Here is a 123267-nt window from a genome sequence, read left to right as displayed (position 1 = left end):
CGCCGTGCTCGGAATTAAAACCGCGATCCTTCCACCCAGAAACGGCAGATACGGATCTGATGGCGGACCCGGAGATCTTCCTGATCCTGCAAGCTCAGTGAGTCACGTTGCGGCGGCCCCGCGGCTCCTCGCCGCCCCGCTTTCATTCTGTCAAAAGCGTTATGTAATTCAAAACTGGAACAGCGGGGTGACCTTCAGCAACTAGTTTAGCGAGGGAGATGGGGAGAGCGATACAGGAGAACCACAGGGCCGGCAGAAAAATCTCAGCAGAAATAGCGCCGCTGTCCTTGGGAGACAACTAGAAGTGCGCCGAGGATATAAATCTAGTTTTAGTGGGTCACATCGACGGAGGAACGAAACGCCGGGGGGGAAACGGCGTCTCGCTGAACTGAACCGTCTTTGTCAGCTCCGCGTAGCGTGAAGCTCCTCCAAGGTCACGTGGAAACAGACTGTTTTCATCACTTTTTTTTTTTTTTTTTGGCAAGATGGCGGGCGGGAGGACGCTGGCGCGTTTGGCTGCCGCTTCCCGCTCTCCAACCAATCAACCAAACCAAAGACAAAGGCTCACCTGGAGAATCTCCAGCAAGCTACCAAACTAGCTCGCCGACCTGAGCAGGCTGGCTAGCTGGCTAGCTAGCCGGCTAGCCTCTCTAAACTCCGGATCCCGACGGCGCCTAGCAAGACGGCATTTCCATCGGCCGAAATCTTCTCGCTCCTCCTGCTCCACCATCTCTCCCTCCACCAAAAATCCATCTCCGACATCCAGCTCCAGCACTTGCCTCCTCACAGCAGCACGACACTCAGCTGCACACCGGCGAAGCTCCTCCAGCTTGTCCCTGGACTGGCGCTCATCGCCACACTCTGCAATTTGGACTTCTTCCCAATAATTCTGTGTATGTTCTGTTTCTTCTGTTTTTTTTTACTTGTGAAGTGTCTTTGAGTGTCATGAAAAGCGCTATAAAAATCCCATGTATTATTATTATTATTATTATCACTTCCGCGGTGAAGATCTCCGCTCGTCTGCCGGTAAACGCCGGAGATTTCTAACGCATAAAGTCCGACGGGCGGATGAAGAACCGGGAAGGCGGCGCTGTCGGGCGAACCTCGCGTTCACGTTCACCTTCATCGCAAGCGTGTAGGGGGTTGGACTGGAACCAACAGACCGCCTTTCCTGAAGGCTTGTAGAAGCGCTGCGTCCTACAGACATGTCGCACATCCGGAGGAAGAAACACCCTTATTGTACGCAGAGCGCAACATCGGCGAAACTTGGCCACCTGCATTGAACCCTGAGGAGAAAGCAGCTGAGGATCAGCGCCACGGGAGCCGTTCAGCGTCTCGCTCAACAACGCTTCGACAGGCCAGGAGGAGCGATTAAATTCTGGAGCGGTTCTGGTTGCGCGTTCTCCGAACCCCTGGGTTCGAATGAGTTTTACCGCTTTGAAAAATAACAATCGAAAGCGTCGAAAGGGAGCCGGAGGACGGAAACCCGTCCTCCCTCCCCCCGTCTTAGACGCCGACCCCTCCTTCGCCCGGAGCCGGAGTCATATGATTCAGCTTTAAGGTCAGGAATATCAGCCTGGGAAAAGATGAATTGAGATCATGTCCATCCATCTGTGAAGTTATTCAGTCGCACCAACTTTACCAAACACGACCCCCCCGGCCCACCCCCGAAACTCCACCCTGCACGCACCGGTGGTGACCCCACCCGCCCACGGCCCGTCTATAGTGAGCAGACAGAGGGGGGTTTAGCTCAAACTGCTGCAATCTGCAGAAAGCACTGTGCCGGACCCCCTCTGGCAGCCGGTGGCAGCCTTATATCCTGCGCTCAGCTCTTTCCCTTTGTCACGGCGGATTGTGGATGAGCTCTCTGCTGTGGTGCGGCTCCGGCAGCAGGGGTGGGGACCGGGGCCAGGGGCGTAAACAGGTTTGTGCGCTAACAATGCTGACACACGTGCACGTCGCTCGAACCGGGCTTCCTTTTAGAGAGAAACGCTCGTATCGCCCGGCGAGACGGACGCCGGGTTCGACCCGGGGGGTTCGAGATGGCGGCGCGTGGTGATTTATTGGGGTTCTTTGTGTGTTTCCCATCTTTTGTACCTTTACGGTTTAAAAAAAAAAAAAAAAAGAAAAACAAGAAAAGAGTCCTCCCTCTGCTGCTGCTCTCTCATGCCGACAAATATCAGTGTGTATCTGCGTGCACTTTATGTCACGCTATAAAACTATGTAGCTCATAGTTTTATGTTTACTGTCAAACTCAAGGCCCGCGGGCCAAACGTGGCCCGCAAGAACGACTTAGAAGGTCCGATTGCAGATGGAAGGCTGTTTCAAGAAAGATGGGAATGCATGTGTCACATTCCGGATTTGAATAAAGTCATAAATTCACAGTTATTTAACATTAAGTTACATTTATTTTACATTACTTTTGGCTACTTTAAGTTACATTTCTATTATTACCGTTACATGTGGCCCTTCGAGGGCAACCATGATGCTGATGTGGCCTGAAAATGAGCTTGACGCCTCTGGTCTAATTGCTAATTTGTACTCTATTATCATTGTTTTATTTTGTTTATTTCATGTCACCGTGGGATTGTGAGAAACGTCCTTCCTTTGCATGTCCAGCACATGCGTAGGAAAGGACAACCAAGCCGACTTTGACTTTGACAGGACATCGGATAATGTCCCCCAAGTCATGATCTCAAGAAGGTAAAGGTGCAGGACGTTGACCCATTCACTCGGTCCCACAGCCGCAAAGTAGAGACGTGATCATTTTGATGGTATCTACAGATCTATTAGGCCTCAACAAAACCCACTCAACCCTTTACCGACCTCCTTGGACATACATATGTCTGCGCCTTCTGCTTCACTGGCGTTTTCTTCTTCAGAAACATGGTTGTAGGCAGTTGCTGCCTCTGTTTCATAAACCACCACGGCCCCGTCTATCACGTTTCAGAAGCCGATCGAAGTGTATCGTCGTCCCGATCTTGCGAGATATTTTGCAGGGCTTTTGCGGCGTTCGTCACAGCTGCAAGTCGTTCGACACCAGTGTCTTCGATTTCTTCCTCTTCTCGTCGCTTCTTTTTATCCCGGTCTGTCAACGGATCCCAAAGGCGGTCTATTAAGCCATCGATGCCGTCAGGAGTCCTCCAAGAATGCGAGCCAACAAAGGAGATCTTGCGTTTTATTTCTTCTATAAAATGAATTTTAGTTCAATTTTAGTTTTTTTCTTCTTGGACTAGAATATGGCGATTTCATCATGAAAAAAAATTCAAATAAAAGAGCACCTGCTTGAATTAAAAAAAAAAAAAAATCCAAAAAAACGCGAAAGAACGATAAATCGCAAATACCAAATTACAAATTTATCTGCAAAGTAGCGAGGGGCCGCTGTATCGGTGAAAAGACAGGAGCCAAAGCTGGAGGTCGCAGAGATGAAGATGTTGAGGTTCTCTTTGGGAGTGACCAGGATGGAGAGGATCAGGAATGAGTCCATCAGAGGGACGGCACATGGTAGATGTTTTGGAGAGAAGGTCAGAGAAGCCAGACTGAGAGGGTTGGGTCATGGACAGAGGAGCGATAGTGAATATATTGGTAGACGGCTGCTGGAATTGGAGGTCTAAAGGAAGACCAAAGAGAAGATGTGAAGTGAGTTGGTGTGGGAGGAGGATACAGAGAATACGGTTAGATGGAGAAGGTGGAGACCCCTGAAGGAAAAAGGCCAAAGGAAGAGAAGAACGGGGTGCAGGACATGTATGACTGAGACAAAGTGATGACTGAGATGGTTTGGACATGAACACTCCTCTGTTCATGTCCAGGCCATGGTGAAGATCTGGGTAGAAGGTTGCTGAAGGTGGAGCTGCCAGGCAGGAGGTCTAGAAGAAGATTTATGGACGTAGAAAGAGAGGATATGAAGTGAGTTGTTGAAGTGAGAGAGGAGGATCCAGACAACAGGGTTAGATGGAGAAGGTGGATTCTCTGTGGAGACCCCTGAAGGGAAAAGCCCAAAGGAGAAGAAGAAGAACATTGAAAGTCCATTCATGTCTGGGTGTAAGTCAGTGGAACTCAAAGGACGAGCCTGGTGCATCAGCTTTGGGAGATCCGCCAACAAAATGGCAATAAAAGTAAAGAGAAGGTCAATTGAAACCAAACGATGCATTGAGGGATCGTGGTGTTCAAAAATACACCTTTGGGTTTAAGGTTCTCCCGATTCTCCTCCACGCTGTGGTTCCACATGGCGGCTGACCACAAGCCGCCACCAGGAGGTCCCACAGAAAGGTGTGGACACCACCGTCCACCACGCTGCTCCTTCTGCACCTTCTACTTTGTGCACTGTCATTCATTTGTGTGTGTTTTCCCCGAGCTATGTGCATTAGCGACTGGCACACATGGGGCTAATGTGTGTGTGTGTGTGTGTGTGTGTGTGTGTGTGAACTTTGTTTTTGAAGAGTTTTGGCGTTAAGTCCACAATCCACCTTTAAAGTGTGATTGAGATCGTAGAGTTTAGAGTTTAGTCAGACTTTAAAGACCGATTAGGGCTTTATAACAGTGTGTGTGTGTGTGTGTGTGTGTGTGTGTGTGCGTGTGTGTGTGTGTGTGTGTGTGGTGGGGGGGGCAGGATGCTGGAAGGAGGCAGTAATCATTGCAACAAGGAGGTCTGGAAATTAAAGGCTGAAAGCTCCGACATTACACAGTTGTAAATCAATGGGATGACTTCACAATGAGAGTTAAATGTACAGCTCGAGGAAGAAAAATGGGAAATTGGCCTGGAACCAAAGAGGACTCTGGGAAGGGGAGGAGATCTGGAGATGCAGCTGCGTGTTACGGGATGAAATCAGAAGCAAATAGAAACAAACAGTCGATCATCGCGGGACTGCAGGACATCAGGCGGACGGGTGGCGAGGCCAGAAGTTCAGCAGGATTTAAGATGTTCTGTCATGGTGCTGATGGGAGGAGGAAGGGAGTAGGACTTCTCTGGAAGGAGGGGTTTGTCAGGAATGTTGTGGAGGTCAAAGGAGTGTCAGATACGGCAGGCGATGTGTCTGAAGGTAGAAGTGTGAAGGAAACAGAAGGCCAGGTGGTTAGATCGTCCAGGTACCCGGTTGGATTCCCACAGGAGATCTCTCTGTGTGGAGTCTCCAGGTTCACCTCGTGTCTGCGTGGGCTTCCACAGGGTTCCTCCTCCAGTCCAAACACATGCAGGAGGTCCACTGGAGACCCTACATCACCCAGTAGTGTAGCGGGAATGCTTGCATGTCTCCACATGTGATCCAGAGTGAACCCCACCTTTCCACAAATAGAGAATGAATGAATGAGGAGAACGTAAACACTGAGGATTGGAAACGTGGCTGCAGAAAATCCCCTGCCAGGGTCTTTGTGATCACTGAGGCCTAAACGGTAGATCTTCTTTTTTCTGACATGCAGGAAATGAGGGGGTGAAGACGGACCATAATAGCACAGCGGTTGCAGACCAGGGCGGAAAGGACGGAAAGGCATGACATGGAAAGGCATGTGGACGACGCTACGGGATTCAGACGTAGTTTCTCATGATTTTAAAGGAGTTAAAAACACAATGGTGTTGTTAGAAGGCGGCAAACCCTGGCGGAGAAGAAGCGGAGGTCCTGCTCGCCGTCAGCCATTAAACCCCATGGGAGAAGAAACTCAAACAGAGAACATTTCTTCCAAGGTTTTATTTTCCCCCAGATTTTTAATTTGCTTGAGGTTTCACAGGCTCTGTCCCAGACATCAGGCCGTCACAGTGACGCTGACCTTTGAGCCCCTTTTCCATCCTGATAAAAAGTCCGTGGGAACTTTTATTGCGATTCCTGGATAAATTGCGTCCCGAGGTCATGGTGACCTTGACCGTTTGATGCCACGATTCCATGAGTCCGTCCTTGAGTCGGAGGGGATGTTTATTTAACATGTCATCAAACTCCCGCCGGGTATCTCCAAGATAATACGCTGGAGAACGGGACCAACCTTCACAGAGTATCCTAATATTCTCGTCAGTTCGTCCCCTCTGCTGTCTCCAGTGTCTCGCGGAGATGGAAACGGCGCTTTTTCGAGGAGCCGTGAAACGAGACGCGCCTCGCTGTCCGACATCTGCTCCCTCAGGTGTCCCAGGCCAAACAAGCCCTCCTGCAGACACCAGTCGGCTGGGATATTTGGTTGCAAATCAATGGCGGCTATTTCTCTATAACTGCAGATGAGGCTAAAACTGCAAGCCACATATCATCATATTCACAGCAAAATGCAATGCATCCGAACCACACACACACACACACACACACACACACACACACACACACACACACACACACACAACATTACTATGCTTTTTCATTACCACTAACTAGTTATAATGAGTAGTATGGTACGTTCCATACTGCACAGCCCACCCATCATCCCATAAAGGCCTCACCACTAGCACTTTGTTGGTTCAGCTACACCCATGCCCGCATATACCCACCCTATAGGACGGCAACGGAAGAATATAGAGAAAATAGCGTCGAGGCATAGGTGCGTCTTGGGAGACACCGAGACGACATGTGACCGCATTCAAATGTCCGGACCCCCTCAAATCGCCGCTTACGTTGAAGGAATGCAAAGAGGAAACGGGTAACCCCCGTCCCTGTCCCGAGGATCTGCCTTTATGAATAACCCAGATCCGCACAGGTACTGCACGCCGTCTCGCCAGTAATTCGGTGCAGCTGCAGCTCTGCGCCGATACATCCGTACGCTTCCACGTGCAATCCGGCAGGGGAATGCGTGAAATGCGTCAGATGTAGTTTGTGTGAAGGCGCAGACCTGGTAATCAAAATAAAGTGAAATAGACAACGTTTTACCCGTATGTCAGATTTGACCCTGTAAGGCGAGGGATATTCGGACTTGCTTCACGTTGATTGATTCACAGGCGTGGAGAATGGATGTTCGGGAGAAATCTGCGGCTCTGTACCCGGCAGGTACGGGGAAAACAGCGGGTATGGTGGGTTTACAGGGAATAATGGTCCAGCAGATGTCGTTTCTGTGGTGGATTTTGTGTTGCCCAAACTCATCCTCCCTTCCCTTCCAGCCGGACTCAATGTCACATTTGCATCTTTCTTCGATGTTAAACTGATACTTAAGCCATGGAAGTGAAGATGGACACAGCTGGAAGTTGCAGATGATTAAACTCTACCCTTTGCTGCAGAGCGGGAAATATTAAGTGCAGCTGAAATTTCCGCTTGTTTGTTGTATCTCCAACATCTCAGCCTCCCCGAGGTTTTCGGTATTCATCCTGCGCCCGGCGTCTCGATGTGAGATCTTCTGATTCTCCTCTTCCTCCTCACTTGCAGCTTCCAGATTGTTTTCCTTCCACGCAGGCCCTCTTTTCTCTTACGCTCACGGTTCTTCGGGTGCCACCGCACTCTCCCACGGTCACGGGAGGCTGACGCTTAAACATTTGCATCTTCCCATCCCCTGGAATTCTCCATGGGGGAGAAGAAGCGTGGGCATCTTTCCCCACAAAAAGCTCCTTGTATGCTTTCGCACATGTGTGTGTGGGCGGGCGGTATCTTTAAATAGGCTGCTGCCGGAGAGCTGCTGAAAACGGGCCGCTGTCCAACGGAGACCGGGGGCCGGTGTGAGTTACAGATGCTCTGCTTGTTGGAGGCCCAGATTAACGCCAGCATCCACGCACAGTAAGAAGGGCGCATGAATTAAAAAACAAAAATGCAAACAAAAAGGGGGTGATATGGAAAAAAACGCACAGTGTTTTAGTACCAGGGACAGCACCATACATGCACAGCTGCAGAGCATCTGTGTGTTTGTGTGTGTCAGTGTGTGTGTGTGTGTGTGTGTGCACCGTCCATGTGACCGCAAAGGGGGTCGGCAACCACCCACCCACCCACACACACACACACACACACACCCACAAACTACCAGCACCACGTCCACTTCTTCTTTCTTCTCCCTGGTGAACGGGAGGTTTTTTTCTCGGATGCTCGTCCACGGAGGCGGTGGAGGGAAGGAGGGGCTGCTGCTGCTGCGGATATCCGCCTCATACCTGCCGAAAAGCGGGCTCCTCTCGTCGCTTACCCCCTCCCCCCTCCACCTCCATCCACCCCCATAGGCGGACCATTTTTTTTTTTTTTTTTTTTTTTTTTTAAAGATTTGCGGCGTGGTTAGAGAGAGAGAGAGAAAAAAATAAAACCTTGTTTTTTTTTTGGTTCATCGCGGAGGGGAAAAGAGGCTTTTTTTTTCCCGAGGATGCGGATTTAACGGGAAAACGTCGCCGGCGTCACCTGGGAGCTCCGACCGTTAGAAGTAGAATTAGCTAACCGGTGTGTCCGTTACCGGGTGGTGCTGGTGGTGGTGGGGGCGGATTTTTCCCCCATGTCTGGGTGAATTATCCATCGTAGTGACGCGTTAAACACACAGCCTTTTTTTTAAAGAAGACAAAATAAGAGGTAAGCGGTATTTTCTTTATTTTCCCTCCATCGGGCTTCACTCGCCGGGAAGCTAATGAGAGACGGGAGACGTTCAGGTGACTGGTGTTAGCTTGACACGGCTATTAGCTTCCCGAGTCAACAGCGGCGGGGGGGGGGAGAAGGGAGGTCATTTTTGGGGAGAAAACTCTCCGAAAAGAGACTAAAAAGAATTTGTTTTGTTGTGACCGCCGTGTGAGGGTGCGAGTGTGTGTGTGGGGAGTGAATCCGCAGTGTGTGAGGGAAGCTCCGGCGGGGGGGAACCCATCCCTCGGTGTCCGTCTGCCTTTGTTTGAGTCCATGTCAAACGCAGCCACATTTCCATCTGCCCGCGGAGCCCGCATTCCCCTGCTGGCGTTTCGCTTATTTCTCCTCGGTTTTCAACGGGCTGAAGGTTTATTTTATGTGTTATTATTACGAATTATCTAATTTATTCATTATCTCCCATCCCCTTTGCACGGCTGTTGTTTTTAGTGACGGGGCTGAGATTGATGCTGCGTGCCCGGCCTGAAGCGGGGCTTCGGGTACCAGGTTCTGCACAGAGGCTTGTTGGTTTAAAAGCGCAATATTTTATTATTTTGAAACTATAAATTTGTACCTGTAAAGCGTCCCATCTTGCAAAAAAAAAAAAAAAAAGCAAGACAAAAAAAAAACGTTATGCACGATTATGAGCTGAGAAACCCTCGTTTGGAGGTCTGGAGAAATAAACAGTCATGCAGGACAATGGAATTAACATTTGTAATTTAAATCTCCTGTGAGTCTTTTGTCATGTCTGTCCTGCGCAGTTCGTCCACTTTACACAGAAAGAGTTAGTTGTTATTGATGCTGAGGTATTGTATTGTTTTAATCAACTGAAAAAAACGGTGAAGCGTAATAATGAGAATACTTTATGGCCAAACTGTAGAATGACATTACACGGCGGGAGGGCCCGCCTGGTTATGTGGGGTTACACAAACAGATAAAGGTCACGCATCATCATTATTAATATGGATTACCCGCGTAAATTACGGGCAGAAATCCTCCAAAGGACGAGGGATGGAGCGTTGTTGACAAACATGCATGTGTGAAAAGCACCCATGTTTGACAGTGGCATCTATCTGCTTTACGTAAACTGTCTAAGCAAACGATGGGTCTGGAAATGCAGACTAAAGGCGATGTTAACCAGCCAAACTTTTCCATTTAGAACGTCATTTTGGTCTCAAAAGTCCTTTCCAGTCTGTTGATATGATCGGTACCAGACTGACATGGCTTCGGATCACCTTCTGGCACTTGGTTTTGGTTGGCGCGCGGTTCTCTGGCCACCTTTCAACCATTTCTTACTTATAAATGCATTTTTGGTCACTAATTCTATCTTATCCATTCTCCACAAACCGTTTCCTTTGATAGTTTTCTGTTGCCGTCTCAGTAGAGGGTGCCATTAATGGCAATATCTGTAATCTGTAAATGATCAGTGTAAAAAAAACATAAAAGCTATAAAGTTTGGTTCTGATCGTACAAACGGAGCATCTTCCATTACATTTGATTGCGGCATCAGGTCGTTTAAACCCAAGCGTAAGTTTGACTCTATCGCCACCTCAATGATTAGACTCGACTCTTCATATTAGGAAGAACACAGTTCAGGATTAATTAACAAATTCATGTCCTGAATGGATGCTGTGTAATCATGCATTCAACCAAAATAGTAAATTAGTTGATTAGGTCCCTGTCCCATGTCAGCCTGTTGACTGTAACACTTTATGATATAAAACAGTCCATTTTATACCTCTTTTTTTTTTATTTTTGGTATCGGTATTTTAATTATTGATATAAAAAATCCACTGGCTCATTTTAAAATAATGCCTGTCATCTCGTGGCCGTCCTATTTAGACATATATTGATTGGTTGTGTTTTACAGTCAGACAAGTTTGAACATAGCAGCTCTGATGCAAGACAAACCACTAGGATATATAACAGAAGCAACCCAGGCAATGTCCAAGTCCTTTGGTGCGCGCTTGGCCTGGAGTGAAACTCCATTTTTAATCTTTGTTAAGGAAACAAAAAGATATCTGTATACCTCTGTAAAACTAACTGGCATCCTAACAGCTTAACTTCTAAAATAAATGATAGTTTAACATCATTAAGCTACTAAAATTAGGCTCGGCCCTCACCGAGTCCGAGTAGTTCCAACAGAGGGCGCTTTCTACACTTTGCTATGTTGAAGGTTTCTAGTAGAGGAGAGCCTGTAGGGCTTCTTACCTACGTAACATTAAATAACAAACCGTATCCATTATGGGACCTGTAGCTAAAATCTGACATCCGGGAATCCACTGAACCACCTGTAGCATAAAAACTGGCCGGTTTGCAGTTTGTGTTTTCTCACATTGGCTTCCTCTACACGATTACCATTGAGCAAATAGTACTACTAAGTACTACTAAGTATTATGAAATCTCGTTGTCCAGTTCTAGTTTCATACTAGTATCCTCTCCTATGCCTGTCCAACTATTGATTCTTCCTGATTTGAAGCTTCACATGGAAGCATGAAACACGCCGTGATGTTGGTCTTTGGCTTTAATTGGTTCATTATTTTCCCCTCATGGAAACTGCCTTCATGAGGATGGAGATATACGCTCCATGCATTTTGTAATTCGGTGTCTCCTCCCTAATGGTCTCAAAAGTGATTTTCACTCGCTTAGAATTTAGAGTAAAGCCTGTTACTTGAAACAGGACTATCTACAACTGCATAACATTAACTGCACCCTCTGCATCGTATCCAGACATGTGAAAATAGTCCGAACTTTGTTGAGCTTCAATTCCTAGAAGTGTCCAGTAGTGTGTCAGTTTGTCAGTTGAAGCTCTTCGCTAATGAGCCGATCCCACTGGCTGTGCAACACATCGTCCCGCCGTCACTGGGAACAGTCTGTTTGTCTTTCACACGAGAGGCAGCGTGATGCAAGGTGACATCGCCGCTGCCACATCTTGGTAAAGCTTCAAGGTCGCTTTTTTTTCTTTTTCACGTCGGAGACGGCGGACCGGTCCAGATGGTATCCAGAACTGCGGCTAGCGCAACCGAAGCAAAATGTCTGTGAGCTGAGCATCGGAGCGGTCTTTTCATCGTAACGTAAGAGCATACAGTAATACGGAGCCGACAAAATATCATAAAAAACTGGTATTTCTTGTGTTTCAAAGGTTTAGGACTTGCACCCACTTGATTAGATGAGCAGTTGCGGAATTGCTGCAGAATGGATGGATGGTGATGTGTCTCCCTTCCCGGGGTCACCTGGGTGTTTCGGGGTGTGCTGATCATCCGCACCCCAACCGGTGGATGGACTTACATGGACTTCTAGGATTGCGGGGCAGATCTACTTTGCGAACTGTTATGGCTGGGTTAGTTTCGTAACCAGTCACATTGTATGACTGACCACCAGATGGAGGTTTAACAAAACTGATTAGCAATGCCAAGGTTTCTACGTGCAAAGAGCAGCGGCTTCGCTTGTTTATACTCACTTCAAATACTTGGCCTCAAAATGTCTAGATTTTGACAAAAAACACAATTTTTTTTTAGCAGGGGATGTGGCTTCGGTGACTCTTTGGCCAAAGGAAGTGTGATTTAGACGACAAGCAAATAAAATAAACATAATTGTTCACTCTTATCATAGTTATTGTGTTCATGGACACCAGTTTAAACACCTTCAAAGCCTTATTGATGGCTGAACAAATGGTTTGTGATGAAAGATAGGTGAGGAATGGCTGTTGGCTGGACGGCCAGCCCCAACGGCATTCAACAAAGGAATGGGACTGTGAATGTGGGCCCCCCATAGTGCTGATTCTCAAAATCCCTCCCGAACAAGCTTTTTTCATTTCCTGCTGTTCACACTCTCATTGTCCAGCAGTGAACATACTAGTACCCTCCCATAGGCCTTGTCCAACCACTGATGCCTCCTGATTCGAAGCTTCACATTGACCTTTTATTTTTGGTGTCAGAGCTTTGCAGGGGCGGTAACATATAATCATTTGATATCTTATCAGCTGGAAAAAAAAAACACATTTTGGTGATGGCCCGATAAAGGTCCTGAAGTGGACTTTGAACATGTGATATTTCTGAACGTGATGTGATGAAATCCGGGTGGAAGCAACAACTGCTGGATAGAATGTTCAAACAGCCTTTTTAAAAACCGGATTGCAGATCATAAGAGACGTTTCTCCTTGGAAGATAGATATATTTAATATTCCTTCAGAAGAAGATATTCGAGGGCACAATAAAACCCGGGAAACCCTGTGGCGTTTGAGAACTCCATCACTTCTGATAGGTTTGTCGTCATAACAGTGATGGTGATTCACAGTTCTCAGAAGATGGCACTCTGGAGATAAATATGAGCTTTAAATTCCCCTGAATACACCAGCTCATGATCAGAATGTTAAAAAGTAGGTCATTATTATGAATATTGCAGCAACTGTAAAATGAAGTGACGAGGAGTGTGTTGGACATCCAAATAATCCACGTTATTTGACAGCTGTTGTGCCAAAAGTGCTTTTATTTGACACCATATTAAGCCAAATAAAGGGTCTGGGATGAATAATCGAAAATCATAAAGCGACGTCACAGTCGTGTACGTATGCGGTTGAGGGTTGGGGAGGTTATCCTTGAGGGACGTCTTTGCCGGGTCCTGCTTGTTCGGTCGCAAATTGGAGTATTTGTTCAATATCAATCAAAGTTTCCTGATATGTGTGAAATTGACTAATGTTACCTCCCAGTTCTTCCAGAGGTCAATCTTTTCGGACCCGCCTGCTCGCATTTCGTCCCGGTGCTCTTGAAACTGATCCGTCTGAAAACCCATATATAATCAAGGCAGGTAAAAATAAACTGAATGGGAGTCGGAATGGTAACTCCAAAGTACATTTCAAAACACATCTGCAAAAAAAAATGAAAGACGTGAACTGGCTTTTGGGCTTATTTCATGAAGTGTCTCTTCAAATAACCTGCGAGCTCAGAGGTGTCGGTATTAATGATCTTTGACTGCTTCTGCAGTCCAGACGTCACTTCATCTCTCACTGCACTTTACTTTTGTCTGGGACCGGTTCTTTTTGCCAAGTTTTGTTTATTCTGAGTCATGAGGTGGCCGGCTCATTTTGTTTCCTTATAAAGTCCACAAGGCTTGGTTATTTTTTCTGCTGCCGCTCAGATAGTAATTTATTGTGTGTTCTCCCTCGAGGAAGAAACAAAAACAAAAGGAAGACATTTATATTTAATTTCCATTGTTGTCACAATGCCCCTCACTGTAATTCTTCAACCATGTGCTGTTTTAAATTCAGCCCGGGTAGGAGCAGGCCGTTTGGATCCAACAAATCCAGGAAATGAAATGTCATTAAACATGTTTGCGGTGACCTTTTAATAACAACAATAATAATAATAATAAGAATTTATCCTTTATTTGCGTCCAGAAACACCATGCATCATCACCTTTGCTATATGGTTAAGGGCACATCGAAGATAAGTCCCAGCCATTTGTTACCTTTCCATCACCAGAATCCACTGCCCATCTAGCTAATCATTGGCAGGGGATCAATGGGGGTTTACCAATATATTGATTAAACTTGCCAAAACCTAGTGTTTCAGCATAGCAAATTCACATGGTGCACCACCGAGCATAAGACCAACTGAACATCTCATAGCTGTCCAAGTGTAAGGTAGCTGTAATATTCGAGTCATTAAAAACATAACTTATTTCAGGCTAACAGAAGCTGCTGCACAGCACAGTCTGCCGTACGCATTGCTTTGTGGGTAAAGATTTGTAGAAGGCCAGTTATCTTTCAGTAGCAAGCATCTTTGGCGGACGGGAGTCAGAAATCTGATCTTTTATTCTGCATAAAAAGCCATGAGATATGCAGTGATATCTTCTATTTGAATACCGGGAGAACGTCACTTTTACGTTAAAGCACAGGCCAAGGCCAGGAACATGAATAAACCGAAGCAGGGAAGGAGCTCCGTCTACTGTAGCTTTTACCTTGGCCTGTCCGAGCGGTCGCCCTTTCAAATCCAAGGTTGATTTATCATCTAAATACAGGATGTGTCCGGCACATTATCTCGGCGCCTCGGCGCGCTCAAGTGCGTTTACAGCCCATACTTTCATTTTTCTTCAACGTATGGATTGTGAAGTCGCTGGATGGAGTGAGTGTTCTCTTACGGAGAACATCACAAACAGATTATCTCCGAGAAATGAGATGAGATGAACCGCAAGTATTTGTTCAAATACAGCCTGGAGGTGGAACGAGGGTTGTGACAGGAAGGGCACCGGATGTGAGAGCAGCACCAAACCAGATATGCGAAAGGAACGTATGAATTTCATACCGGACCATCGGAGGCCTGGGTTATGAAACTCCTAACCGTCTCTTCATTGAACTCTAGCGGGTGAAGACCTTCCTCTCATAATGAGACGTTTGAACATCTTTCACAGATACGCGTTAAACCTCTTGAACGGATTGTTTTGTGAACGTTACTGTATCGTAATGTTGGTCGTTTTTAAGCATCACCTGATCCTCTGAGGGACGACGAGTTCTTTGCAGCGTAAGGAAAAAAACAAACCTCGTTTTTATTTCTGTCACTGCCCACCCCGATTTAAAGTAAGGTCCATGCGTGCGTGTGGAGGCCACTCTGGCCGCTTAAGTGTATGATGAATGTGATGCTACAGGTCAACAATGGACCTCTGCTGTCCTATTCAGCAGGGGCATTCAGGCCAGGATCAGCAGCCTGTGGAGGGGCCTCTGATGCATAGTTGCCTCTGGCTGCTTCATCTCTGCAAACAGGAAAGGCTTGAACGGCTGTCTCCGACTCTCTGCTGACTATTCTATTGTACGGGGGCGGTTTGGCGGCACCGGCCATTGTGCGCCGCATTTGAGGATGCGCCTCCTCGGTCCCCACCCTTGGCGCTCCTCCGTAGGCGGGATGATTTGAGGTATATCCGAGGCGTCGTCTCAGCTTGGATTCATCGGAATCGGTGTTCATGAAGTGAACGGCCTCATGGCAAATGTGACGCGCAGTAACTTTGTCTAACTTTGCGTAGAATGCCGCACTAGAGCAAATGTGATTAGTGTGTAATTCCGAGTTTTCCACTTAGAGGGCCAGAACAGCAGGGTAGCCATAACAGAATTAGAATCCTGTCTTTTTCTTTTTTTTTCGTTCAACTGCATTCCGCTTGCTTGTTTAACTTTGCAATCATTTCACGGTAAATCTCGATGGCGTTTGTCGGGAGTTGAATGCGAAAGCTTATATTTCTTTTGTTCCGGAGGCAGCGGTATGTACGCGTGCGTGCGTCCGGGCCACTGTATTCCCCCCGGTGCGCGGCGGCCACGTGGCCGGCTATTGTGCACAGTCCTAATTCCCTCCGGGCGGCTGATTGAGGGCTCTATCTCTCTCTGCCCCTGATTAACGGGTGCAGTGACAAACAGACCAGCTGGGTGAAGAGAAGCAGCACTCAGAGGGGAGGAGGGATGACAGAGGCTGCTCTGAACCATGAATGTCTGCTAGGTCAGGTACTGGGCTTTGGCCCCGAGGCATTGTACGATGCTCCACTTTCACTCTCCCTTTATTTTCACAAGCACTATCACTATTAACACTCACTCTCACTGTAAAAGACCCTTTCTATTTAGAGCGCAGAGAAAGGATAGTGGTTTTGAAAAGGATGATTTTTCTTTCCACCGTATCTTTGACACGTTTGGGGACATCGTGTCACCAAACGTGCCTAGCAGACATTGTGCTGTAGCTGCAGCGTTCTGTGTGCATCTATCTATCTATATATATATATGTGTGTGTGTGTGTGTGTGTGTGTCTATAATGCTCTGGTAGCTTTCATAGGGGAAAAAAAATGCAATACTTTTTCGGATTAGGTCTCTTGGGGATTTCTATCACATAACCTCCCGCCCCCACTTTTTTTTTTCCCACATCTGCTTGTCTGCCTTACTTTTTTATGATATGGGTTGCCCTTCTGGGAGGGGCTTTAAGGCTAACGTCTGAGGTCCAGCAGGTCTTTGTGTGGAAAGCATTGGCCTCAAGGTCGCTTCAGACCTCACCAAGCCATGATCTGGTGGTGGTTTATTCTTCTTCGTGTCTCTGGGTGTCTCACCAGACCTGCAGTGGCAGCGCTGCAATATTAGTCCAAAGATAGATGGCTACCTAGGTAAGAACATTTTTCATCAGAATTTGATGCAGCGGTTCGCGGCTACTTGATATGAAGCACTGGCCTAGATGGAGGCGATTGTACAACTATCAGATGTCCTGAGACATTCTCTGTCTGACATTTCGATGACTGATACATGTTATCAGGTTGCATGCAAAGTGAATGAATTGGTATGTGCGTTTTAGCGGCTCTGTGTGGGGGTTATTGCTGCTGGCGGTGGGTGTAGTAGGTCAACACAGCTCGTGTGTGTGTGTGTGTGTGCATCTAAGAATGAGTACAGTAGGATGTATCATAGTAGGCCAGGGGATTTTTTTTTTTTTGTGTCTGATCCATTCAGGAGCGATTAACACAGACACTGAGCTGAGCCTCTTCATATTTGCATCAAGAAGAGGATTGCCCTGCATTTGCTGCAGCCAGACTCCCCGGTCTGCTCTGACACACACATTGTCATGGACTTCATCGCTGCTTGTTGTGTCCGGGGTAGTATATGTGTCCCGGTGCTGGGTTTCTCACTCTTGTATTTTGATTATTTGGCCTAAATTAACTTAGAACCATTACTGGCACTTTCGCAGCAAACTCCAGTTGGTCTCATTATATGCTTGCCTGTTTTCTTTTTTTTCTAGTGTCCCCACTTAATTCAGGCAGATTTTTCTAAAGGTATGAGGGGATCGAGTACTGATAATTATTAGTACAACTGTTGAAATTGACCTGTTTCCATTTGAAGTCCTCCTCCTCACACCGTTTAGAGGTCATGGTTTTCATCACCTTGATGTGCCACAGCTGTGTTCGGAGGTGGGCTATCTTGTTCCAGAGGAAACTGGAATCCCGTGAAGGCTGACTGTGCTGTATTCCTGGTATGATGTGGCTTTGTTTGATTTGCTGTGGTGGCATCTGCATGGTTCGATCCCCCCCAGGGCCAGAAGCTGAAGGCTAAATTCAGGCTGTCTAGCAGGCTGGCACCTTGCATGACCAGCTTCCACAATCAGACTGGGAATGGCTGAATGAGGCAACAGGGGAACCTTTGTTTGCTCGTTCAGGCTGCCGGGGGACAAATGTCATCATCATGATTGGTTTGGCTGAAATCAACATTCCACTTATCAAACAGATAGAATTTAAATGCAGTTGAGTGCTTTTAACACTGCATGTAACAGGATCGTCCCAGCAATGTGGTAGCAACGCAGCACTCCATCCAGAAGGTGGTGATGAGATGCCTTTTTGTGCCTCTTGATATATTCCATTTACCGACACCAGACTAATATTTTACAAGCGATTCAGTCCTAATTCCACTGCAGCTTCGTTAATTAATTGGTCTCCTCAACCTGCTCCAGATATAGAAAGTTGACTTAGAAGCATGGAAAGGATATGAGTGGAGACAGCCCTACGATTGTAAGCATCTGTTCCGCTGCAGTTGTCGGTCAATCGGTCAATAAAACGGAGCATATCAAGAGAGACTGGTGTCGACATGGAACATCATGTCGCACCAGAGGAACTCTGCTAACAGCGAACCGTGAGAGCCACGTGGTGCGCGGCACATTTATTAAAGCTCAAAATATCTCCCCGCTGCCCAGGCCTACCGCTTTGGTCATCTTCTCAGGTCTATGTCATTAAAAGTAGTTGTTTATGTGCTTTTCTTCTTTGCCGCGCTGAAAGTCCACCGCCTCAGGCAGCTACATCCGTTGCCGCTGGACTTTTTCAAACTCTTATTGCTCAGGGTAAAAGTACTTCCACCATTTGCCTGACAGCGCTGATGTTCATGTAAATGTCGCGATGGTGTCTGTCTTGGGATTTTATTTGAAAATGAAAAGGGCTAGAAGCTATCTATTGACAGACTCAGTAATTCTTTGGCCGTGACAATGGAGGTGTCAGGTGGGGGGGGGAGCAGTGTGTCGACGTTTTTGTGACTTCTCTAATCCCTGCATTTAGTTTCTATTCCCAGTCACTCTTAATCTCCTGCTAATAAGATTTACAGAGGTTTTATTTTATTTTTCTTTTCGGAATGTGAATACGTTGGGATGGTGACATAATTACCAATGTCCTCAGCTGCTGGTGGAAATTTAGCAGTGATGCAACGTAAATGTCAATGTAGTAAATACATGTTTATGTTGAAGCAGTCTGCATAGCAGCTTTTCATCATTTTATCCGGAAAGAGTTTTGGACCAGAAGCAGCGGCAAGGCACGCTTCGAATGGAAAGGTCACGACTTATCAGGATTGCCAGGGCATAAAACGCCTCCTGCGCTGTTTTATTCAAAAGCGGTCTGGCGGTGCCTTATTATTTAAACTGCTGCCTGAGCTGAGGAGAACATAACAGATACAAGAGAGTCATTGGAAAACATCAGAAAGCAAGGTTATCTTGAAGAAATATTCAGGCAAATGAAAGATAACGGCCAGTCGGGGACAAGCAGATATGAAAAAGGACAGCACACCTGTATTATCCGCTCTCTGTCATCCTCCCACATTAAGATCAACCCAACTGTCCTCTCGGGCCGGCCCAGCAACCGGCCACCGCGGACATCTTCCTCATTATGGGTTAGACAGGTTCCCTGACAGGTCCACAGATGGACCGCAGCGCCAGATCGGAGCAGGTGATCGGTGTTCTTCATCACGCCCGTGATGTTTCCTCCATTCGATCCCCTCGGCGGTGTGTGTGTGTGTGTGTGTGTGTGTGTGTGTGACCAAAATGATGGAAAGCCTCCCCCCCCCAAAAGCAAAGCTAACCAGACACAACCGAAGACACATTAAAGGTATTAACAAACTGACGACTCAACTGGGGCTATTAATCTGGTCAATGCTCTTAAAGAAATTGTTAGTGGGGGTTTAATCTTGATGTTCATCCCTCTATTGGGTGTCAGCGTGTTGTTTTAAGCGCAGGATCCGTCTGGATTTGTGACGTTCGTGCCGCACGTTAATTTGAAAGGATGGACAGTCACTCAATCATACTAATGTTGAAATATATCATTTCTCTCCTACTATGTCAGGAACAGTGACTATGCTTTTTTATCAACTGGATGTTGAGTATGTGCTGATATCAAAATAGATGGATGCGAGTTCCCGTCACGATGTATCATGCGGCTGTTTCGAAAAGACAATAGAAGTTGCGGTGGACTCTTAAAGGATGTCATGTGAACTGAAAGCTGGGAAAGGCCGGCGGTGCACCGCTGAATGACATGTTGTTGCAGAGGCTCTCTATTGTCTGGGTATTGTGCTTATTTTGAAACGGGAAAAACAGCCTTGGTTTTCTTCTCGGTGTTCAAGACTCATTTCCGGTTGATGGACTCACATTTTCACGGGTGACGCCACTGAAAATAGAGCGGCTCTCCCAAGTTTGCCGTGTTTGGAAAGAGTCTTATTTCACGTTGTACAACACCAACCGCCGCGATTTCTCCATCAAAAGTCCGGATACATTTAGATCATCGGACCTTGCCTGACCCACAGGAGTGTTCCGCCCGACGTTCATGCCTGACTTGAGTAGCTGTGCATTAGTGAGCTGGACACGACAGTGTGTGTGTGATATGCAGCCAATACAAACATTTCCAGAGTGACTTTCCCGATGCCTCAGCACCTCCTTGCAGTGACTGACGCCTTTTTTGTGGATTTTAGGTTGGATGTGTTTTCCTCTTGCCGGGACACCATGAGCACCATCTCGCCGACAGACTTTGACAGCCTGGAGATCCAGCAGCAGTACAACGACATCAACAACCGCTGGGACCTGGCCGCAGAAACCGACTGGGATAATGAAAACAGTTCAGCGCGCCTCTTTGAGCGCTCGCGCATCAAGGCTCTTGCAGGTACGCTACACTTGAGATCCGTCCAAGGTATATAATGACATTGTCTGAGCGTGCAGCGCTCTGCTGTCTACGTGCCAATTCAAATGAGACGCCATATTAAAATTACAACACCTTTAACTGTCTAATGTGTGCTAATGTGTATAAATATTCCAGAAGTAACATTCGCCGTCACGGCATGACATTTAGAATACGAAAAAAAATACAACCCATAATCTGCATGGGTCGGATGAGGCTCTATAGTCTGAAGTGCAGAATTAGCTCCTTCTGTCCCAAAAGGCGCGTTCCTTTATAGGATAGGACAGAAATACTCACAAAAGGAGGACAAAACCAGCCGAGTGCAACGGCGGTTCTGCGAAGAGTGATTAGGTGTGATGGAATGAGGCGGTGAGAAAAGACCAGGGTTGGTGTGGTGAACATTTTAATGATGCTCAACCAAAATGTTAGCCTTCGCTCTGACACCTCCTGTAATTGTAGCGTGTTGAGCTGCACTCCGTGTTTGGAGGAATTCGCAGTTAAAAAGCCAGTATTTTTCACATCTTCTGTCCCGCAATCTGTGACACCAGGAGATTTCACTCTGCAGGCCGAGGCTGCTCGAACCCTCATCTGAAAAAGCAACTTCCTGGTCTTTTTCTTGTTCATTTGATTTTGCCTCTAACTACCTGGTGTCACAATCATCCCCCAATGAAAGGTGAGCCATCTTGCAGTAGCAGGGAGAACCCAGCAGGGGGAAGCACCAGGCAGGGCAGAGCTGAGACGAGCTGCGCGTCACAAACAAGCAAGCAGGAAACGCAGGATGTTCTGATGATCATAGCGCCGCCGCCGCCGCCGCTGCAGTCAAGGCGTTTCTGAAAGACCAGCGCTGTTTCACTCTCACAAATTCAGCCGGATTGTCTCCTGCGTCTATCAGGAAACAAACTTTGTGTATTCTGGCTGTCTGGATGTTGAAATCCTACAGCTGTATAAACATTTTTCATGTATTTATTTATTTTTCTAAAAACACAGGTGACTAGAATAACAGCAGCTCTCGCTGTCAACTAAAGAAAGCTCAAGTGTGATCAGAGTAGAATGTGTGTGTGTGTGTGTGTGTGAATACTAGCGCTAGCGTCTCCATTTGACAAGCATGGGCTTGATGACCACATTCTTTGACATGCTTGAGCAGCTATTTTCCCCCAAGGCCAAGCTCCTGCCCACCGTTACACCTTAACAAGGCCCGAATGTCAGGACCTGGATTCTGCTAGCTTTGTGCTCCTGTACCACACCGTACCCAGACTACCCATCCGGACGTTCACATCTTCTCACCGCTCCAGTCCGTTGCAGTGCTTCGCTCCGGCTGCGACAGCTTGCAGCTACCTTTTGCTTGCAGTATTCAATCACTTCTGAAAAAGGTCAGCGGGAAATTGTAATAATCGTCCAGCTGCCGCCCGGAGTCTCGTTGCGTTAGTCCTTCTGGGGGTTCCCCCTTGATTCATTCAGTTACCTCCGCTGTGCTTGGCGTGTGTGTTCCAGCTGTCCACCCTCACCGGGATCCATAAGGGAATATCCCAGAGGAATTGACACAATTGACAACAGATTGCTTCCTTCCCCTGCTGATAGCGCTCGCTCCTCCCGCGGTCCTATCTCTTCCTGTTTCTTGTCAGTGTCCATTAACCGAACCGGATCTTCATTAATTATGGTTAGGTCAGTTTTCCTCCTGCAGGAGTTTCTCCCACTTCTCCCTTGGCTGACCCTCGCTCTATGTTCATATGTTACAAGATTTTGAAACTTCCGTACAAGGATTTAACAGCCTAAATTTGTCAAAAGCAACACGCAGCCCTTCCTCCACGGCTGCCGCTATTTGCTAATTGGGATTGCGATGTTTGATATATCCTCGGTGGGGTTTTAAAAGGCCATGACTGCGGTTTATCAGTTGTCTGCTTCCAGTTTCTCTCTGCATGTGCACGTAGCGTTGCCCCTGTTCCTTCTGAAGGAAGCGTGGTCTCTTTGGATCTCATTAGCCCCCGCCTCCCCTTCAACACCCAGGCAGAGAAGGCCCCCGGCAGTTGGTTTCCTAACGAGACCCATTCAGAAGCTCCCTGCTAATCAGGATATGGGCAGATCAAAAAAAGCCCGGGCTGTTTTACCGCCGCACTCGTCCGACCGAAGGCCGTTCACTAGCAAGAGGGGCCACGACCTCGGCCCCGACTCTTTTTATGGTGTTGTGTTGATTTGGTGCATGGAGAACCCTCAGAAGGTGAGCCGAGCCTCACCGTTTCATCTGGGTTAGAGACGACCTTCCAGGTTAAACATTTTTGATGAATGTCTGCTTCCTGAGAAAACAGACTGGATAAACGATAATAGTAACACTTTATCACCGGATTATATTTATTGTTTGTTCTCCAAGGAATGAGCCGACGAGAGACACGGTTTCCTAAAGAGCAGCACTTCTGCAATTGTCCGTAATCTAGTGCAACAATACGGTTAACGTCCGTAATTGTTTTACAGACGCGATACCTCACTTCCACCCATTTGCCTGACAAGACACAGTGCTTCAAAATATCAAATCTTGTTGAAACAGGAAAGAGGTCGTTATCTGCCTCGCTCTACAACTTCCTCCTTGTTTCAATTCCTTATCACATTGTAGACCCCGGCGGCGGAAAAATAGAAAACAAGCTTATTTTTCAACCCGAGTGTCAGAAGGACACTTCTAGTGCGACACGGTGTCGGAAGATGAAATGAGACGGTGACTTTCATGGTTGCACGTTCCTGGCAAGCCACACCCCGGTGTTAACTGGAATTAAGGTGGCCTTGAGTAATCTGCCTTGAGTTACATGGCGGAAAGAGCTCCGATGGTTTAGTCCACCTCTACACGTACTCCCTCCCCTCATCCTTCCACCATGTTCTCTCTCTCTCTGTGCTCCTCCCTCACACACCTTATGCAAATGACGCACATTTCAGAAAGCACAGCAGGCTTTGTTTACACAGCTATCTGACCGCAGCCAGTTAGCCTGCTCCGCTGCTCTGCTCCGGCGAAGGGGTGTGCAGAGTTTGGAGGGAAGGAATATCCTGTTGGCTTGAGACACATGGAATTGCAGCTATTTTTGATTTTTTTTTTTTTTTTTTACAGCATTGAAGTGTGAAAGTCTTCGCAGAGGAGAGTGAGGGAAAAGGACATCTCTTTTCATTTTTTTTTTTTTTTTCGGAATCAGCGGGACAAGGTGGCAACTACAGTAGTCGAAGGAAAGAATAGGCGGCTTTTTTTTTTTTTTTTTTTTTTTCCCCCAACCTCGTGCGTTTCCTTTGGGGGAAATAAAAGTGTCATAGAATATTCCTGAAAGGGATTTAATACGTTGGTGGAGGAAAAGAGTGGCTTCTTCTGTGATATGGTGGAGAAGCCCCAGCCACTCTGTGTCTGAGGGAAACGTCCAGGAGAGCATTCAAGAGAAGCGGCCATGGAGGTGGATCACAGGGACCGGGAGCCCTGCTTGTCCCCAGCAGCATTCGTTAATCAGGTCCAATACTCCAACATTCTGGAGGGACGCTTTAAACAGCTCCAAGGTGAGTCTTATGAGTCCCTGTTTATTTGTCCTCCTCCTTGGTATCCTGTCATACATGCTAAGCTAGTGTTCGTTTTGGTTCTCCCTCGCGGTGCCTTTTAATACTTTAGATTGACCAGTTGGACTTAGTGGAGATATCCGGTGTGACGCTGAAGACAATTGTTATCGTGAGGCCTAATTGACAAGAAGAAGTCTTAGCCCTCAATGCGCGCCTTGTTTATTCAAATCGGCAATATCGATCGATCCTTCGTGGTTTGGCTTTGCTCGGAGGTACTCCCGCAGGGGCTGCATTTACATCTAAAACAGTGCCGGGTCTACTGTCTTTGAGTTGTTGGAGGGAATCCTCCCTGACTCCGGTCAGGAGAGGAGAGCTATCAGAGACGTACGTGAGCCTTGAGCTCAGTGCTAAAGCAGGCCGGCAGTCTGGCACCTGATCAGGAGGCCACCTGTCCTTTTTTTTTATCTTATTACAATGCAGCTCTGTCTCCTGCCGAAGCCCCGAGAGCACTCCAAACACAAACCTCCCGCTCCGTAGATCCCCAATCCTGTGGTTATATATTAACTTTATTAATAGCAGCAAATACTCGGGTTAAATATCTGCGTTGCACGCTTTAGTTCTCAGAGTCCGTTGTGACAGCGGGACCTTTCTTGCCATCTAACCAGTTCCTTGAGTTTTAGACACCTCAGTGAAGGGGACAAAGTTCTCACGGTAGCTCTGTGGGCGAAGGTGCGAGATCGCACGCAACCGGCACGATAGTCAGTGGTGAACATGAAGATCGCAGTGTTCGCTAGCTTCCGGCCCCTCCCCTGCCGCTCTCTGAAAAGGAGCGTTGTCCTCCATTGTACCTGCAAGTTTGACATTCTTCTCGCGATCCAAAATGATTCGAGGTCCCGTATGAGGCAACGTCCCCGTCACGGCCGAGGGAGAGATTGATCCGCAGTGAAATTTAACACAAGAGTGACATTGTTGTCCTTGTCGGGCACAAAAAAAACTTTGGCTCTTTCTGTAATTAAGACGTCTGAGATCAGTTACCAGATTTGCACTGAAGGGATTTGCGCCCGCCTATGAAACAACAATATCGTACAATGAGGCTGATTTAGACCGGAGCTCTGGTTCTGATCATATGGACAGATGAAATGGGATAGGCTACAGATGTGGGATATACTCGCTCTTTGTTTTCTTTGTAAGTCTTCTCCGTGCATGCATGTGTTCTAGGTCGAACTGTAAATACACACACATGCACGCATACTCTGATGTATAAACACATTGGTAGCTCCCACTTGTATTTCAGGTTTGTCCTCCCTCCAGGCTCATTCTTTGGGTCACTCCCACCTCCTTGTATTAAATAGCTTGTGGGTGGATGGAGATGTGCGCATGCATAGTTTCGGATCACCGTCTCAAAACTTTCCAAGCTAGAAGCACCGGCCGAGCCGCTCCGCGTTCACAGGCGGCTCACGGTCGCGCATTATTAAACTTCTCGACGTCGGGGAAATCATTTGGACCGTCTGACCACACAACTGTACGTAAGCCCATTTCATGCCGCCGACTCACCTGCGGCGCGACTAGTCTTTCCATTTTGTCGCCCGGCGAGTCTCTGCGTGAGATGCTGGGATGAATTGGCTGTGCCGTGGCATTCGGCCGCCGTACACTTTAGACAAACTTCACGGTGGACTGTGACCTGCTTATCACGGCGGTGTCTAAAACCTAACCCGTTCCAGATGACGGAACAGTCTGCCTATTTGGGGAATGAACTCATCACTGCCCCGTCGGGGGTGCTTCGGTCTGAGACCAGTGGTTAGAGGAAGAAAGAAGATGAAGAAATGCCTTTATTGTCATATACATTTATACAAAGAGCAAACCACCAGCAATATCTGACCACTGCATTGAACCCATCATGAATGCACCGCGAGCAGAAGGCAGCTAAGGAGTTGCCCAACAACACCTCGTCAGGCTCGGAGGAACCGGGAAGGTTCGGTACCGAGTACGACGGTTCTAACGTGGGCGGCGAGGTGCAGGAGGCACAGCAAGCGTCTTTGGAACTCAACATCCGGTTTGATTCCCGGCTCCTCCCAGTGTGTCCAAGTGTTGTTGAGCAAGACGCTGAACCCCTAACTGGCGGACGGCAGCCTCCTGCTCATGGTTCAGCCATCATGGCTTCATCGCAGAGAATGAATTCCCCCACGGGGATTGATAAAGGATAAATTATTATCGTTCTAACGCCGTGCGCCACGCCTGCTTCGGTGCGATCCTCTTCATTATGACGGCGACGTGGAATCGCTTCTTGACTTGTAGTTCACTTTTAGGGTGCGAAGTGGTGTGGAGATGGATGGAGCCAGGTTTAGGTCTTAAAACATGACAAGGCAGATTTTATTACAACACTTGAATATTCTACCTTTAAGGTATATTGACGTCTGCTAGTTTAAGTAATTATCCTCCAGGATGGCTGTCTCAAAAACTTTAGTTAACCCCGGGGCTGGTTTGGGGCCCCTGGTTTGGTGCTAAAGTCCGGGGGTGTAAGCCTGGTAAACAGGCTTTGTAATCATTAGACTATGTTTAAAATGTGTTAAAAATGTATGGTGTCTTCAATGGAATGCGGACTAACGCATTCACCGCAAAAACGCGCTTCAGAAACGGCTCATTCTAGATATCTCAACAGCGCTGCTATGATATTACGTTTCTGCCCGGGAGCCATTCCACTCACCTCCACGCACCACGCGTCAGAAGATCCTGCTTGAGTTTTCTCAGGCACAGGTCATGTTTATCTAGCAGAGCCGACTTAAACCCTCACAGACAAACGCACGGTCGAAGTGGGATGAAAAATAGCATTTTGCTAAAAGAGTTGTAGAGTTTTCTTTGCATCCTTTTGAAATACAACTCAATATTAGCGATACCGTGTGCAATGTCGTTGCCCTTCACCTCCAGTCGAGGATGCCAGGCTGAAGAGATTGGAAGTGTCTCGGTCGACGCCGCGCTACGCTTTCAGCTATCGACAATCTTACGGTTTATTAACACAGCCGTGCAAACAGCCCAGGCTGTGGGGACATGAAGCCCATTTTACAGCCGCGGTGTTACAGGTGGCGTGTGCGCTCATCTGCCCCGGTTATCGGCATCATGTGACGCCTGGAAAACGTCCATGTCACTTTTTGGGTCACGTTTCGACCTGGCAGCGCGCGATGCATTGAGCGTCGTAACTTAATCGTTCTAAAACTCTTAATTGAAAGCTCTTATTCAAGTGGCCCCCAGCTGTAACTCAGAGTCACATTTCCTTTATTGGCAGACACACACACACACACACACACACGCACCCATTGTTTGTTCACTTTTTCTAATATTGACACATTCCTACCTGGAATTATAACAGGACAGTGTTGTTTTGGAGGCTATTGGACAATTACTGCCATGTTGACATTTCACACCCTTTTGCATCCAGATGTTATGGCTGAGAGGTGCCTGTTTCTGTCTCGGCTCCCATGGGATCGCCCTTGGCCGGCTACCCCTCCTCTAACTTCCCCCATTATCAGGTGCAGCTGCAGAATGCACAGCGGAGCATGACCCGAAGGGCAGCGCCTTCATCCGCGGCCTCCTTTTTTTTTTTTTTACAGCCGTCCTCCCATATTTCCTTCGAGATGAGCCCGCGTTACGTTAGCGCCGTATACTTTGATTGAACCTCGCTCAAGCGCCCGGGGTGAAATCGAGATAGCGTGCCGCCACTCCGTGCGCGGGGGTGTGATGTTTGTCGTAACAGTATCTAGTGTGAGAGTTCCCACCGTGACTGCGCTCACTTTTTATTGCGTGACGGAGGCCCGTGACTATCCAGCCGTTACCCATTTTATTTGTGGCGATTATACCGAATAAGAAACTGGGATAACGGCACAAGCCTCCCGCTGCGAAAGCGCCGTGTAAAAGGTCTTTTTCTTTGCTTGTTAGCTTTGGTAGAAACACGTGGGCTATTTGTACTCGCGACCTCAAACGGTTAACAGTGTTAGTATAACTCGTGCCAGATGTTGCAAAACGGCAGTTTCACCACAACGCCGCTTTCAAAGTCATAAGAAGAGGAAGGGCATTTCCGCTTTTATGGGAGTGCAGTGTCATGGCAGATGCATCTGCGTGTATCGTTTTGCTGCCATTGTTTTATGCACTTATTTCTTTGCATTGCTTCTTGATGATGCAGGAGCCTTAAGTCCTTCCTCACATTCATCCATAGGTAGCCAAACAGATGAGTGTGTGTGTGCGCGTTGTGCAAATACCTTCTCATTTTTTTAATGTTATCACTCCTCACAGTAGCAGGTAATGGAATTGCTGTAATATTCTGCTGTGATGGGGTTTTCATTAGTCTGACAAATTTTACGCACGCTCATTTCCCGCCTTTTCCCTTGTTGTTGACACACATTTTCCCCCCCTGAAAAATCAACTCTTCATACTTCAGTGACTTTACCCCCCCATTGTTTGCTCTGCTCCGCCGTCCATTTTGAACAACGCGGCAAGAGTTAATTCTCAGAGCCACACCCATTATCAAAATAAAACAACCAGCAACCTCTAACCGCAGGGCAGAAGCTGCTTTTGAGGTTTGGTGTGTCAGATACTCAATAAGGGACATAATTAAAGAATTAGTCAAGACAGACTGCAGTGAGAAAGACAAATACCGTATGTCAAAATACACCCGTTCGTTTGACGGTTCTACAAATCTGTAGCATGATTTTAAAGATAAGATCAACGTCTGATCTTTATGCCGTACTTGGACTTTGCGTGGTATGAATAATCTGTCTCACGGTATATTTTATAATCTTTATTATCTTTGGGTTCTGTATTTCAGCGCTCTCGACCCTGACGTCTCACGTTTCGGATAAATTTGAAATGAAACCCGGACTCGGCCGTGATAGCAGAAGAGACACTTTGTTCTTTTAAGACAAATGACAGAGCTAAAAGTAAGTGACTGGTCAGACTCCCTCTTTAGGCAGAATTCTCTGCACCCTTTGGCACCGAGCGTAATCTTGAGGGAATGTCCAAGAGAAGGCCATTAAAGCAGATTAAGGCAGACAGATTGATGGGCCTTGTTTACTCATATCTCAGAACAGGGTGACCAGAAGCAGTCATTATGTAAACCCAGGCTGGCTGAGGGACAGGATGTCAAAAGTTTATGGTGTAAAGGGCATTTCATCCCAGCAAGGAGGGGCAGCCGGACTGGTCCGGATGGAAGGCAGAACTCTGGCGCAACTTGAAAAGAAAAGAGGATTAACGTCTTGCGCTCGCAAGGCAGAACCACTACGCCGAGCTACGCCCATATATCAGCGACGAAAGCTTTTTATTCCGACAATTCCGATGACTCGATAATTACTGCCGTCGACTTTTACCTGCCGCACACGCCGCTCTGTACGTTGACACCAGACTGCATGACTCACGGAAGACGACGGCGACGGCGCGTTCATTTACAATTCACCATTTCCTCGGAGCAACGTGTGCCTCGAACGGACGTGGCGTTCGCCTGCTCTGACCGTCGCGATGTTACGAAAGTAGAGGACGGACCCCGCAGCCCTTTGTCAAGTCTGGAGGCTCCACATCGTATGTGCTGCCGCACATGTTTGCTGTAGATCATGTGCCGCGCTCATTAGTTTGTCAAGCATGTTTACGCACGGTTATCGCCAGGAGATCATATGATCCACAGAATAAATGAAAAATGAAGGCGATTACTAATTCATTGCTATCAGATCTGATGAACGGTTGGCGCTGACAGAGACTCGGCTTTGACAGAAGGCTTTGTTTCGGAAAAGAAACAAAACCGAATCGCACGGAGGTCCAGTCCCAACTCATCGCATTACGTGCTAAATTTTCCTCCGCAGAGCCGATGAGCTGTGGTTTTTGGTAAAAACGGCCTCTGCTTATTCATTTACTGCCCTCGGATGCAAATTAAACGCTCGTCTTCATAAAGCAACACTTGAAAAGCTGCTATTTAAGCCAGATTTAAAAATAAAACGATTCAGAATGTCTGATGTTTTGTTTGACAGCCCGACTTATTGTATTAGGGAAATGCAGTGTTTGACACTGAACGCTGAACAAAAAAGACGTCATTCATTTGTCACCGCTGTGTCGTTGCCCGAGGTTCTGCAATGACCTCGCTACTCATCTGTGTCTCACCACCGTAATTTTGGATTTCACTTCCGCTCAAGACAGTCGGCTCGGTTTCTTGAAGCGAGCGTTGGAAATAAAGGAGGTGTTCTTATTTCTCTCAGGCAACAAAATGGCGCACCTGAAGTAAATCATCTCCCTGACGATGATAAACGGATCGCACCAAGTTAAGAACTGTCAGCCAAAAATATGGGTTTGACCGACCCTCTTGATATTTGTAAAAGGAGCAGCCAAACTCTGCTGGTAGGTGTGGAACTATCATCCGTGGCCCCGTCGGCTGTGTCGCTGCATCCTTGATTTTTGAGTTTGCGTTTTTGTGAATCACAAAACCCTGAGTTGCTCTGAGGATGTGGGCGGCAGAGCGGGCGCGGAGGTCGCGGTGGAAATCCAACTTGAGCATGACGAAAACGCGATATAAAAGGCGATATTAGTGGAAAAGGGACCAGATCCTGGTCACGCCAATCACAATGGAAACATTTTTATCCCGGACAGGATTATTTCAGTCCAGCCATTTTCATTCAGACCCGCTGATCTTTCCTCTGAGGAATTTTGGAGGGGACCCGGGATGGTTCCGTTGCATCTGACGGTATACAGCTGCCGCTGAGGGGCCTCCGGGTCAACAGCTGCTCCTAGGAGGCCACGTCTGAGTCCAGAGACGTTGTTGAAGTCAGATCTTTTTTGTTCATTTTTATGGGAAGTCTTAACAAGAAAAATGACATAAGCAGGTTCCTCCGACTGTCGTGAGTCACGTTGATTTAAACGTTAAGATTTACCTTATCTGGACTGCAGATCTGAACCCGGTCTACCTGCTCGTCTTCCTCGTCCGCGAGCCGTCTGACATGACGAGCAGGGAGAAGAACATGGAAATAAGTGGAAATTTGACAAATGTTCTAAGATGATGCCGTTACGCCCTCGTCCCTGTTCTCTCACCAAACAGGATAGGAGGTGGCACAGGGCAAAGACTGGCATCATATTTGCTTTGATAACCTGAAGATAATCATCACGAGAAACGCTAAGTTTGTTTAAGGGAGAAACAGAAACGCGGCAGCGACAAACAAACTCGGTCTGTGGCTACGCCCTGACGCCGATCACCTGCCCCACGGAAACTAGAGAGCAAGACATGTTCGGAGTGGCTGCACATGGCCCAGGATATGGCCACCGCCAAAGTACCTTTAAATTTCAAATGAAGTTAAATTAATCCCTTTAAAATTTAGATTGATACCACCAAGGAGCTCCACTGAACGCCACAGGAGGACTTTCCTACCTGAGGCTGTCAGACTTTTGAATTCATCTTCCCTCAGCCGCAGGGAATCTTCAAATCTTTGTACTTAAGACCTTAAAACACTTGATAGCCTTAACCTTGACAATTTATATTTCATTGTATTTCTTAGTCTCCCTCCTTCCTACTATTATCTATTATTGTTATGTTTTTGCTTGAAACTCTGGCACAACAATTTCCTTCGGGATAAATAAAGTTGTTCTATCTTATCTTATCTTAAAATCCATATTTGGTCCGTGCTTTGTAATCCAACATGAGAAAAGTGCAATCACCGAGCTGTTTGTCAAAAAAACCCTCGAGACTGAAACTGTACGTTTTGATTTGAGGAGAAAAACCAAATCCAGCTGCCTCCAGGCGGAGGCTGTAGGTGGTTGAGCACTTTTTTGTGATTAATGCTCATGCTTAGATCCCCCTGTTTTACATCCTGTTTAGATATCCTGCTTTTTCTCTGTTCTGTAATTGTATAACGCTTTTGGTCCGGGAGGTGTTTTTTTCCTGCCTGGTATGCAACATCTTTGCAGTTGCATCAGTTGATCCTCGATTTCAGCTTCAGGCAGAAGTGCCGGGTTTTGTTTTTCTGCTGCAGATTCTGAACCTTCCTCCGAACCATTAAGTGGTCTTCAGACCATCTATACATTGTGGAATGTTACATTGGAAGAGACAAAACCTCTGAACCCGTCCTGCCCGTATTTACCGCATTGCCTAAGGATTACAACTATGCAGACAAGTCCTGGACTAATGTGTGTGTTTGTCTGCGACACGTTCCTGCTCAGTTGCCTTGTTATTAGCGCCAGTAGCATTGTCGGGGCTCGCCGCCCTGCTGTTTTTGTTTCCCAACACCGGGTTTCGTCATAGCATGAACGGGGACTCGGGAGAACTCTTTTGTAAAGCGGACCCTGCTACTTTGCGGATTTTTTTTGTAATTTTGCTCTCACGATTTAGCGTCCTTTAGCCTTTTTTTTGTAGTATTTGAAAATATTTTTTGTGATGAAATAGTCCTATTGTAGCCTAGGAAGAAAGAAAGAATAAAAAATGTGGTAAATTGAAACTGAAATTTCATTTTATTGAATAAATGAAATGTGAGATCTCCTTTGCTGGCAAGCATTCTTGGAGGAGACAGCTTCTCCGACGTGACTCCCGACGACATCGATGCCTTCATGGACCGCCATTGGGATCCTATGATGACCTCGAGTCGGCGAGAAGATAAAGAGAAGCGACGAGAAGATGAAGAAATCGAAGAGACCGGTCTCGCACTCGAACGACTCGCAGCTACGACAAACACTGCAAAAGCCCTGCAAAATATGTCGCAATATCGGTACAATCTGGGCCGTGGCAATTGACAAATCATTTCCAACCAGAGGCGGCAACTGCCTACAACCATGTTTCTGAAGAAGAAAAGGCCAGTAAAGCAGGAGGGACGTTGGTAAAGGGTTGAGTGAGGTTGGTTGAGGGTTAATAGATCTGTAAATACCATCAAAATTATCACGTCTCTACTTTGGGGAAATTCTCTTTTGGCGGGGGGTCTTGGAACGTAACTTGCGAAAAGGGAGGCTCCACTGTACTCCACCTGCAGAAGTCTGCCAAACAGTTGTCCTTGCAGTTGGACCTCCTGGTTGAGGTTAGAAAGATGGAAGCAAACGTTGGCCGGAGCGAAGAGGAGCCCCATCTGGGACCGACGAGAAAAGCCAATCTGTGCCTCGGTATCTGCCTGCTAATGTGCCCGTGGGCCATAACTCTTGTCCGGCCTGCCTCACCTGCTTTGCATTAACATACCTTCTTATAACCACCTATTTTGTCTCACATATGTCTGTGAAACGTGGAGATTTACAGATACCACTGTAAGTCCGACGGTTCATGTGTGCGCGCACTTCTATTATCTTTAATCCCCGTGTTTTTGTCCTCCTAGTTAGCAGTCAGATGGTAATCTCATAAGAAGCCAACTTATTTATCTCACTGTGTTGGTTGTGAGATGTGTTAATCTGTTGTGGAATTCTTTATCTCAAATACCAACTTTCTTCCTAATTTGTCCTCACGGGGAGAGTTGAAGGGCAGGTACATCCAGTCCAAAATGCAAAACAGCAGTGCTGTGGGAACGGAGAGAAGATTCTTCTCGGTCTCGCCTAAAGACAGTTTTGTAGAACGGCTTCTGCGACAACAATGCTAAACCGCCGCCTTTGCGACGTAACGTAGCCGACAGCTTTTATCTGGACCGCCGCCGACGTCGAGCCCATGGAGCGTCGACGCCGTCGCCCCACTGGCCGCAGCCGTCTCTCCATGCCAGAGGTGCAGCATCTCGGGGGAGGCGCTCCTTCAAGTCTATTTGAGAGACGAAATGCCGGGCCAAAGCGGCTGAAACGGTTTAATTCAGAAGATGTTTCCGAGGGGCATCCTACAGCGGCCGGCTGTGTGTGACGAGCGGAATGGCTTTTTGTCCTAAAAGTAGCGCGGTGACGTCAGCGCGGAGAGAGAGAGAGGTTGACAGAGCAGTTTCATTAGCCTAGCAATGATAGGATAAGCTGCCATCGCATGGCTGATGATCTGCAGGACTAAACCCTGATAGACGCCAGCGTGCTCCAGCACAGGGCCTTCAAAGGCCGAGAAGCCTGGAAATAAAAGAGTAGGTAATTCAGAGAGATTGCAGGAAGTTTGTCGGCTTTATCGAGAAAAATGCAGTTTGAGAAGCAGCGGCGTCGGGAGCCCAGACGCCTGTTGGCCTTGCATCACCGCGTCTGGATTACAAAGACCGTTTGACAGTCCCAGAGATTAGGACTGCATGGCTGTCTGTTGGCTAAAAGCTATGCTGAAATCTATCCCAGTGGGGAAAATATGTCTAACACGGGACGGCGTGATGTCAGAAGGTTGCGAGATCATTAATAACCAACATAACTGTTTATTTAACCACCAAAGGACGGCGCCCCCCCATGCAAAGGTCAGAAACTCAAGCTACAGTGTAGGGAGAAATGAATATAATTGGAAAGGAAGTCATTTCCCCCCGTAAGAGTAATATATCCAGCAGTATTTCTCAATCCTCGAACGCTTCTGTGAAATTTCAGTTGCCGTTGCGGTTAAATTATGCAACTGCTTTCTTTAGTCACCTCAGACCTTTTGGTGCACTTTGTCCAACGCTGCCCCAGTGGCCGAGCACTGACTTCTGAAGCCCGATCCAATAATCGTTTGGTTCGTTAACGCCGAATCCCACAGGTGGTTTTGATTGTGGAAACCAGATTGGGATGCATCTGCATGAGCCGCGTGTCACTAGTCAAACCGCTTATCTGTTAATTGCGGCCAGACGTGGTTTGGTTTGCTTATTAAAGTTGAACTGTTCATCTGAAGCCACCGTGAGCACGCTCAGCCTCCTGATGTTTTTCTATTTCCATACAAAGCATTTATTTTGCGGTCGCCCTCGGTGTTGTTTTCTTTGGATTCGCACGTGATTTGGCGCAACGAGCGCTTCGCTACGGTGGTGTTTTCAAAAGGCAGGGAGACCTTATGTCCTAGAAAGGAGGTCACCTTGCTAGGTGGTGGAGCGGGATTAGCTTCTTACTACCGTGGTCCATATGTCTGAGCTGAGGCTTAATTTATTGTGATTGTTGTTAAGTCCTGAAAACATGAACAGCAGAATTACTCACTGAAATCATTCGGAATGTTGCATCGCAACTTCCCTTTTCCCCCTCTCTTGGAAGCACTGGTTATTAGGAGTCGCAGAATCTGTAAACTTTGGTCGGAAGAGTGAAAATCTAGTGCTAAGCTGTCTATGCGGTGATCCTTGAGACTTAATGGTGCGGCTTATCTGTGAAATGTTCTCCTCGCGGCTGCAGCTCAAGTCGTTATGATTAACCATCTACTGGCGTCTCCCGGCAGAGCTTCTGTCTGCGGAGCATTCGTGGCGTTTTGGGCCGCGAGGGAGCCGATTCCCTTTGAATGTTCATTTCCCAGGAAGCGACCGCGGCGGCCGGAAGGCAGTGACTCCACCCTGCTCCCTCTCCACCCTTCTTCTCAGATGAACGCGAAGCCGTGCAGAAGAAGACCTTCACCAAATGGGTGAACTCCCACCTGGGCCGCGTGACCTGTCGCATCGGCGACTTGTACACGGACCTGCGCGACGGCCGCATGCTAATCCGCCTGCTGGAAGTCCTCTCAGGAGAACAGCTGGTCAGTATCACGCCGACCTTTCACCCATTATCTCCCCCCCGCGGCAAACCGGGCGAGAGGTTCGACATGTTTTACCTCCGTCCGTTCCTCCGCAGCCAAAGCCCACCAAGGGCCGCATGCGAATCCACTGCCTGGAGAACGTCGACAAAGCCTTGCAGTTCCTCAAGGAGCAAAAAGTCCACCTTGAAAACATGGGGTCGCACGACATCGTGGACGGCAACCACCGCCTCACCCTGGGCCTCATCTGGACCATCATCCTCCGCTTCCAGGTAGCCCAGAAGCCCAAAAGCTCCGGTTTGCGATGCGTCTGTTCTCGGGCCGACCGGCAAGTGTAACCCCGCGAAGCCGACGTGAAAACATGCGCTAATATTTTAATCATAATGTCGCGTTTCATGTGTGTGTGTTTGCTCGGTGCGCTGATGAATAATAGAGTGCGGCGGCCGTCTCTGTCGGTCTCATCAAAGGTTTAAGTCAAATTAAATGGTTCGGTCTCAACCGAAAAAATGCTTCTTTTTCTTTCTCGCTGACAGATTCAGGACATCAGCGTGGAGACGGAAGACAATAAGGAGAAGAAATCTGCAAAGGACGCTTTGCTCCTTTGGTGCCAAATGAAGACCGCGGGGTGAGAAAATGCACAATGTATAATTCTATTGTGCCGTTCGTGATATTATTAAACTGGCTCCCGATAAACCCCAGTGTGCAGTGTTAATGATTTCTGCTTTCTGCTCTGGTCTTCGCAGATACCCTAATGTCAACATTCACAATTTCACGACCAGCTGGAGGGACGGCCTGGCGTTCAATGCCATCGTGCACAAACACAGGTCATTGACATCTCCTCTCCTCGGACCGGACGATGGCTCGAGCCATTCTTTTATGGTGGCATAACGAGACGTACTCCGGGGTGTTTTATCCACTCTGCTATGTGGGTCCCCTCCTACTTCTACCGTCCCACCGACAGTCAGCGGTAACGCTAAAAAGGCCGGCGGTGGTATTGGGAGTAAGATGACCCAGATCACAGAAATAATAACCCACTTATTTTCAATGTAGAACTGTAACTCAGCTGCACACCCTGCTGGTTCCCGTGTTACTATAATTGCTACGAGTCCTCAAAAACAGGCTAGCTGTCTTTAATTCGGCTAATGAATGCTAATTTGCAGTGACCTTAGTGGAGTTGGCGAAGTACAGCGGGGCGGTTTTCCCACACCGCCCTCTCCTCGCAGCGTTGTTCTTCAACTTGTATTTGACTCTGGCCTCCTCAGACCCGACCTGATCGAGTTTGACAACCTGAAGCGCTCCAACGCTCACTACAATCTCCAGAATGCTTTCAACGTGGCCGAGAAGGAGCTGGGCCTCACCAAGCTGCTGGACCCGGAAGGTGAGTTGGGCGGACGAGGGGAACAACAAAAACACCCGGCACTTTTCTCGGGCTTGACGTTGTCCTCCACTGTAGAGCTAAGCCGGTGGCCCAAAACAGACTGATGGCTGTTAGTGTTTGACTACGGGGATTACTGGGATTAATTATAGCCACAGTAGCCACATCAGCTACTGTGGCGTAGAGCACCTGTAACTGTCCCTGAATGATTAACTCATGAATAACGGTGCCCTTTCCTTATTTTTTCCTTCAGACGTTAACGTCGACCAGCCCGACGAGAAGTCCATCATCACATATGTGGCGACGTACTACCATTACTTCTCAAAGATGAAAGCCCTGGCTGTCGAAGGCAAAAGAATTGGCAAGGTGAGCCGTGCGCGTCTGCGTTAGCGCGCCGTCCGCGACGTCCCGTTTATCAGCATCAGCCGGTTTCTTTGAGCGGCGGCACATCTTGCGGCGTTGCAGGTGCTGGACTACGCCATCGAGGCCGACCAGTTGATAGAGAAGTACGAGACCTTGGCCTCGGAGCTGCTGCAGTGGATTGAGCAGACCATCGTCACGCTCAACGACCGTCAGCTAGCCAACTCGCTGAGCGCCGTGCAGAACCAGCTGCAGGCCTTCAACTCCTACCGGACAGTGGAGAAACCTCCCAAGTGAGTGGACGCGATCCCGGCGGCCATTAAATGCCACGTTAATACGGTCGTAATGTGGAACCGTGTCTGCGCAGATTTACAGAGAAAGGAAACTTGGAGGTTCTCCTCTTCACCATCCAAAGCAAAATGAGAGCAAACAACCAAAAAGTGTACATGCCCAGAGAGGGCAAGCTCATCTCTGACATCAACAAGGTACGGCTTTGTCCGAGGGTGGCTAACTGTCGGCATGGCGGGACGCGGCATTTTCAGACCTTCCTGTTTTTCAGGCGTGGGAGCGACTGGAAAAAGCGGAACACGAACGTGAGCTGGCTCTCCGAAATGAACTGATCCGCCAGGAAAAGCTGGAGATGCTCGCCGCGCGTTTCGACCGCAAAGCCGCCATGAGGGAAACGTGGCTGAGCGAAAACCAGCGTCTGGTGTCTCAGGTGGGTAGGAAAGGTATTTGACTCGGCCCGGAGCGGACGAACGCGTAGCCACGGGCTCACTCTCGGCGTCCGCCGCCTTTTTCTCTGCCGTCAGGACAACTTTGGAACTGACCTGGGAGCGGTGGAGGCTGCCACGCGGAAACACGAGGCCATCGAGACGGACATCGGGGCGTACTGGGAACGCGTGGCCGCGGTAGAGGCCGTCGCCAAAGAGCTGGAGGCGGAGGGATACCATGATGTGCGGCGTATTCTTGCGAGGAGGGATAACGTGCTCCGTCTTTGGGAGTACCTGAAGGAGCTTCTGGCTGCACGCAGAGAGCGCCTGAACGCCCACCGAGACCTGCAGCGACTGTTTCAAGAGATGCGATACATCATGGACTGGATGGCGGACATGAAGGTGCTCAGTAACACCTTAACTCTCACCATGGAAATCACACGATGCATTTTGTCGGCCCACTATTTAATTAACAAAAAGGAATTTCCTAATCCTCTCAGTTGCTTCAGTAGTTGTTCACATATGTTCGGGGCAGGTTTAGTGTCTGCGGAAGCGAGAAAGCCATTAACGGATCTAATTAGCTTTTCGGCGCAGGTCGTGTCTTCTGTCATCGCAGCTTTTCCGAGGTCGTCTTTTTAGGTTGACCTCAGCCTCGCACGCTGCGAGAATAATTGACTTAAGGACACCGTCCGACCGCAGTCTCTGCCGTTTTCGGCAAGGCATTCTTGCACTTTTAGAAAAGAAACACGCGTACATCTGCCACCCAGTTAGGGATGGGTGCTGGACTGAAAAAGGTAGAGTTTTGAAAAAATCCGCACACCAAGAGTGCTCCAAAAAGAATAGATGATTCATTTTACATCCAACACAAAGCATCAGGACACATCTCTGGTAAGCATCTGAAGAAGAGCCTATGTTTTGCTCCAAACCTCATGCTCGCAAGAATTGTGTTGTACGTAAAATGAATCATTTTGGAGCACTTTTGCCTTGTGGGTTTTCTCAAAACTCTCCATTCTTGCACTTTCAGCCACTTATAATGTCCTCCAATAGTAAACGCCGGTTGTTATTCTTATCAGCGGTCAGCACAACACAAATGTTAACAGAATAACACGCGGCAAAGTAATCACCGCTTGTTCTGAAGGACCACGTTTTCCGCTTTCAGAGTCGTCTGCAGTCTCAGGACAGCGGTAAGCACCTGCACGACGTGCTAGACCTCCTGCAGAAGCACACCCTCGTGGAGGCCGACATCTCCGCTCAGGCCGAGAGGATCAAGGCGGTGCAGGGAGCCGCCAAACGCTTCACTTCCTACGACCAAGGTGAGGCTTCGAGAGCGCATTTGCGAGTTATTCATCCAAGTAAGACGTGTTTGGTTTGTCCCGTCCGAGCGCGCAGGGTCTGAGCTTCCCCCTCTTGTCGTCGCCAGCCTACAAACCGTGCGAGCCGGGACTGGTGAGCGAAAAGGTTGACCTGCTGGGTCAAGCCTACGAGGAGCTGGGTCAGCTCGCCGCCAACCGCAGAGAGCAGCTGGAGGACTCTCGTCGCTTGTGGCAGTTCTTGTGGGATCTTGGAGAGGAAGCCGCCTGGATCAGAGAGCAGGAGCAGATCTTAGCCAGCGGCGAGTGCGGACGTGACCTCACCTCCGCCCTCCACCTGCTCAGTAAGCACGAAGCCTTCAGGGATGAGATGGCGGCGCGCTACGGGCCTCTCAGCAACAGCATCGCCGCCGGGGAAACGTTGGTCCGCGAGGGACACTTTGGAGCTCCCCAGGTCACAGAGAGGATCCAGGACATCCGTGCGCAGTGGGCTCATCTGGAGGAGGTCGGTTGACACGTGCGATCGCGACCCGTCTTCTTGCAGAGCGTCTCTGTCTCTTATTCCCCGGTGTGGTCGTTCGTCCCCCAGACGACAAAGCTCCGAGAGCAGAGGCTCAAAGAAGCAGTGGCCCTGCACCAGTTCCAGACGGACGCCAACGACATGGAGGGATGGATCATGGAGACTCTCAGACAGGTGTCCAGCCAGGAGGTGGGCCACGACGAGTTCTCCACCCAAACTCTCGCTCGAAAGCAGAGAGAGATAGAAGAGGAGATCCAGAGCCACCAGCCCCTCATCGACTCCCTGCAGGAGCAGGTCCAGGCTCTGCCTCAGGCCTACATCCACTCCCCTCAGGTACGTTTGCCGCTGTCCTCCCCCTCGTGGAGACACGCCGTCTTTCCTACCCGCCTATTACTAATTGTTCCCCGCAGGTGGACGGTCGCCTGCCTGCTATTGAGCAGAGCTACAAAGAGCTGGAATCTCTGTCGGCCGCTCGGCGCCAGGCCCTGGAAGGCGCCTTGGCGCTCTACCGCATGTTCAGCGAGGCCGGTGCCTGCCAGCTCTGGGTGGAAGAGAAGGAGCAGTGGTTACACGGCATGGAGATCCCCACCAAGCTGGAGGACTTGGAGGTGGTGCAGCAGAGGTCAGTGCATTCGCACGGAAGATGGTAACGGTGTCCCGATAAGTATCTTCGGAACGCGAGTCGCCATCCCGACTCCGACGCTCACGTCGGCGAGACGTGAAACGCGGGAATGCGGACGATGACATTAAAATGATGAAATTTCGATCGCAGATTTGAGACTTTGGAGCCTGAAATGAACAACCTGGGATCCCGAGTGGGAGATGTGAACCTGGTCGCCGAGCAGCTGCTGAACTCCGACAACTGCAACGAAGACCAAATCCACCAGACACGAAACCAGCTGAACAACAGGTCAGAGGTGGCACGTTTGACCGGGCAAAATCCACTCTTTAGCACGGGGGCGGGAATTCTAAAATAGCGCACGGTCCCGTCGTCAGGTGGAGGGAGTTCCAAACGCTGGCCGGTCAGAAGAAACAAAGCCTGGATTCGGCCCTGAACATCCAGAACTACCACTTGGAATGCAACGAGATCCAAACATGGATGAAGGAGAAGACCAAGGTGATAGAATCCACGCAGGGCCTTGGAAACGACCTGGCCGGAGTGATGGCGCTGCAGCGCAAACTCACGGGCATGGAGAGGGACCTGGAGGCTATCCAGGTGTGGAGACGTCACCTTTGGATCACATGTTTCTAATCGGTCGTTCAGAAAATGAACTAAACGTTCGCGCTTTGACAGGGGAAACTCAACGACCTGAGAGCCGAAGCGGAAAAACTGGCCGAGGAGCATCCCGACCAGGCCGGAGAGATCCACGGCCGCTTGACGGAGATTCAGGAAGTGTGGGAGGAGTTGAACGCCACCATGAAACGCCGCGAGGAGTCGCTGGGCGAAGCCAGCAAGCTGCAGGGCTTCCTCCGGGACCTGGACGACTTCCAGTCGTGGCTCTCGCGCACCCAGACGGCCGTGGCCTCCGAAGACATACCCACCTCCCTGCCCGAGGCGGAGAGTCTGCTGGCGCAGCACGAGAATATCAAGAACGAGGTGGACAATTATAAGGAGGACTACGAAAAGATGCGCGCTGTCGGCGAGGAGGTGACCCAAGGCCAGACAGATGCCCAGCACATGTTCCTGGCCCAGAGGCTGCAGGCGCTGGATACCGGCTGGCACGAGCTGCGACGCATGTGGGAGAACCGCCACAGCCTGCTGGCCCAGGCCTTTGACTTCCAGAATTTCTTGAGAGACGCAAAGCAGGCGGAGGCTTTCCTCAACAGCCAGGTTAGGAAAAGGGCCGACTCCGGCCTCATTACATTACATTACATTACATTACATTACTGTTGTTTGGCAGACGCTTTTGGCAAAAGAGGCTTACAAATGTCCTGCTTGCTGACTTCCATTGTTCACCTCAAGGCTGCGGTTCGCCTGATAGCATTGCCAGATCGCTCCTTCTATAGATTTACTCTCAGAAACCGTCCCACACCACCTTCTGTCCAACGCAAAGATTGTTCCTATTGTGATCGCAAACGCGAGCCTGCACACATTTTACCGTAAGCTGAAAGCAGAAGCAGACCGTCCATGTGGAACATCTCCATCGTGTTACTTGAAACTGAAGTTTCTAGAGGACGTGACCGTCAATGTGTTTGTAAAGCATTCCTCTCCTATCTTCTTCGTAGGAGTACGTATTGTCCCACACAGAAATGCCCGCGAGTCTCCAGGGGGCAGAGGAGGCCATAAAGAAGCATGAAGATTTCCTCACCACCACGGAGGCCAGCGAGGAGAAAATAACCGGCGTCGTGGAGGCCGGTCGGCGCCTCATTAACGACTGCAACGCCAACTCCGATAAGATCCAGGAAAAGGTGGACTCCATCCAAGAGAGGTAGATGTTTTTAGACACAGTCCGTCTACTGGTCTGGTTTTCGGCCCGGGGGGTCTCATTTTTCTTGCTTGCTTATTTCCACCAGGCATCTCAAGAACAAGGAGGCTGCAAACGAACTGCTGTCTAAACTGAAAGACAACCGCGAACTTCAACACTTCCTTCAAGACGGACAGGAGGTACACGCGTCGTTTCAGAGATTTCAGGAAACATTAGCTTAATGAATGCATAAATGTGAGATGTGTAGCTGAGAGTATCCTATTTTGATAAATACAAGGGGTGAGTTGTGTTTGGGGAAACTAACTGTCACAGCTATGATTCTATAATACCGTGGTGTTTGGTTTTTTTTTTAGCTTACGCTGTGGATCAACGAGAAGATGCTAACGGCTCAGGACATGTCCTACGACGAAGCCAGAAACCTTCACAGCAAGTGGCAGAAGCACCAGGCCTTCATGGCAGAGCTGGCGTCCAACAAAGACTGGTTGGACAAAATAGATAAGGTGCGACCCGCTTTCGAGTTGTATCGCTGTGGTCGATCACGAAGCGCGGAATGGAAATGACGTCGCGAGAGCTTCTCTCCGGACGCCGGACTGACTCGGACCGCCGCTGCGTTCTTCCCCCCCCGGCAGGAGGGTCAGGCTCTGGTGGCCGAGAAGCCCGAGTTGAAGCCGGTGGTCCAGCAGACCCTGGAGGACCTGCAGCGTCAGTGGGAGGAGCTGGAGGGCACCACCCGCACCAAGGCCCAGTGTCTGTTCGATGCCAACCGGGCGGAGCTCTTCACCCAGAGCTGCTCTGCTCTGGATGTGTGGCTGAAGAACCTGGAGAGCCAGCTGCATAGCGACGACTACGGCAAGGATTTGACCAGCGTTAACATCCTGCTGAAGAAACATCAGGTACGTGGCGAGCGGCGCTCGGAGCTTACGCTTACACGTCGGAGCCGATCGCTTAACTCGTGTGTTTATCTCGCGTCTGCGTGGTCCCGATGAAGATGGTGGAGCATCAAATGGAGGTCCGGGAGAAGGAGGTGCAGTCCCTGCAGTCTCAGGCCCTGGCTTTGTCCCAGGAAGACGCGGGACTGGCTGAGGTGGACGGCCAGCAGAGGCGCGTCACGGACAGCTTCGCCAACCTTCAGGACCCTCTCAAGCTGAGGAGACAACGGCTGCTGGCCTCCAAGGAGGCACATCAGTTCAACAGAGATCTGGAGGATGAAATTGTGAGCGGGACGATCACATCCGATGATATGAAGCGGTGCGTTATATGTGCGGTCCGTTATCGGTGTGACTAATTCGCTGATGATGCCTGTCTCAGCTGTGGGTAAAGGAGAGGATGCCCCTGGCAACGTCTACAGACCACGGAAAGGACCTTCCCACCGTGCAGCTGCTCATCAAGAAGAACCAGGTAAAAACAGAGGCTCGCACAGATATGACTCGCCAGAGGTGAACCGGATGGTACCGAAACAACCGCGCCATGGATACAACTGTGCGCCGTGGAAATGACTTGTCTATTTATGTCATTGTTTTTATTATCATTCGTATTAAAATCCCACACCTGCTCCGAGCCGGGGGGAGCTCTCCTCGCAGAACTTCTTGAATAGCTGGTTTGTTTCTGCGTCAAGACGTTACAGAAGGAGATCCAGGGACATCAGCCTCGCATCGACGACATCCACAGACGGGGTAAGACGCAGAGCCAGGTCGACGGCGAGAGACAGTCGGTCCTGGAGGAGCGGCTGGTGGAGCTGAAGGGCCTCTGGGACCAGCTGATCGGCGAGACCGACAAGCGTCGCGTCCGTCTCATCGACGCCAATCGGGCCCAGCAGTTCTACGCTGACGCGGCCGAGGCCGAGGCCTGGATGGGAGAGCAGGAGCTGCACATGATGTCCGAAGAAAAGGCCAAGGTGAGTCGAGGAAGGACGGAACCGGCACCGCCGAGGTTTAATGTGAGATCCGTGAGTTTCCCGTTCGCTTCCCAGGACGAGCAAAGCGCTCTGGTGATGGTGAAGAAGCACCAAATCCTGGAGCAGGCCCTGGAAGACTACGCCCAGACCATTCACCAGTTAGCCAACAGCAGCCGACTCATGGTCACCAACGAACACCCGGAGAGGTGGGAGGCGCCTGGACCTCAGCGACGCTCGCTCATCCGTTTCCGCGCTCTGAGCCTCTTTTCCGTCTCCGGTCTACAGCGAGAGAATCACTTTACGGCAAGCCCAGGTGGACAAGCTGTACGCCGGGCTGAAGGATCTGGCCGAGGAGCGGCGCGGGCGGCTGCAGGAGCGACTGCGACTGACCCAGCTGAAGCGGGAGGTGGACGACTTGGAGCAGTGGATCGCGGAGAGGGAGGTGGTGGCCGGGTCCCACGAGTTAGGACAGGACTACGAGCACGTCACGGTGAGGCGGTTCTTCGGCCGACATCCAGACCCAGGGGTTCCTTTCCTTCTAATCGACGCCGACGTTGTCGTTTCCCTGCCGTCAGATGCTGAGGGACAAGTTCCGCGAGTTCGCGCGGGACACCAGCACCATCGGCCAGGAGCGCGTGGACGGCGTGAACGCGCTGGCGGACGACCTGATCGAGTCGGGCCATCCGGAGAACGCCAGCGTGGCGGAGTGGAAGGACGGGCTGAACGAGGCCTGGGCCGACTTACTGGAGCTGATCGACACGCGCACGCAGATGTTGGCCGCCTCCTACGAGCTGCACCGCTTCCACCAGGACGCCATGGAGGTGCTCGGCCGCGTCAAGGAGAAAAGGGAGGCGCTGCCCTCGGACCTCGGACGCGACCTGAACACCGTCCAGCACCTGCACAGGCAGCACAACACCTTTGAAAATGACATCCAGGCCCTGAGCGGACAGGTGAGCGGAGCGGAGGTCCACCGAGGTCTCGGCAGCGAGGCCGGAGATAACCTCCTCCCCGTCTTCTTCAGGTGAACCAGGTGCAGGATGATGCGGCGCGGCTGCAGAAGGCCTACGCCGGGGAGAAGGCCGACGACATTCACCGGAGCGAACACGCGGTGACGTCCGCCTGGGAGGGGCTTCTCGAGGCCGGCGACGCCCGCAAGCTCCTTCTGCTGGACACCGTGGAAAAGTTCCGCTTCTTCAACATGGTGCGAGACCTCATGCTCTGGATGGACGGGGTCAACCTCCAGATCGATGCCCACGACAGCCCGAGGTGACGGCGCGGCCGAGCGTCCGGTTCCGTGCGCGCGTGTGATCTGTCGACGGGCGTTCTCACATCACCTCCCTCGCCTCGGTGTTCCTCCAGGGACGTCTCCTCAGCGGGCCTGGTCATCGCCAACCATCAGGACATCAAGTCCGAAATCGAGACCAGAGCGGACAGCTTTACTTCCTGTTTCGAGATGGGAAACTCTCTCATCAACAACAATCACTACGCTTCCGACGAGGTGATTTCGGAATAAGCCGCTTCCCGCCGCCGCCGCCGCCGCCGACCAGTCGACGCGCTCGAGGCTTTCTCCGGCGTCCTCTAACGGCCGAATGTTCCCTCGTTTCCAGATCCGGGAGAAGCTTTCTCAACTCCAAGAAAAGCGGGACGACATTAATAAAAAGTGGCATGACAAGATGGAACATTTACAAATTGGTACGCACGCTAAGCACGTTTGGAGCTCTTTATTGGGACCAATTTAATTTAGCCGTGACTGTAGTCTTATTAAATGTAGAATATACCCCGCTGCTCTAATCATCAGTTCAATTCCAGAAAGTAGCCGTGGCGGTCTTTCCGTCAGACAGGCGGCTTATTTTATTGCTGCAAATCCCAGATAAGTTTTGTCCTTCTGCAAAGGCGGTGCAAGGCCAGGCGTTTTTAATTCGTGTTTGGTTTCACCCCTGTGCAGAGCGGCCTTATCTGCGCCGGTCGCCGAAAGCCCTGCGTTTTCTCACCTCATTCTCACTTCTGTTTCTGCCGGCGTCGTGCTTCTCTTGCTTTCTCAGTGCTGGAAGTGCTGCAGTTCGGACGCGATGCCTACGTAGCCGAGTCTTGGCTGGCAGGTCAAGAGCCGCTGGTGCGAGCGGCGGAGCTGGGCTCCAACGTGGACGAGGTGGAGAGCCTAATCAAGCGGCACGAGGCTTTCGAAAAACTCGCGACTGCATGGGAGGAGCGCTTTGTGCTGCTGGAGAAACTAACCACCGTAAGACGTTTAAAAGCCCGGAAGGATGGGTTCTGTCGCTCCGACGATCTCCTCCTCGAGATACGACCGCATGGCCGAGGCGGCTTTTTTATCGGGTTTTTTTTTCGGCAGCTGGAGGAGCAAGAGAAGCAGAGGAGACTAGAGGAAGAGGAAAGGGCGCGGCGACCCCCGACTCCGGCCCCGGCGGAGGAAGTGGCGCCGTCGGAGACGGAAAGTCAAGTGCACGATTCTGCGGCAAGGTAGGACTGACGGATGAGAGTGCACTCGCCCGCGACCTATTTAGAAAGCTAACGCTGCTAATGTCTGTCAAACACAGAACCAGTCTGGACCAAACCACATTAAACCAGTCCGTGTCCGTAAACGGCGTGCACAGCGACAACGACACGTCGCAGGTAAGACTTACTTTGACGATCCCGCGGATGCAGAGAATTCTGTGTGACATGACGCATCTTCTGTGTGGTCACAATCAAGTAAAACATCCCAAGCCATGATGTCGACGTGTATCCTTGTTTACATCCCCTGACGTGTCAGCTCTACCTGATATTTTCTGACAAATCTTGTCTTAGGTTTGTTTGTAAACAAACATAATTCTGTCACGGTGTAGCTGTCTGTCCCTGTCTGCTCCCTGTTCTCATACAATAATGTCATTTATCTTTTCCAACCCCAAACAAGTTAAGTTACACTATGTTCCGCGATCCCCGGATGTGGCTCAGTGTGTATGAGAAGAGATCAAATGTCGAGGCTCGAATAAAAGAAAACTATATGAATTGCCAGCCGTTCAGGCGCTCGTCCAGGGCTGGACGATGACGACACACCGGAAGACGTCACGTGTCACACACACACACACACACACACACACACACACACACACACACTCGCTGTTCTCTGATAACGCAGCCGCCTGTGAACGTACGTCCAGGACTGAAGTGAAAGCTGAGGCGCAGGTCATTAGCTCCCGTGTAGAACCACAAAGCCACGGCGTGTGTTTTCGGGGGCAGAGTGTGTGCGGCTGTCCCATCGTTGACTGCTCTGGACGCCCGACGTCACGGACACGTGTTCCGTGCACGCCCTTCACTCCGCCTTTCACTTGTCACATCTGCAAATACCCGAGGGTCTTATAGAAACCGATACGTAGAAGTGAAATTCAAACATTTGAATCCAGTACCAGGAAACGTGTCCTTGTTGATACCTGACCTTATCACTTAGCGTGAAGGGAGCCAGTGAGAATCATCCTGAATCCACTGCGAGGGTGACTTGCGTAGATAGTTTCAGCGGCAGTAGTGAGCCGCGCACTGCAAAATAAAAACGAGCACCGGCTGTCCTGGCAGGTAATGGCACCCATCCTGGCTACTCGTGACAGTTAGACATCACTTAGCAGCTGCTTTGTGAGTCAATAAAGTTCACCGTTTACGTTCCCCCGCTGTTTCCGGCCGACCGGCGCCCTGCACGGGCACGAGTGACTTTAACAATCTCTCATTGCGTTCTTACCAGCAGTCGCTTTCCCAAACGTTGTCGGCGGCAAAGAAATCAGAGCCTAAACGTGTGTGTAGGCCAAAGCAGCCGCAGCGTGTGAGTACCAAGACACGGCCACGCTGTAGCCTCCCCGCACCGTCTCCACCGCCCCGACCCGACCCGACCCGCCCCGACCCGACCCGCTCAGCTCCTGGTCAACAGCAGCGCTTAACGAGAAGCCATCGCTCTCCGCCGCCGATGCAATCATGGCTTGATTTATTCATGCACTTTGCAGTTTTGATTTCCAAGACCCATGGTTTTGAAGGCATGGCGCGGATTCATGAAGAGCTCGTTTTCATGGATCCTCTATGTTTAGCTGTGTGCTGTATCTGTGCTAATATTGACCAGGACTGGAGTGACGGTAGAAGAGTAAATGTGACGCCGGTCGTTTGGAGGCTGTTTATATGTAGCTTGTTTTAGTCTCCCCTTATATGTGTGATATTCCTGTGCGTATGAACGCTGTCCGACGGCGGTAGAAAAGCTCTCTCGGGGAAAATGGACAAAAGCACACGCTGTCAGAATATTCAAATATATTGATATATTTGGGGGTGGGCCAAGTCAAAATTCACCTCTCAGGTTTGTCTTAGTTGCCGTGACTCCGTGTTTGTCCATGTTTTGTGTCTTTTTGTGTCGTCCGCTTACCCATGACGGCCATTGGTCGCCGTAGAGGGAGTTTAGTTATATTTGTCCTGTTGGTCTCAGCGTCCGGCTACTGTTTTATGATTTACACGGACCTTCCCTGCTGTCAAAGCAAGTATCATCATGGCTTTTCATGAATGGCTTCTTTGCGGCTCACTCCATCCTCCTCCCCGCACCCTCCTCCCGCCCCGCGCCTTCCCACCTCCTCACCGCCGTCCGTCTCGCGCTCTGCGCCGCAGGGCTCGGAGTCCGAGTCGGTGAACGGGCCCGGGAGAGACAGCGGGCTCGCCTCCTCCCGCCTGGATCCGTCCGCCACGCTGCCGAGCAGGGCCGGGGCGGAGTCGGAGCCGGAGACCATGGAGGGCACGCTGTGTCGAAAGCAGGAGATGGAGTCCCACGGCAAAAAGGCAGCTAGCAGGCGAGCGTCGTTCCCGGACGACTCGGTCGTCGACCCAAATGTCCCCTTCGCTTCCGCGCGGGCGTGGAAACTGAACGCGATCCCTCTTCGCACAGGTCATGGCAGAACGTGTACTGCGTCCTAAGAAAAGGAAGTCTCGGCTTTTACAAAGACGGCAAGAGCGCGAGCAACGGCATCCCGTACCACGGCGAGGTGCCCATCAGCCTGGGCGAGGCCGTCTGCGAGGTGGCCCACGACTACAAGAAGAGGAAACACGTGTTCAAGCTCAGGTGAGATGCGAGAAACCTGAGCTTTTCCCACGGAAAGCCGTGTTTGGTCGCGTCGATCGTGCCGTCGGTCCCGCCGCCGAGGTTCACATTTTCACCGCTTATTTCAACGGATGAAACCGTTTCCTGCCGTTCGACTCACTTTCCCGACAAACACACGGGGATCCTCCATCCTCCAGATGGCCGCCGATGTTGTGAATCAAAAGACTAATTAAAAATGCCCAGAGCGGTTGATTGGTCCCTCATTAAACGGCCCGATGAAATCAGACGAGATGAAATCCGGACGCCGGATGAAGATTCACAGCATCCGGAGCCTCTGTTGTCGATGTCGGTATAAAGTCGATCTAACCTCCCCTCGTCGATCGCGGCGTTCAGTCCGCCCGGCTTTATGTCCCAGCCGAGGGAAAAGAGGTTGATTAAAATTCCAAGTAGCCAATAAATGACAAAGTGGGGTTTTAAGAGTGTGTTCTGGCTGTGCTCGCAGGCTAGGAGACGGAAAGGAGTACCTGTTCCAGGCCAAGGACGAGGTGAGCCGTCGCGTTCTGGACGGGGTTTCCCCGTACTACGGGACGGCGTATTAAGAGCTTTGTGTCTTTCCCAAGGCGGAGATGAGCTCCTGGATCCGCTCCATCCTCACCTCCATTCCCTCGGGCTCCGCCGACTCGCCGGGGGTTCCGCCGGGCCTCAGCCGCGCCATGACCATGCCTCCCATCTCCCCCGGCTCGGGGGACGCCGGCGGCGTCACCATGCGAAGCAAAGAGGGGAAGGAGAAGGACCGCGAGAAGAGGTTCAGCTTCTTTGGCAAGAAGAAATAGGACACAAAAAAAGGAAACTGCATTTCTCCCCCCCCCAAAAAAAAAAAGAAAAAAAAGAAAAAATCCAACAAACTGGAACGGGCGCCGAGGAGTTTGAAACAGGTCACGCAAACACACCCTTCTCGGCGCCGCCCCGAGGAATCTGTCGACAGCTGCTGTCCGTGGCTTCTAGAGAACTTACTTTTATTTTCTTTCCCTCCTCCGATTCTCTCCCGCTCCGCTTTTATCCGTCACTTAGCGTTTCGTCGCTCCCTCCGTCTTACCGCGCCCGACGAGCGCAGCCCTTCGGCTCTGAGTCACTAAAACCGAAATTGTGAAAGGTGTGGTTTCGCGTTATCAGGGATTTTTTTGGCTCAGTTCACTTCCAGACCGCCGAATCACGGCTTCCTCCGACCTTCTCGCCGGTAAGAAGGACGGGCGCGGGTTTCTGCTGCGCCGCTCGCCGGTTTTAGCTCCCCCACATTTCAATGTCTCTCTGGGAAGAATCAACATCTGTCTCTTTTTATGCTTTTTGGTATTAATGTTATTAACCTGACCAATATTAATGCGATGATTATAATTATTTATCTTTTGCTATTGCTGGTTTGGAAACACAAACTAATTAATTTGACAGTAGATTCATGTTGTAGAGAGAAAGACATTTTGGCTCAAATAGTGAAGAATGTGGGGCTTTGCTGCCCTTGTACGTATTTTCTTTCTTTCTCTTTATTTTATTTTATTTTTTTTTTAGGAATGATGGTTAATGAGGTGTTCTGGAAAATAAAGCTCCTTTAATTTTTGCAGTGTGCAGTAAGTGATCACAAGTTTAATTGGGAAAATTATATATATATATATATTTAATAAGTGGTTTGATTTTTTTATTATTATTATTATCTCTAATTTCGCCTGTATTTGATAATTTCATTGGAGTGGTCTTTTCTGCTTGATTTTGGACTTTCTTTTTTGTCTGTACAAAGCAGAGAGGATTAGTTTTCTAGTGTGTGTGCGTGTGTGTGTGTGTGTGTGTGTGTGTGTGTGTGTGTGTATGTATGCGTGTGAGTTGTGGTGCTGTGGATTTTGCACGTTTGTGTTACTCTTGATCTAAAGTGGCCAGATGGACGCTGCTTTTTTTTTGGTACTCAAATGCAGATGAAAACAGGACACAGGTACAATTTATTACTGGAACGGTTTTATGAAAATTAACTTTTCTTTGCTCTCGGTTCGATTATGTATAAGCTGACATTTCCAATGAAGTCTCTCACGGTGGTTCTGTTATTCTGTTTCAGTCATGTATCTTTTTCCGTTTCTCTTTCTCCCGATGTGAAGGCGTGGGGGCAGTTTGTAGATAAAAAAAAAAAAAAAGAAAAAAAAAAAAAAAAGCTGAAGCACATTTTGGGTGGCAGACCGCAGGTGGACGGCGGACCGGGCTAATTACAGGTGAAAGCGAGGGGCGTGGAAGTGAGATTGGATAGGCAGTGAAGAATGCGCTGACGGAGAGAGTTGTGCCGAGCCTTACTTGAACAGACGCGACCAAACCCCTTTTTATAAACCCCGCCCTCCATCCAAAACCCCAAGCGTTTGGAGGAGAAGAATGCGAGCGTTTGCCAGGCGGTGCCGACCGATGAGCTGAATTTAAAAACAAAAAAGGCGACTTTAAACGGCGCTTTTCGCGAGCCGCTCCGATCTGGGCTCGATTCTCCTGGTTTCGTACCCGTAACCATCTCGTGACGCGCCAGGAAAGCTAAAAGCTCGTCGCGGTCAGGATTGTAGGAGAAGCGAAGGAGAGGTACTCTGCAGTGACCGGCAGGATTCAAAAAAATTCCAATATCAGCAAGGCTGCTCCTGTTTCAGCTGCGTTTCGGTGTCAACACTCGGGAAACCACGGCACAGATATTCATATTTACAGAAAATCAGGTTGACGACCACACCGTTTCCAGACAACGGCGTCCAAATCATGTCTGTCAAGTGCAGAAAAGCATCTTTGCAAACAACTTGGGCGTCCAGCTGGGGGCCGGGATGTAGATACACCAAAACCCATCGCATCTTTTGCCATTCAAAATATTGATCCGTAGAGTTCCATATCGGTACGCCGATTGATCTGTCCCGGCTGATTTCAGTTCAATAAAATTCATCGATGAATATACACGAATGGGACACTTAATTAGTGATAACGGGATATAGTTAATAGGTCATTGTAGATGTTGATTAGTTGCCTAGAATACTGTGTATGTTTGGTGCAAAGGGCGTTGACAGTAACGTGTAGCCTGTAGTGCACTTTTATATAAACACGTCGACCGAGCCGGTTGCCGGTAACTGTTATTATCGTGACTCGCCTACATCCAAGTATGGGTTTGCCTTCTCCTTACTGCGAAAATTCAGCGACTCGGTAGCCGTACCGGACGGAGGAGCCGCGGCGGATCTCGCTCTCGGTTAATCCAAAGTTAACTCCCGGCGATCCGCGCGGCCGTCGGCTCCGAGGAACGCGGCGCCAAGCACAAACGGGTGGATGTACGGCCGCGCTGGTTCGAACTATCGTCACTTGGCCTTATTTTCCAGTTCCAAATGAATGTGGAGCCAGTCGGAGCGTTTCCTCACTCGAACATCCATCCCCATCCCAGAGATGAAGGTTGCGGGAACCGAAAGCGACGGGTGTTTTATCTGATCTAAAGCAGCCTTAAGCTCGTCCGCCGTTCGGGAGCCGAGTCGATCCGGGCCGTCGCGTACGCAAGCGAGGCGCTTCCGAACGGACGCGTGGTCCCCCCTTTACCCCGGTCGACGCGGGGAGGGAGGAAAAAGTTCAAGTTCAAAGGTCACACAGTGTATTTTCTTAGCAGCTCATTTTGAATGTGAACGATTCAAATTAGTTTGGCCAAATTGGTCACGTGAAGCAAAAAAACAACACAAAAGAAGAATCTCATGCTTGACATACACGAGCTCGCTCTCTCTCACACACACACACACACACACACACACACACACGAACACTGTACTGTATGTGGGACGCAGAATGACCCAGGAAATGCCCTCAGCTGGCTGTGATTCGATGTTGCATCCTTTCAGAATAACATTCTGCTGCTGAGGAGTTTTGACGAGAACACGGGAAGTGTGTTTTTATTGATGTCGCAAGAGTTATGGGTAACGAGTACTTGTAACAGCGGAGTAACTAAGAACAGCTTTTAAGTATTAGATCTAAGTGAAAGGAGAGCGGTAACGAGTTTGAGCTTCCTTTTCTAGAAGAAGGCAGGATATTTGCTGTCCAGTGGGAGCTTGTGTTTTTTCATCCGGTGGTCTGTCCTGCAGCATTTGATAAACCTGTCCACCAACCTTCATTTCTCATTACTTTTGACGAATGTCTGTTCCTTCCTCTGTAATTCAGAGTTGTTAATACCACTACTATTATTAATTGCTATTATTATCATTATTGCTACTGTTGTTATTATTACTACTACTACTGTTACTAATGCAACTTATTGCAAAAGGTATAACTGCTGTCCATTTTCAGGTACGTGTCTGTAAGACCAGACCCTTCCACATGATGTCAGTGTGCTGTGGAGCATTTTCATTACAAAATCGAAAAATGTTTGTTGACTTGTGTATCTACATCTAATATTAGGAATAATAAAACATGGTTTAATCAAAACTTGATGTGGTTTGGCTTTCTAAAAAGAAGTTTGACTACCGCCGCACGACGAAATACCGCTTCATAGTTGGATTCGATTTTGAATAATTCATTGGTTTTGTTTGTTGTTTTTTTTTTTAAGATTGACCTGAGATCCGCTCTGAACAAGACACTAGCGGTAGCGGTCACTAGTTCCGCGTCAATGTTGGGCAACACAAGGTTATATTCTTCGCAGTTTTATATTAACAGCATCAGACAAGCATGAGCTGATGTATGAAACGCGTTGATATATTTGCTGCAGAGCAGTGACGGGAGCTGCCGCAGGGCCGTCATTAGGAACAAATGAATAACTCCGCTCCGGCAAATGAGCTCAAGGATAATGATACCCCGTGCTTTTTTCCCTATTTAACTTGCCGAGTGTCATTAACCACAGCGGCCTTCAGCGAGTTGCAGGGAGGAGCCTCGGCCTCTCGGCTTCAACATCACTGTTGTAAAGATGTGATAGGTCGGCGCTCCAGTTCAGAACGCAGATAAGACACTTTCTGTTGAACAAATTGAGTAGTTTGGAGCGAGTGACGTCAACGTATAGTAAATGCACTCAAATGCACTGCTATTTTTCACTTATTTAATGCCTGTTACATGTTGTCTGTTTAGCACCGTCAACCAAAGCAGTTGCAAAATAGTTGCAAAATTACATGCCGATTATAGCAATTCAGATTCTAAAGTATCACGTTTATCAAGAATAAACCCGAATTACGCGCAGCAGTGCCAATCATTGAAAACGTAACCCCTTTCTACTGTATATTAAAGCGTCATGTTGAAATATTCTATTTCAACATGCATGGATGAAAATCTAATAAGGATTTATACTGAATTTTTAGCCTTTTTTTAGATAATAATTGTTTCACGCAAACCGATATTCTTTCATTGCAGTAAACTCAAGCATTTTTTTTTGTAATATTTATCCAAGCTAGTTAATGTTTCTTTCATAACTATTTGTTATTATTAAGCGGTTTGTAAGGACTTATACTGAATTTTTTACCTTTTTTTTAAACAATCATTGTTTCACGCAAACCGATATTCTTTCATTGCCTTAAACTCAAGCATTTTTTTTTTTAATATTTATCTAAGCTAGTTAATGTTTCTTTAATAACTATTCGTTATTATTAAGCGGTTTGTAAGGACTTATACTGAATTTTGAACCTTTTTTTAAAAAATCATTGTCTCACGCAAACCGATATTCTTTCATTCCCTTAAACTCAAGCATTTTTTTTTTGTAATATTTATCCAAGCTAGTTAATGTTTCTTAATAACAATTTGTTATTAAGCGGTTTGTAAGGACTTACACTGAATTTTTAACCTTTTTTTAAATAGTCAATGTTTCACGCAAACCGATATTCTTTCATTGCCTTAAACTCAAGCATTTTTTTTGTAATATTTATCTAAGCTAGTTAATATTTCTTTCATAACTATTTGTTATTATTAAGTGGTTTGTAAGGACTTATACTGAACTTTTTACCTTTTTTTAAACAATCATTGTTTCACGCAAACCGATATTCTTTCATTGCCTTAAATTCAAGCATTTTTTTTTTTTTATATTTATCTAAGCTAGTTAATGTTTCTTTCATAACTATTTGTTATTATTAAGCGGTTTGTAAGGACTTATACTGAATTTTTAACCTTTTTTTAAATAATCATTGTTTCACGCAAACCGATATTCTTTCATTGCCTTGAACTCAAGCATTTTTTTTTGTAATATTTATCCAAGCTAGTTAATATTTCTTTAATAACTATTTGTTATTATTAAGCGGTTTGTATCCTCAAGCAGAAAGCTGTGGCTATTTTGTTGACGTCATGCCCGCCTGTAGTTCCCCTCGCCGCCGGTAGGGGGCGCAGTACGACCGCCCGCTCTCCGCCTACAAGTCCTCTCGCAGGGCACACATTACCCGGCGGCCACTTTCCCCGTGTCTCACAGCAAGATGGCAGCTGTTGTCGAGAATGTTGTCAAACTGTAAGTGTTTCACTTTTCTCCGTAGCTTCCGTCCGGCCGGGTGACACACGCCGCGTCCGCACCGTGCGGGCCGACACGGCCGTTAGCCGCCGACCGCGACGCTAGCTAGCTTCACGGTGCCTTCCAGGGGACTTGTGAAGGTTAGCCGACGCTGTGGGACCGTCGTGTCTTGGTCACATCCTGCAATGGAAGCGTTAGCGGTGACGTCTCTGACGGATCAATCGCGAGTCTATTTGTTTGTTTTTTTCGACAACACGCGTGGTTTCGACTCCAAAGCCGTGTCTTTATTTATCCGGTTTAACTTGCGACGTGTTTCGGGTTAAATGGCGACGTGACGTCGGGTCGGTGGAGTAGCTCGTTAGCTTCTATGCTAACGAGCTAAAGTGTGTCTAAACGGCAGCATAGGCGGGGGCGACCGGACAACTAGTTCAGAATGAATGAAACACTCCCTTTAATTATCCCCCTTTATAGTCAAACTCTTTCGTTATTCACTCCGGCTTGTTTACACGTTTGATTTCCACCTGTGAAAGCAGTCGATTCAAACTTTGTGTTCCCAGCTTTAACATCGAGATGAATCGGGGTTCCGTTTCCGTAATATTTGCTCTCCTCATTGTCTAAGGCGTTTACGACAGTTTAGACACTTTACGGCACATCCGAGCAGTCGCCCCCCCCCCCTCCGTTACCATGGCAATCGCATCCAGCCCCTCTTCCCTCTTTGCGTTTGTTTTCTTTCTTGCTTCACACCAACCTTCTGCAGTCCTCATCACCCGGAGCTTCTCCGACTCCCCATCGGTTCCATTAAATCAAGTTCAACAAATCAGACAATATCCAGCTTTCACGTCTATTTCAGATACTTTTGGGGGGTGAAATTAAACCCTGCGGCAACTATTTGAATCTTTTAATTCATTTGCTAACCAAAGTTCTCCAAAAATGTCAGTGCTACTTTATTTTGATAAATTGTGCCTTGCAGTCAGAAGGTCCCCGGTTGGATTCCCACAGTAGGCGTTCCTGTGTGGGGTCTGCGTGGGGTTCCTCAGGGTTCTTGTCTGGACGTGCAATGAAAGGGTGAATGTGGCCCTGTGATGGCCCCGGGGCGAACCCAGCCTCTCGCTTGTTGACAGCCGGGAATGAATGAATCGGTGTTTTGATTTTATATTTATCTCCAAGCTAGAAAACTGACATTTTTCCGACTTTGAAAGCTGCAGCCGGCTGCTACAGTACAGTATTATACATATGGCATGAAATGTCACAGTGCCAATGTGTCAAACCTTCTCTTCTGTAAGATATATCGCCGACGTCTCAATCCCTTTCAGTCTCCTGTGTTAAAGCTCTTGCGCAACTTCCTCCCCCCGAGCACAGTGGAAGTTGTGACTCTGTTTCCACCAAGAACTTCCCAGAACCTCGCTTTGTTGACGCCTCAACAACCAAAAAACAAAATCCTGTTCTGCTGCTGTCTTTCGTATGTAGGCACCGACGCACAACCAGAAGGCGTTTTTTCCTGACGTGTCAACACAACTGCAGAGACTAGATATTAACGCGAGTGAGGCCGAAGGCGGTCGGGGACGTTTTTCACGAACAGCTAAACCTCTTTTCTGTCAGTCACGGTAAACATGGCGCCTGGCCGCGGCGGTGTTTTTCCAGGTTGGGGGAGCAGTACTACAGGGACGCCATGGAGCAGTGTCATAACTACAATGCCAGGCTGTGCGCCGAGAGGAGCGTCCGGATGCCGTTTCTGGACTCGCAGACCGGCGTCGCTCAGAGCAACTGCTACATTTGGATGGAGAAGAGACACAGGGGACCAGGTGATGTTCTCAAAGAGAATAAAACCAACGGCACAAGAGCCAGAATCCTGTTCCTCCGTGTTGACACACGTCTCATCATCTACTTCAATGCATTAAGAAGCATTAATATGAAAGCACGCAACTTGTTTCTTTTTTGTTTTGCTAATTTCATGCTGATTTTATTGAAAAACTTGCCAATGTTGAGGTTATTTCCCTTTTCGATTTGGGGAATTTGTTTATCGATTTCAAAGCTGACGCCGGCATTTCCTGCAATGTTAAATTCAGCGATGGAAACAGTGATCAGATGGAGGGAAAATGTGACTTTTGCTACAAAACCAGCCCAGCGTATGATATCACGTGATTTTAATGGCTCGGTTTACAGTTAGCGGTTTACAATGTGAGCATGAAGCTTGTGAGCCCCCCCCCCAAAAAAAAATCCATAAATTAGCTGCACCTTTGTTTAAGCCATAGTGTTCAAAGCGTGTGAAAAAAGTCGTGGTTTATCGTCCGAAATTTACGGTAAATGTTACTGGTCAGTACAGTGGGAGTTAAGGGGAAGCTGATGAGGCTTGTTTGCTTCTCCAAAGTCACTGTCTTTCCCTTTCTTTGTCCCGGATGGAGGTCAAAATATTAAGCAAGTGACCACAGAAGAAAGTGTATCAAATTACAGTCAAACCTTGATTTAGGATTTAAATCCATTCCTCAAGTCAATTTGTTTGTATATTACATTCAGTTTCCCCGTTGAAATGATTTGATTAATTCATTGCAGATCCATATTTTTATGACATGTTTTTAAAGAAGAGTAATGGACTTGATAAATAACAAATAATGTATAAAAAGTAATAACACATAATCAAAGAGAATTTAAAGAAATAATCTGGTTGTAGGCAGAGGAGGTTGGGGGACTTTTTCATTTGTCTTTATCCTTAATTTACCACACTTAATGCTATGATGCTCTGCTCGATGTAAAGCACACACTCTGCACTTTATGGCTAAACTCCATTCATGAACGGAGTGAAGCCGCTCCTTTTTAAAACCATCGAAACGTCTCCGACCGGCTTTGAACGCCTCGTCCGCCGCATCAAATCCCCGTAAATGTCTGCTGTCTTCTCTCCGAAGACGCTCTCCGTCATCGTATCTCACCGACAACAACTCCCCCGTCTCCTGACGGTGGAATCCTCGACACGCATGCCTCGCGAGTGTTTTTCCACGATTCTCTCTGGGCCGGCGAGTGTCGCGTCCAGCTGTCTTTAAACGCCGCACTTGATTCCCTCGGAAGTCGAGTTTCCGCTGTAGTTATTGTTATCAGAAGCCGATGCGAATGCTTTTCCCCTCAGTTTACAAGAAAACGACAGAAAAGCACATTTTGAAATGATAATGGGATTAAATATTGTTATCTTCTGCTCCTCAGGCGTGGCTCCAGGGCAGCTCTACACCTACCCATCCAGGAGGTGGAGGAAGAAGAGGAGATCTCATCCCCCCGAGGACCCCCGGCTGATCTTTCCCCCGGTCAAGTCAGGTACCAGAGGGCCCCGGGAAAGGAGAATAAAGTGTCGGTGCGATTCACAGACAAGTACAAGGCTGTCCTCCGCTTCATCCGTAGAGTTGGATTTGGGTCTGAAGAAGGACGCTCTCCTGTCGTCCGACGGCAGCAGCCTGGAGGCCCTGCTGAAAGGAGAGTCCCTGGACAAACGCGCTCCCGCCGACCTGCGGGCGTCCGAAGAAGACTCCGGCCTCGGCGACTTCACCGGCGGACTCAACCCCGCAGCTCGGATAAGAAAGGTTTCCTCTTCATCTTTTTTTATCAATCCGGCAGGGGATCTTAAAGACGCGAGGGCAGCGGAAATATATTCCCGTCCTCCGCTTCCTCTGCAGAGAATCCTGGAACCGGACGACTTCCTGGACGACCTGGATGATGAAGACTATGAGGAAGACACGCCTAAAAGACGAGGCAAAGGGAAGGGGAAGGTCAGTGACACTTTTGAAATCACATCCACATCCCCGGCACCTTTTTCGCGTACTTATATTTTGCTTCCGGGCGGATGTGGGTGTGTAACGGTGCGTGCGCTCTCAGGGCCGAGGGGTGAGCAGCAGGAAGAAGCTGGACACGGCGGCGCTGGAGGACAGAGACAAGCCGTACGCCTGTGACAGTGAGTCCTGAGAAGGGGGGGTTTGCGGGTCACTGCGTCTTGTTGCGTCTACTTTTTAGTTCCCCGCTCGTTCTCAATCGCGTCCTGGCTCTAACTGCTCGCCAGCGTAGCTACCAAGGCTGGGCGATATATTGATATCCCAGGGGTCGGCAACCCGGAACACCCAAAGAGCCATTTGGACCCGGTTTCCTCGGAAAAGGAAACAGTGGGAGCCGCAATTACTTTTTGACGTCGAAAATAAAGGTACCACTGTATATATTGCTCTTTATTACCTTTACACTTTGTATAAACAAGTGTGTAGTGTGTTGCTTCTGAAATTCACAAAGTATTACAGAGAAGATTAAATTTTATGTATGTAATGAACTCATTTTGAGCTTTTGGCTTTCAGAGCGTGTAGCGGAGCCTTGACCTGAATGGTAAAAATAAATCGGGAAATATCACTGTGTCAGTAAACAAAAAATAAATATTTGCAAAATATCTTCATAAATATTTATTTGACCTGGTTTATGGGACTTCTGCTCCTGAACTTCTGCGCACAGCATCTGCAAATCAGGACTTTACCGGCTGGCGGGTATACCGGCTTCCGCCAGTGTGACGTTATTTTGAGCGTCGAAAAATAATAAATATGATTTAATATTTCAAGATCACAATAATCTTCCAACTTAGAACTAAAAGTTAAAAAAAGGAATTAACACGGATGAAATACACTTCAATTAAATATTTATAATTTATTTTCCCAAGCCGCTCGGAGCCGCGGTGTAAAGATGAAAAAGCCACATGCTGCTCCGAGCCGCGGGTTGCCGACCCCTGTGACAGCCCATAAATGAATACACCATTTAACCACCAGTCTTCAGAAATGCGTCATCATCCCATTGAAAAGACAAAAAAAAAACAACAAAGAACCTGTGTTTTGTGTTGCAATACTGACGGTTCTTTGCTCTGTCATCTTTTTATGCACCTGTTTAATTGAAATCACTGAAATATTCAAGATTGAAACTGTTTATTGTCACATGCACCGTCTGGAAGCGTGTTTCCCTGTACAATGAAATTGTCACTTTGCCGTCTGCAGCGAAGCCAGAAAGGCAGTCGTAGATAAATAACAGAAAAATGACCTTAAAATGAGAATGAATGATAACCAGCCGCGTGAAATGAGTATATAAATAGCCAGGAAAGTATCATGAGCGTGACTGAAATCCCCTAACACACACAGTTTTGTGCAACAGTGAAACATAACTACTCATTTGATTGTGGACATTGCCGTCCACATTGGAAGGATTGCTTTCAGATAAGATAAACTTTATTGGTCCCCAGAGGGGAAATTCTTTAGTCAGAGCAGCGTAGCAGTGATAGTGTCAGTAAATGTAAATAGAGAGGCAATTAGAGGATAGCAAAAGACATCCACAAATAAATAGACAGCAGAGAGAATAGCAACATCAAGGATAAGAATGGACAACAGAACGGCGGGAGGAAATAAACGATTGCGAGGGAGAGAGAGAGCCGACCGAAACGACAACAAGAGGGATAGGAACATAAACAGAGCGACAATAGCGATGACAAAATAAAGAAAACTAAGCAGGATGTGAATGGGCTGAGAGCAGCAAGGAGTTTGAAGCAGGACACGTGTGACTGGGTGAGGACGCTTTCCGAACATGTTTCCTCCGTGGCCCGGCTGCTCGCCGCCGTAAACTGAACTTTGTCCGTGTCGCCACGACGCCGTCGCCTCCAAGTCTTTCCAGCAAGAAGCCCGGGGTGTTTCCTCTTCTGCGGCCCGACGCCTTCCTTCTCATGTATTTGTGTTCTCTCTCTTTCTCTTTCTTTCTTTCTCCGTCAAGTCTTTTTCCCTTGCAGCCGCTCCGTGAGGACCGACGGCCTCTGAGTCTCTGTCTGCTCTCTGTCTCTTCTCTATTTCAGACCCTATCAAACAAAAGCATATTTCAAAACCCTCCGAAAGAGGTATATTTCTCGTTCCTTCTCGCCTGCCTGTCCGATCGTCCTCACTGCCTGTGTGTGTGTGTGTGTGTTTTTTGATTTTTCTTCATTTCCCGGTAGCTCTGCTCCTTTGTGTAGTTGGGCTCATACGCTGAATGTTTCCTTCTACTCAATTAACTCTAATGCGATTCTCCGGATTGCCAAACGAGGGTAAATCCGTGCCGTTCACACCCGCGACCCCCTCCGTAATTACCCGGAGATAGCAGAGGTCTCAGCCGTCGGCAGATAAGCCGTCGTCTTCCCTCCGACGTGTCCCTGAACTTCCCACGCGTTCAGATAAGCGAGTCGAGATCCTCCCGCCCCTGACTCACCTCCTAGTATGCACTAGTCATATTTTTATTTCCCTCTCTCCTCCACCCTGTGCTTCGAGCTCCACCCCGCCCGATGTCTCCCCGACTTTTCCCCAAACCCCAAAAAGCACGTGACCGGTCCGGAGGGTCCCGGCTGGTTCCGCCGACGGCGGCGGGAACAGGATACATGCCCTCTCAGGAAGTGAACATTTTACCCAGCGTGGAACTGAAAGGGGAACATTGTCTCTGGGCGGCTCTCCTTATGATGAACGTCAGTGACAATACGCCGCTCACAGTGGAAAGTTTGTCCTCCCTTAATGCGATAAATCCGTCTTAGACACACACAAGGCGTCGTCCAATGGGAGCAGAGCGGCGCCGGAGCCATTTCACGGCTGCTCTTTGTCATATAATGACACATGATGTCCAGGGAGCGGCGAGGAGATGAAAAGCTCTCAGCGTTTGATTCACGTTACATCACGGCTGGATATCATACCATCTGATCACACCGTGGGCTTTTTGAATGAAAGCTGAGAATGAGAATTCCTTCTGAATGCACCAAAAGCATGAGAACAATTTGAGTCAAGCCCTTCCTCGCACCAGAAATGACGGATTTTAAAGGACGCACCTCACAGTCTGGCGGCGTTCGTCTTTTCCCCGATAGATCCCAGCCTCCTGCTACGTTATGCTAATTAGTTCACACACACACACACACACACCTCCTGCTGTGTGTGTGAATGTGATCCAGCGCTGTGTATCACATTGGTGTTAACGCTCCGGAGCCCCCAGTGGATCTCGGAGCCCACTCTTTCTGAACATTCAGACTCTAATGGAGTGGTAGAAATGATGGCGAGGGTCACGCCGGGCTCGTCCCGCTCCGCCTCACACCTTCAGATCCAAAAGTTGGAAATTAAATCCAGAAACTTTTTTCCCCCGGCCTTTATTTCTGATCCGATCATGTCATTTTGATTCATACCGTCGGTTTATTCCAGTCAGTGTCCTCCATCTTGTGCCGCGGAAGCAGACGTTGTGCACGTGTGTGTTTTGTGAATCCTGTGACCTCGTTCCGCGTCCGTCCATCTGTCCGTCTTGCACTCAAACGTCCAGGTAGAAGAGATTTTTAGGTTCTCTCCGCTGCAGCTTTGCATGCGAACGGGCCTGTCTAGGGGTTTAAATGCAGCGTCAGTCTCCTTAAATTCCCAAAAAGCCTGTCTTTCCCAGAGGAAAGCTCTCTCCACGCCCTGCTGTCGTTTGAAAAACATCACCATGGCAACCAGTGACAGCCCATCTGTGCCAGCCTGAGATGACTAGAACTTTGCAGGAAAACACAAAAACCTGTGAACCGCAGACCTGCAGGAAAGAGACACTGAAGATGAGGAGGAGGATGGAGAGGATCAGAGTGACAGCACATTGTAGATGATCCGGAGATAAAGTCACACTGAGATGGTTTGGACGCTGACACCGGAGGGATGGAGAAGATCTGGGTCGGAGGAGGCTGAGGTTGGAGGTTTACAAAAGATCAGGGCGGAGGTTAATGGACAGAGGAAGGTATTGCGTGCGAGATGGAGGGAGATGATCGGCAGTGTGGATGGTGATCCTCGGGTCTACCTGGAGTTTGATGTTCCGGCTCGCTAAATGTCTCCATTGGTCCAGGTTTTCATACACGCTGTGCTTTCTGGTTTTGCTGGCAGTCTGCGGGAAGCGCTACAAGAACCGTCCCGGTCTGAGCTACCACTACGCCCACTCCCACCTGGCCGAGGAGGAGGGCGAGGAGAAGGAGGACATGGAGATCGGCGAGCCCGTCCCGCCGCCGCCAGAGGAGACTAAGAGTGAGCCTCGAGCCGCCCGCCTCGCTCCCGTCTCCCGTCCGTCCTCCAGGCTAAACGGGCTTCTTCTCCTCCTCTGCAGCTCCCAAGAGGGGCCCGGACGGCATCGCCCTGCCCAACAACTACTGCGACTTCTGCCTGGGAGACTCCAAGACCAACCACAAGACGGGTCAGTCCGAGGAGCTGGTGTCCTGCTCCGACTGCGGACGCTCAGGTGAGGCGGCGCGCGTCGGCGTTGGACGGCGTCGGGGGGCGGAGTAACGCAGGTCGCTCTCCTCCCCTGCAGGACACCCCTCCTGTCTGCAGTTCACCCCCGTCATGATGGCCGCCGTCAAGACCTACCGCTGGCAGTGCATAGAGTGCAAGTGCTGCAACATGTGCGGGACCTCGGAGAACGACGTGAGTCTCCACGGAGTCTTCCGGGCCGCGTTGACGGGTGACGCGGGCTCAAAAAACAATCCGCCGTTCAGATCCCGGTTTTCAATGAAAGCACGTCCGTCACGTGTTGACGCCGCTCGTCTTCTCCAGGACCAGCTGCTGTTCTGCGACGACTGTGACCGAGGCTACCACATGTACTGCCTCAACCCCCCCATGTCCGAACCCCCGGAGGGTACGTTGGCGCCGCGCCGTCCCCCTCGACCTCGCCTCGCCCTTCCGACTCCCATCTTCTGTCCTCCTCCTCTCCAGGGAGCTGGAGCTGCCATCTATGCCTGGACCTGCTGAAGGACAAGGCGTCCATATACCAGAACCAGAACGCGCCGCCGTTGTGATGGCCGCTCCTCCCGCACGCCCTCGCTCCAGCTCGCCGCGGCGGCAGACGACCGACTCGCCCGGCCGAGGAGGGGGAGTGTTCAGAGGAGGTGACCAATTGTTTTAAAAAAAGAAAAAAAAAAGACAAAAAAAACTTTAAAAAAAAAAGGGAATTTTAAATTACCAGACGGGCCTCGGTTCTCCAGATATGACTGTTACACAGTTCCAAGTTCAGATGTTTATTTTGCAGCGTAGCCACTTTGAGCAGTACTGAATTTTATCATTATTAGCCAAAATATCACTTCCTGGGCTGCTTTTACACGCACACACACACACACACACACACACACACACACACACAGTTGCTAAAAGCTTCTCTCTATCCTGTAATATACTGACTTTATGACAAGAGCAGAAATAGAGCTCACTGGATTTACCTAGCATGCCCTTGCTTGCAACGTGTTTTAAAAAAAAAACAAAACAACAAACCTGCTATTTTATAAAGTTTATATATTTCTACCGTATAAAACAATGTTAGTATGTTCGACTTGGAGAGAGAGTGTGGTCCTGTGATGGTCTTTCTGAAACCGCCCGTCTCATTGTCGTGACATGAAAATGGAAAAAAAAAACCAAGATTATTTCCTGGAGGAAGCCCTCAAGCCGCCGCGCCGTCGACGACAACAAACCGTGGATCCGTTGACGCGTTCGCGCCGATTCCGGAGGAGGTCGAGGAGAAACCGCACCGGCGTAGCGCGCCTCGCGGCTTTGCTTCTTGTTTCACCAGGAAGTGAAAGCCGGCGAAGCTGCAGCGACGCAGAAGGAGGCGGCGCCGCAGCCTGTGGGTGGAGGACTGGGGGGTTCGGCGGGCGCAGGGTGGAAAAGGTCGCGGCGCTGCGGTGAAACTAGGGGAGGATGCAATCTCTACAAACACCTGCTTGTGGATTAGCATCCGGCGCAGGTGCGACTGTTAGCTTATTTTAAATTATTTGTTTACAATGATGGCGTCCGGGGCTCGTTGCCTCCAGACGGAGGGTTCCGGGGGGGAAAAGCACGGCCGGGCCGACGCTTGAACCGGCGACGCCGACGAGCAATACTCAAGATCCCGCAGGACGCCGGGGAGGTGCGATAACGTGGAGAAAAGGTTTTTTTATTTTTACCGAAGGAGGACTCAAAAGATCACGAACGGATGGAGCTGTGAGGAGAAGGAAGGCCTCGGCTTTCACCCTGATTATGCAAGAACTTCCTTTTTTTTTTGTTTTTTTTGTGGCGAGACTTAAAAACAAAAGACCAGATAGTTACTTTACCTCAGGCGGACAGCTCTGGTGGCGCCTTCCTGCCGCCGCTTGGAACAAAAGATTAGCATAAAATAAGCAAATATGCAATGACAACAATTATGCAGGATTTTTATTTAAATAGTTTCTTTCCAACTTCCTTTGGCCTGCAGAGACGCCGGCGCGGCCTCGCCGTCCGTCACCGCCTACGTGTTGTGTAACGGATGGGTTGGCCGCGGGCCTGCTGAGGTGTAAAAACGACAATAACCGCCCTCTTGCGTCGTCGGGTAGCCGACCAACCAGATTAAATATCACGAAGCCTAACCCGGCTTCTCTTCTCACCGCCTTTCGCTCTTACCTGCCACCGCCGGAACACGGCGCCGGCCCGTTCGGCGCTCGTCCTCGCCCGCGTGTCGGGACGAACGCGGGACTCGGGCTGGAAGTCGGCGCCCGGCTAATCCCGTGATCCGGGTCTCTGGATGGAAAACAAGAAGCAAAGCCGGTAATGTGATTAAGAGGCGGATTGTGTCGCTGCAGAGCGGCGGCCGGGAGGCGCCCGGCGCGTCCCTGTCGCTCGCCAGCGTTTCAGGACAACCATCGCAGAAATCATGGCTTCACGCAGACTTTACCTTTGGACACGGAGGGGATGTTTTGTTGTAAGCGATTGTGTCGTCGGGATAATAAAATACTAGGCACCGTGACACGCTGGTGTGTTTCTGTGTGTGTGTGTTGAACTCAGGACAGGAGAATGTAAAAACACTCCCGATAAGGGGGTTTGGGGCTTCGCCGGGGTCAAGGTCGCCCGTCGGGAGGTCGAGGTCACGTCTCAGATGAGCAGTTTTCTGGAGAACAATGAGAAATAGTTAAATCCCACCATCTGAAGTCAGAGTGTGTTTGGATTCTTTCAATGAATGGTTAATAAATGTCATATTTTCAGTTTCTGACACTTTCAAGTGCTTTTTTTTTCTTTGGTTTTACAGAAAAATGCATCGACAGTTAAAAAGGAAGGCGACATTTCCTGGGAAGATTGTGCTGCCTAAATGCAGGGAGAGATCAGCTGTGGTCCTCTTAGAGCAGGGATTTCAAACGTACGGCCCGGAAACAGCAGTTTTACTTCTTGTTAGAAAAGTACTTGCTAAACCGACACCCTCGTCGGAAAGAGATGGTTGTCAGAAAAGAGAAAAGTGGACGTGGAGTGCAAGGTTTGCCAACAAAAATAGTGGAGGTTTCATAAGAAACCTGTAAGTTTCAGTGCTGTGACGAGACTCGTGGTGAAAAATTACAACAAAACGCACGGAGAACTGAGAAGACAGAAGTGAGCGTAGCGTGGTTGAAGTTGCAAATACTTCATGAATCGTAACTTGCTCGTCATGTGTTTGTTAAATGAACATGTTCCTGTTCTCCTTTACACTAAAACAAAGGAAAAGTTTGGAGTTGGTGTAACTTCTAGGTCGCTAAGATCTTACCGCTCTGGCCCCCTTGAGATCAGATTAGGACCAACATGAGTTTGCCTCTGCCTCAGAGTCTCATGGAGAAAACCAAAGTGGTCGCTGGTTCATTTCTGCTTTCTATATTTTCCTTTTTATTTGGTTAAAAACCAAAGTGTAGTTTACACAGAATAGACCTCGGCCACCAAGAAGACCACTGGATGTGCTCGAAAGTGTCCTGGACAACAACCTTGATAAGAATAAATGTATCTTAAGATGGGGCACCCTGGGGTTAGAGCTTCTGTCCGCCAGCCAGGAGGTCCCAGGCTGGATTCCCACGGGAGGCCTTTCTGTGTGGAGTCTCCACGTTCTCCCGGCTGTCCGAGAACATGCAGGAGATCCTACGTCGTCCAGATGTTTGAATGCCGGGGTGAACGGTTGAGTCCCTGTGATTGACAGGCCGTCTCCGGTCCGATCTACGACCCCGACTGCAGGATACGGTACGCAGAATGAGCGGATCGATGCTATAAACACAAATGTAATATTGAGCGTCCAGGGACTGATGGTGAGATTTAAGTTGCATTTTTTTAATTTTAGGAAATGTTCGCTATCAGACTTTTTAATTCCTCTTCCCTCAGCTGCAGGGAATCTTCAAATCTTTGTAGTTAAGACCTTAAAACAGTTAAGACAATTTATATTTCATTGTATTTCTTATTCTTCCTCCTTCCTACTATTATCTATTACTGTTATGTTTTTGCTTGAAACTCTGGCACAACAATTTCCTTCGGGATAAATAAAGTTGTTCTCGTCTCATCCCTCATAAAACTGGATGTGATGTCCGATTTCGCCACTAGGGGGCGCTGTTCCGCTGTGCAGAACCCCAGCCGGCCTGCCTCCGCCAGAGAAGACCAGGTGAAACGCTTTGTTATTGCACATCTTTTTATTATTATTGTTATTGCACTCCAGATATAACAGTCCGCTATGATCCATTACGACCCCTAAAGCAGTAAATATATCTTTAAAAGAAATCTACCTCCCACATCACAGCTGAATAAACAGAGCATTCTTTAAGAGCTGTGACACCACAAGTACTGTTTGGTTAGATGCTGTGTGTGTGTGTGTGTGTGTGTGTGTGTGTGTGTGTGTGTGTGTGTGTGTGTGTGTGCGCGTACGCCACAGCACTCGCACGATATTCTCACCAGATTTGTACTCGGAGGAGGTTGAGCTGAGTGACAGAACATGTCGGAACGCAAAGAGCCGTGTGGGTTGAGGTCGTTTAATGACACAAATCAAACAGAAGGAAATGGAAAAACACTGAAACGAGACAAATATCCAATCGACAAATAAAAAGAGGGCGAGTGGGCGATTAACGGGCACGAATCACGGCTGCTTGATGTTCGTCATTTGCACTCGGTTAAGGATCAAAACAAAACGAGCTGATTGAAACAATCAGAAGAGGATGATTCTGGTGTTTGTCAACCTGGATCTTATTTAAAAGGCTGCATGCATCATACATAGATATATATATATATATATATATATATATATATATATACATATATATATATATATGTATATGTTCTGGGAGAGGAGTAATTCCTCATACCCCAGAAAAACATCCAGGATAATGCCTAGTACTGCAGTAATACCTTGAAAAAAAACATCCTCAAGTGGTGCAATGGTGGAGGTCAAAGGTCACTTTTAACTCAGAAATCCATTGACTCTACCAGGAGGGGTCAAAGGTCAACTTCATCGGAACGTCATCGTAAAGAAGACGTGTCCCGCACTGATAGATGTGGTCGCAAACGGTAAAAATCACCAGAACCGAGCGAAAGGGTTGAGATCGTGGTTGAAAAAGAAAACTGGTTTTATTATTTTCTACTGTTTTTCCGTCTTATGTTCATGCAGCATTGCTTTAAATATGCACAGTATATGCACACTTTGTGCTGGTACCTGCGGCTGTGCAAAGGTTGACAAACGCCAGAATTCCACAGAAGTCCACCGCCGTCCCCTCGGGCGAAGCCGTGATGTTGGGTTTGGTTTGGCGTCACGGAGACGGGGGATTGGATGTGTGTGTTTTCTGGCGTGAGAGTGTGAACAAACCGGAGCAAAGGAGGGCTGGGAGCGATTCTACAACCCCACGAAATACGCACTCATCCCGTCACGACAGCTCATGTCGGGATCTATTATTACTTAAATATCAAAAAAAAAAAACAAAAAAAAAAAACACCACAAAACTAGTTTCTGTGCCAGACATTCATCATCGTAAATCTATGTAAATCATTTAACATTTACAAACAGTAAAAAGTCCCGCCGGGTGGACGATAGTAATAATTACACAGCCATTTTCAAAAAACAACAACAACAATAACAACATCAACAACAACAACAACAACAACAACAACAAAAAAGACGAGGAAGGAACATCTTCGTCCCTTTGGTGGAACGTTTCCGTCCTCGGCGTGAAAAGGAGCAGCATCGCCTGTGAATACGCAGCGGTTTTTACCGGAACTTGTGCACGGATGTGTGTGTGTGTGTGCGTGTGTGTGTGTGTGTGTGTGTGTGTGTGTGTGTGTGTGAGCCCGCCAAGGAGACAACACAAAAAGTTCCACCAAAGCGAAATGATCTGGTTAAAAAGTCCGAAGACACGCTACAAACATCGATTGTCGTATCTAGAGGTGAGGGTTTACAGCCGAGGAACACGCAGAGGAGAAGAACATCAAATATTCCTTTTTCGTAGGAATAAGACTAAAAATACTGCCACGCCAAGTTACTCTCTCACGTTCACGAAGCCCAGGCAGAGGTCGCGAGGTTCACGCCTCCGCGTGGACCTTCAGATGTTCCTCAGCTCGACGCCGACGCCTCACATCTTCTCTGCGGAGGATCTGACGGGGTTTGTGGTGGTTGATGTTTCGGCGTTCCTGCGTGGGTGCGTGAAGGTCGATGATGTTTGGATGTTCATGAGAACCGGTCCGGCTTGGTTTCTCACATCCGCGTTGGTTGACTCAGATCTAGATGGCTAGAAGGTGACTGGTTTTCCATCCATGGCTTTCGGACGCGTGGGAACGTTCACCAGCTCAGCAGCGCCCCCCGGTGGCCAGACGCTTCTCGGCTTCTCTCCACCTCAGGAAACCGGGAAGTGGTTGAGACACACCGGTGGTGGACCTGATGGTGGTGAGAAGCTTCTTCTGAGAGCAGACTGACTTGAGTTTGGTCATCTGGAAGTCCATGTCTCCATCCTGGCTGTGACCGTGATGTTCTAGCTGCCGTCTCTCACGCCGGGAGCAGCTCTGCCTGGAATCTTCTGCTTCCCTTCTGTTCGACCCCACCGGCAGGGAGGTCTTCATGTCTGACCTCCGTCCCGACTCCAAACCTCCAAGTGCTCCAGGAGAACGTCTCCTGTTTCCCACGTGTCCCTCCACCCTGGTGTCTGAGCAGGATTTTACGTTGTAGGTGGCGGCACCTCCGCCCTCACACTAAATCCCAAAACTAGAAGACGAGGAAGCCGCGGAGCAAACGCTCAGACGGCTCTCCAACCTTCAGGAGTCGGTAGGACGGCGTCTCCAGGAAGCAGAAGGACACGTGGGCCAGAAGACGGGGAGATGGAAGAGATGATCGAGGCTCCCTCGGCCGACCGGTAACGACGGGATGTGATGCCGACGGCTTATTGCTCTGAAGAAGCCTGACGGGCTACGAGGCTACGCTGATGATGTCACTTCCTGCTATGTATTGCTATTGAAGGCCACAAATGGGCGACAGCTACCGGCGGCCATGTTTGTAGTTCTATAAATCAGCCTGAATCAAAAAGGGCAGTGGTGTGTGCGTGGGTGTGATATTACAACAAAACATCGTCGCTCTTTTTTAGGGGTGGGTGGGAAGGGGTTAGCGGGTCAGTACTCGGCCCGCCGCATGACAGGGTTGACCTTTGACCTTTGACCTCCAGGCCTCACATCTGCCCGAAGAGGATGGAGCAGAGCAGGAAGATGGCGTAGAGGAACAGCAGGCCCATTCCCAGCCGGCGGTCCAGCTTCCAGTGGTTCAGATGGACGCTCGTCACCTGGCGGTGAGGTGAACGCAGTTTACACACACACACACACACACACACACACACACACACACACCCTTGTGTCTACTTACAGTCAGAAACACTGACGCCAGCAGCAGGATGACAGAATACACCAGTCCTTTGTTATTTATGAAGACCTGCAGAAGAATGGAGCGGCGACAAGCGGACAGCCCATAATAATCAACACTCATTGGAAAGGTGACTTCACAAAGTGTGTGTGTGTGTGTGTGTGTGTACCGAGGATCCGTGGTCCACCACCAGGGTGCGCAGAGCCCAGGGGAAGCCCAGCCCGAGCAAGATGTCGAAGATGTTGCTCCCGATGGAGTTGGACACGGCCATGTCCCCCATGCCTGGGGGGGGGCGGGCGGGGGTTCGTTACCATGGAAACGGAGAACGGCAGGACGGGACGAACCCCCGAGACGGCTCACCTTGTCGAGCCACGATGAGGCTGGCCATGCAGTCGGGCACGCTGGTCCCCGCGGCCAGGAAGGTGATGCCCATGATGTAGTCCGGGATGTCCAACGTGAAGCTGATGATGGTGACCTGGCGGAGACGGAGGAGACGGAGGAGGCGGAGTCACGGCGACGACCGCGCCCGGATATTCACGACGCGTCGGAGGCCTCCTTACCATCCACACCATGAGGTAGGAGAAGACGGCGATCCACAGGGTGGAGGCCACGAAGGTGACCATGAACCAGCGGTGCCAGCGGGGCAGGACGCAGTTGGGCACGGTGCAGTAGAGCAGGAGGCCCAGCGGCCAGGTGATCACCCACTTCACCCGTGCGCAGCCGCCGCCTGGAAGCAGGAGGAGGACCCGGTTCAGCCCATTCCCCGTATCCGAACCCCGCCCGGTTCCCGATGTTCACCTGGGAAGTGCACCGGGCTGAAGAACCCGTCGTCATCCTCCTCTTCCTCCTCCGGCTGGCCCTCCTCCTTGTCTCCCGCCTCGCCGTCTCCCGCCTCAGGCCTCCTGCCTCCGTTCTCCAGACCGCAGGAGCCGGTCCGTTTCAGGCTGTTGCCGTTGGCGCCGCCGTCCTCGCCGCCCCGCGGGCCCCTGGAGCCCCGGATCAGCCTCTGCCTCTGCGGGAGGAGGCCCCGAGTGAGGAGGGTCCGGGTGAAGCCCGGGCGAGGATGGCGTTTTTGAAAAATACCTCGGAGATGAGCATCCGGCCCGCCATGGAGAGCCGGGTGCGGGGGGAGAAGTGGGGGGTGATCATGACCCGCAGGCCCGCCTCGGAGAAGGACAGCTTGTGGGGGCTGAGGATGAGGAGCTCGTCCACCATGATGACCGGAGGAACCTCCTGACCCGCAGCTTGACCTGACCAGAAACGGGTGCGGTACTTCTTATGTCCACAAGAGGGCGCTGTTGCACAGATGGTTATAACATACTGACATGTCACGCTAACTAAGATGCACTTCGGAGTTTTCCAAGATACGAGTCGAAGCTCAGTGGATTTTTTTGCTTTGCGATACATGAGATGAGCGTCGGATACACACTGTTGCATTAAGTGTGTCACCGGTATGTTAAGGATAGAGCGTCAGATGAGAAAATCCCCCCCAACCTCCTCGCTCATCAGTCTTCGTCCCATCTTCAAGGTAAATACACTTGATAAAACCACTTTATTTCTTTACATTCTCTTTCATGATGTATTATTTTTGTTTAATATTTTGTAATTTATAAAACACATTTCATATTTAAAACAAATCTTGGGGGCTGGAGCGGATTAACGGGGAAATTTAATTTGATGGACGACTGAACTCGGTCACAGAACCAGTTCATTTGCTAAATGTGCAGACTTTGCTATACGTTTTGTCTAAATTCCATTTATGGACGGAGTGAAGCCGCCCCTCTTTCTAAAACAATCTGACCGTCCCCACGACCGGCTTGGAACGACTCTTCCAACACCTCACCGTATCTCACTGACATCGACTTCTCTGCCTTTTCACGGACGTTTTTCCATGATTCTCTCCGGGCTAGCTAGCGGCGGCGGTGGCAGCGTCCCGCTCTCTATAAACGCCACTGGGTGGGTGTAAAAGGCTCATCCCGCTCGCTCCAAACTCACTGAGTAAAATCCACTGAGCCACGGCTTGTATCTAAGAAAATCCATACATCGATGGTCTCGTACGTCAAACTTCCGCCGTAATGACATTTCACGGCGGTAAAAGTAAGGCGTATCAGCGGAGAAGAATTTTCCCGATGAAGAACCCACTCGTTGACGCCGAAAGTTTCCCTGTCCGTTGCAGTCCTGACCTTTGTTGAGGAGCACCATGGAGGTGTTGCAGGCGGAGGCGTCCTCGCCCGCCTTGTCGTCTCGGCCGCCCTCCGACCCGCCGCAGCACGGCCCGGCGTCCCTGAGCTGACGGTTCACGAGGGCCATGATCTGGGAGTTGAACCTGCAACCAAAACAGACTCAAGTAGGTGAGCACGTTCATGCGAGGAGGTGCGGAGAACCTCCCCCCGACTTACTTCATGATTATGATGTAGATCCCGTACATGGTCATGAGGAGCAGCGACTCCCACCTGCACGGCGGAGGAGAAAATGGTGTCAGTTTCCACATCAGCGTGTTTCCAGTTTAATTACAAACATATATCTCCGACGTGTGTGAGCCGTGTGTTCAAATAGCTAAGAACACACAGTCAGCCGGAGCCGGAGCGCTAATCCCCCGCGGGGGCCGCCTTGGCGAGATAGGGCCGGGCCAGATTGGGCTTAGCGGCCACGAGGAGGGCTCTGAGATTTACCAGCCACTGCTCGCATTCAGAGCGGGAATAAATCTGCACTTTCATTAAACCAGAGGCCACCAATAAGAGCTTTCCAGGGGAGGAGGGGGGGGGGGGTGAAGATGCAGAGAAGGCTGCGTGAAGCAGGACTGAGCGGAAAAAAAGAAACGAAACAAAATAAAGCTGCTGTTAAAATTCAACCGAACAGAAAGTGCAGAGCGCTTCGTCGCCGATTGCAGCGACGGGAAGTAGAAAACACGTCGATCCGTGAGGGGTCGAGCAGAAACTTCCTGTTGCATGAGACGCTCGCTGTGGTTGCAGAGCGTTTGTTCCACTGAGAACCTGAAGTGAATCTAAAGCGCCTGGAGTCCATTCATTCATTTACATTGGAGCGGCTCATTCGGAAATAAAGGCGTCTGTATTCAGAGCAAACATCAAGGCGGTTGATGCTGCGGTTCTCGTTTCGGCCACAAGGGGGCGCTAACACCCCGTCTTCTTCAAAAAAATAAAATAAATATTCGCATCTCCTCATCGTCGTATTACATAACTGCTTCTGCAGGCGATTATTTATTTTTAGTTTTGGTTGAATTCATTGTTGACGAAATCCGATCATATGATAAAAATTGTAATCATAATAATAATGAAGCTGAGCATTCTGGGACATGTTGTTTATGGACTCTTGTTTCTATTAATTCAGGCACTTTTTTTTAATACAACGAGCACAATGTTTAAAATCCTGGTCGCCGGTCAAGAGCTTCCATACCAGACAAATTTGGATAATTTGATGATTCAAATATTCCCTTCCGTATTTCTGATGTAAATGCGAAGCGTCCAGATTGGAAACCATCTGAGGCGACCGGCCGTGAGCACGAGTCTAGTCTGGTCGTGCAGAGGCAGCGGAAGGAGGGTGGGCTGCGCGGCGGCCGCGGACGTCCGCTAGTTTTAACATTCGCCGAACGGGATTTCTGGGTTTGAGGACTCACCAGACCACCACGGCGTCATAGATCACCTGCAGAGAGAAGAAGGAGGAGGATCATTAGCTCTGTTAGCGGCGGCTCGGACAGAAAGGCGTCGCCGCGGATCTCACCATGATGAGCGTCAGCACGGCGAGGATGTAGTAGGACGAGTCTCTGAACAGGGACCACCACGTCAGGGTGACCGTCTGCGGAGGAGAGAAGATCTCAGCTGCGTCGGCGCCACAGAAGCTCCGCCCACGGCCGCGCCCTTACCTGGCCCGCAAAGATCCCGCTCAGGCCGATGATCACCAGGATGTTGAAGACGGCCGAGCCGACGATGGTGCCGACGCCCACGTCCCCTTTGGTGATGAAGACGCCTGGAGGTCGGGTCACCGGCGGGAGGTGAGCATCGACAACACATCCCGTAAAAACACCCAAAACGGTAACACAATCTTGTACCAGAGTCGCGTCAGACACGGTAAAAAAAACAGATTTCCTCCAGTCGTACGGTGCAAAGGTGACGTTCTGATGTTTGCAGATAGAAGTGCAGGACTTGCTTCTGCTGGACAGAGTCGCTGATGTATCTCCCTCTGGAGAATTCCAGAGAGCAGGCTGGAAGCAGCTGCGGCTATTAATAGTTTTGTAAATATTATCACGTATTCAGATGAACAAAAAAATTCTTTCCTAATAAAACCAGATGAATTGATCTTCTCACATGATGTCAGATGGTCTCCAGGGTGTGTGGAAACCTTGCCTACTGCTTTTAAATTTTACATACATATACACACATATATATATATATATATATGTATTTTGAATTTTATATATATAAAATAATTTAATATAATTTAATTTGATAATTTAGTAATAATTTGATATTTAAGATAATTATATATATATATATATATATATGTATACATAAAGATATATCTAAACTCATGTCCATATCCTGCACTCTGCTGGATTCTATCCCTGCTGTCATTGGCTGGGAGGCGGGGTTTAATCTGAACCAATCACAGGGCCCCATGTTGGGACGTGCAACCGTTCATCCTTTTATTTTCAGGTCATACAGCGACATAGAACGGACGAACACGGTGCGGCCAATTCTGATCGCAATCCCGTCGAGTATCTTCTCGCTAACCGCCGAAGCTAAAGACGCTACGGTAAATTCCCCTCTCGGGCCGCGGCGCCCCCTGCTGGCCGAGCTCGGTACTGCGCCCGACAACACGCGCTTTGAGGCGTTCGGCACTAACCGATCAGAGAGGTGAAAAGCTCTGGCGCCGAGCTTCCTGCCGCCATGAAGGTCGCGCCGGCGACGTCTTCACTGAGCTGCAGGTTCTGAGAGACACAAAGGAAGTTCGAGATGATTCCACCTCCTCGAGGAGGCGACCGATAGACCGAATCCGGTTCCTCCCGCTTCACTCGCCTCAGATATTTTCTCCAGAGAAGGAACGAAGTAGTCGTCGCAGACGATGGCCAAGGCGTAGAACATGTAGATGGCCTGGAGAGAAGGGTGGGTTTGGATGAGGTCAACCTGCAGGAGACGTCCGAGCGTGAATTTCGGTATTTCGGAACTCACGCAGAGGACGTGGAGGAACACGGCTCCTTTCTTCCTCTGCTCCTTGTTGAAGATGTCCTCTGGGAACTCATGGATGGCTGAGAAGGACACGCAGAAGCACATCTGACGGTCAGACTCCATCCGTTCAGATGCTGAACACACACTTTATAGCATCGTGTTCACATTTCATCTCCTCAGGTTTTCTACCAAGGAGCCAAGTGGAGGCCAGAAGGTTACAGCTTCAAGCTAAAGTCAAACATATAAATATAGAAAACTGATAAACAAATCTTAAGAGGATTTAGACAAATTGGTTCCATCACACTTGTAGTTTTTCTCTGGAATTCATGTGTAGTTCTTTTATTTCTTGAACATAAACAGAATTTGATCTGAAACAGTGCCTCACATAATATAGTAGCAAGGAAAAACGTGGTTTTGCATTGACGGCAGCGTCTTTTACCCGCCGCCGCTCGTCGCGCGGCACAGGAAGTAAATGCGGTGGCCGCTTCCTGTACTCTGGCGTGCGCGCAGGATATGAACGCATGAATTAAAGCGAAAGACGAAAGCCCCGGCGGAGCGCCTCCCACTCCCTCGTCTGATCCGAGCGGGGCGGATTTGAAGGAGCCGGTGGGGGTGGAGGAGGGGGTCGTGGACCGGGGGGCTATAAATAGCCCTGATGCTGTGTGAGAGAAGTGTAGGCCCAGACACACAATGGGCTTCCAGATTGTAGATTAACGCGCGCGCGCGCGCCGGTCGGGGATGTGAGGTCTGATCTCAGAGGAGGAGGATGGAAAATGTAAATGTTTACGAGGTTTCTCTTGTGGAGACCGCCGCGTTGGATAGCGACATTCAGGTTGGCGGTGACGGGCGGACGAGGGCCGGATCCCCGCGCGCCGGCGGGAGTCACGTGTCGGACGCGCCGCACGTGTGCGTCCCTCCGGCGCGCGGGGATTTGTTTAATCCCAAGAATTCCGCACGACATCGACGTCTCCCGACGAGTGCCTCGGATGATTCTTTAATCGTGGGAGAGGTTTTGCCGCCGCGCCCCGGTGATGTTGTCACGGCATGACGGCGCATCACCTCCAGCTGTCCGGCGGCCCCGCCGGGCCCATCAGCTGCCGGACATCTGTGTTTGCCGGGTGGCTTTATCTCCTCCGCCGGCGGAAACCCTCAGGTTCCGCGGCAGCTGGTAACGTGGAGCTCAGATGGACCCTTGCAGGAGTTGCTCTGGTGAAGACAGTTGCTATGGTGACCTTCTCCCCGGGGGAGGCCTTTTCCATTTTTTTTTTTTCTTTTTTTTTGATGGGTGGCAGTAGGAAGCCAGAGGCAGGACGACTGGCGGAGCAGTGAGAAAGGGGGTGGTGAATTTGAGTTTCCCAGGGTTTGGGCTTATGAAAAATGGAAAAAAAAAGAGAGAAGTGACAGCAGCGCGGGACCGTAGTGTCTAAAAATATTTATTTTTCCTTACGAACCCTCAGGAGAGCTCTGAGAGCGTGAGGGCGGGGGGAGGACACACGTCACGTCGGTTTAATGAAATCTGCTGAATGTGCTTTTGATTCACTGCACCAACAGCACAGACCTGATCCTGGACCATCTCTGCTCAGACTTGATCCTGGACCGTCTCTGCTCAGACCTGATCCTGGACCATCTCTGCACAGACCTGATCCTGGACCATCTCTGCTCAGACCTGATCCCGGACCATCTCTGCTCAGACCTGATCCTGGACCGTCTCTGTTCAGACCTGATCCTGCTTAGACTCTGTTCAGATCTGATCCCCGACCGTCTCTGCTCAGACCTGATCCTGGACCATCTCTGCTCAGACTTGATCCTGGACCGTCTCTGCTCAGACCTGATCCTGGACCATCTCTGCACAGACCTGATCCCGGACCATCTCTGCTCAGATCTGATCCTGGACCATCTCTGCTCAGACCTGATCCTGGACCATCTCTGCTCAAACCTGATCCTGGACCGTCTCTGTTCAGACCTGATCCTGCTTAGACTCTGTTCAGATCTGAACCCCGACCGTCTCTGCTCAGACCTGATCCTGGACCGTCTCTGCTCAGACCTGATCCTGGACCATCTCTGCACAGACCTGATCCCGGACCATCTCTGCTCAGATCTGATCCCGGACCATCTCTGCTCAGACCTGATCCTGGACCGTCTCTGTTCAGACCTGATCCTGCTTAGACTCTGTTCAGATCTGAACCCCGACCGTCTCTGCTCAGACCTGATCCTGGACCGTCTCTGCTCAGATCTGATCCCCGACCGTCTCTGCTCAGACCTGATCCTGGACCGTCTCTGCTCAGACCTGATCCTGGACCGTCTCTGCTCAGACTTGATCCTGGACCGTCTCTGCTCAGACCTGATCCTGGACCATCTCTGCACAGACCTGATCCCGGACCATCTCTGCTCAGATCTGATCCTGGACCATCTCTGCTCAGACCCGATCCTGGACCATCTCTGCTCAAACCTGATCCTGCTCAGACTCTGCTCAGACCTGATCCCGGACAGCCTCTGGTTGGAATCCCCCCAGGAGGCCTTCCCCGTGTGGAGTCTCCATCTTCTCAGGTGGCTGCGTGGGGTTCCTCGGGTTCCTCAAGGTTCTCCGGTTCCTCCCGCAGAATGAATGAACTTCTATCTGTTTATCGTAAACGCTGGTTTTTAAAAACCTCAGCGTTCCCCCGTCCCTCGTGATCTTTACTCCAGGTACCGCAGCTCCGTAGGACCGGCTCGTCCTGGCGAGAGAGAAGTATCTCCAGCCAGAACCTTTTTCTGGAATAGATCTATTTATATCACCTCCGTGGCGTTTAAATCGATTTAACAGGCACGGCTTTTAACACGTACGTTTACGGTTCACGTGAAGACGACCTCTGAAAGCTGCGACAAGTGTCGAGGCTGCTAAGGAGGCGCGATCGCATAAAAGTTTGAAAAGCAGCCGTCCGATCCCATGTTAGGAAGTGAAACGCGAGCGTTCCCGTGCACGGCGAGGACGCTGCGTCGTGTCTGTAGCTTTGCAGAAATGTGTTTGTGACGCCTTGTTATGGTTACGGACGCTCGCACGGAAAACAGACCCCAGGACCGCCGTGATTTACGCGTCTTTGCGTCGCCCTTAACCACGTCCAGACCCGGTGGGGGGACGGGAGGTGGAAGCGAGGAACCCGGCGCAGAATTATCTTCTGAACCACACACACACACACACACACACACACACACATTCAGGTTGCGTTTTCCACAACGTCCATTGTTCGCCCCAGGTGCGTGATGTGAATCCATTTATTCATTTGCTCTTTGATTGGTTTTTTTCCTTTGAGGCGGTTTGAATACGAGTGGATGAAAAGAGGCCGCGGCGCCTCAGCCTCCGTCTCCGTCTCCATCTCCATCTCCATCTCCATCTCCATCTCCATCTCCATCTCCATCTCCAAGCCTGGACCTTCAGCCTCGTACGGACGCACAACCGTTCACTCACTCATTCCCGTCGTGAATATTTGAGATCCCGTCCCAAAGGTCGGCGCGGCGACATGTCGGCGATGTGACAGCGAAACCGAAGTAAAGAGGTGCTGACAGCTCTGGAAAAGAGCTCGGCAATTAACCTTTTTATTTTCTCGTCCTTCCAGCGTGGAGACGTCCACCGCTGATTATTTAAAGACGCTCATTAGGAGGTCGCCTGCCAGCTCCGGCAAACTTTCCCAAAAAACATCGAAAAACGGCCGTGGAAAAAAGCTATTCTCAGCTTCCTGTCGCCTGCCAGAATAAGCAAAATAACAAGCCCTGACGACACACACACACACACACACACACACACACATGCAGTGCCAGACTTTTACTTCATTGGTTCAACCCCAGTCTATTTCAGTTCTACAGAACTGTCTGGGTTTGAAAAAATTTAGCATTCAGTTGCCTGGCAACAGCGGCGGCAGAGGCTCGTCAGCCAAAGGCGGATGGCGCCGCCTCCATCTTGTCAAGACGTGAGGCGGATGAAAAGGGGAGCGCGGCGCCCGGGGCTGGACGTTACTATGCAACCCCCCCCTCCCGCCCAGGGGGTCCCCGTGCTACCCGGGTTAATCAAACCGCCGGTTATGTAATGACGGCGGGGCGGCCGGCGGCGGGACCCGGGCCGGGGGCCGCTCACCGACACACTCCCACTCCGGGGAAAACGATAGCGTTTTAATTAACAGTTAATGATGTTTCCAGCCTCAGCCTCCACATCTGGCAGATATTAATTACCTCAAATGATCTAAAGGGAAGGAAATAATTGTCTTAAACGCGCCTCCGCGGCAGATCCGCAGACTGGCTGATATTTACGTATCGATTCAAGAAGCGCTCGGCTCCCGAATCCGCTCCTTTCCTCGTCTCGGGCTTTCGACAGCTCTTTGCTCATTGGGTCTATTTTTGCCTCGGTCGCTGCATTATTCAGTCCTACATCGCAGCCGATCGCCGCTCCGCCAGGCGGCCCGAGTTTACCGGCGAGATGTTCAGAGGAGGAACCGGAAACCGCCTGAAAATCCACCACGTTTGCAAAGAGCTTTGCTTTCCCTCCGTCTTTTGCGCGGGTGTGATGAGAAACGGTTGCCGGTTCGAATCCCCGTCCCAAATCAGATGACGGTCCCGCGCAGAAGACAACATCATCCGCTTCGTGTTGCCGCTTTGATTGGTTGCCGTGCCGACCGGCGGCAAAGACGCATTAAGCATCTGTCCCGCGGGCCGTTGCCTTCGCAGCTGAACGCAGTCTGAGTGAACGGCAGGAAGTAAAACACAAACGCGATTGAAAGGAAAGCCACGCGGCGGGCGGGTCGACCGGCACGCTACGAAACGAAACAGAACACTGCGGCAGGTTAGAGGAAACTGAAACACCAAGCAGACAAATCTGTTACCTGCAAATCTAAACAACTGCAGTCATTTGCAGACAAGAAGGCGCTACTTTTTTCGCACTGCGGCTTAAACAAGCGTGCGGCTAACGTATGGATTTTTTGGGGGCTAACGAGCATTTAGCATTTAGCCTCGTCACATCGGGCCGATGAAATGACCGTGAAATTCTGAGTCCGTTCAATTCAGACGTCGAAGATTTTAACGGTTTTTAGCGATCGGCTGGAGGAAAAAGCGCGGATGGAAAATGGATGGGCTTTTCTTTGTCTTTTTTATTATTCTTCTTTTTCATCGGCCGTGTTACAGCCACTGTTTGGAAAAAAAAAAAAGCATTTCCAGTATGTATTTGTGGATGTCAAGATCAGACAAGATAAACTTTATTGATCCCCATAGGGGATATTCTTATGTCACGGCAGCGTGATAGTCAATAAATATGACAATAAATATAAATAGAGTGACAACTAGATGACAGTTAAATGATAGTAAAAGACATCCACAAATAAATAGACAGCAGAGACAACAACACCAAGGATAAAAAACAGAAACAGAAAAAAATGATATGCATGCGTAAAAATAAAAAATTTAGTCAAGCACATAATATATGCACACATAGATTTATTTAGTTCTTTTTAGCCGGTGCGCCTTATAGTCAGGCGCGCTCAATAGTCCAGAAAATACAGTAGTACTACTAATACCACTACTACTATGACTACTCCTACTCCTACTACTACTACTACTACTACTACCATGACTGCTGCTGCTACAGAAGGCACAGCGTATTCCTATTAATTCCGCGTGGCTGTCTTTAATACCCGAGCACTCCAGCACACCACATACAGTGTAATATATGGATAAAGAGGTCGCACAATGACATCATCCCATGTCACGGCGCCCGGAGGAGAGTCGGATCCGCCGGATTTACGTTGCGGATGCTGATTCCGGTGAAACTAGCGGGGGCTCGTCCGCCCGCTCACGCAGACGGCGCTCGCTCCCGTCTATTTTTTGCAAGTATTTATGCCGCGCATCCTTTCAGCCCCTCCGCTCAGAGTGCACTCTAGGTGGTACTTAGGAGCATCGGCGCATTAGCCTGACTTGATTTGCATAGATTTCTTTCACGGCCAGATTGAGATTCCGTGCCGGGGCTTGGACAATGGGGGCGCAAGGAAGAGTGCGGTTCGCAGACAATGCAGCTTTGTGACTGCGGGTCTATTATTAGCTCAGCCACGAGGCGACGAGGGCTCTGCCGAGGAGGCGGAGGCTTTGTGATCGCAAAAGCCTTGTTGTTTCATCTGAAGACGGATCCTGTGTTTGCGGCGATAAACCCGCTTTGCTCGCCAGACGCGGTCGACCCGCGAGGCGGACGGACGGAAGTCTGCGAACGGACGGGCGATGGGAAGCTCAGACCTGCAATCTGCCCGCGACACACACTCCTGCTGCACCTGCAGGAGGCCACACACACACACACACACACACACCACGTGCTCATGCTGAATGAAGTTTCTAATCTTGGTTGGACTGAAGGATCCCGTTCAGAGAATCGGTGTCTTTGCAGGGAAACAACGCTAACCTGAACGCAAGCCCATCTCCTGCTTCTCACACACATCCTGGATCTCACAGGACAAGAAGAAGATGACATCTGCTGCTTCTACAGCATGAGATGTTTGAGGTATAAACCATGTTTAAATGTTACAATTCATCTGACCGAAAGACAGGAGGCAGAGCTGGAAGTGGCAGGGATGAAGATGTTGAGGTTCTCTTTGGGAGCGACCAGGATGGAGAGGATCAGGAATGAGTCCATCAGAGGGACAGAACATGTTAGATGTTCTGGAGAGAAGGTCAGAGATAGTTGCGTCATGGACAGAGGAGGGAGAGTCAATATACTGGAGGTCTAGAGCGATGGTTCTTAACCTTGTTGGAGGTACTGAACCCCATCAGTTTCATAAATGCCTTCACCAAACCCTTCTTGGAGGTTTGGAGGACAACCGGAGAGAAGATTGATGGACGTCGTGACAGAGGATATGAAGCGAATTGGTGTGAGAGAGGAGGAGCGAGAAGGTCGATTGGCAGTGGGGACTCCTGAAGACCAAGATCTAAATGTTACAACTGAGTGCTAACAACGTCTCCTGCCGCCTTTCCGGTCCTTTTCGGTACAATATGGAGGAACAAACAGTTCATTCATTCATTCTCTGGACCATTTAAAGCCTCCAATGCATCTCCTTCAACTGTGGGAGGAACCCGGAGAACCCTGAGGAACCCCGACGCAGACGCCATCCAACCACCGTCTTGCTGTGAGACAGAAGCGCTAACCGCCGCGCCGCCAACACAATACACTTCATTTCCTGTCATTTCAATCAAAAGTGACTCCGTGTTCCTCGCGATCTTTGAATCCTCCTGTGAAGGAGTTCACTTTCAGCAAACGCCTGAAGATCAGCCGAGCAGCTTCCGACCCAAGAAACCAGAGATAAAGAATCTGAGCGGCTCTGGGTTTCTGTAGGTCGCTAACAACGCATGGCTGCTCGGGAAACGCATATCAATGCCACATATATATATATATATATACATATATAGAATTTAAAAAAAATCCCCCATTTTGTGAGTAAAACATGCACAGCTGAGAAAAACACACATTTTTATAAGACACGATGCAAATTAAATGCATCTTGGTTACAATTTAACCACTTACAGCCCATTATATAGAGAATCTATATTACTCTCTGTATTCCCAATAGTTCCATAACAACCCCTTATACACATAATTACTACACATACTCATGTACGTGTACCTTTAACTTTATTTTGATTGATTTATTTCAATGTTTACTTTTCTTTTTATTTATGTATCTATTTATTTATTTATTTTATTTTATTTTATTTTATTTCATTTTTTTTTGATTCTTCCCCACTTGGCTCACTAGCAGGAAAACCAATTTGATAAAATATTCTGATTCTGATTCTGATCATCAGCCATTCTAGCGATGAGCGGCCAATCAGAGCAGCCGAGACGCGGCGGCGGCGGCGGCGGCGGCGGCCTCACCTGCCCGGGTCTGGTTGTCCGAATTCTCCTCCATCAGCCGCCGCGTCCGTCTCGCCGTCCCGCCGCTCCAGAAGCCGGAGGAATCGGCCTCTGCAGGAACAGAAGCGCCGCTGTCAGTTTAGGATCAATACTATTATTGGATATCGAAAATTAAACAGTTTGGATAGGTTTTTATTTGACTTTGTATTCATAAACCAAACAAATAGCAGACAATAACCAGACGGTTTCTGGAGGTGATCAACAAAACAGAGAAAAAAACTTGAAAAATACAATCATTTGTATATATTTGCGTTTCAATAATTGGATTCCATTCCGAAGTTTCAATGTTTTTTTTTTTCTCTCGTGACTTCTTGGATTTTCTTTCCCCACCTGGGAAATAATCGGTGAAACCGCCAAGGTTTTTCGGTGATTTCAAACCTCTGAACAGAACGGAGGTGTTTGTTTCTCCGAATCCTCGATGGTGAGAAAGCAACCACACACACACACACACACACACACACGATCTATTGTGTTTCATACATCGGTGTGTTAAATTGAGGAGCGAAGGCCTCTCGTCAGCGTGGAATATCGCCTCCGTTCCCCGGACTAATCATCTCGGCGTGGGCCGCACTTCTGAAAAGACATTTCTGGGTCGACAGTGGAGGAACTCCCTGCAGACGGTCTGCGTCCCCGCCGTCCTCCTCCGCCTCCGGGGGTGAAAAATACAGATAAGCGGCGCCGCCACCCACGGAGAAGACCGAGACGCTGATTACAGAGGTCTTCATTTAGGAGTCTGAGCGTCTGATGTGACGGCGGCTACTTTCCACAACGCAGCCTCGCCTCGCCTCACACACACACACACACACACACACACCTGCATGCTTTCATGTTCCTCAAGAGGAGGCAGGTGTGAAATTCAAATGAGCATAAGAACACACACACATATATATATATATATATATATGTATATGTATATTTTTTTTTAAATTTATTGTTTTTGGGGGGGGACTGAAAAACTTGACTAAAGTTTTACAAAAAAAAATTATATTCCTGACAAAAAAAAAAAAGATAAGACTTTATTTATCCCAAAGGATGCTGTTGTTTAAAATGGCTTCAAAATTGAAGAGTTAAAGAGTGATGTTGAATTTCAAAAAATATTGCACATTAGATACACACACACACACACACACACATATATATGTATATATATGAATTTATATGAAATAATGTATCAATTTCTCATTTACTTTTTATTTTTATTTACTTACTCAACATAATCAAGTAGTGATACTGAACTGTGATTTTAAAAATTATTGCACATTGGATACACACAAACACACACACACACACACACACACATATCATAAAGATATGTATACATATATATATTTGTATAAGTATATATATTTACATACATACATATGTATGTATGTATATATACACATACATATATGTATATATATGCGTGTATATACATATAAAAATATACATATGTATATATATATAAACATATATTTATATGAAAAAAACATTTTAAAAAAATCTTTTTTGAAACCATTTAGTAAAATATAGTTTAAAATATATTCATATATACAGACATAGTATATGTGTAAACTTAAATATGGGTACATATATATGTATATATACATATATATACATATATATTGACACAGTATATGCATAACCCTATATATAAATATATTATTTTATATCATCTTTTTAAAATTGTCATTTTATTTATTTCAAAAAACGAAAATCTGATGGTTGGATTAGCTTTAACAACATATAGATATATAAATATGTTGTTACATATATACATATATATATATATATATATATATATATATTCCTTGTTTTTCAAAAATAAAAAGCTGGATTTTATAAATAAAGTTTTACAAAATATATCATATTTTTGACAATTAACCCCAAAGGAGGCTCTTTCAATTTCCATGCCACCTGGCACAGGAATTGAAAAGTGAAGAGTGATAGTGAACTGTGAATTTGAAAAATATTGCACATATTTACATACATACACACATATATATATAGAGATATATATCATATGTATAAACATGTATATAAACATATATGAAGAGATTTTTTTACACTTATTTTTTCTGAAACTATTTAACATAGATACTATTTAACATCGATATTTTCTGACACAGTGTATGTGTAACTATATATGTAAATATAGTATTTTATATTATTTCTTTAATTGTCATTTTACTTTTTTAAAAATATGAAAAGCTGATTTTTGGTTTAGCTTTAACAGAAACATCATTTTTTTGACCTAATAAGACTTTAACCCAAAAGGACTCCGTTTTGTCAGGGGGCTGCGGAATTCAGTGGTACTAAACTGTGTATTACAAAAATTGTGTCAAAAAAAACATAAATAAATAAATATATATATAGTTGTTTTTTTTTTTTGTGAAACTATTTAACATCAAATACAGCTTGAAATATATACATGTATACATATATAAATATTGACACAGTATATGTGTAAACATAAATATATATATATATATATATATATATATATATATATATTTTTTTTTTTTTTTTTTTCCTTGTTTCTGAAAACTGAAAAGCTGGATTTTTGAATTAAGTTTTAATGTTTTGACTTATAATTCCAAAGGATGTGGTTCTGCCAGATGACATCGGAATTGAAATGTAAAGAGTGACACTGAACTATGAGGTATACACATATGTACATACACATATATGTAGTGATATATATGCATATATCTATATAGACAAAGTATATGTGTAAACATATACATATACGTATATATATATGAAAAAAAATGTTTCATTTATTTTTTTGTGGAACTATTTGATATAAATAAAATATAGCTTAAAAATATATACATGGCACGTGTGTAAACATATGTACATGATATTTTCAAACTGAAAAGCTGAAGTTAAAAAATATTGCACAATGTATACATACATACATATATATTGACATATATGTATATTGACATATTGATATGTAAAGTGTATTTTAGTGTATTTAGTGTAAAGTGTATTTTAACCCATATGATAAACATATACATATACACATATACACAGTATATGTGTAAACTTTTTTTTTTTTACAATTTTTGGAAATTGAAAAGTTGGAATTTTGAATAATTTTTACAAAAAATCATATTTAAGATCAGACTTTATTAATCCTAAAGGACGCTGTTGTGTCTGATGGCTTCAGAACTGAAGAGGGTGGATTGAAAATATGTATATGTATATGTATATGTATACATGTACTATTTTTTTCATATATTTTATATGAAAATAGTTAATATGATAAAATGTTGCTTAGAAATATATACATATATGGAAACATATACATGTATATATATATATATATTACGAAACTAAAATGATGGAATTACGAATAAAGTTTTACAAAAAATGATATTTTTGAAAAAAATGGACCAGTTTATTAATCCCAAAGGATGCTGTCAGATGGCATTGGAATTGAAAAGAGTGATACTGATCCTTGAATTTAAAAAAACATTGCATGTTATATACATATACATATACATATACATATACATATACATATACAAATATATATTTTCAATCCACCCTCTTCAGTTCTGAAGCCATCAGACACAACAGCGTCCTTTAGGATTAATAAAAATATACTCTCTCTCTCTCTCTCTCTCTCTCTCTATATATATATATATATATATATATATACACATGTACATATATACATATATAAATACTTATACATATCTTTAGAAATTGTACATGAGTAAACTTAAATATATACATATTTTCATTTTTTATGAAACAATTTAACATAGTAAAATATAGCTTAAAAATATACATAAATATAATTTTTTGTTGTTTTTTTTACTGAAAAGTTGGAAATTTGAAGTAAGTTTTGCAAAAAACACATTTTTGATTAAATAAAAAAGATATGAATCCCACTATGAATCCCAATGGACGCGGTTGTGCCAGATGGCGTTGGAATTGAAAGTAAGGAGTGATACTGAACCTAATATTTAAAAAATATTGCATATTATACATATACATACGTATATATATACATATAAATATATAACTATTCATACATATATATATAGAGACATTGTATATGAGTAAAAGTATATATAAAAGTATATATAAACATATATGAAAATATATGAAAATATAACTTTTCATTTAATTTTATGAAACAATTTGACATAATAAAATATAGCTTAAAAATATACATATATATATATTTATTTTTTTTTGCTGAAAAGTTTTGAATAAAGTTTTACAAAAAATCATATTCTTGATAAAATAAGATATGATATATATATATATGTAAATATATATACATATGTATATATACATATGCAAACATGTATAAATATATATACGACTTTTTTTCACTTATTTTTTATGAAACTATTTGACATAATAAAATATAGCCTAAAATATATACATATATATCCACAGTATATATGTTGACACACATATATAAACATACATGAGATATATATTGACACTAATAGCTTATATGAACAGAAATCATTTATGTTTTATGAAACAACTTTTAGAAATTTTGCACATAGACATGTACATATTCACATACATATATATAGTAGACATAGTATGTGTCAGCATACATATATATATATGTATATATAAACACATATATATGCGAAAAATATGATTATTTTCATTTATTTATTATTAAACTATTTAAGTATAAGCAGTTAAGTATAGCTGAAAAATATATACACATATAGACACAGTATATGTGTAAACATATAAATAGATACATAGACACAGTATATGTGTAAACAACAATAATATATATATATTTTTTTATTTTATTGTTTCAACCAAAAGTTGGATTAACATAATATATTGAAGGTGATATATTTGAAAAGTAGGATATATATATATATAGTTTTTTTTTTAGCTGAAAAGTTGGAATCCAAAAGTTTCACCAAAAATAATTTTCTGACAAAATAATATATATATATATATATAATTTTCTTTTTTTTCTTTTTTTTTTTAACTGAAAAGCTTGAATTTTTAATAAAGCTTTACCAAAAATCATATCTTATTGACAAAATAAGATATGACAATTGATTCCAAAGGACACTGTTGTGCCAGATGGCTTCAGAATTGAAAAGGAAAGAGTGATACCTAACTGTGAACACATGGTGTTGTGTTACTGAACACACACCCACACACACATACACACACACACACACATTCATATATACATACATATATATAGACATGGTAGAAGTGTAAACATATATATATCTAAACATATACACGAAAATAAATTGCATGTATTTTTTATTAAATTAAAAATTATATTATATTATATTATATTATATTATATTATATTATATTATATTATATTATAATATATTATATTTTTGAATAAGGTTTTACATAGTATCATATTTTTTACAAAATTAGATGAGACTTTATCAATGCCAAAGGACGCTGTTGTGCCAAGTGGCTTCAGAATTGAAAAGAGTGAGATTGAACTGTGAATTAAAAAAAAATAATTATTATATATATATATATATATATATATATATATATTTGTTAACATAGTATAACACACATATACTGTATAAACATATGCATATGAAATAAAATATTTTTAATCCCCCAGGACAGTAGGATTAAAAATATGCGATTGTGCCAGATGGCTGTGAATTAAAAAAATATTGCACATTGCATACATACATATATATACATCCATTTATAGACATAGCACATGTATAAACATGTATAAACATATATGATTTATTTTCATTGATTTTTTTTATCAAACTATTTAATTATTAAATATCTCTTTAAAATATTGTAAATGAAAAGCAGCAAGGCCACACTTTGAAACGAACCAGCAAGCTTCAGACGCATGTAAAAAGCTGTATTTTTGAATAAAGTTTTACAAAAAAGTCATAATATTGACAAAATAAGATAAGACTTAAGACCAGATTAATCCCGAAAGGACACCGTTGTGCCAGATGGCTCCGCAACTGAAAAGTAAAGAGTGATATTGAACTGTGGGTTTGAAAAATATTGCACGTTGGGATAAAAAGCTGACATTACATGACATTATACAAATATATTGTAGTGGTTATTAATTGAATTGAATTTAACAATTATCTGAAGAAAAAATCCATCTATTATATCCTTTTTTTTGATTCAAATGATTTTCAATTATATGGCTTTGTATAGACATAAACATTGTCCCTTTCACCTTTTTTTTATATATTTTATATATATATATATATATATATATATATATATATATATGTACACACAAACAAATGTTTAATTTTTTTTTTTTCACATTTTTTGAAACAGAATTTTATTTATTTATTGTAATTCATGTCATATTTTTTGCTCCATCCTGGAATCACGGCCTGATCCCGTCCTCTCAGCCCCCGACCCGCTGCATGAAGATAACTCCATGGCGGCTGCGGAACGTGACCGTGTAAATACTGGGGGATGCAGGGAGGGAGCGTTTGCCCGGAGATAATCTGAACTCCTCAGCGTAAACACAGCGGGTGAACGGTGAGAGGCGAGATGACACGTGATTACAGCTGTGACGGCGGCTTGCGGAGAAGCGCTCGGCTCACTGACGCATCAAAACATTTGATTGATTCACGGCAACAAGGACCTCCAAATCCTTTTTTGACAGAACAATATCGGTGCCGCAGCTCAGCGGGTCCTGCAGGTGATCCGCTGCTAATTGGTCGTCGATGCTTTCTAGCTTTTCTAGAATAAAATAGAAACGACGCATCCGATTTCCCGCGTCGCTCATTTCCGACCCTTCCAAATCATCAACATATGAAATCCGGACAATCTTTCAGTGCATTTGATTCACCGTTTTAACATTATTAATCTGTGTGTTCTTTGCATTGCACTTTACAATGAAGCCTTTTCTGTCTTCTATCTTAATACCGCGTAAAATGACAACATGCTAAAATGGCAGCGCGTCAAAAATCACAATTTATTTCACAAATTTGCTATTTGGGGGGTCATTTGTACACGTTTCCAACCCCGCGTCGCGGTGATGAACACCAGCGTATAAACGGGCCTCTGCGAAGCGCATGAATCTTCTTCCACACCCCTGCAAACTGTCATCTGTTCCTTTCAGGGAAGACAGAACTTCCTCCACTGACAGAAACAAGACATTTGATCCCATCAATCGCACACGACTGGACAGACCGGCTTCCTGGTCTCACCCCAAACAGCTCCACGCCAGGCCGCCGGGGAACGTCTCCGGCTGTCAGATCCTCCATAGAGGCCACGCGGGCGAGTCAGGCGGCGACGGAAACCCGAGTCGTCAGAAATAATAAAAAACGTGTCAATATTTTGATACGGTTTCATCCTCCGGCTCTCCGGACGGGCACTCGACGCCAACATTTACTAGCTTTTCAGCCGATGTGACCATTCCGAGGCTGAAGCCATCGCAAAGGTCGTTTCTAATACATATTACTTTTCGCGCAACGCTTACACCATTTATTACGGCACATGTCACAAGGTGGTTTGAAATCATTTCCTTTCATAGAAACAATGTGAATTTATATATTTAACTGCCAAATACCTCAGGATGTTGAGGGTGACAAATTCCACCGCTCTTTCCAGCTGCTTCCTGAGCTAACTGGGCTAACATTAGCGGCCAGGCTAATACACATTCGCTCGCTGTGACTCTTTTCGAGGTCGAACCGATTATTTACGAGGCAAATGTGACAGGCGGGAGAATGTATCGCATTTCACAGCCCCTCTTGTTTGTTAAGCTAACAGGGGTAGAGACGCTAGCAAGCCAGCGGCGCTAAACCGATAGCGCCATGCTAACAGCGCGGCGCAGCTCACTGATATCCAAAAATTCAGAGAGATCGTGAGGATCATGATATATAAAAAATAAGTTTATGTATATATAAAATATAAAAGCGAGCCGTCGTACCCTCGCAACCTAGCTCGCTAAGCTAACACCTTGTCCAAAGCAAAGCTAGCTGCGCCGCTAAACAATGTTTATGGAAAATTCTTCTATTCCATCAAGAAATGGTCTGTCACATTTAAAGTCAAATCAATAAAATTATCTGTAAATTGTGTGATTGTGCTGCTCATAGTAAAAAAAAAAGATCTAAATAAACCCTTAGATTCAAATGCAAGACAACGCGTGAGATAAAATGGGAAATGAAGCTCCTGCATTTCATCACGACAAAGACCGGGACGCGGTGACGATGGTATCCCACATGAGATCACAATCAATCGTGACTTTTCTTTTCTGCAAAACAACCAGAGCCAAATCAGTTTTACACCCTGGAGCGAGCCGTTCGAGATGCCGCCGGAATATTTTCCGAGATACCGGGCGAGAAAACCCGCCTGTCAGCGTTACGAACAGCAGACGCCCTCCGGCCCGGGCTGCGAGGACGCCTCCACTCCACAGGCCTTGGTCCCGATTCAAAAAACCTCTTGTGCTCCGTGGCACACTCGTAATTTAAAGGTGAAATATAAATATTAAATGTGCGGCTCCTTTTCGGCAGAACGCCCTTCCGTCGCACACGGAGCAAGACGTTGAGCGATAACAGGATGAACGCAAACACTCCGAAGTAAAGTTCCTATCCGTTGAGCGCCTGTGTGTGTGTGTGTGTGTGTGTGTGTGTGTGTGTGTGTGTGTGTGTGTGTGTGACCACATGGGTGAAGGTGATGAGAGGATAATGAGGCGGGAGGTTCACACACTAAAGCATCCTGTCTTCTCTCACTCGCTGCTAAATCTGTGACGATAAATACAGAATAAATAAATAGTGATATGAATAATAGTGCAGAGTGGAAACAGGAAGCAGATGACTATATATAAAAATATACATTATATATACACACACACACACATATATATGTATATATATATACATATACACACACATATACATATACATATATGCATATATATATGTGTATATATATATATACATATACATATATATGTGTGTATATACATATCAAATGTAATGTAAAATAAATTTAACTACTCCTTAATGTAAAATAACTCTGAATTTCTTGCTTCAAATCCAAAATGTGACATATGGATTTGGATAAATGTAAATAAAATATTGTTTACTAGTTGTTCTGTTATCACATGAATCCTTTCATATTGTCGGGTTAAGAAACCCACATTACTTCATTAATCAATGATCAAAATATCCAAGTGAATAGAGAAAAATATCATATCAATATCAACTTTTCTCTTCCTGGACATTTAGGGATCATTTATATTTCTTGATATTTATCTCCTATTTCTCCTCATGTTGAAAACGGCGGATGCACTGCGATCTGATGGCGGGAACATGAACGCGCATGAATTGTGGGAAATGTAGTTTATGATCAATGAACACGTTTGATTTCTTTATTTTAAGACAATTTAAAGACATTCTTGTGGGGCCACAAAAAAAATCAAGCGTCGGGCAACATCTGGCCCGCGGGCCTTGAGTTTGACACGTGATATTCATACATATATATATATATATGTATAAATATCCTGATATCTAAAATATAATGAATGAACATTTTCATCACGTAGCATCCAGAAACCCTCAGAGGCCGAACCTGAAATCAAGTTTACGTTGTCACTGATCGATCAATCCTTGGATTAAAATCAATCAGTTTCATTTGACTATGCTGATGTGACAGCTTTTAAAATGGATTTTTTTAAATCGTTGCAGGTGTAGATATATATATATATATATATATATATATATATATATATATATATATATATATTTGTAGTTAAAAAATGGATGATCTTCGCTGGAGGAGGGCAAAGGTCCCGGCACACTTCTCCTGACGTGAAGATGAAACATCAAGTGAATGGCGGCCGTGTACTGATCCCCCGTGATTGGATTTATAACATCTCCAGTGTGTGTGTGTGTGTGTGTGTGTGTGTGTGTGTGTGTGTAATCACAACGCCGCAGTCAGAACCCTGGAGATGGAAAGGTCAAGTGCTGGTGCAATTTTAATATTTGGGGATTTTAGCAGCTGATGGAGTCTGATAGACAGTTGGGAGTTTTTCTTTTTGGAGAAAATCGCTCCGGCGTGTTTCTCCAGGCAGGCTGGCGAGCTCCTGCCAGCGGAGGCGATACATCTCACAGGGGAGATGAAAATCCGAAGCAAATATACGAGACCTCTGGTCTTCAAGAGACCCGCCGCTCTTACAAATGTCATTTATTCACCTTCCCATCGCCACCCTTTCTAGGCATCACATCCCCCAGCTTCTCGGTCATCCGAATAAATCCAAATGGATTTATTTGATTGCAAAGCCGGCGTCATTTGGAACTGATTTACCCCTTTTAATATTGATTTAAGAATAAGTGTATTTACTGGCTGCAGGTTCTGCGTCTCCTCATCAACAATAAACAAACACACTGCGGGTTTATCCTCCTTTATGACTCCCTCTGTGTGTGAACCTCCAACCAAACATCACACACACACACACACACACACACACACATGCGAAATGGAAATGTCAAGCGTGAACGCGCCGGTGCGCGTCCCCGCGGAGGCTCACCTGGCGCCTGGAGGATCTGCAGCAGCCACACGACGGCGAGCAGGCCGAACGAGCAGCAGCACAGCCGGCCGAAGGGCCGCCGGAAGGACCGCCGGGGCCTCGGAGCGGCTCTCATTCCTCCGCCGGCCGCCGCATGTCCGAAAGAAACATCTGTTGCTCCCCTCGTCTCTCTCTTTCCCTCCCTCCTTTCTTTCTCTGACACTTGTTTCCCACTTTCTCCGAGGCGAGCGCTTCCTCCTCCTCTCGCTTTCTGCCAACTTGCAGAGGAGCGTCTGCAAAAAAAAAAAAAAAAATGTGAAAAATTAAAAAGAGAGAGCAAAAAAAAAAAAAAAAATTTTAAAAAATGAAAAGTAGAAAAGGGCTGGACGCCCCCCTTCCACTTCCACCTCCACCTCCTCCTCCTCCTCCGCTCTCGGAGCTCCGTGCGGCCGCCGCGCCTCCGGGGCTCACATAGCGGCTGCAGGGGACGCGCCGGCCGGGCGACCGCGGTGCGTTCAAGTGCGCAGCCCGAAAGGTCGACAGCAGATCCTGCAGTGAAGAGCAGCAACAGGAGGCGACATGCTGAGCTCTCTCTCTCTCTCTCTCTCTCTCTCTCTCTCTCTTTCTCTCTCTCTCTTTTTTTTCCCTCTCTCTCTCTCTCTCTCTCTCTCTCTCTCTTTCTCTTTCTCTTGCTTGCAATCCCCTTTCCGTCCACTAGGTGGCGACAAACGCACCCGTTCTCTCAGCGGTGACGAAGGGTGACATCATTATTGACAAATAAACACGCCATCTAAACTGAAAGGGGTCCATTCGTTCAACTTGGTCGTCTCTTATCCACGTATCTTTCCTGCAACTGATGAAGAAGCTCTTTGTAAAGAGAATAAAAGGCTTTTTTCTCTGGAGAATATTCAGACCCGATGACTGTTCTGGCCCCCCCGGGCGGCCCCTGAATGCATCACAAGGGTTCTACGGGGGATCCTTTCCCAGTAAACAGCAACAACTCTGCTTGTTAGTCACACTTAAACATGCAGATGAGGGCATAAATGTTGCAAAACACAAATGCGGCCAGCATTTAAGCCAGCCGTTTTTTTTTTGTTGTTGTTGTTTCTTTTTGATCCCCCCCCCCGCGGGGCCTCCATTCCCCTTCCACGCTGACTGACGGGTTCTACCGCCACAACCGTGCACGGGAGAAGAAATGAAAAAAGCAAGTTAAGCAGAATGCACTAAGATAGAGGCGGGCCAAAGTGTAACGTCCTCATACGAGGACAAAGGGTTTATAAGGGCCGGACACATTTGACTCATGTGCCTTTCACATGACAGTCATCTGGTTTATAGGACATTAAAGATTTGGACCGTCGGATCTTAAAGGGAACCCGACCGGGACGACTTCTCGGCGTAAATGTACTCGAATGTTTGTCCCCTACGAGAATGTGTTGTTAAAATAAGCTTGAAGAATTCTTCTTCTTCAAGACCGAGCTGATCTTCTCCCGGGGAAAAGGTTGTCCGCACAGACCTGGCTGTCGCCATCGACAACACCATGGTAAGGTCGACCACAACTGCGAGAAACCCGGTTGCGGTCCTGGACAACCAACTGTGGTTCTCAGCGAACGTCGCAGCGGTCGCATGTTCCCGCAGATACCTCCTTCACAACATCAGGAAGATTTGGAGATTCCTCACGGAGGATACGGCGCAAAAACTCATCCAAGCTCTAGTCGTCTCTTGTCTGGACGACTGCAACTCCCCGGCCGTGACCATCGGGCCTCTGGAGCTTCTTCAGAAAGCGGCAGCCCGTCTGGTGTTCAACCGTCCCGAATTCTCCCACTCAACTCCCCTTCTTATGTCCCTTCACCGGCCCCCGGTAGCCGCCAGCATCAAGTTCAAGACCCTGGTCGCCATCTTTCGCCCTGAGCTGAAAACATACCTCTTCACCAAGCACTACCCTTCTGATCGCACTTGGCCCCCAGTCAACCCCAGAAAAAAAACAAAGCAAAAACGATGAAATGAATGAATGTATGTATGTACATGGTTCTGAGATGGCTGTTTGTTAGACTGGTCACTTCTGACCTCCAACTACCAGCACTTCGGCTCTTCGGTGACTGAATTGCACTTTTTGTAAGTGGCTTTGGATAAAAGCGTCTGCCAAATGACAGGAATGTAAGAATAAGAATAAGAATAAGAATAAGAACAACTGTATTTATCCCAAAGGAAACTGTTGCGACCGAGTAACAAGAAAAACATAAAAATGATAAATAATAGTAGAAAATTGTATAAACAGTAAAAAAAAAAGGGGGGAGAATAAGAAACACAAATTACATTACATTACATTGCATTTGGCAGACGCTTTTATCCAAAGCGACCTACAATAGAAATAAACTATAAAGTGTCTTAAGTAACAAGTGAAGGCTATAAAGTGTCTTAAGGTCTTAAGGACCAAGTGATAGATAAGGAGTGCACAAGAGTATGAATAAATATTGTACATGAAGCTGTTATGAAATGAAATATTTCACAGTTATGGATATATATACAGATAAATTATTACAATTTATATTAAGTGGGTGAGTTTTTTTTTTTTAAGGTTTAAGATTCTGAGATTCGCAGTATTACAAAGTCTGACAGCCTCAGGTAGGAAAGACTGACTGTAACGCTGCCACGTGGATTTCAACGTTGCTTCAGAAAAGGATTGTCCTCTTTCTTTTGAGCAGCCCGACGTTTTTTTTTTCCCATCCCATCCGTCGATCCATCCGTGGGAACGATGCCGAGCGTTCTCCAAGCTAGCTTGTTGCCTCCCCGGGTTTTTCCCTTTCAGGATTCCACAGTGGGAACCTCCTCTGTTATCTCGAAAATTTCCTGAATCCTTCTGATTATAATAAAAAGCTGAGTGGTTTCCTCTGTGTCATCGCTTTTGTCCAGCACCAAAGAATATCACGTAAATGACGCCGCTCTTTTGTGTAGCTTGCTAGCTAAGTGTTTGGCTACCACATCACTGATAAGCTCATTTTTTCAACTTCGTTTGTGCTCTCAGGACATAAAACACTCGCTGTCTCTGCCATGCACTCTTGGAGGAACTGCCCTTCGGCGAAAAGGCTTGCTGGCTTTTGCTAATTTGAATGCCACCTGATAACTTTGTGCTGGATTCTTGGGCGGAGGTTATTTTGCCGAGCCTGCAAGCTAGCGACCGAGCTATGAGCGCCAGACGTCCGTTCTTGCGTTGACAGGTTGTCCACAGCTGATGCTTTTTGTTTTCCTTTAAAACCGCAAATGGTTTCAAATAAGACGTAAAGCCTTTGACGAACTTTGGTCAAAAAGTATTTAGGTGTCCGTTCTTTATTAAACACCCAACATTCACCGTCTGTCGACCCTTCTTTCCTTTGTCATTGCCTCAGATGGCTTCTGAGCAGTAGACAAGTGATAAAACATATTTAATATTATTCTCTTTATTTATTAATTTTCTTTCTGATTTTCTCTTTTATTTTAATTTTTTTAATTTTATTCTTGATGTTCACAATTTTGATGCTGCTACCCCATGTGCCCCCCAATTGCGGGACAAATAAAATTTTACTGATTCTGATTCTGATCTGAATCAATGAATAAATACATAATGAATAAATAAATAGATGATAGTACATAAATACAAATGTATGTAAATATAATTAGATATAAATAAAAATGAATGAATAAAAAAATACATCAACAAATAGATAACAAGTAAATAGATAAAGTCTAAATTGAGAGATAAGACATAACTAAATAGACCAAAAAAAAAGGCCAAATGAATAGATAAACAACGCTTAAGATAAATACATGGATCAATAATAAATATATGTATAGATATTATAACTGGTCTCAGTGTTTGGTTGTTTTGTAAACCACAGCAAACAGGCCTGAAGTAATTCATTATATTATTTCTGTAAAAATTCTCAAACACAGAGTCTTAAAGACTCTCACCCATCTCACAAGAACATTTGTACATATTTAAAGAATTAGAAATATAATTTTGTGTATGCACATATATATATATATATATATTGATATGTATATACCGTTTTATAAATACACATCTAATAATATAGACGTATACGTATTTCTTTTTTTCGCAGTGACTAGAGCACCAACCTGCCGATCCCCAAATACAAGTGTCCTTTTTTTAGTAGGAAACACCGTAAAATGGGGTAACCATGGTTACCGAGCGTCAGAGCGAAGGTTTCGGCTGCAAACGCTCCGCCGCCGTTTATGGAAACCGATACATTTTTCCGAACAGACCGTTTCTGCTGAAACGTCTGATGCGCCTCACGTGTCCGGGGCCGATGGTACAATGACCAGAACTCAAATCTGCACGGCAGTTTGTAATATTTAACCAGGTTTACGAGGAGACGGCGGGGCTGCGTTTGCTTTATCATCGCTCCGCTTTATGGACTTCATTATTGATTAACTGAAACGCAAGATTCGCCTCCTTGAACGGGGGAGACGAGACCGAGGCACTCGGCTTTTAGTGCTCCTGCATCATGGACTCAGCGTTTGCAGCCGCGACACACACACACACACACACACATTGGGCTCCTGCACCAAAACACACCGATGCATGAAAGACTTTTCATCACAATGGGAAAGAAGTAGCTATGTTGATGCTAATATTAATATCTGTTGGCGCGGGAAACCGAAACACACACCAGGCTCTGTCTACTTATGTGTGTGTGTGTGTGTGTGTTCAGCGGTGGCGTCCAAACATACACACATGCGCGCAGCAGTGCATGGCCTCTATATTTACAGAACACGGATGAGTCAAACTGGCGTTAAGCCCTTGAGCTGTGTGTGACACACAACCGCCGGAGACGCCTGGCGCTGCACCGCAGGCCCAAATAAAGACATGGGCCGGTGCATTGTTGTCATGAGGCCCGCCGCCGCTGTCGGACCGGCCAAGATAGAGCGCGTCCCGCCGCCCCGTGTTTAGGAAAAACCTTCCAGAGGACGGCATTCTGGGAAATGTTTGTGTGATTTTGTTATGCCGTATTATGACCGTGGAACGGGCTTCGGAAAATGCGTTCGCGCCGCGTCAAGTGGTTTTTAAAAACACATTACGATCCGGCCGCAGGCGTCGTAAACATCATTTAGCCGTGGGGATGAACGCATCCAGTAATGAGCCAGTAAACGTAACCGTGGAAACACGTTAATTGGTCATTAAATGTGTTTATTCTTTTGGTCCCTGCTCACGCATCGACCGGCATTTATACGCATCATATTAAGGATGAAAACTGACGTGAATCAAACTCGTCAAAATATGGATTTAAAAATTGATCAGAGTAACTTCATAATAACATTATGGTAAGATCATATTGTCCATGAATTAATGCTTTGCATCATTAAGTGTATCCAAACTAGCTTAATAATAGCTACGTGAGCTAGCCGTTGTTTTCAACGCTGTTGTTTAAAATAGATTTATTTGATTATGGAGGATTATCTTTGAATGATTAATAGATAAACATCGCCGGGGTCTTGGAGTTCACGGCTCGCGTTGTGGGCTTCGTCTGACGAGGAGGAGAAGAAGTGGCGGCAGCTGTGTTTCTTCCACTCGGCCTCCCGTTTGACGCGTAAACACACGATCGGACTCAAAGGGAAATCGGGATCTGGTGGAACCGCGTGATTCCCGTCCATGTTTTCCTGCCGGCCGTCTTTGGAAAACCCAACGTCTCTTCATCGGCGCGCGACGGTTAACCGTCTCGCCGTTATTTCTTTCGGGAATGTTATTGTATCGTTTGGGCTATTAGCCATTAGCCGTAGCCTTCCTCCGGCTCGAGGCAGCAGGACGAAGTTTCTGCGCCGTCCTTTCAAAGTGTTTGGGGGAAATGTTGGGTTCGAGTGCGGCCTGGAAGTAAAATCTGACCGGATCCCTAAAACGGTACTTCGTTTCAATGGGATTCTTTCCTGCTCTAATAAAAATAACTGTTGTTACTCGATACTCTTCGCGTATCGCCTCCCGTTTTTTCATTTTTGTGAGTAAACGCTCTTTTTGGTCGGGAAACGATTTCGAATCCACGGGTTGGAACGGGAAGCTGCTCCTCGGCCTCGCCGTCTCACGCATTTTGGAATGCGATGACAGGAAACCCGGAGCCGGAGAGAGTTTGATCTGAACTCCGGCCATCTGCCGCTTTCAGCCGGGCAGTAAATCATCCGGCAAACAAACCCACCGGAGCAGCGGCTCTTACTGATGGCCGGCCAGGTTTTCCTCCCCGAGTAAAACCCAAATGAAACTGACCTAAAAAGGCATAATCAAACCCTCGCAAGAAATTAGAAAATCATTCGCTGCAACGCACAAAACAGTGACTATTAAGGGGGAAAGAAATGTCCCTGAGGGAGGCGGCAAACACTCCAGGAGGCCCTCCAGGATCTTCTGATCTGACGGGTCAAAACTCAATGTGCAGGAAATTGTGATACTTTTAAGTGTGTGTGTGTGTGTGTGTGTGTCACCGCAGGTGTCCTCGCTCCCGTTCACACGTCCGGACAACACGGAGTTGATGTTTTTGGACTCACGAGAGGAACCGGGAAGTCCTTCTCCACGCCCCCGTCACCACCACTCACGTTTCTTTTTCTTTTCTTTTAATTCACTTTTAAAAATCATATATTCATCAGATTGCTTTATTCCAACAATCGGCGGTACTCGTCCACCCGCGAACCCTCGGCAACGCCCCGGAAACCTCCCCCCCCCCCCCCGTCCTGACGAGAGGCCGCGGAGGACGACCTCGGTCGAACCGGGACGCCAGAACACGAACCGGGCGGACGCATGTTACATTTCCAGGTAGGCACAAAGTCAGAGAATAAGCCTCGGGGAAGGGACGCGCCGGGAGCCTCCGCTGGTTAAGGCGTACCTGATGGCGTTTGAGACCTTATTGACGAATCGGAAGAGTCACATGAAACACGGTTTGCAGACGGAACCGCCGCCGTCCTTCGGCCGCCTCGCCTTCCTCCGGCTCAAACAGCTACAAGAAAATCCACGTTTGCATGATTAATAAGTTACATTATTATTATTATTATTCATTTTTTTTCCTTTTTTTTTTTTTTTTTACATACACACATACAGAGGAGGGGGGGGAGGGGGCGGGGCCTGGAAGTTGATTGGCACATTCTCATGCTGGTCCAACCTCCTACAATCTAAAGAACTATACAAGACACAGTAGAGGCGGGTCCTCCGATGTTTCCGCGCCGGGTCGCGCAGTAACTACCGATAACGTAGAAAACGCCAACGACGACTGTTTGGGAATGTGATCGTGGAAGGGTGACGCTGAGATAACGTAACGGAAGCTCTGTGTGTGTGTGTGTGTGTGTGTGTGTGTGTGTGTGTGTGTGGCTTCTCTATAGCCAGGAAACAAAATTCAAATGTGCAAATATGATCGCAGGTTTATCCTTTCCTTGTCGAAATCTCCTCGTCTTGGGAACCGGACTTGGGTTTCTTCACTTGAAGATGTTGATCCGAGAGGCTCCTTCACCTCTGGGGAGTTTCCCGACATAGATGCCAGGTTTTTTGGCAGGTCCAGGTCACGGTGGCTTGTTGTGTACATGGAAGAATTGATCTGCAGAAGCTCCGTGGAAGAGGGTTGTTATGCTGACGGGTGCGTCGTTCGTTGGACACCGAAGAGCAACTTAGCGAGATCACCTGGATCGGGACGGGAAAAGGTGAAGCTAAACAAAGGAGCGAAACCTGTTGCATCACAAGGACGGAGGCTCGGCGGCTGCTTCTGGTGGCGGGTCCGTCCTGGTTGCTTGGAGGCTGCAGAAGGTCCTGCTTCATCTCGGCGTTGTATGTTTGTGAAAGGTGGTGTCTGAGGCGCCTCCTCTGCTCAGAGATGTTTTTTCTGTTTAGACAAAGATGGCTTCTTTGACTTGTTTACCTTTTCACATTCCAACCCAGGTAATCCCACTAAATTCCAACGAACGACACCAACATCAGCATAACAACCCTCCTCCACCTACTCAGCTTCTGCAGACCAACTCTTCCACTTCCACAGCAAACCACCATAACCTCGACCCGCCAAAAAACCCGGCAGTTCCACTGAGAAACTCCCCACGGGTCACTAGAAGGGAAGAAACCCCCGTCCGGGATGAAACATCTTCAGGTGAACAAACTCAAGTCCAGTTGCCATGACAACAAGATTTGGGCAAGAATTCCAAGAACCTCCACACACGTTTATCCTTTCACAATACGAGTTTTGTCATCACGTCATCAGTAGTTATTGCACGACGGCCCCCCCCCCGGCCCTGCACGGCCGTGCACGACCGTGCACGCTGCACACGCAGTATCTTCACACACCGATAGAGTAGATTCATAATTTCATCTGCGTTATACTGTATCTTAATATGCTGGTACCGGGTATTCACAGTGACTCTAAAAGAAAAGGGGGAGGGTTTGTACAAGAGAGGGGGGGGGTTGTTGGCACTGAGGGGGAAGCAGTCTGTCTCTATCAGCGTCGGACACACACACACACACACACACACACACACACACACACACACAAAGGTGAGGTCACGGTGGAAGGGGGGTCTTCTCATGGAGGGTTGGAGGTGGGGCTGCACCGTGTGCCCCCGCCCAGCGCTGACTCCACAACAGATACCAAGAAAAAGTGCAAGTATGACATGAAACACACACACACACACACACACACACACACACACACACACTGGGTCTTCTGCCGCTGCCCATGAGCCAAACAGCAGCCCGCTGGAGAGTCTGGGTTTGCAGGAGGAGGAGGAGGTTCTACGGTGTGGCTGCTACAACTGTGAGGTTAGAAGGAAACGGGCCGACGTGGAAGGAAGCTGCTCTTTCCTGCCACACACACTTCTTCGTCTTCTTCTTCTTCTTCTTCTTCTTCTCCCAGAAGCTCCGGAGGCGCCCGTCATCTTCTCCCCGAACTTTCCGAGATACTTCTTGCGGTAATACTACTGTCCACATAAACTGGCGGTACTCAGTGTATATATAAATACACACACACAGGTTGGGGGGGGTCGATGCACACTTATTGCTGAGTCTACGGCGATCATTTCCATGGTTACTTCAAGAGGATTTGAATCATCTGACGGTCAGTTTGTAGATGGATGCTCGGGAACACATATATATGTGTATATACACACACACACATACATGTGTGCGTATATGTACATATACGTATATATCGAGGTCAATGAACAGACTGGGTGTCCTCAGATACGACACCACCAAACATGCTGCAGTGCCTCTCGGGTTTAATCGCTGCTCTTCATGCCAGAGCCTCTCAGCCCGGTTTGGCAATTTCCTTCGAAGCAAAGAACAGTAGGAGATCCACACACACACACACACACACACACACACACACATCTAGCCGCTTCACACGCACCCCAAGCCGACAGCCCGCCGCGAGAGCCGCACACCCTTCTGGAAAGTCTTTTTTTGTTTTTTTTGGGAATTGATTTGCATACGCCGGCGCCGCCGGGCGGGTCAGGACCGATCGAAAAGAAGTGTGTGTTTCGCAAGTGTGTATCGGCGGGAGTGACAAGGGGGGGGGGGGGGTCATTCTACTGAAGGCTGCGTCGGGGCTAACAGGGCTTGTTGACGTTGCACAGCAGCTCCGTGACCTTGATGAGACGGGCCACGGTGCTCTGAGACTCCTCCTGCAGCCGCTGGTTGTTCTGCCGCAGGCTCTGCACCTCGGCCTGCAGCACCGCCTTGTCCTCCTTCTCCTGAAAGACATGGGCACACCACAAGACAACAGGACCATCTCTCAGACCATCTCTCAGACGTGAAAACACGGGGCGAGGCGAGGGGCGGAGGACACGGAGGAGGAGGAGCTCCCTCTCCATCGCACCTCCGGACAATTTAGCTTCTCCAATGAACCTCCCGCTGGTTTCCACACAGAAAGGCCTCCTCCGGGAACCGACCGCGGACCTTCTCGGCGCCGAGGGTTAAAGCGCGCGGATCGTCGGCGAAGGAGGCGAGGAGAAATCAAAACCGACAACAGTCAGTTGATGTTCCAGTCAAGAACTTTAAATAATTCACTTTTCATATAAATAGTGGGGAGGGGTGATTTTACACAGTGACACAGTTCAGAGACACAAAGACACACTGTACAGTTTGTGACACACATCCGGCCGAGCGTTCCCGGCGTCCATCGGAAACCTCCGGCGTCCACGTGGGAACGAACAGAAACGCAGTCCGGCGAGCGCCGTGGGAGAGCGAGCGGCGGATCTTTTCTCAGAGATCCCACAGCACATTTGTTCCAGGAGGTTCGGCGGCTTTCCTACCTTCCCAACCCCCTCCTCCACCTCCTCCACCTCCACCTCCTCCTCCTCCTCCTCCTCCCGCCCCACGCCGCTGGAGACGACCATAACGTGGAGGGGTGGGGGTAAAAAATAAAAAAATGGAAGCAGCGATGAGAGTCAAAGCACCTTTTGCAGGTCGTCCTGCAGCTTCTTGAGCATGGCCTCCAGCTGCGACACCTTCTCCTCCAGGTGGCCTGGAGAGTCACTGCAACGGAGAGAGGCAGCGGCGTGACACGGGAGTCGCAGCGGGAATCCGACCGGCGCCCCCTGGCGGCGGGGGAGGGTTCGACCGCTCGCCGAGGAGATCGAACCCCCACCCCTCCGCCGGGCATCATCTCTGCAGAGCAGAACCACCTAGCCCGGGTTCCGGGGAAATTCCCGTCATCGCCCTCCGAGGGCCACGTGGAGACGTAACAGTAGAAACGGAACGTCAAATAAATGTAGCTACTCCTTAATGTTAAATAATGTGTTACTCATTCAAATGCATTTGTAACATTTTGGCTTTTCCTCCTTGGACAATTTGTTGTTTTTCCGGAAGGCTAGCTTTAGCATACTTAGCTCCGTGCTTGGACGTAGATCTACAGCTTTTTCGCCTCCGAGCACAAACATGTTTCGGCCTTCCCGTCTTTCTTGAAGCAGCCTTCCATCTGCAGCAACTTTTATCTTCCAGGACATTTAGGGATCACATGACGTGGATCCACTGCGATCTCATGGCGGGTAACATGAACGGCATGAAATGTCGTCGACGGTTTGACTTATTTATTTGAAAACCATCGGATCTTTTGAGACGTTCTTGCGGGCCACATAAAATGATGTGCCATGTTTGGCCCGCGGGCCTTGAGTTTGACCCCTGTGACAAATATTTGATTGACAGGCATTCTGTCCAATGGGATAAGGGTTCCGCGGCTCTGGTTTGCCTTTCCCACGGTTTCCCTGCAGATTTGCGCCTGCAGCGTGGCTCTTTGTTAGCGCCAAAGCTACAAAGCTACGCAGGCGACCGTCGCGCTTCTGCTAGGTGAGCTATGCTTCACCATGAAGCTGAGGAACATCTCGTGATGCTCCTCTCTCCTTCCTCTCCTGTCGGCATGATAGCACCACGATGCAACGTCAGACGACGTTAGATAACTGATTATGTCGCGCTAGAAGACAACATTGCTCCAACCTCACACTAACGTCAGGTGTGCGCTATCGTTAGCAACCATTAACCAATCAGAGAACACGTAGCACGCTTACCTCCGACGCTTTTTGTAATAGCGGTACGTACTGCGCCTCGACAGGATATTACTGAGGACCCCCCAAAATGGTACCTGTTAAGAGACATGCTTGCGAAGCGGAATTCAAACTCAATGCTATCAGTCACGCAGCAGATGATGGAAAAATACGGCGACCTGGCATCTTCTTGCAGTGTGTTCCCAGGGGGCGGGGCTTGATCTATCGCGGCGGCCTCCACGGTTATTTCATTAATGAATATCAAAGCTATTAATGCTTCTCAGCCATTAGCATGCTGTTAGCGCTATTGGTATTAGTGGTAGAAATTAGTGGTCTGTCTTTCGCCCACATTGGGCTGGACGGCCTTTCGTCGCTCCTGGGAAGACGTTGGGTTTAAAGATAACGGTCCAGACCTGCTCTGCGTGGAAAGTGTCGTTTTAATAAAACCCGACTCGAGTTGTAAGCGGTCCGTGGCCGGGTTCAAATTTCAAGGTTTGAAGCCACGATCGGGCTCATCTGGCAACGCGGGTCTCCGAGCAGCTCATCGAAAACTCTTAAACTGGATCTCCTCGGCGACCACGGCGTGATGACACGCTTCGCCTCCATCGCAATCTGGAATTTATCCTAAAAATAACCCAGAAATCTGCATTCTGGACTTGATTGGTGTTTTATTTCACAAGGAAATGTGGTCGTAAGTTAGGGGAGGCACCGCTGGAGAACCTTTCAAAAGTTAAGAAGTAACCAAGAAGGTCTTGGTCGCTGACGTCTCCGGGACTCGGGGGGGTTTTGACTGACAACACACACTTTATTGTGTCAACAGCCGACGCCTCCGACCGACCGGGGGGATGGATTTCTGGCGGCTTCAGCCGGGCATCGATTGGGTTTGCGTCTCGCTCTTGACGGCACGCTGACTGTGACTCTCACACACACACACACATACACACACACACACACGCGGTACACACTCCGCCACATCGGCTCGATAAATAATGGAGTGGGAATAAAAGAGCGCGGAGGACATCTGAGCGCTGTGGGGCGAGCAGGCAGACGTATCGAACCCCCGGACACCCACCTCTCCTTTGAGTCCCTCAGCTTGCCGTCCGTCTGGTCGGCTCCGGGCTGCGAAGCGTCCCCGGCCCTGCGGTCTGCATGGGGAGAACAGGATCCACGTCAGGAGGCGTTTGGAGCGGAAGGTCAGGGGTGGGATTTAACCGCCCCGGCTTCCGGTGGACATGAACGCTCCATCTCAGTCATCACTTTGTCTCGGTCATACATGTCCTGCACCCCGTGACAAATTCTTCTTTTCCTTTTGGGCTTTTCCCTTCAGGGGTCTCCACAGTGAATCCACCTTCTCCATCTAACCCTGATCTCTGGATCCTCCTCTCTCACACCAACTCACTTCATATCCTCTCTCCCTACGTCCATAAATCTTCTTCTTCTAGACCTCCTGCCTGGCAGCGCCACCTTCAGCAATCTCCTACCCAGATCTTCACCATGGCTTGGACATGAACAGAGGAGCGTTCATGTCCAAACCATCTAAGTCATCACTTTGTCTCGGTCATACATGTCCTGACCCCCGCGACAAATTCTTCTTTTCCTTTTGGGCTTTTCCCTTCAGGGGTCTCCACAGTGAATCCACCTTCTCCATCTAACCCTGTTCTCTAGATCCTCCTCTCACACACCAGCTCACTTCATATCCTCTCTCACGACATCCATCAATCTTCTCTTTGGTCTTCCTCTAGACCTCCTGCCTAGCAGCTCCACCTTCAGCAACCTTCTACCCAGATCTTCACCATGGGTTGGACATGAACAGAGGAGCGTTCATGTCCAAACCATCTAAGTCATCACTTTGTCTCGATCATACATGTCCTGCCCCCCGCAACAAATTCTTCTCTTTCTTTTTGGGCTTTTCCCTTCAGGGTCTCCACAGTGAATCCAGCTCAACAACAACTTCCTTCCTATCCTTTCTCACGACATCCATCAATCTTCTCTTTGGTCTTCTTCCAGACCTCCAATTCCAGCATCCTACAACCAATATATTTGCTGTCCCTCCTTTCCATGACCCAATCATCCCTGACCTTCTCTTCAAAGCATCTACCATGTGCCGTCCTTCTGATGGACTCATTCCTGATCCAGTCTAAATCTCTCCATATATATATATACATATATATATATATATATGTATATATACACAGTGGACTCTCGCTACTTTGCTGATTTTTTTCATCATTTGGTTCTTGCAAGTTATCGTTCTTTGAAAGAGCCATATTCTAACCAAAGAGGCCAAAAAAATGTTTAAAAAAAAAAATACCAAAAATTAAACTAAAATTCATTTTATAAAATAAATAACAGATGGCTTAATAGCCGGCCATTGGGATCCGTTGATGGACGAGGAGAAGTCTGGAGGCGAGGAACAAGAGCGCGGGAAGAAGAATCCAGTCAATGGCGGGTCGGTAACAGTTTACGGGAGGTTGGTAAAGGGTTGAGTTACGTTTATTGAGGGTTAACATATCCGTAAATACCATAGAAATTATCACGTCTCTACTTGGAGTGAAACTCCTGTGAAAAGCGAGGGTCCACTGTATATCTGTATTTATCTAGAAATAGATCTAGACACGTTACTGAGCTCCTCTTCAGATCTCCAGAGGAACGACACCATCTGTTTGGCGAAGAATAACCTTAAAACCTCTCTTTTTGAGAAAGCTTATAGTTAGCATTAACCTAGCCTGGTTCTGCTGCCCTCTGCAGAGGGATAGCCCATGTTGTTTCTTTTAGGAATACTAAAGCTATTAGCACGTAGCTGTTAGCACTACTGATATCAGTAGTTGGATGGTTTGTGGCTGTCCCTGGATTTCTGAAGATCACCTTAAAGAGCGTGGTCCAGACCTGTTCCGCATGGAGAGAGTCATCTGACAACTAATTTGGCGGCATACAAAATAAAATCTGACTTGACCGGATTTCGATTCCCGGCGGCGCGAGCTGCAGAAGCGTATCTCCGTCCCTCACCTTCTCGCGACAGGGCCTCCAGGATGTTGCGGCAGGCGGTGGCCAGGTTGGCGATGGACTGCCACTCCTCCTCCGTGGAGTCCGTCGTCTCCGAGAGAACTGTGGGGGGACGAGATTTGGAGACTTTGCTGTGTTTCAGGGTGAAGATGCAAAGTTCAAGGTAACCAAAGGTGTTGGCGTCGCAGTGACGGAGATCGGCCACTAGAGGGCGCTGTTGCATTGATTATAGTCAGATTCTGGACAAAGACGTTTGATGAAGCATGTTTGCAGGTTCTTCTTCTTTTAGTTCTCACAAAGATCAAATGACTTGATTACTTTTAATAGAATTACACAGCGAGACGGCGATTGTGATATAATTCAACCCGCAAAACTAGAGTTCATCACTTCATATCGTAAGAGCCTTTTAAAAAGGCACATAAAGAGCTTTATAATTGCTCGTATTTAGGAATCTGAGTAAAGAGATGTCAGCTGCGAATCAACATAATGCAAAACAATCCCAGGCTTCCGACCGACCCCCCCAACCCCGCCCACCCACGACAAAAAAAAAAAACCACCAAAATCTGATGAGTGGATGAGCAAGCGCGCTCTTATGGCGGCTAAATGATGCGTCGGGTCTCGGCGGAGGTCGAGCAGATGGTGTTAAGAGGGGTTTCTTGATTTGGGGCTGGCTGCTGCTCCCCCCCAAAAAAACTAAAAAAACTCCACCCCTCCCACTACCCATCTGTCCCCCTTTATCCCGGCGCTGGCGGGGGGTGGCAGCCGGAGCAGAGGCGATATTAGATTAGTGGAATAAGAGGCAGCGTGGATGAAAGAAGAGGGACAAAGGGGATGCGGTGGGAAGCCGCGGGGCGGATAATGAAGAGGAGGGTTTAAGGCCGAGAAGGTCTGGAGGGAAGATCTGGTGACGCGCAAACACGTGTGATTGTTCCGCCCAGGGCACGGTTTGAGAGGATGTTGGCTCTCCGAGAAGATCCCACCAAGCTTCATGCTGCCCTTTGTGGTGTTTGTGTCGGAGGAGAAGCGAGGAGGACCCGGTCGTGGACGTCCAGGGCTGCGGCTGCCGAACGGTTTTCCAAAAGACCGAGCTAACGGCTATCGGATCACGTCCGCTAACTTCTAAGTGGATTCTGAAAAGCCGCTTCAAGCACAGAAAAGTTTGAAGAAACCTCCGATGCCAGTTTGGTTTGCGACGTGCACCTTTAAGTTCTACACGCTGAAGAAGAAGCGGAGGAAGACAATGCGGACAATATAGAGGTGTTCATGCTCCGTATGATAGGAAAAGGTGTTTTATACTCTGGAGAACCCTGTTAGCCGTTAGCTAGCTCCTCATTTTGGCCAAAATGTAGATGTTCCCCTGCAAGCCCTGGAAACCCCTGTGAGGCGCAGCAGGCCAGAAGAACCTGGACCTCTTGGTGGTTCCTCGTTTCTCTGCTTCTGTCCACTTTGTCCCAAGAAAACATCTGACCAGGAACCAGGAAAGTTTCTAAAAATGGCCGACGGCCTCTGAGTCCCACCAATCAGGAAGCAGCTATGAGTTCCCGCGGAGGTGAAAAAGGCCCCTCCCTCGGAGGAGGTGCTGAGATGTTTCTGAATGCACCAAAAAATGATCCGGTTCCCGAGAAGGTTCCCTGAGAAACGCTTCGGAAACATCCGAGCGGTCGTTTGGTCTGAAACGAAGCGAGCGGAAACGACTTCGAGGAACATCGGGGAGCAGCAAGGGACGCGGTGGGTTTATCTCCGGTACTCACTTTTGGTGATGGAGTTGTGCAGACTCAGCGCCCGCGAGTTCCTCTCGGCGCGATCCACGCAGGAGAGCCGGGAGGACGACAGCGAGGAGTCGCTCGCCGAGGGCTTGTCGTCGGCGAAGTCGGCCGCCGTGAACTGGAGGCGGAGGAGAGGCCGTCAGAGGTCAGAGGTCGGGGGAAAGGAGGAGGAACATCTCGGAAGTCCTGGTTCCTCACCTGCTCGTCCTCCGGCGGGGCTTTGGGTTTGACGGCGAGGATCAGATCCGGCGTTGCGTCCCTCAGCTCGCCGGCGGTCTCGTAGATGTGGCGTTCCGCCTTCGGCCCCGCGTTTTCGTTCACGTGCCTGCGGAGGAGGCAGGAAGAAGATCTGCTGATGTCGAGCGCCGGAGGGACGGATCTGACGGAGGATCCGACGCAGCTCAATCACGTTCATGTACCGTCCAGGATCATGACCTCCACGTCACGCCGTTCTTTATCTGCAGAAAACCGCGGCTCAAACAACCATGTGGCTAATTGATGGATTAGTTTGATGGATTGATGGATTGGTTTTAGCGCGCAGGAGGAAGACGGAGCTAGTTATCAGCTGGAGGAGGATGTAGGCGGGATAAAAAAATGAATCGGAAAAACTTCATTCGTCCCCGATGTGAACATAAAGAGTATAGTTTAAAAAGAAAAAAAATCATAAATGAATAAAATTAAAAAGAAAAAAACGAGAAAAGAATTGCGTATATACATATATATGAATAAATTACTTTACAAAATTGTGCAAATTGTCGGCACCAAACCGCTCTGCATTTATATAATAAATATAACATGAGCGGTGGATGGATGGACTTTTCCTTGCGTTATTTATTATTCATCTTTTTCATCAGCCGTGTTACAGCCACCGTTTGGACAAAAAAAAAAAAAAAAAAAAAAAAAAAAAGCATTTCCAGTAAGTATTTGCGGATGTTATATTTAATGAAAAATTAAAAAAAATGTTTGTGTGTGAATATCTCATGTTACATCATGCTCACCTGCAGCCTATAGCCTATAGATTTATTTATTGGGTGCGGCTTATATTCAGGTGCGCTCAATAGCGCGCAAATTCCGGTAAACATTTGTAAACCTACAACGTTCACCCTCTCATCTGGTGACTATTTGCCGATGATTTTCCAGGGCAAACGTCTCTCTAAAGCGGGTGAATCATTTCCAGGATGCGTGGGAAGCTCAACCCGCCGTCATCCTCATGAATATCTGTCTGATCCTGCTTTCAAGGAGCGGAGGGATAAAAACCAAGCGCTTAAAATAATATGGAGAGCAGACTCATCTCCGCGTCCTACGTCCTGCAGGGGGTTTGTTTACACGTGTGGCTTTCACGCGTTCTCGGTCGGATTCGACGGATTCATTTTCTGCGAGCGGGGCCGTGATTGGACGAGAGGCGAGGTGAGCCGACCAATCACGGAGCTTCATGTAGAGCCAAACGGCCATTCACTCAGACGCTCATTATGCTGCATTTGTTGTCCTTCCGCGAGCACATTTTAAAAATGATATTGAAATAATCAGTGTAATTTGGTGAAAGATGGCCGCTGCCATCGTTTATCGGTGGTTAATCATTTATTAATTAAGAGCCGTTCAGCTGTGACTTTATGAAGTATCGTATTAGTCATGATTGAGATTCACTTTAAGCCTCAAAAACAGAATCAATAAAAACTCGATGGCCGTCAGGGGATTTACGAGGAACTAAAAGGCGCAGGAATTTAGACCCGAGTCTGTAGGAAGAGGGGAAATGATGCTCGACTCGTCAAAAATAACTTAAAAAATCAAACGGTCCCAAGTCATATTACTTTGACGAACTTGCTCGGTTATTAATCTAACAAAACGCACATCCTTATCACCTTGGTTAACTAGCTCTCGGTAGCTGTCGACCGACACGCTCAGCCTTTTCATCGTGACAGTTAGCAAACAACTGAAGCGCTTCTTCTCCTTTGGTCTTTTCCCTTCAGGGTCTCCACAGCCAGTCCACCTTCTCCATCCAACCCTAAACTCTGGATCCTCCTCTCACACCAACTACCTGCATATCCATCCATCTTCTCTTTGGTCCTCCTCTGGACCTCCAATCCAGCATCCATCTACCAATATATTCCCACTCCCTCCTCTGTCCATGACCCAAGCGTCTCTGACCTTGTGTCTACCATGTTCTGTCCCTCTGATGGACTCCTTCCTGATCCTCTCCATCCCGGTCGCTCCCAAAGGGAACCTCAGCATCTTCATCTCTGCCACCTCCAGCTCTGCCTCTTGTCTTTTGTTCATTCTCAGTGTTTGCAGATCATCTCACCAGTGTCTCCTCCAGCTTCCTTTCCTTCTGGCTGATGTTCTTCTATCTCTTCGTACCCCTGATACTTTTCTCCACCTGCTTGGACCCGTTTCTTCACCTCTTCTCCACACTTTCCTACGCTCTGTTGACCCCAAGTACCTGAAACCCTGCACCTTCTTGATCTCCACTCCCTGTAGCCTCAGCGTTCCACCCGGGTTCCTCTCATTCACACACACTATCCTGCTGCGACTGTCCTTCTTTCTTCACCTTTCCAGAGCATACCTCCACCTCTAGATGTTCCTGCACCCGTTCCCTGCTCTCACCACACATCACAATGTCGTCTGCAAACCAGCAAACCACCGATGCTAACAGCTAACGATCCAGGTGGTTGGGCAGAGTCGTGCACGTACTCACCCGTCGCAGGAGTCGGCGTAGGACTGCCTCTCCAAGGAGAAGCTGCGCGTCAGCTGCGACGTCCCGCCCTCTCGGTTCTGAGCGGCCGGTTGGTCCTGCAGGGACGTAACCCGTAGCAACGGCAAGCTGGGCGGCGTGAGGACGGCGCCGTGGCGACTCTCGCTTTGACCCTTGTTGGACGATCGCTCCTCGGGCTCCCCGCCCTCCACGTGCACCTCCGTGATTTGGGCCTGGTTGACGCCATCCATCTTCTGCTGCTCCTCCTCTTCCTCCTCCTCCTCCTCCTCCTCTTCCCTCTCGTCCAGAACCCAGGCCTCCCCGGACTGATCCTCCCCGGGTTTACATTCAGCATCCTTAATCGCTTTCTGGTACAGCTCGGAGAAACTCCTGCGGAACGTTTGCACACGTCAGGAGAATCATCACGCCTCCATTAGCTTCCTGGCTATGGAGGAGGCTCTCCTCGCTCCAGGTTTGTAAGATAAGACCAACTTTATGGATCCCCAAAGGGGAAATTGTTTAGTCACAGCAGCGTAACAGTTATACTGTCAATAAATATGAATATAAATAGAAGTAGAAGACAATTAGAGAATCGCAAAGACATCCACAAATACATAGACAGCAGAGAGAAGAAGAACAACAACGACAACAACAACATCACAGGTAAGAATGGACAGCTGAGTGAAGAATAAAAAGGGTGAAAAACAGGTGAGGCTACAGGGAGTGGAGATCAAGAAGCTGGAGGATTTCAGGCACTTAGGGTCAACAGTCCAGAGCGTAGGAGAGTGTGGAGAAGAGGTGAAGAGACGGTCCAAGCAGGTTGGAATGGGTGGAGAAAAGTGTCAGGGGTACGAAGAGATAGAAGAACATCAGCTAGAAGGAAAGGAAAGGTGTACAAGACAGTGGTGAGACCAGAGATGATGTTTGGACTAGAAACTGTTCCAATGACCAAAAGACAGCAGGCAGAACGAGAGGTTGCAGAGATGAAGATGTTGAGGTTCTCTTTGGGAGTGACCAGGATGGAGAGGATCAGGAATGAGTCTATCAGAGGAACGGCACATGTTAGATGTTTTGGAGAGAAGGTCAGAGAAGCCAGACGGAGATGGTTGGGTCATGGACAGAGGAGGGATAGAGATGATATTGGTAGACGGATGCTGGAATTGGAGCTGCCGGGCAGGAGGTCTCCAGGAAGACCAAAGAGAAGATTTATGGACGTCATGAGAGAAGATATGAAGGTAGTTGGTGTGAGAGAGGAGGATCCAGAGAATAGGGTTAGATGGAGAAAGTGGACTCGCTGTGGCGACACCTGAAGGGAAAAGCCGAAAGAAGAAGAAGAAGAAAAACAGACGACCGAAACAAAACGACAACGTAATTAGTGACAAAAACGATGCCGGGACTAAAATAAATAAACAAAAATAGCCAGGATGCGAGTGGGCTGAGGGCCGGTGTGTCCTTCACCCTCCTCGCCGCCACCCGATGGAGAAGGTCCAGGTTCGGTCGCCACCGAGCGGCGTTTCCTCACTGGCTTGTTGAAGACCTCACCGGTCCTCACCAGCACAACATACCGAAGAAGAGTGCGGTGGCTTCCACCGACTGCTAGAAGGTCTTGAGGAGCTACAGACGCCAGACCACTTCAGTCTCCTCAGGAAGAACATCTTGCTCATTGTTGTGCGTCCAGTCCGGTTTATTGTCAATGTGGACCCCAAGGAACTTGCAGGTATCCACCATCTCCACCTCCTCCCCCTGGACACGTACGGCTGTCCACCTTCTCGCTCACCCTCATGAGCGAAGCCGGCTGGTCCGGAAGGCCCAGGAGGAGGCAGATGCTCGAGCGTGTCCTTCCCGATGATGAATCCTAAATATCGGAAGCTGGATTTGCTCCGTGGGTTTGAAACCGTCTCGGAAAACGTCTCGGAAAGGCCTCGTTTAGCTTCCGGAGCTCATTTTTGGCGGCGACCGCCGGGCGGCGCCGTTCAAGGAGGACGCCTCGGTCAGAGATTCATGTCGTACATGCAGATGCTTCGGCAGGTGATTCCTGAATTTGTGATCGATGCCTCTTCGATCGACGCTGGAGTCTATCCGAGCTGTGATGCAGATACAGACAAAGCAGGTACGGATGGCGTCGGCGCCGCTCACCTGCGAGGCTTCCCGTTCTCGTCCGGCGGGATGACGGTGATGTGGATCTTGTGCGCGGTCCGGAGCAGCCTGGTCCTCTCCTCGGGTCCGAGGTGGACCAGGGAGTGTCCGCAGAGTCGCACCACCCGCGCCCACAGCTGCAGGCCGCCGCTCTCGGCGTAGCAGAACCTCTGCAGCTCCGTCACGAAGCCCTCCTCGTTCATGAGGAAGCCCGGCTGGCCCACGCCGTCGCGCAGGGGCGTGACCTCCAACGCCTCGCAGCCTCGCGTCACCAGCTGCGCACGGAGAGGAGATCTTCACACCCGGACCTTCTGCGCCCTCCCGCCGTCAGAATCCCGCGGGTTCTCACCTCCAGCCGCTGCACCACCTCCCGTATGTCCTCCGCCTGGCTCTCCGTCACGGCGATGGACACCGACTCCCCGCGTTCGTAGTAGATGTCCAGGCAGGGGCCGCCGTCCTTGGCCTCGCTCACCGCCTTCCAGCCGATCACGTCCCTGCAGGAGCAGTTGAAGACCACCCTGCGCGTGCACCTCTCGATGAGGACCACCGACTCCGCCGACACGCCGAGCAGACACGGCAGCCGGTGCTCGCCCGGCTCGCCGTCCTCGGCGCCGCCGACCATCACGGCCCACACCAAGGCTCCGGCGCTGTGCAGCTCCGCCCCCTTGGCGCCCTTCAGCTTGTCCTTGCGCTTTCCTCCCAGAGAGAGCAGCGGGAACTTGGTGGAGGAGTCGATGGGCGTGGTGGTCACGTAGTTCTCCGCCAGGTCCTTCAGGTACTCCTGCCGCGTGCGCGTGGCCATGGAGCGGAACTTCTCCGACTTCTCCGCCGCGTTCTCGGCGTTCACCGCCTTCGCCAGGAGGAAGTCTCTGAAGGCGGGCGAGCGCGGGAAGCGGGCGCCCTTCGGGAACAGCGGGCCGAACAGCGGGATGTCCTTGGAGCGCGTCACCGCCACCCTGAGGAGGAGCGTACGTGAGGCTTCCGAACAGAAACGTCTTAGAAACCGATCCGGCGGAGGAACCCGGACCTGTAGAAGGTGCCGTCCGTGCACGGCTCGTGGACCTGGACGATGATGAAGACGTGCTGGAAGTGCGAGCGGATGGACTTGGGCGTGAAAGGCAGCGCCCCCGGCTCCTGGAACACGATGGTCACGATGTCGTTGCCGATGTGACGTTTCCTCAGTAGCTGATCGGACGAAACCAGAAACGGCCATTTTGAAACAGGAAGCTATGTCAGCTAGCGCCGAAATGACATTTTGCTCCAGACGCCTCTTGGTCGGTTTCACTCCTTCGTTCATTCATTATCTGCGCAGCTTATCCTGCATTCGGGGCCACCGGTCGCCTTGGAGGCGTCATAGAAACCTCCAAACATCCATTCATTCACACACCTGGACAATTTGGGGTCTCCTTGACTCCAATGAACTCCAAGTACCCCAATGCAGGACAGGCCCGTTCGGGAATCAATGAACGAAACGGACAATAATCCACCGCAAAATCGAGCACCGTGAATCCCGTCGCCTCCACGAGACCTTCGCAGATGTTTGCAGACGTGGACGCCGGCGCAAAGATGCACGAGGGGAGTTCTGTTTCCCTGTTTCCTCTTTTTGTCACGCGTGTTGGCATACCTGTTGCGTGTTGTTGGCGGTGTAGGGCAGCATGGTGGAGACGTGAAACATTATCTCATAGTCCTGGTAGCGGGTGTAGAGGGAGTGTGTTCCCGTCGAGTCGGCTGCACACACACACACACACACACACACACAGAAACACACTTGTCACGTAAAAAGAGGCACCAAGGGGTTTGCACGGGAACGGAGGAGTAAATGTGTAAAATAATTCTTTCACCATTCAAACAGTTTTTGGATAATTAGCGGACACGTTTTCCCGGGAATTACCCAGATCCCAAGTGGCTAGACAGTCACGTCAGGATGTCGGGGTGCACTGGCACCCCCTTCCCGTAAGGCGGTGAGATAAGGGTGAGGTGTGGCTGTGGTGAAGGTGTTGGACTCACTCTTGTTGTCCAGCTGGGCTCGGTATTTCTCCCAGCCCTTGAGCCGCACCCGCTCCCCGAGCAGATCCAGAAACTCCTCGAACGCCGGCCCGGAGCTCTCATTGTTGTACATGTCTTCCTCTGAGCTCTGCCCGGCCCTGCAGTACATGACCCCGACCTTTCGCTGGAAGTTCAGCTGCATTGGAAGACACAGAAGGGTTTTTTTTTTTTTTTTTTTCTTCTTAGCACATTTCCAGCCTGAGGCTACATTTGAGTGTCTGCAAGACATTTAATGCAACTCCTCTCTCCATAATTACTCTAATGATCTGTGGAATTGGGGTCAAAACAGACTCAACTCATTAATAAAACAGCATTTCATCCCGCAGCTAGCGCGTTAGCACGGTAGCGGAGGTACCGTAGCTGATACGTGAACCCTTTCGGGCCCCCGAAACATTCGCAAACCCGGGAAACTCCGACGTGACCTTCGGTGAGACGCCGCCCCAGATCTTACCCCCTGCTCGTCCAGCTTCAGCAGCGTGTCCCGGACCTTCGGCGAGTTGGAGGCCAGACGGAGGCAGTGCAGGTTCAGCTCGGGCATGATGAACTCCAGCAGCCTCTTGGGCGACAGGCCCCTCGGGGTGGTGTGACGGGCGGCGGACGGCACCGACTCTTCCAAGATGGAACCTCGTAGAGTCTTCATCTGAGGGGGAGGACGCCATAAAACCGGCTCGCTCTCGAACGGACCGATGGAGGAAGAAGGAGAAGAAGAGCTGGCTTACCTCCGTGGTCCGGAAGATGATTCTGTAATTGTACTGGGCGCCGCTCGTTCCTTCTTTCTCCTCTCTGCGGAAGCTGATGGCCACCGGGCCGAGGCGGTCGTCCATGCCGAAGAAATTCTGATGCTCTGCGAGAAGACAACCGAGATGTTCAAGCGCCGCCTCGCGTCCTTTTCCGATAAAGCGACATCTAGAGGCCTTTGTCGCCGAAACCGCGACGTCCCGTCAGGCTTTACCGACCGAAGGGGCGACGTCTTTCCTCAAAGTCTCGAGTCAAATAAGGTTGTTTCACGACGCCCAATCGCAGCCCCGTGAAACCGCACTTTAAGAAGATCTACACCAGGGGTCGGCAACATGCGGCATCTTTACACCGCGGCTCCGAGCGGCTTGGGAAAATAAATTATATATATTTAAATGAAGCATATTTCATTTGTGTTAATTCCTTTTTTTTTTACTTTTAGTTCTAAGTTGGAAGATTATTGGGAACTTGAAATATTAAATAAAATGATATTTATTATTTTTCGCCGCTCGAAGTAACGTCACACTGGCGGAAGCCGGTAAAGTCCCGATTTGCAGATGCTGTGCGCAGAAGTTCAGGAGCAGAAGTCCCATAAACAAGGTCAAATAAATATTTATGAAGATATTTTGCACATATTTATCTTTTATCGTTTACTGACACAGTGATTTTTTTCCCGATTTATTTTTAAAATTCAGGTCAAGGCTCCGCTACACGCTCTGAAAGCCCAAAGCTCAAAATGACTTCATTACATAAATAAAATTTAATTTTCTCCGCAATACTTTGTGAATTTTAGAAGCAACACACTTCACACTTGCTTATACAAAGTGTAAAGGTAATAAAAAGCAATATATACAGTGGAACCTTTATTTTAGACGTCAAAAAGTAATTGCGGCTCCCAGTGTTTCCTTTTCCGAGGAAACCGGGTCCAAATGGCTCTTTGGGTGTTCCGGGTTGCCGACCCCTGATGTAGACCAACCAAGCGTTCCTTCAGGAGGGAGCACTCGGCGACAGCGGTGAGGAAACGCCGCTCTTTACCCGTGCAGAACCTTCGGACGGATCAATGTAGGCGGCCTTCTGCCTCGACCGGATGGGCAAACATGTGATGGAGGCAGAGGGGGTACAAGGGTGGAAACCCTAACAGCTGGTGAGAAGATACAAACGGAGCTACAATAGAAGTAGCATTAGCGGACGCCCGGTCTGGTGACGCTGCGCTTGGTGAAGCCGCTCCCCCGGGAACCAGAGACTCGGGAGAAGATTTGAGGTGTAGACAGAAGTCAAGAGTCTTTCACGTACCTTTCATGTAGAAGTACTTGCGATAGTAATGGGCTCCCAGGTCGGCATGCTCGATGAAGTAGTTGCTCTTGCCCTGCGGCTGGACGTGACTCTCTCTGGGCTCCTCCAGGACGGACACGGCGTCGTTGGGGGTCCTCAGGCTGGACCACATCCCCCGTCTGCCTTGCGAGCGTCCCAGACCCACCTGCTCTTCTCCCCCGGTCTCGTTGCGGAAGTGGGGGCAGCTGAGCAGGAGCTCGTTGTCGTTGCCGTCGCCTTCGTCCAGAACCAGGGACTGCTCGGGGTCGTCGGCGCTCGCCCCGTTCCCCACGCCGCCCTGCGCGGGCGAGGACAGTATGGCCTGCGAGAGCGGTCGAAGCTGGGAGGCGGCCGACGCCCCGGAGGTGATGTTTTTTTTGCGCCCGATGCTGTCCCTGTTGGTGGCGGCCTCGGTCAGGTCGAACAGGATGCTCTGAACGTCGTAATGGGCAAAGTTCCTGACCCAGGCTCCGCCGCCGATGTTGTCGTACGGCCCGGGCTGAGGGATCTGGGGCGGCGCCGGTTTCGCCTTCTTGCCGAGGCCTTCGGGTTTGGGCGGTTTGGCGGGTTTCGGGGAGTCCCCGACCACGGAAAGGCCGCGAAAGAAGCCGTCGGGCTCCGGGGGGTTGCCCTGAAGTCCTAGAAGCAGGAAGGGGTCTTTGAAACGGAGGGCGTTTGGACTCAGGGGCCCCTGGTCGTCTGCGCTCGGCTCCTGGACCTGCGTTTGCCTTTCCAGGGAAGACAGGCTGCCGTACTCTCTGTGGAGCAGGACGCCCGAGTCTCCCTGCGCCCCCGAACCCGCCTTCTCCCCGACGACCCTCGCCGCTTTCCCCCCGGCTTTCCCCGACGAGTCCAAGTCCCCTAGCGTGACGTCGCTGTTGCTCCTCTGCATGATGTGGCCCCGACCCGCCACCCGAAGGTTCAGCCCCACGCGGCTCGGGGTGAGGCTATCCCCGTCCGCCCCGTCGCCCTCCCGCCGCGGCGGCCACTCCACCACGCCCGCCTCCCGCTTGGGGTCGAAGTTGACGGCGGCGCTGGGACGCACATTCTGCCGCCGGAACTTGCGGACGAAGAGGTCGTCCGACTGCATGGCGCCCGAGACGAGGGACCGGCTCCGAAGCGGGGGTTCTCCTCCGCGGCGTCGGCTCCTCACTGTCCTGCTCTGCGGCGCTGGCGTGAAACTGGAGAGACGACGAACCCGGCTGTCCTCCTCATTCACACCGGCCGAAACGCTTCCCGGCCGCGTCCCCGCCGCTCGGCGGTTTTCTCCAGTGCGAGCGAAGGCGATCCCGCCGCCGCCGAAGGTCCATCCAGGTGTGGCGGTTCGGGAAGAAGTCCACTCGCGGGTTCCCCTTCCTGTGGCGCGAGGGATGAGAGGATCATCCCCGGCGGCGTCGGGGGTCCGTGCGCGCTCCCTCTAGCCCGGCGTCCATTCGTCCCCGCTCCTCAGTGCCTGGAAACGCAAGAAATTGCTTTTTTTTTTCCCAAAATGATGTTACCCACCGTCTCCCCCCTTCGCGCCGCCACCCTCACAGCTATTATCTCAATAGATAACAGCCTGTCAGTGAGTAAACAGCAACAATTTGTGGGGAGGAATGGGTTTGATAAGCAAGTATTGACTTCCAACAATAAGGCAGCCGGGCGGCCTGATGTGCCTTTTATTGTCCTGCTACTCCTTGTGCTCTCGCTCGCTCGCTCGCCATTCTTTATTATTCCTTCCTTTACACACTTTCCGTTTCAAAGTTTCCTGAAATAGATTCATAGCAGACTTAAAGCGACACACACACACACACACACACACACACACCAACCCAGACACTCACAATAGACAGTCTTAGCGCAGGGGAAGGAGGGGGTGGCGGAGGAACGCGTGGGGGTGGGACTTCCTGAGAGTGTGGCAAACTCGACGTGGAGAAATCGCAAACCATCTTTCACCCTCACACACACACACACACACACGCACACACACGCACACACACTCTTGCTAATAACTCTAGCGCCGGTACCACAAAAAAAAAAAAAAAAAAACATACAGACTGTGTGTTACTACCCACACCCCTGATTAGGTGTCGTGAAATGTGTGTGTGTGATGAAATTCACACCAAGCTACTCTCCTATAACACACACTAGGTTGACTGGAGGGATTGATTGGTCTCTAATTTAGAGGTTGACCTCTGAATGATCCCATGTCACGTCAGCGCAACCCCATCAAATCCAGTATTGACATTTGAGGCTGAAGTTAATCACATGTCATAAATGCTAAATAACATAGCGTGCTAGCTTAGCAAACATTGGACGTTTATCGATGTATTTTATCACCGCGACAATCACAAGCCGCTATGCTAATTGAGATGATCGTCCTGTTTGTGCCTGATTATTGCACACCGCTGTGCGTGCGCTTTAAGAGTGTTGACCGCGAAGTCCAGCGAAACCCTTGCAGAGCCAGAAAAAGCAGATGACGGGGTGCCGAGAGAGGAACTCTGGCTGTATGAGGAAGTCTGGAGGGGCAGAGAAGTGTGCGAGGGTGGCGCAGGACATGTATGACAGATGTGAGATAGCGGTGAGGTGGAGGTGGAAGTGGGAGTGCGTCGAGGATCTGCCCCCGGCACCTTCTGTTAGACAGGAATCAGCATGGACTGCGATTGTTTGCAGATGACACTGTGATATCCTGTGAAATCAGGGAGCAGGTGGAGGAACATTTAGAGGAATGAAGGTTAGCTGCAGGTAAGGACAGAATACATGTGTGTGAATGAGAGGCACCCACGTAGTTGCAGGAAATGGAGATGGAGAAGGTGGAGATGTTTAGGGGTCAACGGAAGGTGTGCAGAAAAGGTGGAGGAACATGTGCATACAGGTTTGGGTGGATGGAGAAAGGAAAGGCGGAGAAGACCGCCATGTTGTCTGGCTTCGAGGCACCGAGGAGACGACGAGGTATCTGGAGGAGGACCAGGAGGATTTACGGCGAGAGACGAGCATGCAGAGGAGAGGGTTAGACGGAGGCAGATGATGGTCTGTGGTGAGCAAGAGGTGGTGCTCTTACATCAGCTGCAGCTCGCAGGATCTCAACAGCCGTCGCTTCTGTGAACCAACGTTCGTTTTTTTTTTTTGCTACCGAGCTATGCGACGATATCGATGCGTCAAGGAAGGTGAAGAACTTCCCCTTTCTTTGAAAGAAAAAAAAACCAGATCACTGCGTTCAGCTCTGATTTGGACTTACCGACTAAACGGTTAGTGTTTTGGTTCAAAGCGCTCAGCCGGTCGCCGCCGTCCTGTCTCACCCGCCCGTCCTGGACAAAAGTGACGGCGATCAGACCAGGATGAAACCCTCGG

The 123267-nt window shown here is 48.3% G+C and overlaps 4 protein-coding genes and 1 long non-coding RNA gene across 13 annotated transcripts; 3 read left to right on the top strand and 2 right to left on the bottom strand.

Annotated features, from left to right (window-relative positions):
* Positions 1-8103: 8103 nt before the first annotated feature.
* On the top strand, positions 8104-50744 carry sptbn2 (spectrin, beta, non-erythrocytic 2). Of its 4 annotated transcripts, none has more exons than XM_086177408.1 (40): positions 8104-8438; positions 20206-20393; positions 35330-35481; positions 35577-35750; positions 36012-36103; positions 36222-36302; positions 36741-36856; positions 37107-37219; positions 37319-37506; positions 37581-37698; positions 37773-37931; positions 38026-38328; positions 39086-39239; positions 39347-39741; positions 39826-40089; positions 40167-40378; positions 40529-40666; positions 40753-40972; positions 41051-41587; positions 41983-42185; positions 42271-42361; positions 42536-42682; positions 42812-43075; positions 43171-43395; positions 43491-43580; positions 43798-44076; positions 44152-44282; positions 44362-44566; positions 44652-45026; positions 45098-45342; positions 45436-45574; positions 45684-45768; positions 46119-46315; positions 46427-46554; positions 46632-46707; positions 47807-47884; positions 48706-48884; positions 48980-49153; positions 49635-49677; positions 49753-50744. In XM_086177408.1, exons 2-40 carry the CDS (start codon positions 20237-20239, stop codon positions 49963-49965), a joined length of 7140 nt encoding a protein of 2379 aa, XP_086033534.1. In that variant the 5' UTR covers positions 8104-8438; positions 20206-20236; the 3' UTR covers positions 49966-50744. The 4 variants fall into 4 exon arrangements, with proteins under 4 accessions (XP_086033534.1, XP_086033537.1, XP_086033538.1 ...); XM_086177412.1 differs by lacking the exon at positions 47807-47884 and adding an exon at positions 23814-23927 and having other exon boundaries at positions 8106-8438; XM_086177411.1 differs by lacking the exon at positions 47807-47884.
* A 4735-nt stretch (positions 50745-55479) lies between these two features.
* Positions 55480-71095, top strand: dpf2 (double PHD fingers 2). 4 transcript variants are annotated; one of them, XR_015109088.1, is made up of 13 exons: positions 55480-55574; positions 57216-57376; positions 58767-58874; positions 58959-59137; positions 59231-59323; positions 59430-59505; positions 63473-63610; positions 63690-63821; positions 63894-64217; positions 64295-64467; positions 66609-67555; positions 67910-67967; positions 70999-71095. XR_015109088.1 is itself a non-coding variant. In XM_086177406.1 (12 exons), the coding sequence occupies exons 1-12, from the start codon at positions 55543-55545 to the stop codon at positions 64375-64377; spliced, it is 1239 nt and encodes a 412-aa protein (XP_086033532.1). In that variant the 5' UTR covers positions 55480-55542; the 3' UTR covers positions 64378-66568. The 4 variants fall into 4 exon arrangements, 3 of the variants coding, with proteins under 3 accessions (XP_086033532.1, XP_086033533.1, XP_086033531.1); XM_086177406.1 differs by lacking the exons at positions 66609-67555; positions 67910-67967; positions 70999-71095 and adding an exon at positions 61417-61458 and having other exon boundaries at positions 63894-64006; positions 64136-64217; positions 64295-66568; XM_086177407.1 differs by lacking the exons at positions 66609-67555; positions 67910-67967; positions 70999-71095 and having other exon boundaries at positions 63894-64006; positions 64136-64217; positions 64295-66568.
* Positions 67977-97048, bottom strand: LOC147216561 (sodium/potassium/calcium exchanger 3). Of its 2 annotated transcripts, none has more exons than XM_086177403.1 (18): positions 95175-97048; positions 94783-95054; positions 84249-84338; positions 76376-76452; positions 76223-76297; positions 76050-76134; positions 75070-75173; positions 74928-75002; positions 74824-74849; positions 73589-73642; positions 73373-73515; positions 72273-72439; positions 71988-72201; positions 71750-71916; positions 71550-71664; positions 71359-71471; positions 71193-71258; positions 67977-71112 (listed from the first exon to the last, which is right to left on the bottom strand). In XM_086177403.1, the coding sequence occupies exons 2-18, from the start codon at positions 94895-94897 to the stop codon at positions 71002-71004; spliced, it is 1797 nt and encodes a 598-aa protein (XP_086033529.1). In that variant the 5' UTR covers positions 94898-95054; positions 95175-97048; the 3' UTR covers positions 67977-71001. The 2 variants fall into 2 exon arrangements, with proteins under 2 accessions (XP_086033529.1, XP_086033530.1); XM_086177404.1 differs by having other exon boundaries at positions 95169-95430.
* On the top strand, positions 72326-73929 carry LOC147216562 (uncharacterized). Its single transcript, XR_015109089.1, has 3 exons — positions 72326-72453; positions 73366-73536; positions 73607-73929. It is a non-coding gene; the product is annotated as an uncharacterized LOC147216562 (long non-coding RNA).
* Positions 97049-103738: 6690 nt separating the features above from the next.
* Positions 103739-121976, bottom strand: sipa1 (signal-induced proliferation-associated 1). Of its 2 annotated transcripts, none has more exons than XM_086177531.1 (15): positions 119920-121976; positions 118611-118735; positions 118343-118531; positions 117853-118027; positions 117470-117573; positions 116873-117030; positions 116195-116801; positions 115846-116120; positions 113713-114099; positions 111219-111345; positions 111006-111138; positions 109258-109356; positions 107324-107396; positions 105169-105247; positions 103739-104463 (listed from the first exon to the last, which is right to left on the bottom strand). In XM_086177531.1, the coding sequence occupies exons 1-15, from the start codon at positions 121025-121027 to the stop codon at positions 104320-104322; spliced, it is 3783 nt and encodes a 1260-aa protein (XP_086033657.1). In that variant the 5' UTR covers positions 121028-121976; the 3' UTR covers positions 103739-104319. The 2 variants fall into 2 exon arrangements, with proteins under 2 accessions (XP_086033657.1, XP_086033656.1); XM_086177530.1 differs by having other exon boundaries at positions 105169-105236.
* Positions 121977-123267: the final 1291 nt, after the last annotated feature.

Source organism: Fistularia commersonii, chromosome 29 (assembly GCF_037954325.1).
Source record: "Fistularia commersonii isolate RoL2024-O1a breed Wild chromosome 29, RoL_Fcom_v1.0, whole genome shotgun sequence".
In the NCBI taxonomy this organism is placed as follows: domain Eukaryota; kingdom Metazoa; phylum Chordata; class Actinopteri; order Syngnathiformes; family Fistulariidae; genus Fistularia; species Fistularia commersonii.
This window is presented reverse-complemented; position numbering and strand designations above follow the sequence as displayed.

Bases quoted from the DNA above. Each gene is read 5' to 3' on its own strand.
- LOC147216561 (XM_086177403.1), bottom strand. From the start codon at position 94,897: ATGAGAGCCGCTCCGAGGCCCCGGCGGTCCTTCCGGCGGCCCTTCGGC. The intron at 74,850-74,927 runs GTGAGATCCGCG...TTCTCTCTGCAG, and splicing joins CCGTGCTGACGCTCATCATG to GTGATCTATGACGCCGTGGT. The intron at 72,202-72,272 runs GTATTTTTCAAA...CTCCTCCCGCAG, and splicing joins GCCGGATGCTCATCTCCGAG to AGGCAGAGGCTGATCCGGGG.
- dpf2 (XM_086177405.1), top strand. From the start codon at position 55,543: ATGGCAGCTGTTGTCGAGAATGTTGTCAAACT. The intron at 55,575-57,215 runs GTAAGTGTTTCA...GTGTTTTTCCAG, and splicing joins GTCGAGAATGTTGTCAAACT to GTTGGGGGAGCAGTACTACA. The intron at 59,138-59,230 runs GTTTCCTCTTCA...CTTCCTCTGCAG, and splicing joins CCGCAGCTCGGATAAGAAAG to AGAATCCTGGAACCGGACGA.
- sptbn2 (XM_086177412.1), top strand. From the start codon at position 20,237: ATGAGCACCATCTCGCCGACAGACTTTGACAGCCTGGAGATCCAGCAG. The intron at 39,742-39,825 runs GTCGGTTGACAC...TTCGTCCCCCAG, and splicing joins AGTGGGCTCATCTGGAGGAG to ACGACAAAGCTCCGAGAGCA. The intron at 45,769-46,118 runs GTACGCACGCTA...TTGCTTTCTCAG, and splicing joins GATGGAACATTTACAAATTG to TGCTGGAAGTGCTGCAGTTC.
- sipa1 (XM_086177530.1), bottom strand. From the start codon at position 121,027: ATGCAGTCGGACGACCTCTTCGTCCGCAAGTTCCGGCGGCAGAATGTG. The intron at 105,237-107,323 runs GTGGGTGTCCGG...GTGACTCTCCAG, and splicing joins CTGAGGGACTCAAAGGAGAG to GCCACCTGGAGGAGAAGGTG. The intron at 104,464-105,168 runs GTGCTTTGACTC...CATGTCTTTCAG, and splicing joins TGCAGGACGACCTGCAAAAG to GAGAAGGAGGACAAGGCGGT.